The sequence below is a fragment of the Colossoma macropomum genome, unplaced genomic scaffold, assembly GCF_904425465.1.
Source record: "Colossoma macropomum unplaced genomic scaffold, Colossoma_macropomum, whole genome shotgun sequence".
In the NCBI taxonomy this organism is placed as follows: domain Eukaryota; kingdom Metazoa; phylum Chordata; class Actinopteri; order Characiformes; family Serrasalmidae; genus Colossoma; species Colossoma macropomum.
The window spans coordinates 11,134,383-11,241,851 of record NW_023494803.1 but is presented as its reverse complement, the minus strand read 5'-3'; the positions used below and the strand labels follow the sequence as shown (position 1 = coordinate 11,241,851).

The 107,469-nt window shown below is 38.8% G+C and overlaps 3 protein-coding genes across 6 annotated transcripts; all 3 read right to left on the bottom strand.

Moving 5' to 3' along the window:
* Positions 1 to 3,570: 3,570 nt before the first annotated feature.
* On the bottom strand, positions 3,571 to 22,024 carry asmt2 (acetylserotonin O-methyltransferase 2). Of its 3 annotated transcripts, none has more exons than XM_036593732.1 (9): positions 21,819 to 22,024; positions 18,263 to 18,361; positions 16,798 to 16,972; positions 15,796 to 15,925; positions 14,171 to 14,239; positions 9,630 to 9,748; positions 7,308 to 7,445; positions 6,307 to 6,429; positions 3,571 to 4,227 (listed from the first exon to the last, which is right to left on the bottom strand). In XM_036593732.1, exons 2-9 carry the CDS (start codon positions 18,341 to 18,343, stop codon positions 4,016 to 4,018), a joined length of 1,047 nt encoding a protein of 348 aa, XP_036449625.1. In that variant the 5' UTR covers positions 18,344 to 18,361; positions 21,819 to 22,024; the 3' UTR covers positions 3,571 to 4,015. The 3 variants fall into 3 exon arrangements, with proteins under 3 accessions (XP_036449625.1, XP_036449627.1, XP_036449626.1); XM_036593734.1 differs by lacking the exon at positions 3,571 to 4,227 and adding an exon at positions 4,707 to 5,360; XM_036593733.1 differs by lacking the exon at positions 3,571 to 4,227 and adding an exon at positions 5,433 to 5,670.
* Positions 22,025 to 24,129: 2,105 nt separating this feature from the next.
* pgrmc2 (progesterone receptor membrane component 2) lies at positions 24,130 to 41,019 on the bottom strand. Of its 2 annotated transcripts, XR_005008520.1 has the most exons (4): positions 40,647 to 41,019; positions 29,265 to 29,420; positions 27,906 to 28,264; positions 24,130 to 24,963 (listed from the first exon to the last, which is right to left on the bottom strand). XR_005008520.1 is itself a non-coding variant. In XM_036592811.1 (3 exons), the coding sequence occupies exons 1-3, from the start codon at positions 41,002 to 41,004 to the stop codon at positions 28,167 to 28,169; spliced, it is 612 nt and encodes a 203-aa protein (XP_036448704.1). In that variant the 5' UTR covers positions 41,005 to 41,019; the 3' UTR covers positions 24,864 to 28,166. The 2 variants fall into 2 exon arrangements, 1 of the variants encoding a protein (XP_036448704.1); XM_036592811.1 differs by having other exon boundaries at positions 24,864 to 28,264.
* A 1,774-nt stretch (positions 41,020 to 42,793) lies between these two features.
* Positions 42,794 to 104,655, bottom strand: larp1b (La ribonucleoprotein 1B). Its single transcript, XM_036594187.1, is given in 20 exon segments — positions 42,794 to 43,809; positions 45,216 to 45,343; positions 47,627 to 47,736; positions 50,003 to 50,147; positions 50,472 to 50,635; positions 50,960 to 51,066; positions 51,331 to 51,488; positions 53,060 to 53,174; positions 58,957 to 59,319; positions 61,166 to 61,225; positions 62,492 to 62,578; positions 62,580 to 62,773; positions 64,140 to 64,314; positions 64,532 to 64,676; positions 70,529 to 70,691; positions 72,275 to 72,397; positions 74,545 to 74,770; positions 76,912 to 76,971; positions 83,344 to 83,405; positions 104,046 to 104,655. Coding segments are annotated over 20 exon segments (3,357 nt in total). The 5' UTR covers positions 104,326 to 104,655; the 3' UTR covers positions 42,794 to 43,317.
* Positions 104,656 to 107,469: the final 2,814 nt, after the last annotated feature.

Here is a 107,469-nt window from a genome sequence, read left to right as displayed (position 1 = left end):
CAAAATGCAACATGATTGATTCATAATTTCAAAAACTGTTTTATTATAAAGTATTTGTGCTGTGTCAGGAATATCTATCTTTTTTTTTGGGGAGCAAAAAAAAAAAACAGTGGGTGCCTCAAAATTTGCTGTTTTTCTTGCACCACCGTGCACCAAAGTGGCAAACCTCAAACAGATTCAGTAAATAAAAATAACACTGTACATTACTAATTTATTTGTGTCATTTTACTACAAAATTCTCACGCCAAGCTTATATATTTTAACTGGGAGAACAATTACGTAGAAAACCAGTGGATGCGTCAATGTGTTGCGTCGCTACTGTACGCATCATCCTGAGCTGCCACCCGAGGGCGCCAAAGCTTCTAACTAACAGTAACTCTGTAATTAAGAATAGTAGAAAATAAATTTCCTCTGCATCTCCAGCTTTTTTTCCACGGTTTGTGCTGCTGCTTCAGGATCATATATCCTGTTTTATTACATATATAAAAAATTGGGAGGGAAGATGGACAGAAAAACAGAGATTGAATTAAAGTGTGTTGCGTTATTGGTGCTTGTATCAGCCTGCACTGCCACCAGAGGGCGCTAAAGCATCAAACTAACATTAGTTGATTAAGTAAAAATCCACACTCTACACAACTAGCTGTTTTTTTTTCCATTGTGTTGTTTTATTAGAAATTATTTGTGGGACAACGGATACATAAAAAAAAACAGTGTTTACATTAAAATTCAAGTAATTTCCTATGAGGACTGATGATTGCAGGAAAGCTGATATTATGAGGTGTGGTCAGTGCTGGATATTCCCAACATGATAGAAGGAGAAACACTGTTTCAGACTCAGATATTCTGAATTTTAAAAACACACCTTAAGAATACCCCCCACCAAAAAAACTGCAACATACTGTATACTATACAAAATATGGTTCTTAAAGGGTTCTTTAGAAAAAGGGAGCCCTATATAAAACCATTTCATGCTTAAATGGTTCTTTGCATGGTGAAACTGTTCCTCAGAGTTCTATGTAGCACTAAAAAGCGTTCTACTATTGTTTACGATGTCAGACTTGTAAAAATAAAAGAACTCTTTTTGCACACTCCATCAATCTGAAGAAGCATTTCACCACACAAAGAACCATATAAGCATGCAAATGTTTTATATAGAACCCATGGTTCTAAATAGAACCATTCCCTTTACTAAAGAACCCTCAAAGAACCATCTTTTAAAGAATGTAATACTGACACGTAATCACTGCTGTCTACTTCTCAAAGTGCTGCTTAGTCCAAAAGTTTGGACACACCTGACTGTATATTTTTCAGTTTTCACAGACATTGCCATCTAAAGCATTTGTATAAAAGTTTCGGAATTGTTTTTAAGACGAATACATATGTCAAAATGGATGATGATGTATGAATTTATTCACATATTGTTTTCATTTAGGACATCTAGAGTTGGAACTGCAATTATTACATCATCCAAATTATTATGTGTTTCCCCCCTGAATCAGTGGAATGTCTGTCTTCATTAATGCATTTCCTTCAATCAGCTGCGTTGTGATGAGGGAGTCTAAACAGCCCTGGGAGGCAGAGGGCCAGTATTTTTGACTAGAGTCATTCCATATGAACTATTGCATAGTTCCGACGTCCTCATTATTATTATAAAATGCGTTAAATAGTAGGTAGTGGATGTGTCCAAACTTTTGACTGATACTGTATGTGATTCACTAGTGGGAGAGAGTAATAATCATGGTTTCTCAACATGCATGGATTCATCACTCAAACATGTTAAAATGCAAAATATCAAGTATAACAAACACTTGCAGTCAGGATCCGAACACAGCAGGACTGTAAGGTCATCAGAGAACTGAGAGAAACAAGCTTTGATTTGTATGTGAAGTGACGTTTGTGGAAAATCTGCACAGATATGATTGCAGTCACTGCAATAACACTAGTCATTTGTGTTTACCCTAAACTGTTTCATTGTGCGCTTTCTTTAATGAGTTAAAATAGAAACTCCATTAATTTTCCAAATATTCTTCATACTTAAGTGGTTAAGATGTAAACAGAGTCATTCAGAGTGGTTTAGTGTGAAATGCTCTGTTCTAGAGAAACTTACAGAGTCAGAATTGTTCACAGTGGTAAAAGCTCCCTCACAGAAAATTATTACATGAAATGGTTATGAATTCACTGCCTGATACATTGTTTTATGATAGTTTTGAGGAGATTTTGGTCTTCAAATCCAGTTATGTTGGAGGGATACATGCAGGGCATACTGAGGCAAAGTAGTCCCAAAGAAAACTTGTTACAATCCTGTTTCAAAATGGGCATCTATTTTTCAAAAAACAATAACATTTATAAATTTCGACATTTAATATGTTGTCTTTGTACTATTTTCAATTGAAAATCGTGTTTAAATGGTTTGCACATCATTGCATCATCAACATTACACATAAAACTCGTGTAGGTTCACTGGTGGTTTTGGATAGTAAATAAAATGTCTATATTTGTGTTGTAGTCATGGAGACCCCTGGTTCCTACCAGCACCACTGTAAAGACATCTGAACCATTTCACACCAAACCACTCTGAATGACTATGTTTACATCTCAGTTGAATTACATCTAATTTTTCAAAAATTGGTGGAATTCCCCTTTAAGTGAAAAACCAACATTTCAGCTATAACTCATGGACAAAAGTATGTCATATTTTGTCTGCATGATTGTGTCAGAAACCACATAATTAAGTCTTACAGAGTATATGAGGGTTTGGGCATGTAGATAGCATCATGCTAATTTGTGGGGTATAAGCTTCCACTGCTTGTTAGCTACATTAGCCTCGTAGCTCCTGTGCAAAACTAGTCCTATAGGCACACACACAGGTTAGGATGGAAATGTTTTAAGGGAGATGTTTTAAATCCTGGATGGCCAGTGCTCTAACTGACCAAACTCAGAAATTAGCTAATCGGATGAATCCGATGTTTGAGCAGGAAAATCATCAAGGTGACCATAACCTTCAACACCTGGCTCTAATATTTAGATATTAAGATCCAACATCCTGAAGACCTTGATCTGAGCGTGTTTTGTGTGAGCTTGGAAAACACTGAAATGTGCAGTGCTATGGCCCTACAAAGCTGGAGTTACACCCCCGTGCAAATTTGGCACTGCTGACAAGTCCACATGGACTTACTAAACCTTGTAATTAACGGGGAAATCCACCATATTTACTAAATGTCTGCATAATTCAACCATTGGGATGTAAACAGTCATTCAATGTGAAGTGGTTGATTGTAGACACTCAGATGTCTTTTCAGTGGTGGTGATAGGAACTCTGTCACTATGTGTCACTATGACTACAAAAAAAATGTAGACATTTTATTACTATCCAAAATCACAAAAATAGTGATAAATCTGAAATAATCTTTTTTTTGGGGACTATTTTGCCTCACATGTATCCCTCCACCATGAATGGACTTCTCAAAACAGTCCTAAAACAGTGTCTCAGACATCAGGCAGTGTATTCCTAACCATTTCATGTAATAACTTTTTGTGAGGGAGCGTTTAGAGGTGGACGTCTGGTTCCTATCACCACCACTGTGAACAATTCTGACTCTGTAAGTTTCTCTAGGACAGAGCATTTCACACCAAACCACTCTGAATGACTCTGTGTATATCGTAAGTATTTTTTGAAAAAAGTAAGTATATTTTGAAACATCAGTGGAATTTAACACTTTTTAGTGACTCCTAGGTGTATAAAAATGCAGTGTGATCCATTGGTCTGAAGGTGGTCATTGAACTGCACTGATTTTTAAACACTAGAATCCAGTAAATGTGATTATATTATATGTGATGAAGTATGTGCTCCCAAATGCCTTTGTGCTTCATATGTAGTACACTACAGAAGTCACAAAACTCATGGCTTCTTCCTAAATAGTGCACTGGATGTCCAATACTGAGCCGTTTGGGATGCAGCCTTGGTGTATATTGTGTGTGTGTGTGTGTGTGTGTGTGTGTGTGTGTGTGTGTGAGGTCATTTGAGAGCCAGAATGGCGTCGTAGGATTTGCCCGTCCTGCACACCTGCACGTCGGAGAAGCCGGCTGCAGTGAGCATGTGCGTGTACCGCGAAGGGGGGTGCTCCTTCCCCTCCGTCTGAACCAGCATGTTCAGAGAAAAGATCTGAGCCATGGTGGGACCTCTGTGGTTCTCAAACAGCAGAGCCTCCACCAGCAGAACACCTCCACCTACAGAGAGAGAGAGAGAGAGAGAGAGAGAGAGAGAGAGAGAGAGAGAGAGAGAGAGAGAGAGAGAGAGCGCAATGGACAGGGAGTGAGAAAGAGAAAAGGGAATGAGAGTGAGAGAGATACAGAGTCAGCAAGAAAAAGAAAAAAGAAAATAGAGAAAGAAGCAGAAAAAGAGAACAGAGAGAGAGAGAGAGAGTGAGAAACAACAGAGAGAGATGGAGTGAGCAAGACAGAGAGAAAGAAAGAGACAGTGCAATGGAGAGGGAATGAGAAAGAAAAAGGAGTCAGTGAGAAAAAGACAAAGAGCGAGCAAGAAAGAGTAAGAAATAGAGAGAAAAGAGTAATGGAGAAGGAGTGAGAGAGAAAGAGATAAAGAAAAAGTGAGAAAATAAAAAGATAGAAAGAGCAAGCGGAAAAAACAAAGAAAGAAAAAGGACGATAAAAAGAGATAAAAGAGAGCATTGGAGAGGGAGTGAGAAAGAAAAAGGAGTGAGAGTGAGACAAAGGCAGCAAGCAAGAGAGAGTAAAAGAAAAAAAAGAAGAAATAGAGAAAAAGAGAAATAGTGAGAACATGAAAGAGTGAGTGTGACGGAGCTGCCCTCCGCCACAATATATATTTGCAAAGACTTTCTATGTAATATTCAAAGAGTCAGACACATGCTGTTTTTAAATAGCCTTTATTGATTGATAGTGTTTATGCTGGAAAGCTGAGGTTGAATGGTGAATAAGAGCAAACCTGCAGGGGGAAAACAGAGGAAAAAACTTAATGTTGAATATGAACTGTTTTATTTATAAAAATGTTAAGAGTTAATGTTGCTTGCTTTAGCAATATAACTAAACAGTTTAAGCACTGTTATATTTCTGAACACTTGGGGAAGTCAAGAAAGATTTAATTGAGTAACTAAATGAAATAAGAAGGCAAAAGTACTTACCTGTGAATAGATTCCAGAGGAAGGTAGCCATGTTTTCATCCAGGGAGCAAAACAGTAGCCTTTGTCTGGTGAGTTTTTATAGTGAATTTGTAAATATTGAGTTTCATTGATTTTCTTTTCCTTTTTTTTTGCACTGGATAAATAACATTTTTTTTGTTTTCTTCACTGAGATTCAATAAACGCCCACTTTTGCACCCTAACCTGAAACGTACCCACGTGTCAAACAGAGAAAAGAGAGTGATGGAGAGGGGTGAGAGTGAGAGAGAAAGAAAGCAAGAAAAAGATAGAAAGAGCAAGTGTGAAAAAAGAGAAAGATAAAGAGAAATAGAATGAAAAAGACAGACAAAAAAAGATTGATGGAGAAAAAAATAGAAAGAGGACTGTAACTAGGTTCACTGTGCTTCACTGAGTTTATCTGAGCTGAGACACGGAGAGAAAATCTAAAAATGCTTTGACAGCCTGTAACTTTACACAGTAATAGTTCCGGAACAGAACTAAATGGAATCCAATTCTGAAAAAAAAATAAAGACAAAAGTATGAACAAAATTCAGGCTTCAAGATGGTTGATACTACTGTGGTTACTTAACTCAGTGCAGTCTGTGTGCTAAAAGTAAAGAAGCAAACATGTCTTGGCATAAGAAAAAACATAAGAAAGCAGGAACATCACCAGTCGATGTGTTTTATGCGAAGGACAATGTGAAGTGATTTTTTTGTGTGTTCTTTGTTATGTAAAGTGGGATTCTTGGGATTGTGAATGGCACTATATAAATGTAACTTATTATTATCATTATTATTATTATTATTATCATTATGGGTGCTTTGCAATGCGCAATGAGCAAGCACCTTGGATACCATAGCAATCTCCTAGCAACACCCTAGCAACCACATGGGATACTACAGCAACCACCTAGCAACACCTCAATAACCACCTGGAATTCCACAGCTACCATCAGGAACCATAGCAACCATATAAAATACCACAGTAACCGCTTGGCAACAACTTAGCAACCGTTCTCAAAGCACTTAAGCTGTGCAATCACTGCATTTTCTTCAGGAAATGCACTATTCTAGTTGTTGTTGTTATTATTATTATTATTATTATTATTATTATGTGGTGATGGTCACTTGTGTTGGCGTCTGAGCTCACCTGGCTGGCAGGCTGCGTGAATTTTCTTCAGCAGCGTCAGACACTTCTCCTCCTTCCAGTCATGGATGATCCTCGCTAGGACGTACAGATCAGCAGCAGGAAGGTCCTCTTCAAAAAAGTCCCCTTTATACGCACACATACATTAAATCTCTCCATTAAAATGAGTCCAGATCCTCAACACCGTAAATAATAAGTAATGAGGCTGTCCATTAATGACCATGAGAAATTAACTCTGATCATTTACAGTACCAGTCAAATGTTTGGACCTACATGCCTGAATGGATGTTCTTCTGTCTTTTTGTGATCAATATTTCATTAGCATATGAGCATATACAACCTCCTTGTGTCTACACTCACTGTCCATTTTATCAGCTCCACTACCATATAAGAGCACTTATAGTTACAGACTGTGGTCCATCTGTTTCTCTGCATACTTTGTTACCCTGTTCTTCAATGGTCAGGACCCCCACAGGACCCCCCACAGGTACTGTTTGGGTGGTGGATCATTCTCAGCACTGCAGTGACACTGACATGGTGGTGGTGTGTTAGTGTGTGTTGCGCTGGTCTGAGTGGATCAGTCACAGCAGGGCTGCTGGAGTTTGTAAACTCCTCAGTGTCGCTGTTGGACTGAGAACCAAAAACATCCAGCCAACAGCGTCCTGTGGGCAGCGTCCTGTGACCACTGATGAAGGACTAGAGGATGACCAACACAAACTGTGCAGCAGCAGATGAGCTATCGTCCCTGACTTTACATCTACAAGGTGGACCAACAGGAGTGGAAACAGTGATGTGGATGTGTTTTGGTCACTGTATAACTCCATATGTGGTACTGCACAGCTTTGATGTCTTCACTGTTATACTTCACTGTCCAAAATGCTAAAAATAAGCAAAAGTACCCATGAGTAGGTGTGTCCAAACTTTTGACAGGTACTGTAACTCACACAGGAAAAGAAATGGCCACGTCTGTCACTGTATGTGAGTCTGAACAGAACCTCACTGACCTTCATGAAAGTGGATGGTGTCGTCGCCTTGACTGAAGTGTTTCTGGGCTGTTTGGACCACTTTAGGCAGGTCCAGAACCGTAACCGTGGAAGCAGTGTAGGCTTTAGCTAACTCACGAGCCAAAGCTCCAGAACAGCCTAAGGGAAGATTAGATATGAGGACGGGGTTATTAATATCTACAAGCTGAAGGATAACAGGAGACCGATTTCAAGTACATACAGGAGTCTCCAAATAACCAAAGAAGACTCAACTTCATATATAAAATTAAAATGTACAAAAAAATGTAATGCGTCAATCTTGGACAAGATTGGGATAACTCCTGCTGATGGACAGCTTCAACATTATATGCAAGATTATTAAGAGAATTTCCTGTAGACTGGGATTTTTGCCACTGCTGGTCGACCCGTATGAATGTATGTTTCAAAACACCTGCAAATTCAGCTACTTCCTTAATACTATGGTCTTTGGCACACCCACATGCAATCACTCCTTTTTGCCGATCATTAACATCTGCTTTGCGACCCATTTTCCACACATCAAATGAGAGATTCACCGCACTGTACCACTTCTTATCAAACTATGAATTCAGTCACACACCTCGCAGGTATATATAGCCCGATCATCCTCGTGCAGCGGCGTCTGCAGGAGCCTGAAGTTACTACCACCTTAAACATGCAAGGTGACTAATTTGTTGTCCAGGGAGCTTATATACACATTTTGAAGCAACATGCTGCCTTCTGGACACCGTCTTTTTCAGAGACGTACAAGCATATTTTAGATATTTCGACATGAGAAAACCAAGCTATGTTCTGCATGTTACAGTATGGCTGCATAATCAGAGAGTACTGATGCCAGACTGACCTGCCTGCAGCAGAGACCTGTCTCACTTTGTGAAAGCCTGGCATGAGGCAAAAAATAGCTGTGCAGGTGGAGACTTGTTTAACAGAATAATAGTGTATACAGGAGTCACCAAATAACCAAAGAAGACTCAACTTCATATATAATATTAAAATGGGAAAAAAAATGTAATGTGTCAATCTTGGACAAGATTGGGATAACTCCTGCTGATGGACAGCTTCAACATCATATTTAAGATTATTAAGCAGAATTTAATCAGAAATGTTTGATTAGGTTTTTTATACTCCTAAAAGAAGTCACCAGGGACAATGCTGGAGACGGTGCAGTACCCAAATGGCTGATAATTTTCATACTTTCTGGGGCTGTACAATAATTGTCTTTTTGGCAAGAGATTGGAAATGCTATTGGGGACTTATTTGGAATTATGTATGAGTTTTCATGGGTGAATCTTTATTTTGGGAGAGTACTCCAGTTAGTAGTGAAGAATGATAAATGCCTGCTCAAAATATTATTGGTAGCTAATAAAAAGACCATAACAAGAAAGTGGAAGCAGCAGGACCCCCCAGCAAAGAAATGATGACTTGAAATTGTCTATGAAAGTGGAAAGACTTACACTTATGTTATAACTGAAGATGGAATACTTTACAAAATACTGGGGGAAATGGATCTTAAAACCCCATTAGGACAACTAGCACAAACACTTATGAGGATGATATGTATGCATATCTATATTATGCATTACTGTGTAACCCTTGATGTTCATAAAATGGTCCTGTTAGCAGTCGGACACTAGATTATCTCCTAGACAGCCTTTATTCTTTAGTTGTGTTTGTTTATGCTTTTATTAATCTGTCTTTTCTGCTAGAAGTCATCCAATGGTAGTTGTAAAATGAGAAAAATAAAGTTACAAAAAGAAAATATAGAAATTATAGTATATTACTATTTTCTATTGACTAATGTAACCAATATGTATTTTCTGATGCTATACTGAAACAATAGAAGCCAAAATGCCTCCTAGACATCCTTTAGAGTTTCAAAAAACCCCAACTGAGATCACAGACTTATTTACAGCGCCCTCTGGGGGAGAGGACAGGGTATGCTGTAAGCAGGGGGTCAGTGCTTTGCTCAAGGGCACATCAGCAGTGCTCAGTGGTTTAGAAAACACAGTACAAGGTCCATTTCACAGAGACTCACTGGGGATTAAACCCGCAGAGCTACAACCAAACAGCCCCAAGCACTGAGCTATCTGCTACAAGTAATGCTCATGCATTACCAGTCTAGCATTGTGTGAACTGCATGCTAATTGGTGTACAGAAGATCCAAATACTTGTTAGCTATACAGCTTCAGTTTTATTCTGTTGAACCAACTGCGGCTACAAAATAAGGCTAATTACATATCCAACTTTAATTTAGATCAGATTAAAATGGTTTAAGGCATGAACGCTGTTCTAAGGGTGACATACCTCCAATGTCCACTATGGACTTGAAGCAGGTCAGGTCAAAGGCTGTTACTATATCATGGCCATCAATGATCCACGTTGAGTTCATCAAACCCATAAACTTTAGCATCTGTTCCTCCGACCTGAAACACACACACATAGTGCACTGACGAAATCAGTCATACACGCATACTTTTACCATCTGTTAACCAAAGCATTCTTTCTTAACAGATGTACAAGCTCCCTTCAAATTCAGGTCAATGGGCCTCATTCACCAATATCTTTCGAAGTGTTTTCTTAAATGTGTTCCTGGGGTCCTAAGAAAAAGTCTGCGTCAGAATCATGACGTGTTCTTAAACCGCAGAACTTTGTGCTCTTGAGTGTGTATAGATTCTGTTGGTGAATGTCAAGAAACTGCGTAAGTGGGTTTTAAGAAGACTTTTTTTCTTAAGGACAGCTAGTGAATGTGGCCCATTCTCTTTATACAACTGCCTTTGGATATTCATATTTGGCAGATAAATTGTCACACAAACAAACAGTTTAAAACAGAATGCCTGTTTGTACAAACCTCAATTCCAAGGTTTTTACTCCACCTTGGGCTGTATTTAAAACGAAAACAATACAAAGGCAACATATTTAACTTATCAGCTGCACTGTTTTCTGTAAATACATGCTCACTCTGAAACTGATGCCTGCAACACATTTCAAAAGGTGCAAGACTTGTGAAATGTTTCAAAAACATCTTAAGCAGGTGATGCAATCATGGTATTGTTATGAACGGAGCATCCAGGAAAGGCCTAGCACTTTGTAAGCAAGGATGGGTTGAGGCTTCGCAAAAAATTGTGAACAACTCAACAGTTTAATGGGTGATCTGCCATTTTGGCAGGGTTTGTCAGTCTAGGCTGGTTGAGAAGACTTGAAAAACACAAAATATTCTACCTGTTTTCCTTGTTTTTGGCTGATTTGTAGCTTATAGTCTTAGTAAATATGTTAGCATAGATGACTAGCATGTGGATTTACATGACAGATCAGAGCAAAATCAGGGAAAACAGACCAGAAAGGAAGATTTACTCAGATATTCAGACGCAGTTTGAACAGCTAGAACAGTGGGCCTCATTCACCAATATCTTCCTAAGTTCTTTCTTAAATGTGTTCTTGAGAAAGGCCCTAAGAAAAAGTCTACATCAGATTCATGACATGTTCTTAAACTCCAGAGTTGTTTGAGTGTGTGTAGATTCTGTTCTTGCCTAAGAACAAATCCCAAATAAAAAACACTAGTGAATGTCAGAATCTTCATAAAAACTGGGTGGGTTTTAAGAAGAAATTTCTTCTCAAGAACGGTTTGTGAATGAGGCAATTTTTGCCTGGTAACAAAGCGAAATTTATTCACAAGCCATGAAACATGCCGTCAGTGTCGTCTTTCGGCCACAATTCTGACCAGAATTTCCTGTAGACTGGGATTTTTGCCACTGCTGGTCGACCCATATGAATGTATGTTTCAAAACACCTGCAAATTCAGCTACTTCCTTAATACTATGGTCTTTGGCACACCCACATGCAATCACTCCTTTTTGCCGATCATTAACATCTGCTTTGTGACCCATTTTCCACACATCAAATGAGAGATTCACTGCACTGTACGACTTCTTATCAAACTATGAATTCAGTCACACACCTCGCAGGTATATATAGCCCGATCATCCTCATGCAGCGGCGTCTGCAGGAGCCTGAAGTTACTACCACCTTAAACATGCAAGGTGACTAATGTTTTGTCCGGGGAGCTTATATACACATTTTGAAGCAGCATGCTGCCTTCTGGACACCGTCTTTTTCAGGGACGTACAAGCATATTTTAGATATTTCAACATGAGAAAACCAAGCCATGTTCTGCATGTTACAGTATGGCTGCATAATCAGAGAGTACTGATGCCAGACTGACCTGCCTGCAGTAGAGACCTGTCTCACTTTCGTGAAAGCCTGGCATGAGGCAAAAAATAGCTGTGCAGGTGGAGACTTGTTTAACAGAATAATAGTGAAAAAGTTTGCTTTCAAAACTGAATCAACTGATGTCTTCAGTCCCTAGTGCTAAACATGCTGCATGTATATTCATTAAATAAATAGTCTAAATACAGTTGAAGGTAAAACATCAAATATCATGTTTTTTGCATTACTTTCAATATAATACATATCAAACAGAAATTACTATTCATTTCTGTTCTTATTAGCAGTTTACTTCCCCAACTTTTTTGGAATTCAGCTTTGTATCTGCAGCATTTATTCACACACTGAGGGAGTGGAGATGAGTGAGCACCATGACCTCGAAGTTTCTGTCTCACTGCACACATCCACAAGCAAAGGAACACACTCAGCCTCTTAAAATAACACACACATACACACACACAAATGATGGCGGTCTGTCACTGAGACTTAAATCCAAACTCCAAATTTCCTCAGCAGAAACTCTGTGACCCAGAAAGTGTCACCAACCATCACATCACCACAGTTAAAAGAAAAAAACTAAAAAATAACACAGTCCGCCCGATTGATCACTCTACCACTTGCTGGATCAGGGGGCTTTGCAGTGCAAATGAGGAAAAATCCCCTCCAACTGAAACAGTTTCATTAAAACACTGGGCTTTCCCAAACGCGACTGAACACAAAGAACACTGTTTAATGTGACGGCTCAAAAATCAAACTGCACTGTCGCATTAACTAGTGTAGTTGATCAGCCAAGGCATGTCTGGTGTCTGAAGTTTGCTTCTTTAGTTGCAGCACTAGAGCTAAAAGGCTAATGCAGCTAACAAGTAATGGAAGCTTATACTCCTCCAATTAGCACGGAGCAAACTGACTAAATCAGCATGCTGTGTTGATTTGTTATGCACTGTTATTTACACAATACTGTACAAAAGTCAAAAGCCTACATTGATTTATTTAATTTCTACTCAAAAGTCATTAAGTACAAGTTGTTCATTTTCAGGAGATATTTCTTAGGAGATAAGATACAAGAGATAAGTGTTCCAGAACATTCTAGGTGTTCTATAGCTGTGTAATCTAACTAAAAGTATTACTATAGTAATACAGTATCACCAGGGTCATCCCCTGTCTGGTCAAAACATTAAGATAAGACCTCAATTTAACTCCTACACTCATGCAAAATCTCAAAGCTCCGATCAGTGTTTTAGTTATGAAGTTTGTCTCGTCAGGCTCCAAATCACACTCTTAAATATTGAGTTTAACTGCATACAGAATGACTGAACTGAGCTGAAATATTAACTGGGTGCAAATTCATTCACACTAAAAAAAATAACATTTCACTTTAAACCCACTTGTTTCATATTAATAAATTCCTACAACAGTTTATTTTATTGGAGAGTTTGGTTTTTATGTCAGATTATGTCAGATATGTGCAATATTTCAACTTTGAAATGGAATTGTTCTGTCAGATTTCACAACTATTGTCAAAAAAATTGTGTTTTGGTGTAGTATTCCTATATTTCTAACAAATTTATGAATTATTCATTTCTGCATGCAATAAATGAAGCTGCACTATGAGTAAAAAATCTATTTTACAGCCATTTTTGACCTACAGTACTGTATAGAAGTCCCTTGATTTATTTAATTTCCAGTCAGAACAGCCATTCAGTACAAGTTATACACTTTTCAGGAGATTACATTAAATGATCCACGTGAATAAGGAAGGAGAAAGTCAAAGTGAAAAATCAGGAGTTTCCCAGAACTGGAGTTTAAAACTGATAAAAAGCTACAGAGAAAATGAGACTCCCAACAACCACCTGGAAGACCTGGTAGATACCAAAACTGCCCCCCTCAGATAAACAGCACTTAAAGCTTTCATCTTTGAGAGAGAGGAGAAAATCAAGCTGCTTCAGATCTGAAAACATCCACAGCTGATCAATGGACTGACCCCAGAGTCCAGACCTCAACATCACTGAATGTGTTTGATTACTTCAGAAAATGAGCAACCAGCTTCTAAGACTGAACTTTGGAGGTGTGTCTGCAGATTGGCTATGTTGACTTAAATAACTGAAGACTGTTGCACACTATTGTAAACAAGGACAAATGTATGCTGCATAGCTAAAAACAGTAGCAGCAGTCATACTGAAGTCTGAACTACGGAAGCAGAGACTGTAGCTAATGTTGCTATAATAAGAAATGGAAGATTACAGTCAACAGGTTTGCACTGTAGCCCCGTAGCTGCAGGAACAAACTTCAGACACCAAACGTGTCTTGGCTGATCATCTACATTACATGGTGTAAAGGGAGAAAAACTGTGCATTTGATTTTTGTCTGAAGAATTGCTTTAAACACTGTAGCGCTTTTATGAAACTGAATGCTAACTGAGCTTTTAGCACAGCATTTCTTCCTTAAAGCAACCATTATCTATCACGTGTGGTGGGAGTATAACTGTAGAAATGACGTGATCAGCTAAGCAGTGGGTGAAAGTGCAGGAGGGTGGAGATCAAACAGCACGAAAAGCACATTACAAGCAAGCATCCTCACAGCTCAATAAGAACAGGGCATGTCAGGCTGGTGGAGCATACACTCACCTGTATATGGCTGAGAAGATGTCCTCTGATGAGAGACCAAAGGTTTTTTCATTTTGGTTCTTTCCTTCCCTGAAAGTTCAGAATCACAGCCTGGTATTATAACATCTCACACTTAACATAACAAAAGCTCACTCATGACAAAGTCTGCTAAATGATGTATTCAGCTTGTCTGTTCACTTGGACCTTTGACCTCTGCGATGCACGAACTGCTTCGCACTTGACTGCAGGTAATATAGTCATTAACAGTGACTCTATATACATTAAATTTATAAAAGGTAATCAATCAAAGATGAATCTGCAGCGATTAATCTAAATCCTGATCTAACAATACATAAACCACATTTTCCTCCAAAAATAGATGAACTATACTTAACGAGATGTCTAGTAAAACACATTAAAGCTACACTCTCTACGTTTTGGCGAATTGGAGACCTCTCTGGTGGAAATGTGTAACTGCATGCAACGTGTGGAAGAACTTGTAGGCTGTGCTTCAGACCCCTTCCTGAGCAGATGAATCTGATGATTCTGAACAAAAAATCGTACGAATTTGGTCAACGCAAATTAGAAATCACAGCACATTCATCTTCTGTATTGTGATGCATTTCTTAGTGAAACAGAGCCTCAGGGAGAATCTCTGTAAATTGTGAGTCCGATCCCAGTGATGCCGCAGCCATCCGTAAGTCCAAGACAGCATAACTGTCTCTCTCTCCTCTATGTGGACCTCCCTCTACTGGACATGAAACTTGACCATATGCATGGCCGAGGGATGTTCAATATGGCTATATTTATTATAATTTCAACATGATATGCACATGATAGATATGGACAGTCTATGTAGAAGACTGATCAACTATATGAAAAAATGAAACAGATTTAGACCAATTATAAAGAGCTTGTGAACAACAATAACAACCACTGTACAGTAACTGCAGAAACTGCATAGTATTAAGTAGCTAACTGGATACCTGAACCTCAGTATATGTTCAGCCAACTATTTTAATTAAAGTCATGTTTTTTGCGGTTTGTCAGAAATGTCCATTGTGTTAAATGCCCTTTTACACATACACAATGCAAAAAAATTACATCTTGGCAAGTGAAGTTATGTTAAATCTAATTGATATATCTAATATTTCTTATTTTGAGACTGCTGTAAGCTTATTATGAACTTATTTACCTTATTTCTAGATTTTTTTTTACTTGTTTTAAGTGATTCTAGTAAGTCAAATTATCTGATTATATTGGTAGGTGATGTTTGTTTCAGGAACATTTCTTGCAACAGCAAAGCAAAGTTATCTGGCAAAATAGTGAGACAATATGACTGACTAAAATCACTTAAAACACAAAAAATGTCTAGAAATAAGCTAAATAATTCTATAAGAAGCACGCAACAATCTTGAAATGAGAAATATCAGATATATCGATTAGATTTAATATATCATTTGCCAAGATTATATTCTTGCACTCTGCCTTTATTCTAATTCTTAATTAATTTAATTTAGAAATTAAACAATATTTTGTAGGAGATTTAAGACAACTACTATTATTATGGTTGTGCCTTTTTTGTAAACAACACGTAAGTTGAGAAAGTCCAGGCCAAAAAGGCACCGTCAGCCACTATGCCTCACCTGACTGCGTCCACCATGTTGTTCCAGAGAGGGTATATGGTCTGAGACTGGTAGATGATCATGTCATGGAGAGATTTAGGGCTGGACTTGGCCAGATACAGATTAGCAACGTCAGTGCTGCTGTAATAGGCTGGGAGAAAGAGGAGACACAACACAATACTTTACAAACTGTTTTAGGTTTAGTTCAGTCTGAATGCAGTTTTTCAGATTTACCTAAATAAAGTAGTTCTAGAGTTCGCTCGAGAAATGTTTTCCTTTGCATCAATTATTCAGGATTCACTCTTGAATTATTAAAGAAGACTAATAGGGAGAGAAAGAGACTGATCTAAAATTAAACCGTGATCTCATAGAAGCTCCTGATCAGAAACGACTGCCCATGCAGTAATGAAGTAAAGGGGTTTTGTCAGATTTTGGGTAGAGAGAAGTTTAAAACCAATTCTCTAGTCCAGAGCTGGGCCCATTACACGACACTATTTGAGAATAATTTGTATAGAAGCAAAATATCATAAGTTGATTTTTCAGCAATAACATTTCACAGCACAACCCTTTAATATGTTCATCAAGAAGTGTGTTTTTTCATACATCACAGAACAATTTGAGTTGAGTTGCAGGAGATGAAGTGTTCTAGTAGTCTAGTAAGCTCATCTGTCCCAAGTGTTAGCTCCACCTACAGTAGACTCACCTGTCCTGAGTGTTAGCTCCACCTACAATAAACTCACCTGTGCTCTATCTACAGTAAACTCACCTGTGTCTTTCCTAAGCTCCATTCACAATAAACTCACCTGCATCTTGCCTAAGCTCCATCTACAGTAAGCCACCTGTTCTAAGTGTTAGCTCCACCCCCAGTAAACTCACCTGTGTCTTGCCTAAACTCCCCCTGAGTAAACTCGGCTGCATCTTGCGTAAGCTTTACCCACAATAAACTCCTTTGTCCAGAGTGTTAGCTCCACCTATGGTAATCTCACCTGTTCTCTGCATAAGCTCCTCCCACAGTAAACTTACCCGTGCCCTCTGTAAGCTCCACCTCCAAAATCTCAATGCCCACCAGCACATCAAGCAGTCGCTCCATGCCATCCTCGCTGGTGCCAAGCTCCTGTGACACCTCAGCTGCACTGAGGGGCTTCTGGGAGTGAAGGAGCAGGTCGAACACTCCCAGCTCACACGCTGAAAAAATCACCTGAGGAGGAGGAAGAGGAGGAGGAGAAAGGAAGCAGGGACAAAATGAATTATGCTAATTTAAAGCTACAATACAATACATGTCAATGTTATGTAACAGAGTTCAGGTAAAGTGTTATTGAATCTGGCAACAGAGCTTTAGAACAGAGCAGCTTGTGCGCCACCTCACAGCATGCTGTGTGCTGCGCTAGTTCGTGACTGGCACAAACCCAAATGACTCAGGATGGGTGACGAAGCACTGAGACACGGCTAGACGTCACTCCACCAACACACCACCCCACATAAACATACTGACCTCTAACAGCACAGTGAGGAAGGTACTGTGGACACAATAAAAATTTTGACATTCATATATACGAAGAAAAAAAAGACTGCAGAAAACGTCCATTCGAATGTTTAAAGCATCTGCTGCGGCTCCTAGTAAGTTTCAGGCCAAATATTAACTATTTGGCCTGTATAAATATTAAATATTAAATATTAACAATATATTAACAAATCATTATCACAAGCGATGGCTAGCAAATGGAGTGGAGATCATTGCTGATTATAAAACAAACAACACTAAGACTTATTTGAGCTGCAGTTAGAATTGTATGGGTTTTAGGGGTTTTAGGCTGGCTTTACACTGTGAAACTTTCACACAACTTTTTTGGATGAATCTCAGCTGTAACAGCTGCAAGAGTCTCAGATACATGGAACAAGTTTTGTTTTTAAACAGATGTCTGCGCCACCATGTATTCTTCGTTGTTCGCCTGCTGTTCTTGTGATTTACTTTATTTACCAAGATTCATTTTTTCTCCTCTCTTGATGTTCCTCATGTTACACAGAGCTCAGATTCATTTGGGTGAAAATTATAACAGATAAAGACACTGAGATGAGGTCCTGGATGGAAAGTTCATCAGGTACACACTTAAAAAGATGGTTCTTCAAGGGTTCTTTAGTAAAGAAAATATTTCTAAATAGAACCCAGAACACTCCAAGAACCCTATTCATGATTCAAGGGTTCTTTGCATTATGAAAGACTTCTTCAGATTGATGGAGAATGTGTTGTATATGGTTCTATATAGAACCTTTTGGAAAATGGTTCCATACAGGGCTAAAAAGGGTTCGTCTATTGTTACAAGCTTGACATCGTAATAATAACGGAACCCTTTTTGGTGCTATGTAGAACCCTTTTCAAAAGGTCCTACAGAGAACTATCTACAGCAAATTCTCCATCAATCTGAAGAACCAGATTGAAGAACCAGCCCTACAACAGAGCACACAGTGTTCATATGGTGCAGTGTCTGACCTTGGACACTCTGAAGCCGTTAAAGTACTCCAGCAGTTTGAAAGGATAGTCCAGTTCACTCTGAGAGAGATGCTCGGCCATGGCGGGAAATCCGTCCTGCTGAAATACACAAGAAAACAACAACTTATTATTGATTTTGTTCTTAAATATGACTCTTGACTGTAGATTTAACTGTTTACAGTATGACTGAACTGAGCTGAAGTATCAACACTAAGACTATTAGTGTTATGATAAACTCCCACAAAAGATTCCTTTAATGGAGGGTGCACTTTTATGTCAGATTGTGCAATATTTCATCTTTCAAATATAGACTTTCCATCAGTTTCAATTAATTTAAAGTCAGTATTCCTACATATCTGTGAATTACTGATCACTAATTTCTTCATGCAGATTTTGAAGCTACTTTATGAGTTCAACATGGCTGCAAAATCCATTTATAGGCCTTTTTTTGCCTTACGTTTTGTAATCTAAAAGCTATTTTGGAAATCTAGTGATTACTATTACAGTTTTACTATTTTTAATTTTGTGCTCAAAAAATCAGGATAAAATAACGACCATATAAGCATTATATATAAGATATATATCTTTTCAGGAGACTCGCTTTCAGTTTCTCAAAGAAATCTGCAGACACACCTCCAAAGTTCAGTCTTAGAAGTTGGTTGATCATTTTCTGAAGTAATTAAACACATTCAGTGATGTTGAGTTCTGGACTCTTGGGTGGTCAGTCCATTGTTCAGCTTCTTTGTTTGATGTGTCTCCTTTTCTCAGTGAGGTTCTTCTTGACAGCTACACATCCTTTCAGACCCACAGCGCTGAGTCGTCTTCTCACAGTGGCAGGATGGACAGAAACACCTGTGGATGTTTTCAGATCTGGAGCAGCTTGATTTTCTCCTCTCTCTCAGAGATGAAAGCTTCAAGTGCTGTTTATCTGATGGGGTCAGTTTTGGTGTCTACCAGGTCTTCTAGGTGGTTGTTACATTTTCTCTTTAGGTTTTATTCTTTTTTTGAACTAAAGTTTTGGAAACTCCTGTTTTTTATCACTTTGACTTTCTCCTTCTTTGTGCAAGTGGATTTTCTCAAATCTCTTCCCCTTTAGAAACACCTAATGAAATATGAATAACCTCTACTTAATGGCAGTTTTCCCTGGAAATTAAATAAATGAAGGGTCTCTCAGTTTTGTACAGAACTGTAGGCTATAAAATGAACAAAAAAAAATATATATTTTTAGTATTATTTTAGTGTATTTGCACCCAGTTAATATTTCAGCTCAGTTCAGTCATTCTTTATGCAGTTAAACTCAATATTTAAGGATGTGATTTGGAGCCTGACGAGACAAACTTTAAAAATTCATCACTAAAACACTGACTGGAGCTTTTGCATGGATGCAGGAGTTTTGAAGCTTTTTCTTGATATTTTCTCCGGACAGGCCCTGAGTGAGCTGCCATAGGATGACCCTGGTGATACTATATTACTATAATAATACTTTTAGTTAGATTACACAGCTGTAGAGCATCTAGAAAGTTCTGGAACACTGCTTTTACTGCACCAGTGAGAAGTGAGGCCTACATTGTTTTTAGTCTACATCTCCCAGCTTTGCGGCAGCACATAATTTTAAATCATTATCAGATTACCAGTACTGAAAAACTGAAACATCTTTAGTTAAGCAATGTCAAAATGCTAAAATAAGCTTTTTTCATATCAACAAAAATTGTTAGGCACAGCAATTACACAGCACAATATTCATTGAATCAATTACAGAATATTTTTATTAAGCACAGCCACTCTACAGCACTGTGAGCGTAAACAGTTGAGATTCTGACTCCACTGTTTACAAACAACAGAAAAAAACAGAACAAGGCAAACAATACATCTGGTTGTATTGTTTGCCATCTGGTTCTCATATTTATCTATCTATGAATTTATGAATTTGACCATGCAAAATATGGCTTAGAATGTTCAGTGCTCAGTAAAGACAGTGCTTTTTTCTGAGGTCCCTTATTTTAGCTTTAAATTCTCTGCTGTCCAACAGTGAGTTACATAAGGCCATTTGGGAAAGCTGGACATCGGTCTGCACACAGGACAAACCCTGTTGCATAACCAATGAATTATTAATGGAAAAATTGTTATTTTATATAAAAACAACAGTTTTAATAGCATCTAGTAGCATACAGTCAGGTCCATAAGTATTTGGACAGTTTTTCCTCTGTGCACCACAATGGGTTGAGGTCAGGTGACTGACTCGGTCATTTAAGAACATTCCACTTGGGTTCCTTTTGCAGTAAGTTTTGAGTCATTATTATTCTGTACTGTGAAGCACCGTCCAATCAGTTTTGCAGCATTTGACTGAATCTATGCAGAAAGTAGAGCTCTAAACACCAGAATTCATCCTGCTACTTCTATCAGCAGCCACATCATCAATAAACACCAGTGACCCAGTTCCACAGGCAGCCATACCTGCCTATGTCATAAAACTACCTCCACCATGTTTCACAGATGATGTGGTATGGTTCAGATCATGAGCTCTTCCTTTCCTTCTCCACACTCTTCTCTTTCCATCATTCTGGTACAAGTTAATCTTGGTTTTATCTGTCAGAAGAATCTTGTTCCAGAACTGGGCAGGCTTTTTTAGATGTTTTCTAGCAAAGTCTAATCTGGCCTTTCTGTTCTTCAGTGTTACCAGTGGTTTGCATCTTGAGGTAAACTCTCTGTACTTACATTCATGAAGGTGTTTCTTGATTGTAGACTATGACAATGATCAATGACAATACACCAACCTCTTCAGGAATGTCCTTGACTTGAGTAGATGTTGTGAAGGGCTCTTTCTTCACCACAGAATTCTGCCATCATCCACTTCAGCTGTCTTGTGTGATTTTCTGGCCTGCTGAGCTCACTCACCAGTGCTTTCCTTCTGTTTCAGAAGGTACCAAATTGTTGATTTGACGACTCCTGAAGTTTCTGTTGCCTGTCTGATAGGTTTGTTTTGTTGTTTCAAACTAATGATGGCCCCCTTCACTTACATCAACACCCCTTTGGTCCGCATATTGAGAGTTCTCATGAACAGCTACCAAATTCAACACTTGGGATCAACTCCAGAACCTTTGAACCTTTGAATTAAAGCTGAAAGTCTACAATCTTGACTGCTTCATTTCGGGTCAGAGGCAAAATTACACAAATGTGTCTAAATATTTATGGCGCTGACTGTATAAGCTCCCTTATTACCTAGCAGAACGTGCTCCAGGTTGCACTGCCTATCGCTTTTATTACAAGACTGAACAGTTCCTGATGTTATTTTCTGCTAGTATATTAAAGTCATGCAGCTGTTGTGGACTGATGTCATCTGTCATCAGATCAAAACATCACACCCGACACCGTTTCCCCATAAAACTGATCAAACTGAAAGCAACGCTCTCCACACATTACACCTCCATATACCCATAACTTTGTGCATGCGGTCGATTAGGATTTAAGGAAGGACTTAGTGAATAACTCTGGACTCCGAATTCCTATCGAACGCAGAGGAATTCAGTCTGCTGCCATTATTTTCAGCTGCACTTACCGAAACACAAAAGACTGAGCGCTGCTGCTGCTCTCCCGGCTCCTCCACCAAACACTGCGAAGATTAACTCCAAAAAATTACAGTTCTAGACCCATATCAGGCAAATATCTCGGACCAGAGCATTTCTAATACACGAAATGGAGTCAAAGCTCTTCGCAGCTCTGGTCGTGCTCGTCTGCTGCGGTCTGCCAAAGCTCCTCGGTCCAAACTTGAACTTGCAGTTTTGTGAAGTCACCGCCAGATGGCGCTCGAACACAAAGACACTCCCCCCAACTCAGTGACCGTTTGTTTTGGTGTAGGGACAAAAGTTGTGGCTGTTAAAAGTTGCACCCGTAATTCTCGCGAGATCTGGCGTGAAACTGTCAGCGTCAGGAAGTCGATGCTGTGCAAAATCGGTTGCTTTGTTGCTGTGGTTACGAGTTCGACGTTGAATAAAAAATTAAACGCATGTTAATTTGTATCGTTTTAAAACACGTTTTAATATAATTCATAAACAATTTAATAATATAATAAGCACATTTACATGAAATGTTATAAACAGTAAAATTAAAACGTTAAATTGTAAAATGTGAATGTGTTTATTAATTATTGTTTTTAAATACGATTAATATAATTTAAAACATTTACACTTTATTTAATGTAATACGTGATTTTTACTATTTTTTAACATTTTATGTTATCTTACTAGCTTTTAAAACCTGCTTTTAGCTTTTCATTTCAGTCAAAAAAATCTACAAAACATACCAAACTAAACATTTTAATATGCAAACACTTTTAAACTGTTAATCTCCGAGTGTAACTAATTCCATTTTCTCAATCCAATTTTGATAGATTAGTAATTTTCTAAGCATTGTTACTTCTATACATTTTATAGAAATAACGATTCTTAAATGGGATCTCCACAGATTTTTCGAAATTTCTGCATAATTAAGCGGTTAAGATGCAAACAAAGTCGTTCGGAGTGGTTTGGTGTGAACTGCTCTGGTCTAGAGAAACATAACGAGTCAGAATTGTTCACAGTGGTGGTGATAGAAACCAGACGTCCACTTCTAAAAGCTCCCTCACAGAAATTTATCATATGAAATGGTTATGAATTCACTGCTTGATATGTCTAAAACACCGTTTTATGGCAGTTGTGTATCGCTGTTGTCGGAATAAAACCTTGTATCTCGTTTTTTGTCGATTTTCGGTTTTTGACCTAATTTGAAAGTACCTTTGTCCTTTACATCGTGTGTAAATTTCATGATGAATGGACCAAAAGAAACGGCTCAAAATTACTAGGAAAAAATCTGGTTCCATTGACTTACATTAAAAGTAAAGTAGTTCTCCTGTAAAGTCACCATTTTGGAGATACAAGGTTTTGTTTCGACAACAGCGATATATTTAATAATATATTTTAATCATGGAGGAGGGTTACATGTAGGACATTCTAAATAGGCATTTTGATAAAATGTCTGCATAATAATAACTTTTTTCAGATTTTCCACTATTTCCATCTTCAACATTCCATATATAACTCAGAAGACACGTGTCACTGGTGGTTTTGGACAGTAAAAAGGATGGCTATATTTGTGCTGTAGGTATCGGGACCTCTGGTTCCTATCACCACCACTGTAAAGAAAATTTGCAAGTTTTTCTACAAATTAATTATGTCACATCAAATTGCTCTGAATGGCTTTGTTTACATCTCAACCACTGAATAATGGAGAAATTTTGGAAAGTCAGTGGAGTTCCCCTTTAAGTAAGCTACCATGCTTGTGGTACGTTAGATTAATGTACCTGCCTCTGGCTGTTGAAGTATCTGTCACCCTGATAGAAAGTTTCACCAGTTTTTCGACACAAGGCCAACAAGTTCTAACAACACACTGCCTATAAAGCTTTAAAATGATGACTCACGTGTCTGACAGCAGAGTGAACAGCCTCAGGTTTAGACTGAAACTGAGGAACATTCTCACTCTGACCCTATGATTGCAACACATTTCTTCTATAAATATACTGCATAATGGGTGTAAATATACCAAGCATAAGCATTAAGGCCTTTAAGGGAACTGATGAATGGAGAACTTCTATTCATCCCATTTTAAAGCTACTGGCATCCATGCTGTGGGCCTTCATTTGGAAATTTGAGGGGCTGTAGCAATAGATCTACCACCATTACAAGCCTGCAGTTTTTAAATTACATACAATAGGTCTAGTGCATAAATATTAAAGAAACAGTTTAGCAAAAATGTGTGATGTTTGATGCTGGATATTTTGCAATGGTGCTTAAAGGCTAATGTAGCTTAAAAGTAATGGAAACAACTCACTGTACTTTAAAGTCAATCAGAAAACAAAAGGGACTTTATTTGTATCTTGTTGGTTCATATAAATCATTGAATCAATACATCAATAAAAGCATCTATCAAAAGCTAATGACTTTCACCCCACCTCTAAACCCTCTACTGACTTTTGATGAGGTCACCCTGCACAAGCAGGTGGAGCAAAATTAAGCGAACCAATAATATCATGTTTCCTCTCCCCATAGATCCTCGATTTCTCACAAATCTATCACTCTACGGAACAAGAATGCAGTAAGATGTCTGATAAAGCTTTATAAGTGTTGCATTCACAATAAATTTGGAGAAATACACTTAAAAATCGTGCATAACACTTACCCACATAATTATAATCTTTCCAAATTTATAGATAATGAACAGAATTGTTCATTTTGCACCAAAGTTCCAGAAATAAATGGACCATATATTCATTGAATACGACTATTCATAAGAATTTTGGAAAGATTTCGTCTGTAGTTTATCTTTAATATGGACGTCCTTGTTTGTAATATTGCATGTTTATTGATTCACGTTTCCTTTAATGCAAGATGGCACGCAGTTAGCACACCACTAACTGGTGGGGTGTACGCTTTCATTACATGTTCGTTACATTAGCTTTATAGCTCCAGTGCAACATAAGCAACATAGGCACCAAGCATGTCTTGGCTAATCAGCTACATCTGAGGTGAGCTATATATTTGATACATTTCATCTCTTTAAGCCACTGAGATCACAAGACTGACTTTTATTATCCAAATCTGTTTATTTGTTTATGCATCAGCATGTCTCTTCATCCTCCTCCCCACACGCAGGCGCTCACACAGACAGTCCTGACAATTAAATACGTGAAGTGGGAGAAAAAAAAATAAACAGCATTAGCTCATGGTTATGCTGCACATGCTTCAATAAAATGATACACATATTTACAGAATCCACTTTTTTTTGAATTTCTCATTTTTTCTACCCCTCTCTACCCACCTACCCCAAAAAATAGACAAAAACAACAAAAAAGTGTTTGAACCTCCACACCCCCTGCCCTGCCGAAAAAACGCCTTACAATTCGTTTTTGAAAAGTCTTCCACACTTAAAAAGAACTTCAGCAAAGAAAACAAAAGACGAGAGAGAGAGAGAGAGAGAGAGAGAGAGAGAGAGAGAGAGAGAGAGAGAGAGAGAGAGAGAGAGAGAGAGATATGAAATAGACTTATGGCCAATACAACACAGTAGTACATAGAGTCCATTAACTACATAAACATGGCAGTAACACTGAATACTTTGTAAAGTCTATGTACAAGGTTGCACAGAGGTGAGGGGGGGGGGCTCTCAGGTTTGGAGCATGCCTTTTGGTCGTCTGAACGTTTGAGAAGGGAGGGCGTTACGGCGCGTTTTAACACCGACAGCAGAACGAGAGAATGGGACGAGTTTTTTTTTGTTTTTTTATGTTTTACTCCATGCTTGAATATCATTTTAACCCCCTACCCTGACCCTCCCCTCCAGTCTTCTTCCTGTTTCTTCCTTTCTGTCTTCACCGTCCAGGGTTTTTTTTTGTTTCGACACATATAAAAGAACACAAATAAGGCACAATTTCTACTCAGACTGTTTCATGATGGGGTGGATGGGGAAGGGCAGGGAGAGGAATCAAGACAAGTAAAACAGTCGATTGATTTTGTCCAAACAAAAACCGATTTCCCTTTGTGTTCCAAACAGCAATTCTGATTAAGAATATGTGGTTCAAAGCAATAAGAGGCTTTGTTTTGCCCCCAACACCCAATACTGCCCATAAAACCCCTCTCCCACTTAACCAAATGTGTACAATCACACTGTGACAAAACCAAAACCGTGACACTAAAAGTGCACAAAAAGTAACCTACTAATGCTAGTAGTTGGCTAATGCTAAATTACACCCCACCCTCTGGATTGGCCAATGTTACAAACATCTAACCTCAGATTCACTTTTCAGTTGATTTCAAATAAAATGAAACAGAAATAAAATACAGCCCACCAAAAAATGAGCTTGAAACGAATGACTGTGTGTCTGTCTGTGTGTTATTGTAGTACAGAGAACTGTTTAAATTAAAAAAAAACAAAAAACAAACAAACAAAAAAAACTCAAAAAAATTGTACCCAGCTGTGTTTCCTGACCCAGTTTTTTTTTGGACTGAACCGTCTCTCCCTCTCTCTCAATCCCATTAGCATACGGCTTCCCCTCGCTGGGTTTATCAACAGTGACGTCCCCGAGGAAACCAGTGAATAGCAATCTGGTTGTGTGTGAGATTTCAGTGTTTCATTCCATTTTTTTGTAAAAATCTTTTCACATTTTCAGTCCGTCACCCAAACACGCAGATGTGCAGGATTTAAAAGCCCCAGGGTAGCTTCGCTGTACAGGGGGGGTTAAGGGCTTAGGGCATATAGAGCAAGGGCATAGGGCTTAAGGGAAAATGGGGGCGAATCCAGGGAGGAGGGAAAAAGGTAAACTTGTTTTCAGCAGGCAAGTGAGTTTGGGTGGATTGGGACGGAACATAAGCAACGGGCCCATGAAATAAAAAAGCAAAAAGCAAAGCAATGGGGTTCTCAAGCCCAGTCACAGGTGGAGGGGCGTGATATCACAGAGCAGGATTCCTCACTTAGCTGGATCACATTAGTCCAAAGTGAGGACTGTCCAATAAGCACATTTCCTGACCTCTTCCCTCCTGACCGTGGGCCTTTACTCCAGCACCGTTCAAACTGATCTCTTCTTGTGCATCAGAGTCAATTACCATGGACAATTCTGACATGGTTTTTGAACATAAAACCATTCGAAACCATTACAACAATGAAGCAACTGCCTATTACCTTCTATTTTAGCTCAGTTTTGAGCCAAGGTGTTGCCTGTTCTCTTCTAAGGCTGGCTTTACACGGTGAAACTTACATGCAACCAGTCACATCCAACATTTGGTTACTGCACTAGTGAGCCAAATAAAACAGCCTGTATTGTCTGATCTAGTGAATCGTTCTTACGATATGAACTAATCAGAGTCGTGTAATTATCTACACGTCAATATTTAGCAGCATTTTTATCACCTTTGCACAATTCTTCAAGTTGTCACTGTGTAAATACTTGTAAATACAACTGATGAAGAAAAACTAAAAGGGCTAAACTAGTGTGGATGAAAGACTGGCTACTAAAAAGAGAGAAGAAGAGTTTAAATAGCTGTTACCATTAGCTGGCTAGTTAACAGAAATGCAAGCTTTGAGAAACTTTCGTTTGTTTCTTGTCATCCCTCAGTTAACTCCACGTTAGGCTAAGTCAAGTGTCCAAAAGACCGTCTTCTTTCATTTTCCTGTCCACCGAGCCGATGCTGTTTGTAATCAATCCTTTGAAACTCAACTTGTTCCGTGAAGTTGAGATGCTTGAAACAGCTGGGAGTTTCAAATGAGCTACATTATGCAACTCAAGTGTAAACGTAGTTTCATGTAGGTTTCAAGCAACTAAAATTGCATGAAACTTTCACTGTGCAAGTCACAGGGAAAGGTATGGAGATTACTGTCCATGCTAAGTGACTGTATGATGCATGTGCAGTTGAGATCCAGCACAGTTTAAACTGGCTAACTTGCTGCACTGAATGTATTTTGAGCTTTCTGTGCTAAACTCACAAATTATCACAGGTTTGATAAGCAGCACAGGCTCTAGAAGACTGGGGCTGAGAACCACTTGGGTAAATAAAGGAAAGGATTACGGCAGGAGTTTATTAACAAGGCGTAAAGGGATACCTTGAAGCAAGTATAGATTTATTACCCCAATCAGGAAGTGGCAAAACATCACCACTGCCAAGCAGAGCAGGGTAAGTGGTTGGAGCTCTGTAGCTCTGTTGTTGCTGAAAGCTTTCTGCTGTTGCAGTACCAAAACTCCTGCCTGGAGTTTTATTGTTGCCATAGAGAGGGGTAATCTGGGGTAGATGCAGTGGGGTAAAGGTGGTAATTAGGGCTATGAGTGGCAGGTTGGTTGGATGGTAGCGGTCTGAGTCTCAGGCTTTGGTCGCTGTGCGGGTGGAGCACGTCAGTCGTGTTTCAGATGGTCCTTAATGTCCTCCTCGTCCGTGTACTCCGACGGCTCGTCACCTGGCTTCAGCAGACGGCCCACGTAGTCATATTTTTCTGCATGAGAGACAAGAAAATAAAGAGTTAAAAATATGAGTACTACACAATGTTACGTATTATGAACAGGTTCTAAACGAATCCGAATAAGACCAAGCACTCTTTGTTGTGCAGGGTGTGTCATAAGCCTTAAAACACAATTTAGTAATCTTTTTACTTAAACTACTTATCTTTCTCCAAGGACAACAAGTAAGCAATAACAATACTAAGTCTGCGATAACATACTGATAACAGCGGGGCAGGTTTCAAACATTCTGAGCCATAAAAATGCAGAAAAAAGGCAAACACCTGGGGCTTGTTCCTCACTCTTGCTTCTCGGACAGTTTCCCAGCTCTGAAATTCAGCTAACTTCGACTATGAAACTGCTTTTTAACCCCCTCTAAGAACATGTCAGCAGGTCTACAATTTCTCTAGCAGGTCAGTTTCATAGTACTTACAGAATAATTTAAAGTCGCTACTGAAAAATGAGCCTTAAAATGACCAATTTTCTACATTTTTTGTATTTAATATTTTTCCTCGAGGTCCATTAAAGATTTTTGTGTGGTTTTATGTACCAAAAACAGTTGAAATTCATTTTCACATGACCATTTTCCAAATTTCTTTATCCCTTACAATTAAACAGGCTGTTTTTGTTGCTGTGCCTTTGAGTTTGATATATGTAAATGAGCTCTTGTTCTGATTAGATGCCATGAATTGTGCCTCATTGTGTTTTGTTACTTGTAACACTAACATACTACATCAATCTATTTTATTGAAACTAGTGAGGCGATCCAATTTTCCATGATGTGGACCCACAGCTTCAGGGAATAAAATAAATCATGTTACATGAAAGTTGCTTGAGTTCACAAACACAGTGACTTTTCAAATTAATTTTTATATATGAACTGAGAAGTGAACGAAATGTTATGAAACAACATGAACGCAATGTTTACATGATTCTACATCAAACCTATTTTAAAAAAGTGAGGAAAATGCTGTTTTCTGTGATACGAGCACTTACCCATAAACTGCATCTCCCACTCCCTGACGCTCTCCATCTGAACCGCGTTGAGGTCCGATAGGTCATCATACTCGTCCCGCAGAGCGTCCTTCTCCAGACAGAACGTAGCCAAACCACGAGAAGCGTCCCGGCCCGCAAAGATTCCATACGGACCCTCTGCAATAAAATAAAATAAAAAAACAAAAACAAAAAAAAACAGAAGGCATTTACTATGCTGGAAGAGTAACAGTGCTACAATTAAAATACATACTATGAAACCATTAAACTGAAAGTCTGTATGTGTGTTCACACTTACATTCCTCACTCTCATAACCGCAGAACTTACATATCAGTTTCACAGCAGTAACTGAATAATAAGCCTGGAAATTAAGACACGAAAGAGCCTGTTTTTTTCACCTCGTGTCCACTGACAATATTTCTGCTCTATGTACCAAATACAGTCAAGAAACAAATCATTTTCCAACTTCGTTTCATGTCTTGGAATTAAAAAGGCTGCTTCTGAGCCTTTAAGAGTGATATGTAAATAAGTTCTATTCTGACTGAAATATGTAAATGTGTTCACAGAAACAATGACGTTAAATTCATCACAGAAACAATGAATTCAAAACGAGCCATTTTGCAGCTTAGTTCCTGTATATGGCCTGTATGTACTGAGGGGTAAATAAAATGGAAACAAATTCTCCTTATCTCTGAAAAAGTAACTTTACAGAAGATGCAAAAAACTCTTTCGCTGTCAGTTAATGAAGAGTAAACTTATTGTCAGTCATTTTGGACCGTTTCTATTGGTCTGATCGTCATGAAATTTTAGTGCAGTAAACGCCAGCTGCGTTTTCAAACTATATAAAAAATATAAAAAAAAGGAAAATATGGAGGTACAAGGTTTTGTCCCCACAGTGATAACATGCTATGTTTTGAAACATCTTTATATTTACATGCTAGATTAATTTTTTTTTCAAAATAGTGAGGGCTTTTCAAGTAAATTCAAGTACATTTTTATTAATGTGAATTATTAATGCTTCATGCTCTGGGATGGACTGCTGACTTGTCCAGGGGGTTTCCTGCCTTTTATATATATATATATATATATATTCTTTTAAGCTACTGTTACTAAACTCCAGATCCAGCATACATTTTTGCACAGCTGGTGCTGATTCAGTGATTCAGACTGTGTGCTTTCAGTGATGATTGTGCAATTTTGCAAGGCCAGAAGAAAAATATCCGTGCAATCAAGAAAAACTGTTCTAATCCATATCCACATCTCCTTTACACAGTCAGCATTGCTGTACTAACTCACCACAGATGCAACAGATAAACTATAAACAGCTAAGCGGAAGAAAATAATCTTCATGTCAGAGATGCATTGAATTGAAAATGAAGGCACTATCTGTAATTAAGTTTCTCTAAAACAAAAAATACACTTGACATAAAATGGATAAGAACGTCAGCAGACATTCCAGAGGGCCAGTTACCTGGCTCTTATTATAAGAGTTTCTGGCTGGACTGCTTTTTGGGCAGGCAATCAGTCTTAAAGTAGTAAAACAGCACAGATAAAGAAATAAAGAGAAATTTGAAAATGGTCATGTAAAAATGAATAAACGAATGTTTTAGTACATAACCCACACAAAGATTATTTAACAAGTAATAATTATGATAAATCAAAAAAGCCAAACAACAAAACCAGAACTAACTGAACAAATCACGTACACAGCCATACGTAGGTTTGAACACATCCTCTACAGAGAACACACTTAAGTATGACCTTTTTTGCCAATTTTAGTGCTTAATTACTATTTATTTCATAAGATTAACATATTGGAAAACTTAATTTAACGAAGGCGTGTTCATTAAGGGTTTCTTACTGTAAATAAGAACAGTCAGAGAATTGAAATATGCATAATCCGTTTTGTAAATTGCTAACTATAGTTCAATAATTAAGCAGCTTTCATTTTTTTTTATTGAGTAATCAATACAGACCTATTTTTTTTGCTAATAAACAGCTTATAACTTCACTGACATTTCATTTACTGCTTTCAAAAGCCAAGATGCAGAACTTCTGGCAAGTTAAGACTGGCTTGGAGACAGTTCAGACAACGCCACAAGACTAAGGCAGCTAGAAATGTTAGGAACGTAGGTGTACACTGCACACACGCACGCACACGCACGCACGCACGCGCGCACACACACACACACACAGACACACACACACACACACACCCAAAGGCAACGTTAGACAGCCACGCCCTTCCCAGAGCCAAAACACTGCCACAGCCCCCAGAAACCATCCTTTCAATAAACTATGGAATGTGTACAGAGGAAATGAATACAGCACTGTCTTTAGTACAGCATGCAAAATAGCAGCTCTAGAGTGCTTCAGCTACAGTCAGAGATAGAGATCAAGACTGATTTCAAACATACAGAATCAACTGGTCTATCCAAGCTCCGCCCACAAACACAATCAGTCGTAGCAACTGTTGCCAGCTTGGACAACATAAAGCCCTTCAACATAATGAGAACCTGTATCATAATACCTACATTTAGAGCCAGTTATTCATTCAATCTAATGAGAAACTGTAGAACAGACTCAGTTTATATCACTATGCCTACATTTAGAGCCAGTTATTCATCCAACCTAATGAAAAACTGTAGAACAGACTCAGTTCATATCACAATACCTACATTTGAACCGATTTACACCTCTGACAATGATTTGATTACAAATCTTTATAAAAAGAATTTCATCATAATCTGTTTCAATTATTTTGGAACAGATTTAAAAAAAAATAAAAATACAAAGCCAATACATGTGACTAAAACAGCTCTTTGCACAGTAGAATACAGACAACGAAAACAATATAACACACTTTTATTATGCAAAACAACCCAAGAATTGCATTTAGACCAAAAATAGTGCATCATTTATTGTTTATTACTGTATTGCATTATAACATTTCAACACCCATGCAGTCGAATCACTATCTTCACACAGCTGTTACAATAACTAGTCTTTTAAAGTTTGTTTATTACTGTAAAACAGTGGTCACCAACTCTCCTCCTAAAGATCCACTTTCCTGCAGAGTAAAGTTCCAACCTGCATCTAAAAAGCTTCCTCCTCCTTTCCTGGCCCTAAAGCATCCAAACCAGCCAATCAGGGACTTCTGGAGATGTTAATTAGCTGGAGCAGGTGTGGCACATTGTGGCTAGAACTACACTCTGCAGCAAGGCAGATCTCCAGGATCAGGGTTGGTGAGTACAGCTATAAAAGGTTAACACTGCCAACTGTACATAGGAAACTGATTTCAAAAACAGGAATCAATTCTTCCTTTAGTGGTCGATTCCTTGCCCCACAGCCTCAAATGAATCAAGAGTCCATAAAAAGAACTTAACAGCATCTACACACAGACTGCCTGCATTCAGGCTTTCACTTCTCAGAGCCTGATGAGCATTAGAAGTAAAAAGTGCATAACAGATTGAGACCGTCAAATTAATTCTATTATTTTCCACAGCTAACAGAAGAGCCTGTGCACAGAAGCCTGGCAGATGGCTACCGCAGTACAGAGCATCAGGAGGCAAAGGCTGAAGGACTGTTTCTTTACTGGTACTAAAGGGAATACAACAAAACCTGGATGTTTGTGACAAAGAGCAAAAATGCCCCCATATTTAACATTTCTGCTCGTTAAAACAGGAGTACAGTGGCAAAATGCCCCCAAATAGCCTTATATATGTAGCAAACTGTAAAAATACACATTTTCATTTATATTTAATTAAATTTATATTAATGTATTTTATATAGTGGACATCATTTACCGCAATGTATTTTGCTTACATTACAATGTGACTCAATTTATTTATAAATTTCCCTGAATTTCACTGATTTGGGCAAAATTATGATTTTCTATCCTGGCCTACACAATATCGAAAGCAGAAGGCATCAATATGCAAATATACCAATCACTAAATGTTTTGTGTGCTGTGATCTACCTGACCAATCACAGATGTTCTTTGGGTGATTAAATAAAAACAATCTAAAAAAAAAAAAAGGATATAATTGATGAAAATAATGCAAGTCAAACTTCAACCACATGTCATCAGGAGTTCAGCAATATGCTTTACTATATTGCAAAGCATACAGCAATCATAATATGGTGCTTTGTCTATATTATATTGTACAGCCCTAGCCTTCCTATCCTCATTATATATACTTTTATATACACACACAACTTGTCACTAAAAACAGCATTTTGAGCCTTTAACAAATCAGGCCTGACATTAAACAGATCAGTTTCAGACTAGATTACACTGTCAACTGTGGACTGTCCATTGAAATTTTCTTTGGAAAGCATGACAAGGCTTAAAATAACAGCCCTTGGGGCCTGTTCTAAAGTCTTATGACTGAAATGCAGACATACTTTTGCCTGCTCTGTATGAGAAAATTGAACAAAGATTGCACAGAGGCTCTATCGCTGCGATTTACTGATAACTGTGTAAAAAAAAAAAAATACGGGCAAAAAAAGATTTTTTTATGCTCTGCATCATCTGAGTCCCATGTGAAACACTCCCTGTCGTGCACAGTTTTTTTTGCTGGTAAGTGAAAGGGAACATGACCATCTAATCCTCCCACAAGACACCATTAACATCATAAAAGCCTAACAGATTCCATTAATAAATGAAAGCCAAAGGACAGCAGGGTTAAAAGCCAACACGAGTTTCTTGGTCTAAACAGAACAAATGTCAACAGACAGGCTGGAAAACTGGAATGTGTGGCAAAACGAGGGCAGTGGTCAGAGATCGGCCCAATGATGCCACTTACACAGCTCTGGGCTTGCTCACCCATTTACGCCATAAATGGTTCAGAATCAGATAGCATATCACACTCTTAAAGACAGCCAATGGACAGCTAAGGCCTGAATACAGCCACCTGAGAAGAGAGGTGGACAATATGACGATATAGCATTGTTACCATGTTGAGCATGCTGAGCATATCAGATACTGGCGGACCTAAAACACAAAACAACTGCATATGTTTTGTAATGAAGGAAGCATAATTAGTCCTCTTTAACTAGATTTTGTACAGCGCAATGTGTTTTTTCAAAAATGTGATACTACTAGTGCATTGTCTCTACTCCAACTCATCAAGTGTTCAATAATTTATCAATACAGCAGCATGGTAAACAATTCAATACTCTAACTTTCAATACGTTGTTTAAAGGGTCCATATGAAGTAAACAGATTTTCCTTTCTGTTTTGAAATAAGTTAAATGCAGTATGTAAAGACTGTTAATGTCAAAACATATTGTTTATACAACAATGCAATAAGCTGCTTTGAATCCATCATTTTTGTGACGTCACAACCACTTAGCCCTTAGCCCTCCGTTTTGCGCGTTCACGTCTAGGGGTAGGGTGTCCCGATTGTTGTTGAGATAGAAGCGTAGGGTAAAGTGTTAGTGCTACTGGCACTAACTACTGGAGGTTTTTCAGATGCACATTCCGAACTGGGCGTTATGGGAAAAAAAAGAAAAACCGGCAAGATGGCTGCATGAGCGACCAAAGAAACCCACAAATGTGAGAATTTTCTTTGTTAAAAAAGTATTTATTATCTTAGTTTAATTTTTTCTCCATAACAAGCATCAAAAATCACAAGTGCTGATGTCTCGGTAGCTAGCTAGCTAAATTTCCTGTTCCACCTTAAACAGTCCAGCAGTTGTGACGCCTGAGGCGCCAGAATGTAACTGCTGCTCCAATTAAGGTGGAACGGGAAAATTTGAACAAGAAGCTAGCAAATGGCTGACTTAAGCATCATATCACTGAAGAATTAGAGGTGGGTGGTAATAAATAATTTGAAAGCATATGATGCCCTAAATGTAACTAAAGCCCAGCAGTGAGGTTGCTGAACTTTACCCTCCTCTGCTGTCACTGCAGACTGGCAGGGTCACCTACAGAGCACCACTATAAACCTGTTAATGAAGTAATGTTCTGCCTACTAAGCCTACAGAAGTTTAGCCCCGCCCCTTCATGCTGAGGTTAAAAGGGTGTTTCAGACCAAACTGCTTCTTGAATGAGGGCAGCAATTACAGAAATAAGACGTAAAGGCATGGACAGAAAAAAAAACAACCACTTTCAGGGATAAAGAGAGGTTGGAAAATGTTCATGTAGAAAATAATTATGACTGTTTTTGGTTCATAAACCCACACAAATGCCAAAGTAGTGTCAGCCAATTTAAAAGGCTCATGTCTCACATTTTTCTTGCATTTTAGTTTTTTTCACCTAAGGTATACATCGATGGAAAAAAAACTAAAAAACAAGAAAAATGTATGGCATGAGCTCTTTAAATAGGCCAACATCACTTCAACACTGTATTCTGATCTGTTAAGCTGTAACAGTTTAACCCCTTAAATGGTCAGGGCCCACTGGCAGACCCAATGTTTTATTACACACATCTATAACCTGAGAATAGCTCAGCCAGTTTGCACTGAAGGCCCTGTAGTTACTAAATAATAAGCCTGGGATTTTAAAGGGGTTAAATACTTTGTGCTCAATAATCACAACTACTTGGGATAATTATGTAGCCTGATTGTATAATTTAATGAAAATAACTGCAATCACATCATATAGCAACAAGCATAATGTGAGTCAGATGCATTTTCTGTGGGTGGCTTAAGTCAAATACACATATATAAAATAATCCCTTCCTTCTTTTAAATTCAACTATGTGCTCAATGTGTTTACGAGGAATGTTTGTCAATTTGGTAGCTAGTATAGCTAGCACTAATTTTAGTCTTTATGCTTGTAGAATGAGTGATTTTCACTCATTTTCAAGAGAAAAAATGTAAGCTTTGGATGACTTGAGTGTAGACACTTGTTACACACACTATAGTAGCCAACAAGGCAATTGACATGCCCTGATCATGTCAGGCTTAATTGTGTGTGTACTGTGACACTGTACTGTGCATCGTGGAAACGTCAAGTATTCGAGTAGCATATTTTTGCCATATTGCCGGGCACTACTTTTGAATATCAATCACATCTTGGAGCATTAACGCAGCTGTTAGCCTTAACATAGCTTATACATATAAAGCTTCAACTGCACATCTATCGCTGTTACCTTAAAAAAAATAAAAGAACTAATTTAAGCAGAAGTGTAATAGTTTTAAGCATGAATGCATCTTGTGTTTAACAGCTGTGGCATGTAACCAGACGAGCCAAAAACCAGCCTCTTAACTGACTGAAAGAAGGGGGAGGGAAATGCACAACGTGGTAGAAGATACAAGTCACAGCTGCTCGGTCAGCTTCGCAAGAGATGAGCTGTAAAGGCAAATTTTACGCTGTGAATGCAAAGTGTCATAGCCACTTCTGTGAAACAGTCATCCAGCTTGAAACTGTTTACAGCGTGTCACGTTTCCATGATACAACTTTTGTGCTAGGTGCAGTGGTCACGTAAAGAGGGGGTGAGCAGGTCAGTTCATTCTTAAATAGACACGTTCACTCTGCAGGCACGTACACAACATCTGGCACACAGGCACAGCTAGTAAACTTTCATTCAGACATGTACACATAGCTAATAAAAGCAAACTTTGACACCCACACCTACAGTCAGCAACCTCTGTTATACACACAAGTAAGCAGAGCTAGTGTTAGCAAACTCTGACACACACCCACACGTAAACACAGCGAGCTAACCAGACAGGCCAGCGAGCTAACTGGCCTATCTGTGTAATGTCCATGTCAGACATGGCTACACTGGAATAGTTATACCAGCAACTTTAAGTTGCTCTCTGGATTCATCCGGACGCATTTATGAAAAGAAATTCCAAAAAGTTAGGACTGCAAATGCAAAATGCAAATAAAAAAAAGCAGTGATTTATAAATCTGCCTGCATTTGAACAAAAACACTACAAAAACAAGACATTTCATGTTTTACCTTTTCAAATTTTTTGTTTTTTTGTAAATATATATTCATTCTGATATTGATGCCTGCAGCAATTTCCAAAAAAGCTGGGACCGCAGCAATTTAAGACTAGGAATGTTGAGACATTTTCAAAAATCATAAACAAGTGATATAATCAAGATTAGGCTATAAACGGACTATCCAGGAAAGGCCTAGATGTTTATAAGCAAGGGGTCAAGACTCACCACTTTGCCAAAAATGCATCAGCAAAAAAAATCCAAAAGCTTAAAAACAACATTCCTCTGCCAGGGATTGCAATATGCTCTACTGTTCATAATGATTTTTTAAAATATTCAGGGAATCCGCAGAAATCTCTATGCATAAAAGAAAAGGCTGAAAACAAATGAATGCCTGTGACCTTCGACCCCTCAGATGGTACTGCATGGTGCTGTGGTGGATATTACACATGAGCTCAGAAATACTTTGACAATCCTTTGTCAGTAAACACTGTTTGTCGCTGCATCCATAAATACAAGTTAGGACTGTTCTATGCACAGTAGGAGCCAATAGCGTCCAGAAACACCGCTGAGCTCTCAGGGCTCAGCACATCTGAAACGGACTAGTGAACAGTGGAAACGTGTATTGTGGTCTGATGAGTCAAGCTTTTAGACTGTTTATGGAAAATTCTCTGGGCCAAAGCAGAAAAGGACCTGGCAGACTGTTACCAGTGTCAAGTTCGAAATTCACGGTATGGGAGGTTTTAGTGGGTAAACTGCACATCTGTGACAGCAACATTAATGATGAACATACGCTACCTTCATAAGCTACTTTTTACGGGCCATCTTTTTCAAGGACACCCATACTTGTTTCAACATGACAAAACCAAGCCAAATTCTGTACATGTTACAACAGTATGACTCCGCAATTATAGAGTGTGGGTGCTAGACTGGCCCTCCAGAAGGGTCTTGTTTGTAATCCCCATATGATTATTAAGTGTTTTTTTAAAGGAAGAGAGATATAACCCTGTGGTAAACATGCTCCCGTCCTATCTTTTTTGGAACACGTTGCAGGCATTAAAGTTATAAAAAGAGTATATTTACAAAAAACAATGAATTTCATAAGGCAAAACATAAAATATGTTTTTTTTTCAACTGTTTTCAATGTAGTGCAAGTCAGATCAAATTTACTAGTCACTGTTTTCTGTTTTTATTAGGGTTTCACATGCCACTTTTCTGGATTTGATTTTGTATAAAGAAATAAATAATAGTCTGACGCACAGCACTGCACCCGAGTCCTCTTTTCACAGCCAAAATAGCTGTAACTGCTGGTTGGCTAGCTAACCATAGCTGAAAAGCTGCTGTACTAAACCAACCATTTTTCAAAAAGTCTACATAATTAAAGGTTTGAGATGTAAACACAGTCATTCAGAGTGGTTTGGAGTGAAACACTCCATTCTAGAGAAACTTACCGAGTCAGAACTGTTCACAGCGATGGTGATAGGAACCAGACGTCCACATCTAAAAGCTCCCTCGCAGTTATAACATGAAATGATTATGAATACACTGCCTGGTGTCTGAGACATTGTTTTCTGATAGTTTTGTGATAAACTTTGGCTTAAAGAAATCTGAGTCTCTACAATCAACCATTTCACACCAAACCACTCTGAATGACTGTTTACATCTCAATGACTGAATTATTCAGAAATTTAGAAAAAATAGTAGAATTCCCTATTAAGATAATAAACAATAGTAAAACAAAAAAACAAGAGTTTTAAACTAATCTATAAATAAGTCAATATTTACCAGACGGTTTTAAAGTGAAACACATATGGTTGCCGGTTCCTGTAACCACTTTGACGATTCCTAACCTTTTCCCCAAGAAATATTCAGCTAGCATTTGAGCAGTAAGAGATTTGGCCAGCCGTGAAACTAAATGTGAGGTCTCTGCTCAGATGACTATTAACGTCAAGGAATAACAGACCTCCAATTTGTTTTTCCTGTGACATAATAAATCTCCCTTTCTCCCCTCAAATATGGATCCTTATAATGTTAGTGAAGTTCTTGTCTTCACTAACATTATAAGAAAGAGCAAAAAGAGCTGTTTGGGCTCCTTTTACTGGAGTATATGGGTTTGGCAGCAATGGATCACCTCACAATAATAATAGTAATAATAATAATAATAATAATAATAATAACAATAACAATAATAACAATAATTAGAAGAAGCAGAAGAAAAGAAGAAGAAGAAGAAAAAGAAAATAAGGGCTGAATGACTTGGGGAACATATCTAATTGCGATTTCTTAACAATATTGCGACTGTGACTTTCAATTTAATTCTATAAATTAAGATTTAGGCCAAGAAGACCAAAATATCCACTTCTTCTGACTTGAGACTCAACCCTTGAATGCAGTGAGCCAGTCTGCCAGAAAGTTGCGGTTGTGATGTCACAACAGGTTGCCTCTGATTGGTCTAACTCATCTATATGCAGTTTACAAGCTCTGTTTTATTAGAATAAATTTCCCCACTTAAAACTTAAGACAACATTGTTAATGTAACTGTTAGGCTATAATTGTAAAAAAAATGCAGCTGTTGTGATTTGAGAATTGTGCTCCTTTAAATTGATATAAATCGATATAAAAAACATTTATTTTTTGCCCTAAAAAAATATTCAATTCCCCAGAGCAAAACTCTCTGGTGCCAATTTAGAGACATCTCTCCTCTGCACTTTTGGAGTCAAATTCCTGAGTGGCGCTGTTACTAAAAACAGAGAAATATCATATTTTATCCTCACTGGAGCACTTTGGCACTTGGAGATTGCCTTAAAAGCTTTTACCACGCCAGGTCGTGGTAAATTCGTGGTCGATAGTGACCAAAACCTCACAGAAATTGAACTTGGAGAAGCTGCCCGCTCGTTCAGAGGGGCCGTTACGCTACGCTATGCTAAGTTAGCCATTGGCAACTAACGTTAATGCCAACGCAAGCCAATGATTATTCCTTTTACTAATAAAAGCTCTGGTTAAACTGAAACAAAGCAACAGAAACTGTAACTAAGGAAACAATAATACCAAAAAAACACATAACGTGTTTATTAAATCAGCCCATGGCTTTAGTATGGCTAAGGGGGGGGCTAACGTTAGCTAAGCTAAGCTAAAATAAAAACCGCTGCCTGAGCTCTGTTGCCCCGGCAACAGTTTTTCTGGGTTTTAGCGTTAGCCGTTTTATGGATTTTAGCCTGTCAGGAAAAGGTCTAAATTTTCAGCCTTTTCAAGTGAAGTGAAGTTTGTGCTTCACAGCTACACAGTCGAAGAAGTGACGAGGCTGAAGTTGGCTTCCTATTCGAATTTTTCCGTTCCACCTTAAATGGTGCAGCAGTCACATTCTGGCGACTCAGGCTCCAGAATGTACCTGCTGCACTATTTAAGGTGGAACGGGAAAATTCAAACAAGAGGCAGACTACAGCTTCGTGTCAAAATGTTGTTTTGAAACTCTCTCCTTCTTACCGCGTCCGTAAAACTTTCTGCCGCTGGTCACGTCAAACACCTTCATGTTTACGGCGATAAGGATGCGCGGGTTCTGGACCCCGTCGTACTCCCGCAGCTGCTCCAGGGTAAAGTCGCGCCTGCCCATCTTGGGCAGAGGCGAGGCCTCACTGCCCGCGGCCGCGTCCGCGCCCGACCGCCTCAGCCACCGCCGGTACACGCCGTAGCAGACGGCCAACACGAGGATTAAAATGCTGATGTTGAGCAGCATGCCGCCGACACCGGGCCCTGGATCCAGCTCCTCTGTGCTCGTCGCGCCCTGCCCGCCGCTTGTGTCGCCCGCTGCTGCTCCACTCCTGCCGTCCCCATCGTCCGCCATACTGTCTGCACGTTAGCGCCGACCCACAACACACACCCCGCCCACCGCAGGCTGGGAGCGCATATGATTGGGCTTCTGTGGCAATGCCCCGCCCACTTTGGCCCCTGGCGTAGATGTGATTGGTCCTCTGCCATTCGAAGCCGCCTATTTTGAACTGTAGTGGGCGTATTATTGGACCCTTATTGTTCGAACCCGTCTATTTTGGACCCTGGATCGCATATGATTGGTTCCCAGTCGTTCGAACCTGGCTGTTTTGGACTCTAGGTGACATATGATTGGTCCTCCGTCCTTCGACCCGCCTATTTTGGACTCCAAGTCACACATGATTGGTTCTTCGTCGTTGGAACCCGCCTGTTTTGGACTGTTGGGGACATGACGGGGCCATTGTTGTTCCCTCAGTTTTGGACAGTAGATCGTACGTGATTGGTCCTCTGTCGCTCCACTCCCCCTGTTTTGGAATCTATGTCGTGCATGATTGGTCCTCCTTTGTTCGCACCCCCTAATATTTTGGATTCTAGGAGACGTATTATTGGCCCTTTGTTGTTTGGTCCCGCCCATTTCGGTCTGGAGCGAGTACGTGATTGGTCCGCTGTCGTTGGGTCCAGAAAGCACATACTTCCATCTGATTGGTCAGCTATCAGTTGGACTCGCCCACCACGCACCGTAAAGCACATCTGTTGGTGCTCATTGTCTGGGATTTGTAGTTTATTGTTGTTTATTTTTTTTTTGTTTTTGTGTAACTTGCCCAAGTTACATGTAATGCATACACTTTCTCATACATTTCTGGACACAGTTCAATAAGAAAAAAGTTATTATTCATAATTATGCATGTTTTACAGCAATCTATAATAAAGGTAAGACTCCACATGAGTCAGATTTCACTTATGAATGACACAAAACAATGCATAGGATTGGGTTTTTATAAACAGATTTTTAATACATTTTTTTATATATGCATTTTTTTTTGTACATGTTACAATTTATTAAGCAGAAAAAAAAAAAATTAACCTGACATGCATTTAAACACACCAGCGCACGCAAAACAATACTACAATAATACGGATGAATAAAAATTAAATCAACCAAATCAAGAGTAATTTCTCACAATATTTATGTACAGTTTCTATTTGTATTTTATAGCTGCATTATCCAAATAAGCTGTATAAGCAATAAAAAATAGGATTATCATCAATTACATCATTCAAAATAGAAAGGAAAAAAAAAATATCCCATCTCCAATAGAATTTAAAACTTTTTTTCTGGAAATATAGCTCCTTTTTGTTTAAAAAGATAAAAATTCTTAGAAAATAAAACTTCAAGTAGAGAGATATGTTTCTGATTTAAGTCAAAATCAAAAAAAGAATAGGGGTGACCCGCCCACTGCCCAGCCTGGAGCTCTTTTCCACACAACTCTGTGTAACCCCCGAGGGACAGTGGTGTCCTCACCCTCACCGGTCACACTATACGAACAGCAAATCTGTTAAAATAGCAGATTAAAATAAGAGGATTTTAATAGCGGATTAAAATCCCACCTTTTTATTTTTGGCTTTGAGCATTATTCTGAATTATTCTAACACTCGTATCATAAATGCAGGTAAATGCAAGCTACGCGTCAAGAAACTCTGTATAGTGTCACTTTTTTTGTCATGGTTTTCCTTCCACAAGCTTCAAAGAGCAAAATGTAGTTTACTATGTATAGAATTTGAGATTTTGGAGCAAATAATGTTGTATTTTATTACAGGTCAGCTTGCTTCATTTCGTTTCCCACCTGTGACCGCGTTACTTTGTTCAGGCACACAAACAGCAAAAGTTATGACACCTTAGAAACAAAATCAAGTTCGATATATCCTCCTGATACATTTAGGTTATATTGTTGTCATGTTTTTTTTTCCTTTTGAAATGTAAGGCACCCCTAAAGATAAAATAAAACAGAGAGAAATGTACATTCAACACGTGAACACATTGTCCATAAGCTGCATTAGATGCAGTGTTCGTAAACTTCACAGCAGAACGTTTTGACTCCCATTATTCTTTGCAGTCCACTGATTGTGCCTGATTGAAACGGCAAAACAACAATAAACAAAAGAGTCAAAATCTGTCTGCTAGGACAAATAATACAACATTCTGGTTGACACTTAGACGTAGTGAAATCAATGCAGCTGTGATGGTTTAAACACTCAGGCTTCACTTTAACGGTTTGACTGATTCACTCGTAGAACAGATTTACAGTGTAAACCGTAAACCTCAATCAGCCTTGGAAAAAAGGCTAAGATCAGAAGCAGTGGTCACTCGAAGCACCAAACAGTCTGGAACTCATTTCTTTGGCGGATGTGCGTCTTTGGTTTTGCTTGCCGCTGACTCTCCTTTGCGCGTTTCAGACTGTGGAATTTTCTTCACGTTTTCTTTGGGTGGGGCCTTCGTTGTTGTAGCCGGCTCACTGGCTGTGGTGCCCTTGGCGGATGTTGCTGCTGCTTTCTGATTGGCTGAGGGTGCTTTGGCGGGCCCTGCAGCAGCCGGCTGACTGGCTGATGTGGTTTTGCTGTTCGCCACACCTCCTGACTGATGGGCTGAGGCTGCCTTGGCTGGCCCCTGATTGGCCGAAGTGGTTTTAGTGTTTGCTGGAGAAGCTGACCGACTGTTTGAATCCATCTTGGCCGCTGCAGCAGCAGGATGATTGGAGGGCTTGGTGGGCGGGGCCTGTTTTGAGGAGGATGATGAAGAAGAGTTGTGACGTTTGCGTCTGCTCTCGTCGCCTCCGGAGGATGAGTGTCTCCGCCTGCGGCCCCCCTCATCGCCCATGGGTGGCTGGAATTGATAATACTGGAATTATTATCAGTCACTCATTAACAAATCAAACTCAAACTAACAAATATAGCCAAAATAAGAAGCTGCAGTGGTAATTTGGTGAAGTTTTTTCTATTTTCTCCAATTGTAGTCAATCAGCCAAGACGTGTCTGGTGTTTGAAGTTTGCAGTAATCAAAGCTTACACCCCACTAATTAGCATTGTGCTAACTGCAGGCCTAATTGGTTACACATTTGCCTCAATCCGTGTGGAGCTCTCTAACAGACTAGTAGTCTCTAATAGACTTGCTTATATGGTTTCTGACTCTGTACGACACACTGTTATCTACACCGATCAGGCATAACATTATGACCACTTCCTTGTTTCTATGCTCATTGTCCATTTTATCAGCTCCACTTACTATATAGGTGCACTTTATAGTTCTACAATTACATCTGTTTCTCTGCATACTTTGTTAGCCCTGTTTTACCCTGTTCTTTAGTGGTCAGGACCCCCATGGACCCTCACAGAGCAGGTACTATTTGCGTGGCGGATCATTCACAGCACTGCAGTAACACTGACGTGGTGGTGGTGTGATAGTGTGCGTTGCGCTGGTCTGAGTGGATCAGACACAGCAGTGCTGCTGGAGTTTTTAAACACCTCAGTGTCACTGCTGGACTGAGAACAGTCCACCAACCAAAAACATCCAGCCAACTGCGTCCTGTGGGCAGCGTCCTGTGACCACTGAAGAAGGACTAGAGGATGACCAACACAAACTGTGCAGCAGCAGATGAGCTATCGTCTCTGACTCTACATCTACAAGGTGGACTGACAAGGTAGGAATGTCTAATAGAGTGGACAGTGAATGGAAACAGTGTTTAAAACTCGAGCAGCACTGCTGTGTCTGATCCACTCGTACCAGCACAACACACACTAACACACCACCACCACATCAGTGTTACTGCAGTGCTGAGAATGATCCACCATCCAAATAGTACCTGCTCTGTGAGGGTCCATGGGGGTCCTGACCACTGAAGAACAGGGTAAAAGGGGGCTAACAAAGTATCAGAGAAACAGATGGACTACAGTCTGTAATTGTAGAACTACAAAGTGCACCTATATAGTAAGTGGAGCTGATAAAATGGACAATGAGTGTAGAAACAAGGAGGTGGTCATAATGTTATGCCTGATCAGGATATAAACATAGACTAAAGCATTTTTGGGTTTGTCACTTCTTTTGTGATCATCAAAGAATCTTGTTTTGTATTCAAAATGCCTAAATGTAGCAATGAAACATATTTTTGTCAGCAAACATGTCCTGGTTGATTGCCTACATTTGGGAAAACTATCGAAATTGTGTTCTCTGCTGAACTATCGCTTTAAAATGTTTGGTATTTGTGCTGGTTCCTTGGTCTCTCACAGACCCACCTCCACCCTGAAGTCATCTATGCTCTTGAATTTGCTGAGGTGTTCCTGCAGCTTGGGGTCAATGACCTGGCCCTTAACTTTGGAGTACTTCAGAAACGCCCAGAATTTCTCCAGACCGTACAGCTGACCTGGACACAAACAACACACACAGGCAGAGATTAGTTATCTGTTAACACATTTTTCTAGATTGATCTTTCGACCAATTCATACTAGTGCAGGCTGAAGACCAGCTGCAGCGCACCGCATGTTGCTTTGATAGAATCAGTGATTGTAGCCCTTTCATTCAAACACAACCTTTAAAGTGATACCTTCAGCAGACTACACTGAACAGTGCTTGAAGAGACCTATGGATAAATCAACCAGCAGCAAACTAACAAAAGCAGCAGCTTGGTGGAGCTGTAGTTTCCCTGGAGAGCCTCCACTGCAACAAGAATCCATGAGCTGTGTGAATGAGAGTGAGAGGCTACAATCATGAAAGAGCTGAACCACTGACTATATATAACACACACTCACTGAGCACTTTATCTGCTGGAACATGCAGACACTGTTGCTCTCACTGGATGTCAGCGATGAAAACTTAAAACTGTTCACTTAGTGGTTCATTCATTATTTAAAACATTCTGATTAAGCTTATTTTGTCCACTCATATAGCTAAAACAAAACGCATTGTCTCAATAATGGAACAAATCTGTCTTTAGGGTCAAATTTAAGCGACTAGGACAACAAAAAATACAATTAATCATGATAAATTATCTGATTGTTTGACAGCCCTTAAAAAATAAATGGCATATACAAATTCAACTAGTGGAACAATTTATGCAGTAGTAGAATATGAATATTATATTAATTAATAATAACGTTTGGAATTTCATTTTGGCCAAAAACAAGCGCGCACATTAACATTTATTAAATGTTTTTGACTAATTACGATCAATGCAGTCATCTTCAGTTTAATGCATCATGGTGCACCAATGCCTTTCATTAGGCAAGGCAAGTTCATTTATATAGCACCTTTCATACGCTGCTGTCATTCAAAGTGCTTTACAAGTGAGAGCTGTTTAAAAAAGTAAACGCAAATAGAAAAACATAATTAAAAGCAACATTAAAAACCTAATTAAAACATGATCAAAATAATAAATTTAAAAGAGAAAATCATTAAATTAAATAATGAAATTAAAAATTAAAAGTTAGATTAGGATAAATTAGGATAAATTAAAAGTTAAATTAGGATAAATTAGGATAATTCCAAAGTTAAATAAGGATATTACCCTAACAAACACAGAAAGATACTTGCTCGCATGCTCACACAACAGTTCACACACATAGCACAAACATGTCCACGTACATGTTTACAAAGAGCTGCATAATGCGAATCTCAGTCACTCTGTTTGAACAAACACTGCACTTTTTACAGTAACCATTCATTATGTTTATTTAATCATGACAGACAACCTGTGACCCATGTGACAAATGTTTGACCCGTATGACTCACTGAAAACATCAATGACTCTAAACTGATCAAAGCACTGTGGCCTTTGCACGTCTCGTCATTATGTGATGCAGACAAGTACAAGAGTTGACTGAAGACAAGATGTCTGAGCCCAAGCAGATTAATTGATAATTGATAAGACGCTTTCGCAACTTCACAACACATAACTACAGCACTGGAGCGTGACTCTGGCTAGGCTGAGTAAATTTTGGTCCAGCAATTCGATGCCAAAGTTCAACAACACAATAGTGATTCACTGGCAGTTACTGGTGGACTGGCTAGGAAAGCTCCTCAAATGGTGCCTTGCTTAAGTCTTATTCAGGGCTGTTACAGAATAAGGACATTATTGGGTAATCAAAAGGATTTTCAACCAAAAAAAAACAAACCCCCACCCCCCCTTTAAAAATCAGAAACTTTAAATAAACAAGTGCACACATATAAAGCAAGGTTGTTGGTGTTTTGTCACCAATAAATCCATTCAAGCTTAATATCAGCCAATTTTAATAATACAATACAAAACAATACAGTTGTATGCAAAGGTTTGGGCACTCCTGGTCAAATTACATGTTTTGTTTTTCTATGTGAAAATAGGCAAAGAATTCATCTACAGAACACAATTCAAACATAATTTCTATTTATTTGCTGAATTTTACACTAGGGGAAAAAAAAATTATATATACACATTTTAGGTTTTCTTTTTCACCTCAATATGTTAAATTCGGCAAATAAACACTAACTGTGCATGCAAAGAACTGTTTTGGCTTAGAAAATCAACAAACTATGTAATTTGACCAGGGGTGCCCAAACTTTTGCACAGTAATGCATATTGGTCAGACTCAATTCAAAACAGACCCATTGGGTCACTGAAAGAGTATCAACACAACATTTTGAGTTCAGGTCTTTTACCATGTCAGATGTGTACCTTTCTCATAGTCGTTTAAGGTTTCCTCCTGGAACTCCTTGAAGATCTCAGGTCTGAACCTCTTCTCCAAACCGTAACTGTAGAAGCGGAACAGGCATTCCAAGCCATACCTGCAGTGAAACACAGCAACAGGTGAGTGCAGGTGCCTACAAATATACGCCACTGTTACAAAAAAAAGCATGTGTGTCTTGTTACAGATAAGCACAGGTACACAAGGTTACAAGAAAACTAGCCCAAATCACGTCAACTTAGCATGATGCTGTCAGGGAGATTTGCTATTAGCTAGTTAAATAATTTCAGTGTTGCTTGTTAAAGAACAGCACAGGTGTGCATTTTTACAGAAGAGCACAGGTGTGCATATTTACTGAAAAGCACAGGTGTGCATATTTACAGAAGAGCACAGGTGTGCATATTTACAGAAGAGCACAGGTGTGCATATTTACAGAAGAGCACAGGTGTGCATTTTTACAGAAGAGCACAGGTGTGCATATTTACTGAAAAGCACAGGTGTGCATATTTACAGAAGAGCACAGGTGTGCATATTTACAGAAGAGCACAGGTGTATACTGCTACACTATAAAATCCTGAAAACCTGTTTTTCAACAGATTTCATCTTTTTAGGTAAATTTTAGGGCAAGGTTGACCTGGGTGTTCACATCCAGACATGCTTAAGTTGCAAAATGTTTCTTCTAAAACATTTTATTGCATAGGGCATTTATATATAATCAGTAGTAACCGACAACAGCGCTATGACGAACTAGTGCTGTAATTAATTAGATGTGACCGTATATGCATATGCTAAGGTAAGTGCATACAAGTGAAAATAGTGTGCATTCATGCAACACGTTAATGTGAACATATGTTTATGCTTGGGCACATTTAAATACTCAAATAGCATGTTTGTATCAGTATGCATATTTAAGACAAATCTTTACTGCACATAACAGTTCTGTTTCTCTAAAAAAGAAACTTAATACGCAAGTCCTGAGTTCAATATTTGCTGTTCCCACACACACACTTGCACAAACATAACCCGGACAGTGTTCAGAACTGGAACGACCTGTTCACTAGCTCCCTGTGCTATGCCAGCCCATTAATTTATGACCAGCTTCACCAGCTCTCACATTATCAGACCGCACCCAATTACTCCCTAAATGTGTTCAGCATTGTACCTCAAGAGGAATCCTGCAGCAGGCGTGGTGTTTGCTGATGATTTGACTACAGAATTTTTTGTAACAATGCATTGTGTCTGACCTAAAACAATCGTCCCTGTTAGAGTGTACTGTGTAGTTTACACCTGGTTCTTACCTGTAGCTCAGTAACCACACACCTAGCTTTGATCTGTAACTTAGCAACCAAGCACCTGTTGCTGACCTGTAACATATTAACCAAGCACATGGTTCTCATCTGCAGCCAAGTCACCAAGCAACTGGGTTTTACCTGTAGCTTAGTAACCAAGCACCTGGTTCTTGTCTGTAGCTTAGTAACCAAGCACCTGGTTCTCGTCTGTTGCTTAGTAACCAAACACTTGGTTCTCACCTGCAGCTTAGCAACCACACACCTGGCTCTCACCTGTAGCTTAGTTATCAAGCACCTAGCTCTCATCTGTAGTATAGTAACCAAATACCTGGCTCTCATCTGTAGTATAGTAACCAAATACCTGGTTCTCACCTGTAGCTTAGTAACCAAAAACCTGGTTCTCACCTGTAGCTTAGTAACCAAAAACCTGGTTCTCATCTTAGTAACCAACACATGCTACTGACCTGTCACTTATTAACTTAGTTAGCTTAGTAACCAAGTACCTAGCTCTCATCTGTAGCTGAGTAACCAAGCACCTGGTTCTCACCTGTAGCTTAGTAACCACACACCTGACTCTCTCCTGTAGCTTAGTTACCAAGCACCTGGCTCTCATCAGTAGTTTAGTAACCAAGCACCTGGTTCTTGTCTGTATCTTAGTAACCAAGCACCTGGTTCTCATCAGTAGTTTAATAACCAATCACCTGGTTCTCTTCTGTAGCTTAGTAACCAAGCACCTGGTTCTCGTCTGTAGCTTAGTAACCAAGTACCTGGTTCTCATCTGTAGCTTAGTAACCAAGCACCTGGTTCTTATCTGTAGCTTAGTAACAAAACACCTGGTTTTTATCTGTAGCTTAGTAACCAAGCACCTGGTTCTCGACTGTAGCTTAGTAACCAAACACCTGGTTCTTGTCTGCAGCTTAGTAACCAAGCACCTGCTTCTCACATGTAGCCTAATAACCACACACCTGGGTTCTCACGAGTAGCTTAATAACCACATACCTGGGTTTTCACCTGTAGTTTAGAAACCAAGCATCTTGATCTCACCAGAAGCTTAGTAACCAAGCACCTGATTCTCACCTGTAGTTCTCTTTGGCATCCTCCAAGGCGCACTGCTTAAACTCCTCGTACATTTTCCTGTTGAAGTTGTCCCTGAGGAAGAAGGACCAGAACCTGAAGAGCGTATTCATCTCCTGAGACTGACCCACTCCCAACCGTTTCCTCTCTACAAACAAAAACAGCAAACCATCACAAACCAACCTGATACACCAGGTAAAGAAAGACAGAGTCCATGCTACTGCATTTTATTGAGGTGTTCTGGTTGTGTATGGTTGTTGAGTGTTCTCTTCGTGTATGAGGAAAGTGAGCGTTCTGGTTGTTTAAGATGAAACTGAGCGTTCTGGCTGTGTGTGAGAAAAGTGAGTGTGTTGGATGTGTAAGAGTAAAGTGAGCGTTCTGGTTGTTTAAGAGGAAATTGAGTGCTCTGGCTGTGTGTGATGATCACTGTGTGACCGTATGTGTGAATCCTGCTGTGTATCTGTGTGTGTACCGTTGAGGCAGCGTCGGCGGTACTTGTGGTAAACCTGCTGGGTGAAGCCGTTCTCTTGGAGCAGCTCGTGGGACGGGTGCCAGAATTTGGGCAGAGACTGGGGGGTGCAGCCATAACTGCCTGACTGCAAGGGGGCGCCCTCTGACGGAGATGCGTTAGAACTACTGCTTAGAGAGAAAGAGAGAGACAATGGCAGAAGTTCATAACACAGAACTGATGGTAACATCTGATTTTGTCTGTATTCACTAACTGTAAACACACTAGCTGAAATGATGCCAATGTTCTCATTAATGCAATGTTTTTAACAAATATTTCGTTTTCAAAGCAGTACCTGATTGACTTTTGGTACTGACGAATGCTTGTTAAATGAAAACACAGTGTTTTTACGATAAACATGCTGAATGATGAATTTGCTCGGTGGTCTGAGTGACCAGTACCAGCATGTTTCTGCTGTGGACTCATTCATGCAGCTGTGATGTGACTCTAACCTGATGGAGTTGGTGCGTGGTCTGTGTTCTCTGGAATCCATCACCCAGCCCACATGACTTTCCAGCGGCGGATTAGAGCTGTGCCGAGTTTTCCTCTTCCGGGGGGTCTGAGAGGGAAATGGTGTTCAGTAATCTTTAATAGACTTATTATGTGGTTTCTGACACTGTATGAAACACTTATCCGTATACACTATGCTGTATATTAAAAACAACAGAAGAACCCTTCCTAAAACTTTTGTCTATAATTTATTCCATGTTTATAGATAACAGCATGTCAGAGTAACCTCAGTATCACTTTAAATGTATTGCTCATGTATTGAAAAGTCAAGCTTTCACCCAACAGCAGGTAATGCACACATTCATGTATGTACCTTTCCATCAATGTTGCCGCTGTCCTTGATAACAGGGTAGAAGCGGGGCGTTTTTGTGGGGTCCTGACGGCCGGGTGTGCGCGGGGTCCGGGGGGTCCGGGGAGCACTGGAGGGTTCTGGGACATCAGCGGGGACAGAGTGGGCCATGCTGGACTCATCTAGAATAAAAAACAAACATAAGCCCGAAGAGCAGTTGTGTATATATACACATATATTTATATGTGTATACATGTACATATATATATATGTATATTTACATACACACACACAAACACACACACACAAACACCCACACCCACACACACACAGACATGTATATCCACATTTTTTTTTTAAAAAAGATGGATCTTCAAGGGTTCTTTAGTAAAGGGAATGTGTAAATGCACACAAGTGTTTGTGTATGTGTATGTTTTATATAGAACCATTTCATGGTTAAATGTTTCTTCAGAACGATGGACAATGTGTTGTATATGGTTCTATGCAGCACCTTTTTGAAAACTGTTCTATATAGCACCAAAAAGCTGTCAAGCTTGTAAAATTATAGTCACTGTCCAAAGAAAAACATGTTTTTATTTTTTATTTTTCTACATCATTTGAACACGGCAGCTGCCCTATACATTACGTAAATATTATCATAATTAGACTAATAAAAATGCTCCAAAATCATTTTGAAATAAAATACCTTTTCACATTAAAAAATAAAGTTAGGGCTCCTGAGCGGCGCAACCATCTAAGCGTTGCCCCTATCATCAGGAGATCGTGAGTTCGATCCCTGGTGACGCTACAGCCATCTGTGGCCGGGAGTCCTAGAGAGCACAATTGCTCTCTCTGGTTGGGTAGGATGGGCCCCCCTTTTCCCCCTATCACTCAACGCGATGCTAGTCAGCGCAGGCATCTGTTAGCTGACGTAACAGAACTGGCGGTTGGCGCTTTCCTCTGAGCGTTCAGCTGTCCAGTGATGTTACATTAGCGACAGTCTGAGAAGATGCGGTAGCGCTTCACAGGTCTCAGAGGAAGCCTGTGTTAGCCTTCACCCTCCTAGCGTTGATAGTATCGTGTGACTGGGGGAGCCCTAACTAGCGGGTGGAATTGGAGACGACTAAAGTGGGGAGATAATTGGGTAAAAATTCACCAAAAAAAAAAACAAAAACAAAAAAAAAGATAAAGTTAGGCAGGTTTTTCCTTTTGTCTTTAGAGATAGAGATACTTGTTTTTCTTTGGACAGTGATGGCATTTATATGTGTTCTCACACACACACACACACACACACCACACACACACACACACACACACACACACATTTATAAAAAACAACAACGTTCAGAAGTTTAGAATCAGAAGTCAAAAGTTTAGAATCACTGTTTCTGATAAAAAATTTATAGATTCTATAATGACAGAGAAGCACAGACAGTACTAATAAAATCAACATCCTGAGTGCTTTGTATTTAAAATGTCAAAGCTCAGGTAGAAAACCTATATATCTTAATAATTACAGTATATTAATATTAACCCCCACTGAAATATACTGAATATAATATCTTAAAATACCTTCTTGTGTCGAGCTTACATCATTTTATTCTACACTGTGTAAGTTACTATTGAATAAAATAACAGCAATTATTAATAATAATTAATATAATATACAGTGATTCCAACCTTTTGAACACCAGTGTATCTACGTATTACGCTAACAGTACACAGGACGATATTATACAATAAAAAAAAATACCTTGGCAAGGGGGAGGTGGGGGCACTTCCTGTTTGGGATCGATGGGTACTTTAGGTGTCAACGTGTCAAACTCGTCCTGGCTGATCATGCTGATTTTTTTGAAGTTCTCCACTTCCTGCTGATGGAGAGACACATTTATTTTATGTTCATATTTATTCCTTTAAGATACTAACACATCATAAAGAGCAGGTTTTGCCTAAATAATGATTTAACAATTTTCTTTTCCAAACTATTGTCAAAAGCACATATTGAAACTCTTTTGGTTCAAACACCTGAAAGGTTTGAGTGATGACATCACAAGAGGAAAAAGTTGGCGTGGCCTTTTGCTTTATTCCTAAGGAAGCACGGTCACTAATATTGGCACCAACACTGTTTTTCTGATAAGTGATATTGTTTTTCTGGTAAGTTACTGGAAATAGACAGGAAGTCTGATCATTTGTAATAAGCTAGTTGTTGCTAAATGTGTAACAGGCAGTAAAAGTTTCATTGTTGAATTATCCCTTTAAATAACACACGCAGCTTACTGCACAGATTACACGCTCTAACGCCACGTCATCAGTGAGCAGTGAAGCTAGAACGTCACCACGCTAAGCAGGATTAGATTCTACGATAGGGCATTTGAGGTGAAGGGTCTTACTCAAGGCCCTTCTAGTCACACTGTGTCCCGAATGACCGTAATACAGCTTAAACCACCAGCTTTACAGCCGACAGTAGGGCTGTTAAAATGCATCAGGAAAAGGTGACTCAACTGCACCCATACTGGAATGTTAGAACCGATTAGAACTGATTTTAATAATATTCAATGAACTATGCACATACTTCTGCACATTTAAATGTACACTGTTTAATTGCTGAAAACAAAATTGGCCTGTGCAAAAGCGTGCCACAATTTCTATTATATGTTTATATATAAATATTATACTTAAATATGTTCCCTTTAAACGATGTGTTAACTTGCTTTCACATAGAAAATCAACATCGTCATTTGACTGGGGCTGTTCACACGGGTGTATTTAGTGTATTTTTATGATAATTTGGAATTCTAACGGTCAGATATTCACCTCCAAGCTTTCAGCTCTGTGGATGGACCCACATCTGGCTGTGAAAGTTATTCCAATCTGCATGATTCTTTGTTAGTGTAGATTGAAACCTACTACCATCTTCACTCTGCATTCTAATTAAATTGGTTTGCAGTAATTATAGCTTTTAGTAATGCGATCTAACAGACAGTTTAGAGATCTGAATGCAAGCTTTACACTTGTCCACTGCCATTTTCAGAGTTGTTTCTCCATGGTTGACCTATTTCACATAAACTGTACAAATACTTTATAGGTCAGTTTAGCACTAACAGCAGTCTGATTGAGGGTTTTATAGGAGGTTAAACAAAGCATGCATCTGTTAAAGCACCAAATGAAGCTTTGCAGGAAAAGCATTAAGATGGTGGCAGTGAGCTATGAGGACCATTCTGTTCATATTCAACCAAGCTGCATATGGGAAGGACTGACCTGAGCATGTGACTGACCCCAAAGCAAGCATACAGAAATGGGACAAGTTCTTGGTAGAGTATACAAACACACAATAAACAAAGAGAGAACTTTCAAAGAACATTTTTCATATTTATTTAAAATTACAGCTAACGCAATATCAGAACTCCCTCAATTCTGTGCTCTCTCTCTCCCTCTTTCTCTCTGTAACAGAGAGGGATTAAGTCTAATCCTGGACTACATTTTGCTTTCAATGAAGAATCTCCATTTAGAATGCTGTGTAGCCCAGGACTAGGCTTAAGGGAAATTCCACTGATTTTTCAAAATGTCTACAAAACTAAAAACGGTTAAGATGCAAACGAGTCATTCAGAGCGGTTTGGTGTGAAATGCTCTGTTCTATAGAACTTACAGAGTCAGAATTGTTCACAGTGAGGGTGATAAGAACGAGACATCCACCTCTAAAAGCTCCCTCACAGAAAGATGTTACATGAAATGAATGTTAGAAATATGCTGCCTGACATCTGAGACAGTGTATGATAGTTCTGCTATAACATTTCGGCCCGAAACAAAACTTTTCAATCCATTTATGGTGGACGGATACATCCAGGGGCAGAAATAATAATAATAAAAAAAAACAGCGAAACTGTCCAGAAACACTGACCCCTAAGCCCACAGCGTACTTCAAAGCAAACTGAAACAAGTGGAGAAATTGTGTTCACAGTACAGAACCTACTTTTTAATCCACACCACATCTGTGTTTGTAAGTAGAACTATCCTATGCATTGAATGCAAATAAAATGAATCATATAACTATGCCATTTATTATGTAAGTATATTTATAGAAGTATACATTTACTGTATAGAAGTGATAACTCAACTTCTAAGGGTTAAATAACTCAGGCGTACTTTCACCTTCAGTCACCATGATAAGCAGTAGGGCCTTAGTGTTGTGAGCACAGGTGGCAAAACTCACACAAATGCGAAACTGCAACGGCTTGAAATGATGGCGTCCAAAAGCCCATGTTTAGAGATTTACTGCTCTCTTGATTCCTTTTCATATGACACATCACTAACAGTAACACTATTTCAATGCATTTAAGACTACATGGGCACAGCTTTTCAAAACGTAAATGTGATAAAGTCAAACCTACATAAAAATGCAATGATCAGTTCAGTTCAGGTTTATTTTATTTCTAATATACTTTCTGTTTTAAAATCTGAATGATATCCGTTTTCTATTCCGGTGTCTGTCCTGGATTTACAGGTGAGGATCCTTTCCATTCATTCTTTTTGTGTCTTTCATTGATCTCATTTCTCCATCACTACTCTCGTCCACTCTCTCACCCTCTCTCCATGTCCACTACTCCTGTTTTTCCAAAGTCAAATACACAGACGTGATAAAAACTACAGAAAGGAAAAGTAAACTAAGATAAAGAGTAGATGACCCTGGTAAAGCGAAAAATGAAACCGGCACATGTGGTGTAGTATCAGATTTCTGTTCAGAACAAAAATGGATTTCTTTTGTAGTTCTAAATACGAATCTCATGCACTACGTTATGGTGCAATCAATAAGTTTCCAGTGTCTAGAATGACTCAAAGAAGGCTGCTTTAATATTAATATATATTCAGTGACTTACTGACTTTTTGTGTATACATCCACACAGACCTCATAGGATCTGTGTAAAAATGTATGATGTATGATATGGACCCTTTCGCACATCTGTATGTTGAGAAGTAAAAGGGAACACTTCTAATTGTATCTGAGTGGCCAGAGACTTCCTAAAGTCCACTGTACTCCAAGACTCTTTAGTTGCATATTAAAAAACAATACACACAATTAAAATATATTAATAATAATCATTAAATAATCATTATTGCTATTATTATAGGGTGTACTAATGTTCGAAATTGCAGTAATTATACAACCACCCTTGACAACTCACTGGCCTTTAGGGTCATTAGCATTGATGTTCCTGTGAGGCTACTCATGGAGCAGCGGTGAGAAATAAGGGTTTATTTTAGGAACAGATGCATTCTGGGATCTCTGTGCATTTGGTTCTCATGTAAAGGATACGTGCTGGGTGATATCTGAGAGAACTGAGGCCTGACACTCTAAGCAGTAACTCAAAATCAGCGGAGTGGAGAGCATGACCCAGTATGAATTTAACACTTAGACCAGTGCAGTGTGGGTCACACTCCAGAGCAGATTTAAAGGGGAATTCCACCAATTTTTTAAAATTTCTCCATAATTAAATGGTTAAGATGTAAAGTTATTCAGAAATGCTCCGTTCTAGAAAAAACTTTTTTTCAGACTTATCACTACCTTAGCATCATCAGCAGTTCATATAAAACTCAGAAGACTCGTGTTGGTTCACTGGTGGTTTTGGATAGTAAATAAAATGGCTATATTTGTGTTGTAGTCATGGCGACCCCTGGTTCCTATCACCACCACTGTCAAGAAATCCGAACCATTTCACACCAAAGCACTCTGAATCACTCTGTTTACATATCAGTGACTGAATTATGCAGAAACTTTGAAAGATTTGTGGATCTCCCCTTTAACACTTAAGAAGACTGCAGTGTAGATACGAGACTCACATCAGTTCAGTATGAATGTGTGCCCTTGAGTATTTTTGGCCTATTTAATACTGACATCAGAGGAGTGTGGGTAATGCCCTAGTGCATATTTACCACTGACATCAGTGCTGTACAAATACAGCACTGAGATCGATATCAGTGCAGTATGGATGTCGTCTCTTGAGTATTTAACTCTTACATGAGTGGACTGTGGGATGAGAAACTATGAGTATATAACCACAAGCACAGCACCACTGTAAACATCCATTTCTATTCATACAATAGCTAAATAACATTATCTCCGTACAGAAGGCAGTGTATAAACATGACATTAAAGGTGTTCTGTGTCCAAGGCTGAGATACTTGACCTTTGGTTTAATGATCCACTTAACTGGGTTTTTAACCTGCTGTGTTTTAGGGGATTTGCCCATGCCAGACCTGGCCTGGTTATTCAAGGTGAAAATAATTTGTATGGCATCAGCACTGGGGCTGGGTCCTGAAAGTTCAGTACTCTTGTGGTATTGACCAAATGTCATCAACCCTACAGAGCATCAAAAAAACAGGTCATTCAATAACAACATTTTAAAATCTAAGTACCTGCGTTGCGCTCTTTTTGAACTGGGAAGTCGGAATTTCCGAGATCCACTTAAACAGATCCGCTTCCAGCAAGTCATTTCTGGTTTAAGCTACACCCACTTCCAGTTTATAGTCTCAAAGAAGGCACCGAAAAAGGATTGTTCAAGAATCGTCATTCAAATCTTTCTCAGTAACAACACCCAGCCCTACAATTTTGCTAAAATATTTACATAATAAAGCGACAGTTCAGAGAAGTAATGGACAAAAATACTCCACTGCATGCCTAAAACATCTCACTGGCTTTAAACCATGTGGTGTTAGTAAAGGGAAATTCCACTGTTTTTTCAAAATCTCTGTATAATTCAAAGGTTACGATGTAAACAGAGTCATTCAGAGTGGTTTGGTGTGAAATGCTCTGTGCTCACAGTGGTGGTGATAGGAACCAGACGTCCACCTCTAAAAGCTCCCTCACAGAAAGTTATTACATTAAATGGTTATGAATTCACTGCCTGATGTATGAGAGATTGTTCTACCATAGTTTTGAGAGGCTTTTGGCCTAAAACACTATTTTTACCTGTATGCACTGTGGAGGGATACATGCAATGCAATGCAACCCAAAATAGTCCCCAAAGAAATCTTATCATTTCAGATTTTCCACTATTTTACCATCATCAACATTCCATATAGAAACTCATATGTAGATTCACTGGTGGCTTTGGATAATAATAAATAAAATGGCTATATTTGTGTTGTAGTCATGGCGAGTCCTGGTTCCTATCACAACCACTGTAAATAAATCTGAACCATTTCACACCAAACCACTCTGAATCACTCTGTTTACGTCTCAAACACTGAGTTATGCAGAAATTTGGAAAACTCTGTGTAATTCCCCTGTAAGTACTCTCACTTACAATAATAGACTTACATGGATTCAAAAACTGTATGACATACAGTTATCTATAAACATGGACACAATTATGCTGCATAACTAATAAGCGGCACCCCAAAGCCTGAAAATCATCCGTTTTTTTGCCTTTTTTTTTTTTATAGATAACAGTGTCAGACACCACATGCAGTTTGAACAATGTTAATTGTTGGGGTATTAATATTTGTTACATTAGCCTTATAGCTTAAGTGCAAAATTAAGGAAGCAAACTCAAACGTCTGCTCCTTTAATTTCCTTTAACACCAGTTTATAGCAATTAGCCATTTTTACAATATAACTCCATATCCTTTTATGTGAGAGTGATTTGCATTACCTTAATGTTGGTGCTGTCCAGCAGTTTGTCCTCCTCTGTCCACAGGTCCTGTTCGTAGTAGTAGAGTCCGTCGTTGATGGCCTTGGCGAGGTCGGCGGTGATTTTGGCGCGGGAGACGTGGTTCCCCGTCCGGTCGCCACCCGGGTGTTTCCGCAGGTATGGGGGCGTCTGAGTCACGATCAAGATTTTGTTCACGTCTCTGTCATCCAGTTCTCCGTCCGAGTCGTCATCTGACCAATCAGTGAAAGTGTTTTTGCGAGGCGCGGCCAATCTTTCCATCTCTTCATCAAAAAGGAAGTCCAGCTCCTCCTGGTCGGCCTCGGGCTGCAGGTCCGGACCGGACTGAACCGGTTCTGAGCGCACCTGCAAAGCAGATCATATAAACAATAATGTGAGCATAAAATCAGTTATTCAAGCTGAATTATGCAATGAACATTTATATATTATAAAGGTGTTTTATTCAATATTATATTATTTCAAAACTTAAATGAGCAATTAAAATGAAGAAACAATAAGAGCAAAAGAAAGAGCACAAAAAGTATAAAAAAAAACAAAAACAAATACAAGTAAATAAAATTCCAGCTACAACCAACTAAAATATGCAATGCAACTATTAGGGGTGGGAATCTCTAGGCACCTCACGATTCGATTGCGATTACGATTCAGAGGGCTGCGATGCGATTGTAAAACGATTATCGATGCATCTTGATGCATCTTTTTTTGCTATACAGGATTTCTATTTTCCTACTGTCTGAGGACTTGGTAGTTTTAAAGCAAAGTATTTGTAATGATCCATAATGCATTTACTTCCAATATCTTTTATTAATAAATCAAAAAATGGAAGTGATGCGGCAAATGAACTTGAAGGCTCTCATTCACTGCTGTTTGGAGCACATGAGACGCAGCTGCCACTCATCTGCGATAAAATGCGCTGTAAGGGTGACACAAGATCCAGTGGTAATAGATGTCCATGCAGCACATTACAGCTATTCTACTCGTTTTCTTTAGTGATTTTATAACTTCGGTTTTGGTCTCGTTGTAGAGAGTGGTGGGATCTCTGTGTAAATAAAATATTTTTGAGACGGGGCGTGTGCAACATAGCGCGAAAGCCCCGGTTCTCAACGGCTGAGAACTGGCCTGCAGACAGCAACGATGTCTCTCCTGGGTAGTAGTGAACGAAAAGGCACAATTTAAGATGAACATTTGGAGATGAATGGACTTATTTGCAATTTTAAGCAGCGCAGTTGATTTCCTGGTACGTTAAATCTGCAACGAGAGACTGTCAAACACTAAAAGTCGCAAAGATGAAGTTGCTTCTCTTTCGAATTGTCCCGGTCCACCTTAAACGGTGCCGCATTTACATTCGGCGCCTCAGGCAGAATTTAAGGTGGAACGGGAAAATTCAAACAAGAAGCTGGAGAATGAGAAGCAACTTCAGCCTCATAAAACAGTCGAACGATGAGAGACATTTTACAAGAAACTGGTCTACTTTTAAGACTACTTTTAAAATTAAATATTTAGAAAATCGATTTTTGACATTTGTGAATCGATTCAGAATCGTTCACGTCCGCATCGCGATGCATCTAAGAATCGATTTTTTCCCACATCCCTAGCAACTATATTATTAATAAATTGAGATTTTTACCTCTGTTAGAACTTTATTCTACATAATTTTTATTATATCTTCATTCTTGATATTAAATTTATTAGAACTTTATTGTGGATATTAATTTTAATAGAACTTTATTCTGAATATTAATTTTACTAGAACTTTATTCTGAATATTAATTTTATTAGAACTTCATTCTGGATATTAATTTTATTAGAACTTTATTCTGGATATAAACTTTATTAGAAGTTGTGATGTTCTACAGTTTTCTCATTATTTTATAATCTACTACAGCTCTGTTCATCATTCTGGACTCATTCAACACTTCTTTTTTAAATTATTTTATTTGATATAATATTTGTTTGCTTAATTTCTTTTTCTTCCAACTAAATCCATCTTTAAGATTTAGTCTTGGATACTTGTTTACAATGAAAATGTACACAGCTGCAGTTTTGAGCTTTATAAATCACTGAAATGCATTAAGATGAATGGACACATCTGGTTCCTATTTTTTTTTTCTAAAAACACAATCATAAAGCATCCAATGAACGAAGGAATAAAAAAGGAAAAAGCAGAAACACATGAGGGAGGATACTCAACTGTTACAGGGGAAGGCTCAAGCTGAGGAACAGGAGAAAGATGATGAAGAATGACAGGTGGCTTAGGAAGCACAGGAGAGAACAGAATGAAAAGAGAAGAAGGGAAATGAGAAATGAAGAGAACAGATTAATTATAAGCAGAGACATGAGGACAGACACAGAACAGTGAGTTATGATTGAGGTTAAGATGATGAAAATGTGTGATAGGAAAATATCTGCAGAGCAAGAGCAACACCATTTCATACCAATTTCATTTTAAAGTAGTATGTCCTTACGCAGAATAGTTAATAGTGACCTTATAAAACCTGACATGGTATGTCAACCTCCCAAAAAAGCCACAGAGGCACAGTTTTATTGTGCAAAACCTAGTTACCATTTCAATATTTGCTTTTTTAAATACATTTTTTGTTCACACCGCACGTAACAGTGACCCAAATCCAATTTTTTCTTCAAACGTGAACAGCAAAAACACACTGAATCTAACATTTTCAAGTCTGATTTGAGACACTTTCATATGTGGTACTGAAATCTGATACGTATTCAATATGCGGCAATGCAAATGGAAATTATGCAACTTTTATGTCAATCCAGCTCCACATTCTTCATAATTTTGCGCAGCTGAGATCTCAAACATTTAGGCTGATGTTTCAGCACCAAAAAATTAGAAGGCGTTTATCCAAACCGCTCTGTGTTTGAAGAGATTTTGAAAGAAATGTCCAAACGCGGCTGGAGGAGAACGAGGCTGCAGCGTCAAAGAACAGTTAAAAAGTCTGAAAGCAAAGTTTAAAGAATCCGAGGACATTTTACAAAACACATCCTGGGTGATGAGCCCAGCTGTGGGTCAGTGAAGCTTCATGATTGCTCCTGTGACGCCAGTGAAGATGAAACTAAACCCTCCGGGAGCGACTGGCGCTCGTTGGAAGTCATGATTGTTTACCTCTGAATGAGCCGCGTGAAGCAAAGTGAAGCATTGTTCTTTTGCACATGTGGGTCAGTTTAGGAGCTGGTCTGTTCAGACTAATGTCGCATACAGGACACATTTAAAAGATATTGTGAACAGCCAAACAAAATAATCAGATTTGGAGAGGAAATTTGGGCTACTTTTACCTGCTGTGTGAACAAGGCCTAACGTATTTCCGTACAGTTTTCTGCCATTATGAGTGAGGAATTGAGGTCTAGACTCACATACAGACCCTTAGAGTTTAAGGGGTTAATTTAATTCTCTTGCCAAATAACTTCAATCTCTTAAACTGAGCTGAAACAAAAGCTAAACTAAAAACACATGGAGAACAGTTCAGTGCCTCTATACTTGCGTGTGTGTCTCTACCTTGTTCTTCCCGGAGGTGTTCCTGTGCCGTTTCTCCACCTGGATCCACTGGCTCTCGCGGTCAGGCAGACTGCTGGACAGGCCCCGAAAGAGTTTCTGCATCAGGCACGCTGTTGGACAGCCCAGCAGGGGTCCTCTCTTCCGCCTTGGACACACTTTTGGACTCCGCTTCGGACGACTCGCTGGAGTTGGGTTTGGCCTCGGTATCGGAGCTGCCGTTTAATTGGCCGTTTGTGGCAGGGGTGGGCTCGACTGTGATCTGATTGGTTGGGGAGGTTGAGCCTGAAAAGGCAGACGAACTAGGTGAATGTGGTGGCTTTTTCTGTATGTGTGCTCATCATTTCTTTCTTTTGTCTGTGGTTTTTGAGACTCTAGCTCTAAGAAATGTGGACGGGACGAATGACTGGTTTTATGGTCAATGTCTGGTGACAAAAAGCAGCATAAAAACTAGGACTGTCAAAGTCTAAACATTGATGAAATGCATTTCCCTGGTCTGACCATTCAAACCAGTCACAGTAGTGCAGGCTGAAGCCCAGCTGCAGTGCGCTGTATGCTGCTCTGACAGAATCCTTGTTTGTAGCCCTCTTGTTAGCGTACAGCTTTTAAATGGCTTTCAGCACCTTCTGTAGGCTGCGTACACCAGCACTGCAGTTATAATATAGTTATTATAGCTGTACTACAGTAAAAACACATGCTATAACTTTTGCACCAGCCACATTTTATGTTTTTTTTTATTTTTCCCAATATGTCTTTTTTTGTTTCTTTTATTTTTACTGGAATATTACTATTACTTTTATTTTCTTGTTAGTTGCATTTTTTGTATTTTTTCTTTTTTTATTTATACTTTTATCCTGTGCTTTTCGATTGTAATTATTAATACATCTCCTTTTCTACTACTTATTACTTGTTTATTTTATTTTTGATTATCTTTTTTCTCCCACTGTTTTTGCTTTGTATTGTGAAGCACTTTGAGCTGCATTTTAATGTATGAAAGGTGCTATACAAGTAAACATTAATTATTATTATTATTATCATTATTATGTTCAACAGTAATTGTACATTAAAATGTTCTTGTTGCAGATGATGTGTTAACTGTTTTTCACCCAGCAAAATGTCAACAAAAAACAAATCAACAAAAACATTAATTGACAAGGAGCAGCCAAATTTTGGAATTGCCTATTCAAGTAACTATATGCAGCATGTGTAATATGTTTTTTCTCTCCACAATAGGTGTGGGTGGTATGAGGAGAAAGTGAAATGTATTGTTGGATAATATTATTTTGCCCCACCCTCTGGTGCACGGTGATGTACTTATGAAAAAAAAAATCAGAAAAGGTTTTAGAGGTGGAGCAAAACTCAACATTTTCATGGAAGATTACAGGAAAACAAGAATTTACTAAATGATGAATCATGCTCAATATGACCAGAGACACAAAGTAACAGGGTCAAAAGAGATCAGAGTATCACGTTTATATGTTAATTATATACTAATACACTAATATTAAGAGTGTCACATTGATATACTAATATACTAATACTAGTTTTATCCTGTTTATACTGAGTATATCTGTATATAGTGGACTGTACTTGCACTCAGTCCTGCTTCCTGCACTGAGACTAAACCAAATGAAACAGCTCAAAGCAGTACCTGCATTGAGGCAGGTGAAGGTTTGTCCTGGGACGAACTCAGGGCAGTGGATGAGCTGGGTGAAGTCTGTGCGAGGGGAGTCCACAGGGGGTCCGGGGATGGGCCAGTGCTCTGGATCCTCCTTTCTTCTGATCTTCTCATCCACCAGCTCCACCACATCACTGTTTTTAACCGCCTGGAGATCAACACACAAACGTATTATGTCTCATACACATATCTATTCTTAATCTATCATTAATAGGTTACTCAATACTTACTTATTTAAAAGCTATTATTGATCCTGGGATACTATGTACTTAAAAATAAATTCAAAAATAAATTAAAGGAAGTTTTTTTGGGACAACTGAAACATGCAACAGCTGTCAGTATTAGAGGTCAGGGCAAAAGGTCACCTCCATGATGAGGTTGATGTCAGTGGTCAGGGCCTGGACACGGCGGAAGCCAGCGATCAGAGAGATGGGCAGAAAACCTTTGGTGTCCATCTTTCTCCGCAGGAAAAAGTCCCGCTCCAGGTTGTGCAAGCTAAAGTAGTACTCACTGGAAAAAAAAAAAACAAGCAAACAATTTATACATTTAAAAATTCCACACATTTTCCAACGAAAAAATACATCTACCAAAAGGTCTGTTACAATCATAAAACTATATATCAATACATATTGGCTTATAAATAATTGCAATGAACAATGTGTCTTTTTTTTGGAAACTATATTAAAGTTCAAGCCTAAAATGGCCAATCTAGCTGATTAGCTACGTATCAAACACACAAACCTTCCTTTAAACCACCATCTAAACATGTTACAGCATCAACTTAGAAGTTTTTGTTGTTTTTGTATGACCCATGATTTTTCTCAATAAATGCATTTCTGCATTTTTACTTCCATTAACCCCTCAATAAATCAATTCTGATTGCCGTGATATAAACGTATGTTTGTGAAATGTAACAGCTATAGAAAACAACTGCGATTAGCTCCAATAACTGTAAGAATGTAACTGTGACAGGCCTATCTGTCAAAATGAACCTTATTTGAACAGAGACACAAAAAAAAAAATCACCCTTCTGGTACCTCCATTCCGGTCATTAACCTTTCGCCCACACGTCCATCCAAGACAGCTTTTATTTTTCTCTCTTTTTGACTGACCCATTCATCCATATCTATACCACCATACCACCACTTTCTCTTTCTCCCCTCCTCCTTTACTATCTCTCTTTGCTCCAGGCCGTATGTTGCGGTTAAGCAAAAAGAATGTCACATAAATCACACAGAGGAAGACATGCTGGGCCAGAGTGTCTCAAATTGAGCTGGATAAAAGATGTGGAGAAGTTACAGAGAGATTCGTATAGAGATATCCCATAATAGTAGCAACTACACCCACACAGCTGAAATCAGGTAGACAGTTTTAAAGTTCAGAGAAAAAAAAGTGTAATTTGCACCAGGAGTGGACAATATGATGAAACAACAGCAGCATAGCAACAGCAACGTCAGCACTTTCTATTCCCTTCACAAGAACCGAACCGTCAGCAGGCTGATGTTCATCTTTAAATGATGCTAAAGCTGGTTTTTCTACTCGCCAGCTTCTTAATCGAATGTTCTTTTCCACCTTAAATGCTACAGCTTGTACAGACACCAGAAAGTAACTGCGGCACCATTTAAGGTGGAAAGGAACTCACAAAACAAGATGGCGAATAGGAAGCCAACTTCAGCTCCCACATCTTTAACAGTATCTCAGACAGCTTTAATTCAAAGTTGTTAGTTTACTCTGCACACTTCACTCCGGACAGTTTCTCAAAGCTTGGACGATATCGAGCAGCGTCGCTCAGCGTTTGACCCTGAAGAGACGGAGATGCAGTTCCACTTTTATTAGCATCACAACTCCAACATCAGCCTGTAAGCAGCCGTTCTGTGAAATTTTATTACTTTTAACAGTTTAAGCAGATCATCTTAAACCGAGAGTTTCATAGTGAGACTTTAATTTACTTTGTGTTGTTGTCGAGATCGAAAGCGAGTAGCTAGTATAGCTAGTGTTAGACACTAGCAAGCTCACAGCAACCAGCATAGCTAACTAAACAATATCAGGACCAGCTTATTTATACAGAAGTTCATTTTATTTTCCTGTCTGTATCTATTTCGTCATGTTGCTTCTGTGTAAGCCAGCATATCAGCCAATCAGAGCAGAGCTCATCAGAATATTTATTAGCCCCCCAAAAAAGGGAAAACAGCTCTTTTAGTTCTAGGGCAGGGTTAAGAACCCAAATGTTAAGAAGAGTCATTTTTTCCTATCTAACCACCTTGGGAGCCACAAGGGAAAATTCAAAGCTGGAAAATGAGAAACTGACTTTAGCCTCGTGACCTTTTAGCGTTTGACGGTTTCTCGATGCAGATTAAACGTATTAGGAAACCAGCTGGAGTGATTATAAATGCAAATAAGTCCATCCATCTCCAAATTATTGATGTTCGTCTTAAATCTTTCTCTTTGTCTTTTCATTGGCTACTAGCTAGGCGAGATTGTTGTCTGTGTTGCTACAGTGACCAACAGTCTGCGTGACAACCTTCAGCGATAAAGGGTGAAATAGCAGTTCTACATTAACTCCAGTGTTTAAGACCATTTACTGTTAAAACAGTGTTGAACGCTCAGCAGAGCTTAATTTTACTGCAAAGGAGGATTATTTTATTTCTACCTAAAAATCTAATTCTGAGGTGGAGCCGCAACAGGGCAGTAAAAGAGCCGAATGTTGCCGACCCCTGTTCTAGGGCCAAATCATAGGGCTGTAGATGAGCATATGAAACTAAATCCGGTCATTTTTCACCCCGATCAAAGTCACATACCTTCTGTGTAGACCTCAGAGAACAATTATACAACTATAACAACTATAGCACCTTTAAGAGCCAGTCCCAGAGGCAGCTGGATTACTGAGTTCAGTTTTTAGTTTTTCCTGCTTCAACGTGCCTGATTTAATCTGTGAAGAGCTTGGTAATGAGCTAGTGAGCTACAATGAAAGATACAGTTTGGTGAAAACACTAAACAGCATGTGCAGTGCTTTGGAACTGGAAGTGAAAAGCATACATTCATGTCCTCTGTGAGACTGCCTGCTCTGACTAACAAATCTGCGGTGAGAAAGAGACCATATTACAAATAAATAAATATTAAATGAACAACGGCTGCATTATGCAATCAAAGTTCACATTTGGTCTGTTACTCATTTATTTGGCATGTTACCCATTCAAACAATCTAGACAATCCAAAACATTGATCAGTTCCTGAGAGGCATGACACGCATCTTTGATTTAGACTTTGAAGGTTCTACTAAGAACAGTTATTCTTCATCTTGAGAACATTTTGTGGTCAAGCTGTGTGGTTTACACTTCTCTCTTTCTCACAGTCCTCCTCCCTGCAAGTCATGCGGAAGTCTTGACCATTTGTAAATTAGTCTGTTAGAGATTACTGAACACCTTCACATCGTTTGCAGCAAGTGCAAGATGATTTATACATGCAGTGTACATGATGCTAACTGATGGGGTATAAGCTTTCAGTACTTGTTAGCAACATTAGCCTTGTAGCTCCACTGCTAAAAATACAGAAGCAAACTTCAGACACCAAAAATGTCTTGGCTGACTGACTAAATTTGGTGTAATATCTATAACACTCCCACCACTTTCTCTTACTCCTCCTCATTCACCTTCTCTCTTTCCTCCAGGCTATATATTGTAGTTAAGCAATAGAAACATCACACGAATCACACAGAGGAAGACCTGCTAAACCAGAATGCCTGAAAAAGAGCTGGATAAGACACGTAGAACAGTTATAGAAAGAGATTTGTATACAGATATCCCATAATCACAGCAACTAAAGTCCCCACCCAAAGAGGTGAAATCATGTAGACAGTGTTAAAGCAACAGTTCAGAGAAAAATCTAATTTAATTGAAAGTATTTATTGTTATTGTGATAAATTACCTCACAATACACTTTTGTGAATAAATAACTGGCTCTAAATGTAGGTATAATGATATAAACTGAGTCTGTTCTACAGTTTCACATTAGGCTGAATGAATAACTGACTCTAAATGTAGGTATTGTGATATAAACTGAGTCTGTTCTACAGTTTCTCATTAGGTCGAATGAATAACTGACTCTAAATGTAGGTATTGTGATATAAACTGAGTCTGTTCTACAGTTTCTCATTAGGCTGAACAAATAACTGACTAAATGCAGTTTTGCTTTTAAAGGTTTCAAACGTGAAACCATGCTAAACTATGATAATCTGAATTTTCAATAACTAAATTACACTTTAACCGTTTACATAATCTGCATATACAGTCGGATGGTCACTCCATCTGACATTTTTAGACTATATCATGCATAAATGCATGAAAAAAATAAATTTTATTTTAATGGACTGTAAAGGAGGTATTCTAGAATAATGTGATGGATGTAAAGTATTCTTAGCTTTGTTAGCCTAGTAGCTCTAGTGCTAAAACTAGACGCAAATTCCAGACACCAAACATGGCTTGATCAACTACATTTAAGGTGAGAGGTGGGAAATACGATAAAACTGACTTTTTGCCAAACTATGACTGTCTCAGCAGGAATGAGATGGGACTGGCGTCTTTTTGGGTGGAGCTATAGGATCCACACTCAGCATTGCAAAACCTTTTGTCTCTTAAATCATGTATCCAGGATACGTGTGTACTCTGGATTACGCTAAGGGTGGTGTGCTGATGGGTGTGAGTTTAAGAATAAATCAAATTAAGTAAAGAGAGACTCTACGTGTTTGTTTCTGAACCAGTTCGCTTTATAGAACGCATGGAAAGATGACATAATGAGAAACTGTAGAACACGACTCAGTTCATACCACCTAACACTTATATCGCAATTCTAAAACTCAGAGTAGGATATAAGTTTCTCACTAGGTTGAATGAATAACTGGCTCTAAATGTAAAACCTTTCTGTTGTCCTACTTTTCAACATGTTTTGCTTTTAAAGGTTTTAAACATAAAACCATGCTAAACTATCATAATTTGAATTTTGTATTAAGAAAATTACACTTTTTAACAGTTCACATTATCTGCATATACGGTTGAATAGCCACACCATCTGATATTTTTAGACTATATTATGCCTAAATGAATTTTATTTTGATGCACTGCACATTTACATAAAGGAGGTATTATGAGGTAATGTGACAGATGTGATGTATTTAGTTTTATATTACTTGAAATGCACATCATGTCACTGACCCATATAGACAAATATGCACGCACAAATGTATAGACACACCACTGACCCATCACTTCCCACCTCAGATCATTTACAGTCCCCCTCCTTAGGCAGAAATGCTAAGTTTAGCGTGTGCGCCCACACACGCAAACACACACACATATGATTCCATGCTCTCCTGCTGATGTAATAGCAGCTCCACCTTCTGGTGGCAATTTGTATTACATAGCTTTATCTCAAATCTCAAAAGGTGATATCAAACCATTCAATTTTCAAAACACTACAATGTATTTGTTCAAACCAGCCGTTCTGCTTGGTAGCATCTACAGCAGGGGTGCCTAAACTTTTTGTCTCGGGGGGCCGAAGTGCAATTTTTGTTATGGGCCTAGGGCCACCAAACAGTATGCAAACAAACAAGGTAGGAATGCCTAAAATCATTCTTTTTTTAAATGTACTTTATAACATTGCAATATATCTCAAAAACACTGTTTTAATTGAAAATAAGAAATTAATAATTTACATATAGTATAACATATAATTATTCTGGGTTAGCGTAACTTTCTGGTGGGCCAAATTAAACATTCTCAGGGGCCTACTGCCACACTTTGAGCAGCCCTATAACATAAGCAGATTATGTGCTGTGTGAAAGCAAGCTCTGGGTTTTATCGCATTATACATTACAAGCAGCTTTGAAGTAGCATAGATTTGAAATGAAGTGCGCAATGTGTTAAATTAGTACAAATTAGCAGGGTTGTCTGTAATTCGTTACTCTTTCTGAAACACTTAACAGTAGCCTTGCACTTTTTCCCTACATAACTACTATAATTCTTAAGATGCAACATTTTAAATTAAGGCATTAACAATCTCAAAGATATTTAGTCGAAAGCAAGTCTGAATTTTATCCATACGTCTGTTTATAGATAACAGTCTCTCACGCAGTGTCAGAAACCACCAGGCGAGTGATGATAAGGCTTGCAGTTAGCACTGTGCTAATTGGTTTACATAGGTTACTACTGCTTGTTAGCTACTTTAGCCCTGCAGAGGCAAATGTCAGACATCAAACGTGTCTTGGTTGAGCTTGATTTGGGGTAGGTGGGTAAACAAAGTGAGTTCAGTGAAAAGAAAAAAAGAAAACAGGAAAAACAAAAGTACAGACTAGCTGGAGGTTTACTCACATCTGGCGCTTGATGTACTCTTTAAGCAGACTCTCCTCTATGGTGTACATCTGTATCCGGTTACCGTCGTCATAGAAATACATCATATTAGTGCCAAACTCCTGGGGCACAGAGGACCCATCCAGGTAGGAATCCCTGTAACTATGGGAGTAGTCATAGCGACCTGGAGGACGGAGAGGAAGAGAAAGAGAGAGAGGTGCATACGGTCCTGTGAATCATTAGCAAACAATTAATTAGAAAACGCTTCATTAGCAAACAATGTGCTGGAAAACAATTCTTAAACAAACAATTCATTAGCAAACAATTCATTGGCAAACAATTCATTGGCAAACAATACTAAACATACACTGAGCTCCCACTAAAAACACACAATATAATATAAATCACAGAATATAACAAACATATTTAACACTAGGTTGCACTCATTCTAACATCACATATCACATTTCTTGCTGTTTATTCATAATTCACACTATTTTTTATTAGTGGCTTTATTCTGCGATGCCTGCTGCCTGCCTTACTAAAGCATCCTGGTTACACTTTCAGAGGTTCAGTGTTTTCTGTTACCTGCATCTCTATCTCATGTCTGATAAGTCTGCTGTTGTGAGTAGACAAGCAGAGAAATGTGTTCCTTTAAAGATGTCCCATCTTAGGACATATTATGGTCCAACATTTTTTCTAAATGTTGTAGTTTAGCAACAAGAAATCTACAGCTATTAGTGTTGTTTTGCTATACTGTTTAAAGTTTTAGCAATAAAACAAATGTACACAATATTTACAATTTTCAAATTACCCCAGATGTAGCTGACATGTTTGGTATCCAAACTCTGCTTCTTTAGTTTTGCACCGGCTAACATTGCTAACAAACACTATAAGTCAATAGTCACCCAAATCGTTTCTGTAAATGTATCCTCAAAACTTTTCTCAGCCTGCCCAAACTGCAACCAGGTCTTCATTAAGGTGGCACAGACATGTAGATTAGCACACAGTATGACTTACGCTGAGCTGTAAACATGAACAAAACTTTTCCGTGTAGCTGAATGCAGCAGGCAGCCACTTAGACAACTGTGTTATATGTACACAACACATTTGCGTTTTCTTTTTGTTTTGGAAATAACTGTTGATGTTCAAAGTGAAGATATACGCTTATGAAAGAAACAGAAATCCAGAGTCCATACTAAGTGAAGGGGAAGCACAATCCGGCACAACACATTTGGCTGCCCACAGCTCTGAGCTACACAGTAAGGTTTTGGTTCAGTTTAAAGCTCACAGTGAGTAATTTTGTGTGCTGAACTACATCAACAATTAATGAAGAGCTGGATGAGGTTTGAGCAGGCTGAGATAAGTTTTGTGGATGTTTTTACAGAAAAGATTTGGGTGACTACTGACTTCTATTGTTAGCAATGTTAGCTTTATAGCACCAGGGCTAAACTAAAGAATCTAAATTTGGATCGAACACATCCAGCTGATTGACTAAATCTGACATAAATGGAAAACTGTGTAAATTAAGATTTTCCACTGAACCACTCCTTCAAAAACAATGAATTACCCAGTTGTGTAATGATCATGTTTACATTTATGCACAGCAACTTTTTATCTATTTCTAATAATAACGCATCTTCTGCTTACAAATGCAGGTTTTCTCAACATCCACACACAGCTCCCTGCATGCTCCCATTATCAATAACGAACAGAAAATTAGAACAGCGACAAATTAAGCAGTCGCCACAGTGACGGCGTGCCTACCTCGGCCGCGACCTCTGCCCCTGCCGCGACCTTTGCCACGCCCCCTGAGGCTGCCACGGACACTGCTGCCCTCACTGCGGATACTGGACGCATCGTCGAAGAAGTCCCGCTCCCTCCTCCAGCCTGAAATAATCAAACAAAGAAACTAAATGATGGACTGACCACCCCAGAGTCCAGACTTGAACATCACTGAAGGTGTTCGATTACTTCAGAAAATGATCAACTTCTAAGACTGAACTTTAGAGGTGTGTCTGCAGATGTGTCTGAAAGCGAGTCTCCTAAAAAGAATGGAAGCTGGAATAAATTTAAATGACTTGTTTATTTAATAAATATAATAACCTGTGCTTAATGACTGTTTTGATTGGAAATTAAATTAATGAAGGGTGGACGCTGCCTATTGGACAGTATTATATATTATCATTAATGACATTAATGCTATTAAAAATTATTAAGTAAGACCATTTGAAACTTAAAACCTGTTCCATGACTTGATCAACTTACATTAGTTGATATCAGTTAATCAGAATTTTTAGCTCAAAATTAAGGTAGAGTTAGTAATAAAATTAAAAAGTAATTATAATCAATATTTAATTATTCTGTAATAAAAAAACACTTTGAATGCAGTCAGCAGTTCTCTCTGGCAGTCAGAGCTGGACAGTCGGACAGCAGCGCTGTGGACGGCCCTGTTGCTCGGAGACATGAACTAACTCCACAACTCAGCTCCAGCTCTGCTGCAACATGACACCCATCACACCACATCCCCCACCAGCATGGCCTTTAAACTAGAGACAGTAGCTCTGCACGGCTTAACCCTCAATGAATGAATGAATTCAGTTCAGTACGCTTTACTGGCATGAGCATAACCAGCTACAGTATATATATATTATTTTCAATTAAAAAATTCAACAAAACATATAACTTGGCTGGGTGTGTTCAAACTTACTACTCTACTACAAACTTACTACATACTACTTTAACGTAGTAATTATTAACTGAACTTGGATTCATTTGTTTAATTCCATTTATTTCTATAGTCATTGGGAGAGTGTGTAACAATCCTATCCCCGGCTCTGCACGTTTTAGCATGGCTAATCAATTAGCTAATGAGTTGAGTCAGGCGTGTTGGAGCAGGAAAAGCATTAAAATGTGCAGAGTGGGGGACCAGGCTGGGAAACACTGCCCCGGGGAACATCATTAAACACCACTGTCAGAACAAAACCTTGCGTATCCATTTCTGTCTGTTTTTCATTTCTTCACATAATTTAAAAATGCAAGCTGCTCTTTACATTTTGAGTAAATTTCATAATCAAACGTTCTAAAATTGCTTGACAAAAAGTCTAGTTACATTAACTTACATTAGAGCTGGGGAGGTTTTTTTCCTTCTCCTTTACTTAGCATTTTGGAGACATGAGGATTTGCTCTCTAAAGACATTAAAGTGCCAAGCTAGAAGTTTCTTCTTGTTTTGTAAGACATGTGATGTGTCAATAAATGTTTTCTACTTTCTTTTGTTTATTTGCTTTTGCCTCAACCCAATGGATGAAAGCATCCGTTTGTTGAAAAGTAAATATGTGACTCTGGAAGAGGTTATGATAAGCTGAAATGACTGAGAGCATCTAAAATAAATGCAGTTATGCGATTAGTTAGTAACTGTAACAAGCCTAATTGTGAAAGTGACCAAGTGGCAAAAATGATTTTGTAATGTTATAAGTACTTATGTTTCTAATTAGGGCTGGGTATGCTTTAAAATACTAACACAGATGTACTGACTTAAACAATACTTTTACATACCTTCTTTAAAACTGCAGACGGAAAGTGGGAATGGCTTAAACCAGAAATGAATGTGAGGTGCTGGAAATGGGTGTTTTTTCTGCTTGTGGAATATAATGCGACTGCTCAGGTGTTTCATAATGGAAACACATGGAATTTGTGATATTGATGTAATTTGGTGGGTACCATAAAAGTGTGGTATTTCAATACCCAACCCCAATTATAATTGATTATAATAACATTACATGAAATAAGCAGTCATTTTTTTCCATATAAATTAATGATAAAAGCCTGGTGTATTGTTTATTAATACCTGTATTGCTCTACTGTACAAACAGTACCTTATGTATTAAGTATATTACAAAAAACACAGAATCTCTGCAAAATAATTATAATCAAACTGAACTCTAACATGAAATATTTGGCATCAGATATGCAGCCAGACTGTGGAAATCACTGATTGTTGTCATGTTTGTTATGCATATGCATGCATATATCTGACCTCCCCTCCTGCGGGAGGCGCTGTTCTGCGTCTCTTTGCCCGTTTCCTTCCCCTCCTCGGTGGGGAGGTGTGTCAGCGGCTCCTGCTGCGCCTCCCTGTTCTCTTTACTGTCACTTCCATCACTGCCGCTCTCCTTCTCCCTCTTCTCTCCTCCACGATCCCTCCTTCTCTCCCTCCGTCCCACCGTCGGCTTCCGGCCCTGCGCGTTGATCACGTTCTGCTGCTGCTGGGGGGTTTCAACAACCAATCACTAATCAGTACCTCTCAGGTCAGGAGCCGCATAATATAATCATTTGTTAATCGGCCTTCACGATACTGACGTCGCATTCGTTCATTGAATATTTAAATATGTAAATAAGCCCAGATGTACTTTCAAATGACCATGTCCACCCTTAGCGTCACAGAATATTTTAAAACACGTCAAAACCAGCCAGATTCCACAGTAAAACTGTGTTCTATCCAGACATCACTACAAAAATCTCAAAAGTCTGGAACTGCGCTCTAAGTGACACTCACTCCACCTTGCTTGAGGCTACAGGTAAGAGGCCCCGCATCATCACCTGAGCAAGTAAAACCAGGTGGGCAGCAGTTTTAAAGCAGTCTTACAGTAAGAGCTGCATTTCTCTGCAGAGTAACAAGCAGAGTGGCCTTGAGAGTTAAATGCAGCTGACTCCATTCAGAGGAATGTAGGAATCTTTTTTTTTTTAAAGGCTAGAAAACTGAATATGTTCTTATATGAGATGTTTAAATGTTCTCATAGCACTAATCTACACTCAGTTTAGACCTTGGAATTCCAGTTTTATGACAGCAGGCATACCATTGCTGCCCAAAAATAAATAAATTGTTATTTTTATGCATCATTTGAGCACATCAGCTCTCCTTTACAACATGTCAAAATTTCATGATGAATAGACCAAAAGAATTGGCTGGAACTGACTTTGGGGGAAGCAAAAAATCTCATTACATAGGCGTAGATGAAAAGCAAAGAAAGCTTTTGCTTTCTCCTGTAAGCACCACTTTCGAGATTTGGACAACAATGATACAAAACCGGTGCTTAATGAGCGGTACACCTAATTACACCACAATAAAAATATATTAATGGAACAGTTTGCCAAAATTAAAACTCATTTTGAGTCCAAAGTTAGCTTCAAAACTAATGTAGCTAACAACTACATTCTTAAAAAAGATTGTTCTTCAAGGGTTCCATGAACACTCAAAGAACGCTTGGCATGATTAAAGGGTTCTTTGCATCATGAAAGACTGGAGAAGAATGTCTTGTGTACAGTTCTACATAAAACCTTCTTGATAAGGGTTCTATATAGCACCAAAAGGGTTCTTCTATTGTTACAATGTCAAGCTTGTAACAATAGAAGAAAAAAAAAGGTTCTATATAGACCCATCTACAACACATTCTCCATCAATCTGAAGAGCCATTTCATGATACAAAGAACCCTTTTATCAAGCAAAGGGTTCTTTGAGTGTCCATGGTTCTATATAGAACCATTTTCTTTACTAAACAGCCCTTGAAGAATCATCTTTTTAAGTGTGTAGAAGCTTACACCTCACCAATTAGCACAATGTTAACTGCATGCCTAAATCATCACTTGCCTCAAACAGTGTGGAGCTGTTCAGTGAACTCTAGTAGACAGAATGACGTACTGCTCTCTATAAATGGACAAAAGCACTAAAGAAGCAAACTTTGGACACTGAATATCTGGAGTAAGGGGGAAATCGGGGAAATCTGACATTTTGCCAAACTACTCCTTTAAGCCATTCATGAGTTGAATGAGGTCATTCTGAGCAGAAAGACACTAAAATGTGCTCCAGCTCTTCAGGGCTTGAGTTAAAAACCTGTTTTTAGTTTTCATACAGGTTGGATTCACATATTAAAATTGTCAGAATTGTTCACAGTGGTGGTGATAGGAACCAGACGTCCACCTCTGAAAGCTCCCTCCCAGAAAGTTATTACATGAAATGGTTATGAATTCACTGTGCTGTTTTACCACAATTAACATACATGTAAAAACTCAGAAGACACGTGTAGGTTCACTGGTGGTTTTGGATAGTAAATAAAATGTTTATATTTGTGCTGTAGTCATGGCAACCCCTGGTTCCTATCACCACCACTGTAAAGACCTCTGAACCATTTCATACCAAACCACTCTAAATGACTGTTTACATCTCACAGACTGAATTATGGTGCAATTTTGGGAAATTGATGGAATTCCCCTTTAAGATGATTTAAAATGTCAAAAGTGATAATATAAAGAGTCTCAAGTAAAAAGGGAAAAAAACAGAGAAAGAAATACGGGACCAAAACTCAAAGATATTGCATCCAATCAGCATGCACAAATCTGTTCTTCTCACCTCTTTGTTGGCTATTTCTCCAGGAGTAGGCCAGTTTGTGATGTCACTGAAGTCACTTGACTGGACAAGGAAGAAGAGGGAAAAACATGAGAAGAAAAAAAAAGAATCACTGTTGTGAACAAGCCTACTCTCCTCCCACAATGACCCCGCAGCATCTCTAAAATGAGATTTTCTGGTTTGAATGGTAGGAAAAACCCTTCTAATGAGGCATATCGAAGGTGGGTGGAACTTTTGAAAAACTACAAGTACTATGTCTGGATTTTTGGCTGTCATTTGAATTTCTGCTAGCTGGATAAAACAGAAGGAAGCTAGATGACTAACATTACTACCAGGAAGCTGAAGAGGTCTGTATATATTAGCATGTAGTTCAGAGGCTCTCCTAGCATTCTGTATTTCTTTATCGTCTGCGGGGATTGCCAGTGGTTGTAGGATATCTGTGTAATGCATGATGGATAGTGTAGTAAGTGAACACAGATGGATTAAAATACAAACAGAATACAAAACTGTGAATTCTGTCTGAAAGATAAAGACATGGAAAACAATGCTAGACAACAGACTATTACATAAAACAACAGTTCATGTATTAAATGCTAGTTTTAGAGCAGAAAGCGTCTTTAATGAGCCACAAAAGTCCTATAACCAGAACAAACTGGGCCAAGACTTCAGCCTAATTAGAGCTGTCATGATTATAAAATTTTAGCAGACAATTTTATTGCCACATAAATAACTGCAATTAATAATTTAATGGTGTTTTTTGCTTCACTGTATGCAACTATTAAAACACACACTTAAAGAGGCCAAATTAGCCAATTAGCCATCTATCCATTTACTCAAATGTCTACAGTTGCACAGAATCTTATGTTGTGTCAATCAAAGCTATCAATGAACATATGAACAAAACAAAACACTCATTTTTGCAAGCACAAATGCTAAAAATATGCACGCATTTAGTTTGTTGCAGCAAAATATGATTGTGAAATCTTAAGCCTGTGGAAAATGACTGCAGTCAGCTTAATTGCGATCATCAAAAATAGTTGAGATTATGGGTTATATTGTCATATTGCCCAGCCATATTGTTATTGTAATAAATTTCACAATAAACTACCATATGCTTTTCTGAACATATTGTGTATATCATCAGTACTTGTAGACACTGACCAGCTGCATGTTTCATTATAAAGAGAGCAAAATCAGACCAGTTTAACTGGATTTAGTGCCAAATATTGAATAAAAATCAGTTTTTGCTAGTAGGTTCTTTGACTCTGTTCCAACTGATCAGATGTCTGAAAAAAATAAACATTGTAACATATAGTGCACCACAAAAATTTCCTGAAGTATCGCAATATTAGATTTTTGCCATATCGCCCACCTCCGAATGGGATCACCTCAAATAATTAGCCTAAGCCTAATACAGGACAAGAAGGACAGTAAACTGATCAGTCAGAGTCAGTAAGCATTTGTAAAAGATTTTCAAAGAAATAAATCTGATTTACACAATCCCCCCTTAGTAGTTCAGCCAGTGTTTGAAGTTTCTGAAGTTTGCTTCTTTAGTTTCAGCACTGGAGCTATGAGGCTAATGTAGCTAACCAGTAATAGAAGCTAACAGCCATCTGTTAGCATCATGTTAACTGTATGCCTACATGCTTCAAACTGTGTGGATTAATTCAGTAATCTTTAATGACTTGATTATGAGGCTCCTGACACTGTAAAACTCACTGTTATCGTTAAATATGGACTAAATTATGGACACAACTCAGGCCTCCGGTTTGCTGCTGCTACTATCTTAGCTAAGCTAGTTAGCAAGCTTTCAGCTTGTTAGCTACATTAGCCTCCTAGCTCCAGCGCAGAACTAAAGAAACAAACTTCAGACACCAAACATGTCTCTGCTGATCGACTACATCTGGTTTAAAGGGGAACATTCTAGACATTTGAATTTTTGCCAAACAATTTCTTTCAAAAAGAGAGGACCTTTGGTGGTCTTCGACTACTGGACAGTGAGAGAACCTCGTGCAGTGAGACTGAGAGACTCATGACGGTGATAAATTTCTCTCTGTGCTCTGAAAAATGAGCCCGCTGGGCTCCCGTTACAGCGACTCCAGCAGAGGAATGCTTGAGGACACTTATAGAATCGCCAGCTTGGTTGATTTACAGGATCCGCTGGTAGGCAGAAGTGGGATAGGCCATGTCACTCTATGGGTCACTATGGAGACCACTCAGCCCCGCCCCATTCACAAGTAACAGTATAGTTTTTTTAGCTTGTCAGGTAGCAGAAATGCTGCTCTTTCCACGAAAACTGCCATGCAAAGCAGATTCCCAGAATCCTGAGCAGCGTATTGAGATTGAGAAGGTTATATTGAGAAGGTTAGAAACTTATTTCAGCTGTTTCTAGCACTGTAGGTAACTATGTGCACGGTTATGAGGTGTCAGATCTCCAGTTAAGGAACACAACCACCAGACCTTCACCCAGCAGAGGAGTAAGGGGTGCGTGTACGTGTAGGAGAGATCATTCAGTTCATTCTGTTCCTATACGCTGCAGGAGGAATCCACTCCAGAGCAGAACTGGGTCACATGTATTGGATTACAGGATGGCGTCATTTATAGGGGTGTAAAAATGCATCAGGATTTCTGAATGCAATTAAATTAACATTCAGAATAAAATTACAGTAGAATTAACAGCTAGAAAGAGGTTCATAAAATTTAATAGAGCTGTGTGCAAAACTTCCACCAGTCAAATTACATCTTAACACATCCTCCACAGAGAAACCCACTTAATTATGGCATCTGAGCTTATTCTGTGCACAATTTCTATTTATATGCTAAGTTCAACATCTTGGGGGAAAAAAAATATATAAAATGTGCTGTAACTTTTTCACATATGATTTTTTTGGCTAATATGCTAAATTCAGTAAATAAATAGTAATTGTGTACTGACATTCACAAAAGTGTGTTCTCTGTATGTGGAGATTGTGTAATTTATATACACTTAGAAAATCAACAACAACATGGAATTTGACCAGAGTGCCTAAACCTTTGCCTACAACCATATATTTAGTGTATATAAATTGTATATTGTATTTGTATATTGTACTGTATTTATACCTTGATTACTAAGCACACAGGCTATTTTTAAAAATAATATCAAAATAAATCTCTGACACAATCATCACTTAAGAACTGTAATCAAATTAAATTATTATTTCAAGAAGTCAAATATTCATGGATTCAGAGCACCTACTCACTCTGACATTTACCCTCAAAATTTTCATTAAGTTTGAGAAAAAAAACTTCAGACTTAACTCTTTTCAAAATTCAAATATTTGCACGTTTTCATTCCCAGTCATTTTCCCTAACATCTCAGGGCTAACAGTTAAACTCTGATGTTGACAGTTCTCTCCAAGAAAACACCCACACAGAAGACAGTGGACCCAAACAGACCCAAACACACAGTGAACTGGCCTCTGATTGGCCAGTGCTGACTTCTGCCCAGATAAATGCTGGTGAAGACCCTCCACCCCCCAAAACACAGGGCAACAAACCGTGACTAACCACATATGTGCACCACAGCATACAACAACAACAACAACAACAACACTACAACTAAAAATGATTCAATATTTTAACTAAAAAAACAAACAAAAAAAAACACGTTAACACGTAATACCAGCATCTACCTCAAGTTACACTTGAGTATGTCAATATTCACTATAAGGCATTTTGTAAACTTTTTTTTGTTACATTGTACAGTTTTTCATACTAAACGCTACCATTCAGAATCAATACTTTTAATGCTATTAAATGTTAATGCTATTTCCAGTTTGTTCACAAATAAACGTATAAATTATACAAGAATGCTTGAAACCATGCAAATTATTAATAGGAAGCTGTTTATGAATAACAAAAAAATGAAGAATTGTTTAATGTCCAGAACAATTAACAGAGCTGTGGATGATTCAAAAATGATTGAGAAAGCCGCAGAACATCAAGAATGAAGTTCTAATAAAATTAATATCCAGAATAAAGTTCTAATGAAATTAATATCGAGAATAAAGTTCTAATGAAATTAATATCGAGAATAAAGTTCTAATTAAAAACTGAAATCCAAAATGAAGTTCTAATAACATTAATATCTGGAATAAAGTCCTAATAAAATGAAAATCTGGAATAAAATACCAATAAAAATTAATATCCAAAATAAAGTTCTAATGAAATTAATATCCAGAATGAAGTTCTAATAAAAATTAAAATCCAAAATGAAGTTCTCATAACATTAATATCCAAAATAAAAGTTCTAATAAAATTAATATCCATAATTAAGTTCTAATAAAATTAACATCCAGAATAAAAATATAATAAAATTATAAATCCAGAATCAAACAATTAACATCCAGAATAAAGTTACTGTAAATTAATATTTGGAATAAAATTATAATACAACTATAAGATAGAAAGAATTTCTAAATAATGGTAATATCCAGGAGATCAAACCAGGCAGGTAACTTGATCAAAATGAATTCTTTCCAGTGTATTATTTAATAACTTATTGTTCTTCTACAAATACTTGAAAAATAAAAACCTTTGATACGTTGTGAGTTTAGTTTAATATCTAATTCTACAGTGTAGATTTTATAGCTAACTAACTAACTAATTAACCAATTAACTAACTAAATAAATAAATATATTCTATATGAAACCAAAACTTGTGAATATGACAAGTAGTTGTAACTTCTGAATGGTATTTTACATTTGTGACTTGTACAGTTATATCATTGCAACTCTTGCAATTTCTTTTTGGATTAATGGAGTTTCTTTCCATCCATCTTTCTAGTATAAGAGTTAAAAAATAATGTGATTAACACTTGGTTAACACTCTATTTGGTCTCCACTGAATGTTTCGTCAAACATTCGGCTATTTTCGGATGACAGCGCTGTTCGAAAACCCAGCTGCCTTGGACTCTGCAATTAATGCGTAAGCAAGTTTCAAATAGCAATAGGTCACTTTCTTCGAGCAGACCCGGTCACTGCAGAGGCACAACTGAGAGAGGATTACCGACATGAGTCACGGCTTCTACCTCACACACACACACACACACACACACACACACACACAGCACAGTCAAACTGTAACCAGAGAAGATTACCGACGAGCATTAGAACCATTAGCGCTATTCATATCCACGTTATTAAATTAACAGCATTCACATAACACAGTAAGATCACACTTTAAGCTTTAACAATTGTTTATAGCATGCAGCCAGCATGAGAAGAGGTCTGTATCCAGTTGGGTTGATATAGTGATTAATTTTTTTATTTTATATAAATAAATTTGGATAAAGTATTCATTCTTTATGTTGGTAAACATTCATTGCACAAACTGTAGCCTAAAATAAATTTGATCACTATTCAGACAAAATAGTTATTATTTATAACTGGAAAGTGCTAAAAATACATTAATTACACATGGTTTAGTCAAATCCATCAAATTAGCACCAGGCATCCACGTCGCCTCACCTCAAAGCGCAACAAACTGCATGGCTTTCAACTCGGCCACAGCGTTAGTACAGTGCAGGAGCTGCTCTGAAACTACCACACCAACAACAGATGGATGACTAAAAATGCTTCACATACTGTAGATTTTAAGGTGATTTTGATAGCAAGTATTTGAGTACTTTATCAGAAGTATCAGCAAGTATTCAAAGCCTGTAATATGCTGCTGGGGCCATTGATAATTTCAAGTGATTTAAAGCACTACTGATAACTCTGACAACTTTACACCAGGGCTGAAAGATTATTTTGTTTTAGACCGGAATCACAGTTTGAAAGAGTGTAATTTTCAAATCGCAAAAGCTGAACTTTATATTATATCTTACAACATTCATAATTGTCATAAATTTAAAGTAGGTAAATTAATGACAACAAAGAGCTCCGGAACTGGCAGTCTAGCACACTACACTCCAGATTTCAGGCCTAAACCTCCTCAAAATGTATGTGCTAATCTTCCTCACAACAAAAAAAAGCCTGGAGCTTCATTTAAAGAAAATAATCACATTTACATCACAATTGCAATATTGGTCCTAGTAACTTTTACAGTTTTTATTTTTTGTATTTAATAAGCGGCAGCTGTCTTTTACATTTCACGATGAATGGACCAATAGAAGTGGTCCAAAATTACTTGGAATAAAATCTTGTTATGTTAATGTACATTCAAGGTAAGAACGTTTCCTCCTATAAGCTACCATTTCTGAGATTTCATTTCAGGTTTTGTTACAACAGCGACGATACATTTGAATAACCACGCCCACCTCAGTACAGACATCCCTGCAGAACTGCTCACAGCTCAAATCAGAGCTATGTTTCTTTCCCATGTTCAGCTCCTCCTGAGCTCCTTAATGGTACTGTGTGTGTTTTGTGTTTTGCAGAGAAGGCCTTACTCACCTTACTGGACTTCCTGGATCTGGGCTTACTGGCGCGCACCACTTTGGCAGGGTTCTGAGAGTCTGCGGAGAAAAAGCAAACAGAGGAGAACGTGACCATGTTTGCTTTTGAAAAAGACACGGGGCAGAGAGAGAGAGAGAGAGAGAGAGAGAGAGAGAGAGAGAGAGAGAGATGAACAGAGAGAGAGATGAACAGAGAGAGAGATAAACAGAGAGAGACGAACAGAGAGAGAGACGAACAGAGAGAGAGAGAGATGAACAGAGAGAGATAGATGAACAGAGAGAGAGAGAGAGAGAGACACATGACACATGGTACACTATACAAAAAAACAAGCAGATCAGATTTCAGAACAATGTAGTTCTGGGAAAAATAATCTATTGGAGGAGATAAAAGAGGCCAAAAAGAACAAGAAACAAAATCAGGTGCTACTTTGGGGGGGAAATGAACTGGTTGAAGTGCTGGTCACTTTGTTTATGCTTGCATGAAAATGCTCATGAAAAAAATTAGTATTTATGCTGTCTTATGCGAAGGTTTGAGTGCTCCTGTAAAGCATGCCACCACTGGACTCTGGTGCAGTGGAAACGCATTCTGTGGAGCGACTAATCTTGCTTCTCTGGGAGTCTGATAGACGAGTCTGGGTTTGGCGAATGCCAGGAGAACGTTACCTGCCTGACTGAATTTTGCCAACTGTAAAGTTTGGTAGAGGAGGGATAATGCTATGGGGTTGTTTTCAGGGGTTGGCCTGGACCCCTTAGTTCCAGTGAAGGGAAATCTTAATGCTTCAGCAGACCAAGACATTTTGGATGATTCTTTCCTTCCAACTTCCAAAAGTGTGGGGAAGAACCTTTTCTGTTCCAGCATGACTGAGCCCCAATACACAAAGCACAGCCCATAAAGGCATGGCTGGGTGAGCTTGGTGTGTATAGTGTATATATTACATCACCACTTGGGTCATATTATCATAAGAACAAAGAGGAACATAATTTGTACTCTTACATATATTCTCTCACATATTTTCTGTGTCACCACAACATGTTGGTAGGGCTATAAAATCCACTGTTTGTAGAGCTTCAGTGGATATCTGATAACATTCAATAAATTCAAAGCTTAAAATAATGTAAATAAATACTGAAAACAGCAACGTTATTGATGTTTGGTAGTGCCAGCAATGACAGCGATTTCTAAGGGCAGAAATAAACTTCATGCAAGCACACAAACGCAGGTGCTGTGAGCTACGCAGCCATGTTTTAGTGCACTGTTGCGTTCTAAAATCTGTCACGACAATTCATACCAATGCAAGTGCAAGCTGCTTTCTGAGCGTTACAGCAAGGGGCACTATAGTGTCAGTCAAGCCTGGCCAAACTCCACTGTCCACGTTAACTGTTATAATGACAGCAGATTACGTCTGTCTCGAGTATTGAGTGTTTTAACCACCGTAACATCAGAACACACTGTAAGTTTATACAGCAGGACTGTGCGTTTGCAGTGCGCTGTCACTTGCATTCACATACTTGAGTTGAGTATGTCTCTGAGCTTAGGATTAAAGCTGAGATGATCAGCATGTCTGTTTATCTTAAAGACTCCAGAGTGACTGCTGTCTCTGTAAATTTCAAGCCACCTGTCATGGATCTGTGCTCTTAGTTTAAACTAAGCAGTAATATGATGCTGAGAGTCTGAGTGTTTTTATTTCTTAGACACTGGGTGACAATGTCTTACAACTTGAAAATCAAATTTGACTGAAAAGCCCATCATTGACATTTAATGAATCAGGGCCTTGTCATGGCCTTGTCATGGCCTAACAAACCTAAGTGATTATGGTCAAAATGCAGTCCTTAATTGTGCTACATCAGTGACTCACCAGTGCAATTTTAATATGTTAGAAAGTATCACAAATATCGCAATCACAACATGTAGATACATAATAAAAACATGGTATTTTGCCTGTAATGTAAAGCTCTGCATTACAATCTAATCCTGCATCAGCACACTGATGCTGTGTGTAAGCATGAAGCTCTGGAAGTTAGGTCATTCAGAAAGCCCACTAAAGCTTCTACAGTTTTCTCAGATTTCTCATGCTCTTCACAGGTGCAAACTCATTAAACAGAATTATTACTATGAGTCTAGGATCACATATGAAGGCTCAGATACTTTGTGAAACAGACCCACCAGCACTGCACAAGAAATCTTTAACTGGTTTAAAACCACAGTGAACGGAGAGGTTCCATCCTCCAACAGCAGCTGGTCTTTATTTACTGATTACTGTCAAAGTCTATAATAAATATATTTTCATGGTGTGCTATTTGAGTATTGCAATACAACACACTTTCAACATACATACATATAATTTCTAATCTTTTTGGGTTTATGAACCAGAAACATTCATAATTCTTTTTTACAAGATCATTTTCCCACCTAGACAGATTGATGGATAGATAAACAGACAGACAGTCAGACAGACAGAACTCTAGTGATCCTGAAGTGAAATTATAGTGCTACAGTAGCAAGACATAAAAATAGATATAAATTAGGCAGAAATAAAAAGAATTGACATAAATTTGAGTCAACTATGAGAGAATCTTTCCATTTTTGACATAATTTTAAAATGCCTGTTGCTCTTTACATTGTGTGCAAATTTCATGATGAATGGACCAGAAGAAACAGGCCAAAGTACTTGTAAAAAAAAGTCTGGCTCCACTGACTTACATCAAAAGTAAAGTATGTTTTTTCCTTTCTCCTGTAAAGTTACCACTTTGGAGCTACGGGGTTTTGTTCTGACAGCAGTGATATCTTTTAGCATATTTACATAAGCATATAAGACAGACTGTTGTATTTCATGAGAGCAGGTATTGCACTAAATAGTATGAGTTTAAAACAAAGTGTAACAGTATAAACATAACTAGGAGTAGCAGCAGTATTTACAGTCTAAAGAGCGCATCCCTTTATCTCTTTATCCCTTAGATTGTTACTGTGCCTTTACAACATACATGCAAAAGATCACTGTTCTGATTGGCTCAGGTTGGATATTGTACCTCATTCAAAAAAGTCCAAGCTTATACTTATAACTTCAGCGTGAACAGGCGGAGCTAAGCTGCTGTAGGCTGAATAGGCAGATATATGTAAATGTGTGACACAGATTGGGGTCACATATTTAAACAATGTTTACATACAAGTCTTACTTATGAAAGTGTGAAATTCAGTTTTCCACAATTTTGGCCCTTAAAAATTGTAATCAAATTACTCTTTGATTACTAATGAATACTGAAATACTGAAAACGACAACATGACTTACTACTCTGCAACCATGTCTAGAATTGAGCAGAGCAGGAATATGGGAGGCAGACGACTCTGGGATGAATGAAGGAGGTTTTTTTGCCTAAATATACAGCAGTGGAAACCACAAGGCCACGTCTTCAAAAGCTTTCCGCCCCCTCCCTGCAGCGCGCTGACACTGAACCCTGCTTATTTCTACACAAACGTCATTATCAGCACGCGTCTGCTGGCAGATAAAAACTGCAGCGTGTGCCCATGCTCCAGCACCTGTAACGCAAGGTCAACCCCCCACGCCGGTCAATCATTAACCCCGGCCAACACGTTGCAGCACACTGGGCTTTTTTTTTATGATGTTGAGTGCACAGAACATGGACCAAACAGAGCCATCCTGGCTATTCATACAATGAAAGGGGGCCCCAAAGGTATTTGCAGTGTTGTTCAGACACTTAACAAAAGCTTTAGGCCAAGCCCTGCCAATCCTGCCCCTCGTTACTGTACTCGCTGAGACTGATGAGAATTAACCAGCTGTAATGTTTAACCCTTACAAGTCTAGAGTCATTACTGCTACATTGTTGAAATGAACAGTGCTGTGGAAACGTTGAGACCCCCCTTTCATTTATTTACTAGTCAAAACAGCCATTAAGTACAAGGCAAGGCCAAAAACATAAATTAACAGACAATTACACAGAAGCCTCAACAATTAAATATAATATCAAATATAATATCAAATACTAAAACTGGAGCTCAGAGAAAATGAGCCTCCTAACAACCACCTGGAAGACCAGGTAGACACCAAAACTGACCCCATCAGATAAACAGCACTTAAAGCTTTCATCTTTGAGAGAAAGGAGAAAATCAAGCTGCTTCAGATCTGAAATCATCCACAGGTGTTTCTGTCCATCCTTCCACTGTGAGAAGACAACTCAGCGCTATGGGTCTGAAAGGATGTGTAGCTGTCAAGAAGAACCTCACTGAGAAAAGGAGACCGACACATCAAACAAAGAAGCTGAACAATGGACTGACCACCCCAGAGTCCAGACCTCAACATCACTGAATGTGTTTGCATAGTGAAGAACGTCTAAGACTGGGTTTTTCAATAAAACACTGAAACTGGACCTCTGAGATGTGGAGATTTGCACTTTGGAGGCACCAGAGGGCAGAACGTACATCGTCAAAGCAATGAAAGACTCTTCAAGCCATGTCCACAACCATGAGTCTAGCTTAGCAAGTTTACTTAATGTACAACAACATCTGGAGCTGGCATTTTTTAACTGACAGCATCACGATCGCTGATCAATACATCATGCAGTACCTTTTGAAAAAGCATTTGACTGGGAAGAAATTCATTCTACAGCAAGATAATAACCCCAAGCACACTGCTGAGAAGAGCAAGACATACTTCTCAATCAAGGAAGCTGCCAGTGTTCTCACAAAAATGGACGGATCACCCCAGAGTCCAGACCTCAGTATCACTGAATGTATCTGGATTACTTCAGAAAATGATCAACCAACTTCTAAGACTGAACTTGAAAAAACTGAAAGTGAGTCTCCTGAAAAGAATGGAAGCAGCAATAAAGGTAAAGAGTGACACACTCAGATAAAGAGTGGAAAATCAAAAAGATCCGGTCAGACAGCAGTCACCCAGCACACAGCCTGTTCACCATCCTGCCATCAGGCAGGAGATTTCGCAGCATACAGGCTAGAACAACCCGGTTAATGAACAGTTTCTACCCACAGGCTGTCAGGCTTCTGAACAAGCTGTGAAGCTGTGGGGCCTTCCTCTCCTACCATTTCACTCAGTCACTTTGTCAGCATTATTGTTAAATCATATCTGTGCTATGGACAATAATACTTCAACACTAAGTCACTTTAATATATTTTATTTTGTTTTTCTTGTATTTTTATTTTTACTTATTTACTTCTTACTTATGCATTTCTATGCATAAATGTCCTGACATGTTGTGCAAATGACAAATAAACCTGAAACCTGAGTGACTCACCAAGCAGGGGGTCTTATTTATCCTGACAACCTGACCAAAAGCCAGCCTTGTCCAGTAGGAAAAGAGCCAAGAGACATTTTTACTGGACAATCCTCGTTTTCATGTGAAGGCCCGTTCCAAGCAGAGGAGAAAGATAATCGCCTGTTTTTCCACCCTCAATCTCCATTTCTTGAAATATTGCCTTATTTTCTTAAATTTTTGATTTAGTATCTAACAGTAATAACTTATTTTAACCCAAAATTTGAAGAAGACAGTATTTCAGCATGATCTCAACAATTTAAACAATTAGAGTAAATAAAAGGGTGGTCCCTGACTTTTGCACAGTAGGTAATTACATAATTACACAGTTAATTACCTAGTTAAATATGCAGTAATTACACATACATTTGATTCATTTTCTATATCAATGGCAAAAATGTAAACAATGACAAAACAAGACTTCAATAACTTCTCATTCAATCTAAATCATTATAAAATTTCACCTCTTCTTCTTACAAACACTTTCTGCACTTTCCAGAGAATTTCTGTAACGTTTCTGCTATTGCCGGTGATAACAGGGTTAAAGCAATGCAGTGTCACTGCAAACACTGCTAATCTAAAAGGAATGCAAAGGGATTTCAACATTGCAGCCTCGTGTACGTCTCTCCGCTAACAAGGCCCGACAGCTCTGCTGGCTTTCAGAGAGACGGATGTGCTTCTTTCTATTGTTTCAACAGCGGGCGCTTGCAGCTTAGCAGAAAACAGAGACTGAAATGCTCTCTGTGGTTTGGAAGAGGCAGCAACACCAGGCAACACTACCCATTAAGCAATCTTGGCCTTGAAATGAATCTCTAAAGCTGTGTGAGGCTTTGAAACACTTGTGGTTCCCCCTGAGGGGAGACTCGCACACAGACAGGAGTACAGAGGATCCGCCAAGAGCCGGCAGACTGAACAGGCACAGAGAAGGACGCCCATCCCAGGGAGTGTCAAGGGGCCATTATCACTGCAGCGAGGATGGTGCGTATGATAAGGCGCTGGGCGCTAGCTAACACTGTGGGGTGTGACCGAGCTTCTCTACGCAAAACCCCGCTGATACTGGACCTGCTGGCATCTGTCCGTGACTACACGCTGCCAAGGGAAGGACAACTACACCCAAATGTAGCACAAGTATCGTCTCAAACGACACAGCCAAAATGAAAAGAACACAGCAGGGGAGCATTTCACCAAGCAGGGGGTCTTATTTCTCCTGATAACCGGACCAAAAGCCAACCTTGTCCAATAGGAAAATAGCCAAGAGACATTTCTACTGGACAGTCCTCTTTTTTATGTGGAGGCCCGTTCCAGCCGGAGAAGGAAAAAAATTGCCTGTTTTTTCACCCTCGTTCTCCATTTCTCAAAATATTACCTTTTTTTCATTTTTGATTTCATATCTCACAGTAATGACTTATTGATTTCATCTCACAGTAATAATCCCTTTCTTGAAATTTAACCCAGAATTTAAAGAAGATAAGCCATTATTTCAGCATAACCTCAACAAAGTATGTCATTATTTTGAGATAATAAATCAAACTTTAAACACTAAGGAAAAATGAAAAAAAATAAATACAATAAATAAATTGCATTTTTTTCCTCCTATAGCCTGCAGGAATGGGCTTATATACTTTTTACCTCAGTTATTTAGCTGAACTGAGAAATCCTGCTTTGTTAAACAACCCCCCAGTGTAGGGGTGGGTGATACAGCAAAAATATCATATCACGATACCTGAAGACATTTTCACAACACGTGATATTTTCTTCCTTAACTTGGAACAAATACACCAAAAACAAGTGCCATGTTAAAAACTATTAAAAGCCAATTAGTTTTTAGCACAGTCATTAATGTCTATATCAGAAGTTTTAATTTTTCTTTTGGTCCATATGTTGTGCATGCCTGAGCACAAATCTGCAAACATTTTTCAACGATAGCTAAAAAGATGTTTTTTATTTCATATATGCAATCTCTTTTACTCAGATGAGAGTACAAATTTTTGTAAATGAACATAACATCAAAATTTGAGTGTGAATAAAACAATATCATCAAAAACATTTAAACTGGAACTGTTTGATGTTCATCCACAGTATAACTATACAAACTTTCACCACTTTAAATCAGGGGTTGTAACCCAAATGTTAGGAAGAGCCATTTTGTCCTTTCAACAAAAAATCAAACCACCTTGGGAGCCACAACATTTTATGTCCATTTTACTATCTGTGCTGTAAATGTGTCTCAGTATGTGGTAATGTTCTAGTATGGGCTAAAAAATACATATAAACAAAAATGCAGACTTACTTTGCTCTGCTTTAAGCTTTAGCTCAGCTGTAGCCGCTTTTCTCACATCTCCAGCAGGAAACTTTTCCCCTAAAGTGAAATAATATCTTGTAAAATTTCTCGACGTTCGATCATTTATGAAGCTGAAATCAGCTTCTTATTCGCCAGCTTCTTGTTCTAATTTTTCCATTCCACCTTAAATGATGCCTGAGGCGCCAGAATGTTACTGCTGCACCAGTTAAGGTGGAATGGGAATATTCGCACAAGAAGCTGGCGAATGAGAAGTTGACTTCGGCTTCACTACTTTTTATTGTTTGACAGTTTCTCACAGCAGATTAACCGTATCAGGAAACCAGCTGGAGTGATTATAAACACAAATAAGTCCATGCGTCTCCAAATGATCAATGTACATCTTAAATCTTTCTCTTTGCCTTTCGTTAGCTGCTAGCTAGGCGAGATTGTTGTCTGGGTTGTTGTAACCAGCAGTCTGCATGCTGATCTTCAGGGTTAAAGGGTGAATTAGCAGATATAGGCTACATTAACGACAGGGTTTAAGAATATTTATTGTTAAAACTGTGTTAGAACGATCAGCAGAGCTTTATTTTACTGCAAAGGAGGATTATTTTATTCCTACCTACAAATCTAATTCTGCTGTGGAGCCGCAACAGGGCAGGTAAAGAGCCGCATGCAGCTCCGGAGCCGCGTGTTGCAGACGTCTGCTTTGGCCCAATCAAGGCATTTTTAATTATCAAACTATATTTACTTGCTGGATGCATGGACCTGCATTACTGGGATTCAAACCAGTAATGGTTATTGGGATGCAACCAAACACCCACATACAACCACAATGAATCAGCAATCTGACACCCTAGCCAGAAAAAAGGCAGAAAAACAGGATATTCTGGTCTTTTTGGCCGATACAGAAAATAATCACCATTTAAAATTCACAGTCGTTATATTGGTCAGAAGAATCGCAATTGGAAATCATTCAGCCCTGACAAAAGAGAAGCTATACCACATGAGCTTTTTCTAACTCTCATTGTTATGAAACATACATGGTTCAGTGTTCTAGAAGTCCTGGCTGTGCTCACGACAAGCTCAGAAAAGTTTACCATGGTGTAATTTATCATAACTCATCATATCACCCTTAACTACAACAGAGTTCATTAAATCTTACACTTGAATGGAAGTGTGCTGGTACTGTCCCAGCGAAGGCTCTCTAACCAACTCACCACACAAACTTACACAAGTAGTTTCCACACACGCTCAACACAAACTTTAGGCTCATGATCTGAGAGAAGCCAGACAGCTGGAACAACAAACTCATTGCGAAGTATACGCTATTCATCAGTATAGCTACCCCACAGCGCTGCACATGCTTAAACACTGTGATTACGAGTCACTCATGAACACAATGTTTCCTTTATCATTACAGACCACCAGCTGGGGGACAAGCTGGCCCACTCATTTCACACCCAAATGCAGTTCATGCTTATAGGAGAAACAGTACTCCAGGTAAACTGCAGTGTTTCAGTGATTTGGGGGTAAAAAAATATCAAATCACCAGGAAGACTCAACAGGCCTGCATCACAGTGCTTTCATTTATTTTCATTCATGCTTTAGACAACTTTGTTTTAATTTACTCTTCTCTATAATAATAATACTAATAATAATAATTATTATTATTAGTCTTAGCAAGTACTACTCAACTGGAATTTTGGAATATAACTAATATTACCAAAATATGAAGAAAAAACACAATAAATTAATGCAAGATTCAGTAATAAAACAACATGCGGACTATAATTTAATTATAAAGGGCAATAGGGTAACATCACAAAATATGATAATTTGACTACCCTGGGGAAATCCACCCCTGTGAAGGAGGACGAATAAGATTTTCATCACAAAAACAAACACATTTACATACATCCACCTGTTCAGCCTACAGCAGTTTAGCTCCACACACTCAGGCTAAAGTTATAAGGAGTGCTAACACACAATACAGGCAGCCAATCACAACAGAGCTCACTTGCACTGCAGCCTTAAAGGCACAAAAAATTGGTCATGTAAAAATGAATGATGACTACTGTGGTACATAATCACACAAATATTATAAATGGATGTAAGATATGAGCCATTTAAGGATCTCAATACAAAAAAAAATCCACATTTGACAAGGTTTGACTTCTCGATTTACTTAATAACAGTCATAGGTCAGATCATGACTCTGCGGTACGCAGCCTGCGTTTGGGTGTTAATGTGTAAATTCCTTTGATCCGTGTGCGTTTTCCACTTTGCTGAAGCCACTGGCGCCTTTTCAGTGTGTCCGAGGGGATTTCCAAGCCTTTCGACATTGAGAGGCCCGATAGTCACCTTGCAGCTGATAGTCCACTCGTATAAACACGCAGGGCACACAGCATCTCTCCGTGAGCCAGGTTTACTCAAGCAATCCACACATGCAGGTGTTATCAGGTGTGAAGTGTTCCACGTGATGCATCAGTGCTACCTCTGTGGGAACCTCCTCCACTGCGCACTTACAGTTCTCCCTGCTCTAAAACACCTGAGTCAGCTCATGACTGTTTTCCAAACTCTCTTAATCCCAAGGGTATTTTCGTTACTGCGCCTTTGAGACTGAAATGCAGTCACATGCAAATGTTTGAACTACCCTGGTCACATTACACACTGGGCTGACTTTCTATGAATTTCCTTAGAAAATCAATAACACATGGAATGTGACCAGGGGTGCCCAAATTTTTGCATACAAGTGTATATATGTAAATGAGCTCTGTTCTGACTGGCTGCCCTGTACAACATTTCACTCAAGCATCAGATATCAGCTTTAGTTGTATATAATTTTCTGTTAAATATGTTTTCTGATAAATAATAAATAGATTAATAACAGATAAATAAACAAATAACTTGTACTTAAAGGCCGTTTTTGACTAGAAATTAAATAAATGAATGGTGGTCTGACTTTTTACAGTACTGTACAGTCAGCGTCACGTAAAAGCTTTGAATTCCATTAAATTCTCCCAGACAGACTATTCAATATGCATTATTTATTATAATGCCTCAGGCGCACGGTGCAGGTTTGCATGCTTTAAAACTCAAACCACTATCAAAGAGCCTGAAGCGTTATAAAGAGAATAAAAGACGCTCTGAGTTTCCTCGCAGCTGCAGCATCATGCTGACGTGTGAGTAAGTGCTTCCTTCAGCCGTTGCTGGTTGCCCTGACTTGCTGAGGTCACGCTGACCACTTCTCGGCCGTTCAAGCTTCATGGGAATCGGCACGGATTCACTGAAAAAAATTACCGAGAAAGGCGTCTTTTGCGTAGGAGTCCGCATTATACAATCATACGCTTTAAATCTGCCTCTGGCACAGAGCGGTCAGGGTCAGCGCAAAAAAAGTGCCAGTCAATTTGACGACCACTGTATTACATCACACGCTACAAAGTAGACTGCCGTTTTTGGCTGAAGGAGCAAAGCACCCAAGAATCATAATAATTAGGTAACACATGCAAGTTCTTGGCTGAAAACCATAACTGTAAACACACTGACAAACATTTGTGGCCTTTTTTGTACCATTATATTAATAATATTAACTTATTTAGTATTAATAAAGTGTATTGAAAAATGACAAAACTACATTTTTTGTACACCTATTGTATCATTTAAACACCCATGCTTTTAACAGATGATCAGTCCAGTTACCATTTTTTTTACTACAAGTTAACCCATCTACGCCCAAAGACTTTAAAATGTACAATAAGGAAACTAGCCACAGATTTTTTTTCTGTTTGACAAAAATAGTTCAAATTTGTAGCCACTTTGTAGTGCTACCCATCCATCCATTTGAAAATTTTAAAAACCCTTATATTTAATGTCCAATATTATTCAAACACAGAAAGTTTAAAAACAAGAAAAAACCCAAACATTGATTCAGATAATAAAGCCTCTCTTAAATATACCTTCTATTCAGAAGTCACCCATATATTATTATCATTTGCATTGTTGTGAATCAGGTGGTACCACTTTTTATTCCAGCTCCTTGTCGTTATCATATAAGAGCCATTTTCTTACTGTATTTTTTTAGTCTTTGTTCCAATACAGTTAAATTTTGCCCATTTTCATAAAAAAAAACATTCTGCTCATCAGAATTTGAAGAAAAAGTGATAAAACGAAGGGTAAAAAAGTCCAAAAAGCAGGATTTCAGGGAATCTCTCAGATGCTCTAATACAGAGGGGCTTCTCATTGAAATGTACTGGATTCTTCTAGACAGCACACACACTGTGTGTGTGTTGTGTGTGTGTGTGAGGTGGTAATTAAAATGTTGATGGTGATTTGTTTAGATGTGGAAATGTAAAGTGTTTGTAAAATGTCTTTTTGACTTTGTTGTAGGCCTATTTTTTTTTTTTAATAGAACTAATAATTTTGTAGGCAAAATGTTCATTATTTGTACTCATTTTTGGCCGTTTTCCGTGACTGGAATTCCACTGCATTCCTAACAACGATAACGTGATTTGTTATTCACTACAGCATAAAGTATGGAAAGCAACAGTGCTTTTACAGCTGAGTTACCAAAAGGTGTTTATTGTTATGCGCACTATGTAAGATTTTATTGAAAGAACTATGATTATTGAGTTAGTAGAATAAAAACAGGCTATAATATGGTGGGTGTGCACTGTTGCGAGTCACCCTGTAAAGCCTGAAATAATCATTTAAATGTCAGAGGTGTCGGGTCGGGCGTTTTTTACACCACATTGTACGTCTTTACGTATAAATGTCACACACACAGACTCAAAAAGAAGGTCTGGCTTGATGTTTAGGCCTCAAACGATCTCAAAATCAACATTATACTGATGAAGATGTGATGACAATAGTAGATCATTAACTCACATCCTCAAAAGACGCGTCCTTCACCAAGTTTAGACTGAGTAGGGGTTGCGTGCAGTAAGTTGCGTGCAGTTATACCTTTCCACCAGAGAGGTCTCCAAATCCACAAAACTTACATAGTGCAGCTTTAACAAGCTCCTCACGGTCTGGGTGAGGTTAGTACAGTACAGGGCTGTGAACTGTCAGAGACTACGTATCATAATGAGGTGCTGGTCAGGGCAGTGGTCAGTATTTGGGCACATGTGTGCATGAAGGGTCTGTGGCTGTAACAACAAAGTGTTCACCTGTCACAGATCACATACAGCACATTTACAGCATTTGTTTAGCTTTTAACAGCATTACAATGCAAAGCAGTACCACAAACATGTAACCAAAAACTCATTATAATCGTGAACTAAAGCACACCTGTGAAGTGAAACTAACTGCAGCATCATACAGGCCAACAGCAGACGATTAACTAATGAATGAACTTCACTCTGAGCTCTGTTTCTTCTGCACCTGCAGATGGAACTGGAGTCTCCAACGCAGGCTTTTATACAAATAATAAAAAATAAAGAGCTAAATTCCAACTATTAGAGCATCGCGGCCATCGCTGTATCGACACGAGTACCATCACAAGCTCATCCACAGTATAATGCTGTGTCTATATTTTAATAAAGACATAGTAGAGTAAGCCAAACACAAAAATGTGGGGAGCATGAGGTCACCAGGACTGAGACCGGAAACCAGTGCTCTGCTGAATGGGAAAAACCTTTTTCACTCTCATTGTTGATAAACTGTGCCCAACAATGAGCAGCTTTTAAATCTCCCAGCACTCCTAATGCCACACCTGACTGAGCTGGCGAACCTTCAAGAGCTCCTGAATGAAGGAACCACAGGCTCAACTCATTATCAATTAACCGCACACACTATTTCTGCACACGTTTACACTGAACTCATTAACACTCATTTACTGCATACACTATTACTGCACTCACTTAGTCCGAAGTCATTAACACTCACTGCACACATTTAGACTGAAGTCATTAACACCTACTGCACACAGTATTACCGCACACACTGAAACTAAACTTACTACCCTGACTTACTACACTACACACACTATTACTGCACGTTTAGACTAATGTCATTATTACTTACTGCACACACTATTACTGCACACGTTTAGACACAGTACACACTACTACTGCAGACACTGTACACACTATTACTGCACATTTAGACTAATGTCATTATTACTTACTGCACACACTATTACTGCACACGTTTAGACACTGTACACACTATCACTGCAGACACTGTACACACTATTACTGCACACATTATTACTACACATTTAGACATTACATGCCCTACCACTGCACACATTATTACTGCAAACATTTAGACACTGTACACACTATCACTGCACGTTTAGACACTTCACACACTATTACTGCACATGTTTAGACACTGCACGCACTATCACTGCAGACACCGTACACACTACTACTGCACACACTATTACTACACACACTTAGACATTAAATGTCCTATTACTGCACACATTATTACTGCAAACATTTAGAGACTGTACACACTATCACTGCACGTTTAGACACTTCACACACTATTACTGCATGTTTAGACACTACACATCATTACTGCACATGTTAGGCACCGTACACACTATTACTGCACACCTTTAGACACTGTACACACCATTACTGCACACCTTTAGACACTGTACACACCATTACTGCACACATTTAAACACTATACACACCATTACTGCACACCTTTAGACACTGTACACACCATTACTGCACACCTTTAGACACTGTACACACCATTACTGCACACACTATTACTGCACACCTTTAAATACTGTACACACTATTACTGCACACATTTAAATACTGTACACACTATTACTGCACACCTTTAAACACTTAAACTCATTACAACTCACTTACAGGACACAGTATTACTGCACATTAGGAACAAACCTGTTATGACTCATACGCCTGATAAATGTATTACTCTCAAAAAAACATTTTCATGTTGATGTTTACAAACATATTGTTTGTTTATATCTTATTAAAGGGGAAACACCCTTTTTTCAAAATTCCTGCATAACTGAGTGGTTGAGATGTAGTCTGAGTGATTCAGAGTGGTTTGGTGTGAAATGGTTCAGATTTCTTTACAGTGGTGGTGATAGGAACCAGGGGACACCATGTCTACAACACAAATATAGACATTTTGTCTATCCCCAAAATGTCTGAGACAGTGTCTCAGACATCAGGCAGTGAATTCATAACCATTTCATGTAATAACTTTCTGTGAAGGAGCTTTTAGAGGTGAATGTCTGGTTCCTATCACCACCACTGTGAACACTTCTGACTGTAGGTTTCTCTAGAACAGAGCATTTCACACCAAACCACTCTGAAAGACTTAGTTCTCATCTTAACCACTTAATTATGTAGACGTCTTGAGGAATTGGTGGAATTCTCCTTTAAGCGTACAGTTCATTTGACTGAAGCTTGGTGTCATACCAGTTATTAACTATCACTTCACTGATTGTGCACTCTGATATTTGTGAGGCTCCAAACTGCCCCACTAAGGAAAATAGGGCAGAGGTGCAGCCATTTCAGATTTAGCTCCGGCCTCATGCTGCACTCGCGCCGGACACTTGAACCGGAGGGGTCTAATCACAGCCACGTCTCTGAGAAACGCCACCAGCAACAGCTTGACTATCTGAAGGGATCGAATCCACTGAACCAATTTAGGAATCAATTATCTTCAATTATAAAACTATCCACTAAAATAAAATTCCCATGTTCTAATGTAAAAAAGGTGGTTCTTCAGGAGTTCTGCAGTAAAAGCAATATTCATACAACACGTGACAAAGCGTTCTTTGAGCACGGGAAAAACACATTTGAAAAGAAATCTGTAAGTGCAAAGAATATTTGGAAGGCATTTTGAAGCCTTTACATTATAAAAAGGTGCCTTTCTCATTTAAGTGTTCTTTTGAGAATCTTTAGATTTAGTTTAGGAACTTCCTAGAACCTTTTTAGGAAAGGTTCTAGAACCTTCTTAGAACCTTTAAATCTTAACTTTAAAAAGGTTCTTCAGACTCACACTTCTCATTTACTAAAATGGTTCTCTAAGGAATTATGCAGTGAAAGGTTCTTTAGGGAACCCAAAAAATTCTTTGGCAAGTTAAAGAACTTTTGAAAATGGGTCATATGGCACCAAAAAGGATTCTGCTATTGTTACAAGTCATAGAACCTTATTTGGTACTACACAGAACCTTTCTGTATAAATAGTCTCTCCAGCCACATTTAGGCAGCGTATTCTTTAAAATGGGGCTGAACGATTTTTAAATGCAATTTTTTTCAATAAACTGAGCTTGAGGATTTTTTCCCCCTCATGAATACCAGCACCTTCATTTTTTGGGCTTGAATGCTGGGCATAGTGTGTCACACTGCCAGTTCATAAGCTCTGTTATTAAGTTATTTACTTACAACTTCAGCTATTGTTAAATCATGTAGGATATGCAGCTGTTGTGATTTGAAAATCGCTCTCTATCAAATTGCGATTTCAATACAAAAATGATTATTATTTCAGCCCTACTTTAAAATAAAATTGAGCCAAAAAGGATCGAATAACCTGTGATTTCATTACACATTTTTCCTAAAAATGTGTAATCCAATCGAATACTAGCATTGCATCACCATGAAAAGGAAAGCCATTCAGGACAAGAAAACAAACAAGCTCACACAAATGACCAAAACTAAAATGGAAAAAGAAACAGGAGACCGCTCACAACACACTGTATAAAATGAAAAAACAGCAAAAGCGGCATTGCATCTCTGGCACGAATGGAGGAGTGCAGTGGAAATGCAGTCCTTATCTGAGAGTTAAGTCAACATCAGGGCTGCAAAATGGTTTCACTGCCAAGAAACCAAGACAAGTTTGCTTCTTTAGTTTTGCACTGAAGCTACGAGGCCAATGTAGCTAACAAGTAATGAAAGCTGACACACTAGCAAATAGCACTGTGCTAACTGCACGTCTACATCATTTCACACTTTCCACACGGGTAGAATTCCCCTGACTTTTCAAAATTCTCTGTATGATTAAATGATCATTTAGAGCCAGAATTGTTCACAGTGGTGGTGATAGGAACCAGACATCCATCCCTAAAAGCTCCCTCACAGAAAGTTATTACATGAAATAGTTATGAATTCACTGCCTGAGGAGACATTGATTTACGATTGTTTTGAGATTAAAATGTATTTTTTAAACACATTCAAGGTGGACGGATACATGTGAGCCAAAATAGTCCCCAAAGAAAACCTAATATTTCAGATTTTCCACTATTTTTCCATCCTCAACATTCCACATAAAACTCAGAAGACATGTGTATGTTCACTGGTGGTTTTGGATAGTAAATAAAATGGCTATAATTGTGTATAGTTGTGTGTAGTCATGGCGACCCCTGGTTCCTATCACCACCACTGTAAAGATGTAAAAATTACTTTATTTTTCAGTGATTGAATTATGCTGATATTTTGGAAAAACAGTGGAATTTCCCTTTAAGGAAGCTCTAATAGGTTTGACTAACATGAAATAAAGTACCTCAGAGCCTAAATTTTGACTGTACTTTTGTCCATTACAGGTACACCAGCCTCACAGCCCTCAGCAAAAGTTTGCTTTATTCGTTTTTACAGTTTCCCGCCTGACCATCAAATTTGATTTTTCACTGAACTGTCACTTTAATGATGCCTTTAGGAAAGTGGAGCCGGATATCATCAAATTAAACTTATACACAACATCCTGCTCTTAGCTCAGTGGATCCTCCACTAATCATGAGTCTTTCACTCTAGCGGAGGAGCGACGGATGTGCATTTACTCTGAATGAAAGTTTACCTCCCTCTAAAGGCTCATACACCTGCACAGATGTTATTCAGGATACGACACGAAGGTCTGCACGGGCCTGATTATTAATACCCGTACCCGCCCGATTCAACCACTAATCATGTCCGCAAAATCTAGTGTGATACCCGCCCACTCCCGCCCGTGAAACCTAGCATCATTTTTGCCCACACCCACCCGCTCCAAACACACGCCATGCCCAGCCGCAGCCGCCTACTTTGGGCTAGGCATGTGGTCCTCATCAACTCCCGCCTGCGTTTGCTGTAATGTCAGTGCAAACCTTGTGACGTGGTGGAGCCTCCAGACCCATTGCAGCGCCGCACACCCAGCAGCACAAATAAACGCTTCAGTGTTGCAAAACAAAAGTAAATACTTCATGTATTTTAATAATTATTGTGCTGTATTCTGTTCCGTAATAATGCTCTCATTTTGTCTTGGGTTATAAATCCAACGCACCCTTTTCCCCCCTCCCTAAAAGCCAAAACTCACTCATTTATTTTGGTCTAATTTACTTGTTTATATGTTTAGTAGCTCTCAGTAGGCTGTAGAAGTGCATTACAACATAGCTGATCTTATTTATTGTTATTTTATTTATTCTTTAACTGTTATTTTTATACTATTTAGCATATACACATATATAAATATACACTATGTAGCACCCAAAAGGGTTCTTCTGTTGTGAATATGTCAAGCTTGTAACAACGGAAGAACACTTTTGGTTCTACTAGGCTAAAAGTCTGTGATGTTTCCAAAGCCAATAAGTAATCATGTTTAAAATTTGTGATTTCAATAATAATCCATAATCGAGCAGCCCTAGGATACAGAGGCACCTCAGTTCATGTGACAGGCCTGCGAGCCTTCATTCAACAACATCTGTTACAACCAAACTACTCTGTTTAATCACAACACCATCAATCGTCACCAAACCACATAATCAAGTCTAGAGATTAGAGATTACTAGACTCCACACGGATTGAGGTAAATGTGTGATGATTTAGGCCTGCAGTTAGCACCATGCTAATTATTGGGGTATAAGCTTCCATTACATGTTAGCTACATTAGCCTCATAGCTCCAGTGCTAAAACTAAAAGATGCAAACTTAAGATATCAAACATGTATAAGATGAATGACTACATTTGGAGTAATGGGGGAAACTGTTCAGTTGAATCATCACTTCATGTGCTACATTTTTCTTTTTTTGTGTTTTATTCATTTTTACCCCTGATGTCCACTTATAACACATATGTACGTTTATCAAAAACAGTCATAATTGATTTTTTCATTAGTATCTGCTACCTTATTTTTATTCTTTACAATATAACATACTGGTTTTGTTGTAGTGCTTTTAAAAGTGGAATTCCACCCATTTTTCAAACTTTCTGCACAATTCAATCATTGAAAAGTGAACGGTTTCATTCAGAGTGGTTTGGTGTGAAATGGTTCAGATGTCTTTACAGTGGTGGTGATAAGAACCAGGGGTCACCATTACTACAACACAAATACAGCAATTTATTTACTATCAGAAACCACCAGTGAACATACATGTGTCTTCTGAGTTTTATATTGAATGTTGATGATGGTAAAATAATGGAAAATCTGAAATAAGTATTATTTTGCAACACTATGCATTGACCTCTCCACCATGAAGACCAAAACTATCGTAAAACAGTGTCTCAGACGTCAGGCAGTGTATTCCTAACCATTTCACACAATAACTCTCTGTGAGGGAGCTTTTACAGGTGGACATCTGGTTCCTATCACCACCAAAGTGAACAATTCTGACTAGGTTTCTCTAGAATGGAGCATTTCACACCAAACCACTCTGAATGACTCCAATTTAATTATACCGAGATATGTAAGTGGGCTCTGTTCTGATTGGCTGCCCTGTACCGCTCCTCATTCAAAAAGCAGCCGAGCTAAAACATTCCTTATACCCTCAGGGTGAAAGGGCAGGGCTTAACTACAGGCGGTAAGTAAACGTCGTGCTTTTTGTGACATCACAAAAACAATTAATTCAAAACAGGGCTTCGGAGCGTATGGACTAGTGAGTAAGTGGCACACTTGGAGACTTTAACCACATTTACATAATACACCAAACTCTTATTTTTAAAGGAAAGCGGGGAAAATAGGATCTGGCATTTTATGGGCCCTTCAATGAGCAGCAGTAAGGTGATCGCACTGTGTAAGGCCTTTGGCTGTGCTGCTCTGTGCGCCCCTGTGCACCGCCGGTGGTGGCTGGAGTTGCAGCTGTCAGCAACTCCACGTGTTCTCCGCCTGCAATCTGATCAGACAGGCTTGGGAGGGAGGCTGTGTTTGATGGGTGGGGGGGAGGGGAGCCTCGCGTTCTGGCTTCATCAGCAAGTCTGTCCTGATAGATCCAAACGATCAGGCCCATGTCAATAGATATTAAAGCTTGTTTATTTCCCATGGCAGGAGTTTGCCATGGTGTTCGAATTAAAGGGCCTTATTTGGTCACCTCAGGTCAAACGGGGTCCACTCCACAGTCTTCCCGTCCATAATAACATGTTTAACATGACGATGGTGAGGGTTTGCTTGTTGTGGGCAAACAGTAGGATTATCTAGAAGATCTAGAAAGAGACTGCGTAGAGAGCCAATGACCTGAGGAAGGCTACGAGGGGGTATTTGTGACACTGGACTTATTTACAGCCTGGCAGGCAGGACCATATGTCTGACAGCCACAAACTTGGAGCTGAGGTTGCAGAAAGAGCTTTAAATGACAAGGTGCAAGGAAAAAAATTAGGTGAAAATGCTACAGCAGTAGGTGCTTGGACCCCTAAAATGTATAATATCTGGCTAACAAACTCAAAAGATGAGCTGATCGAGAGTCCAGATGTAACATAATATAATATAAACCACACTATACTGTCACTCATGTCTCCTTTTCTGGACATATATGAATAAACAGCATATTTGTAAACAGTTACAAGACACAGTAGCACTCCAAACACTTATTTAACACACCAGCATAATAACTAAATCTCATAAACATTAATTTAATTTGTTTTTCTGTGTCACTTTTTTGCTTGCTTATCTAAACTTTAGCTTCTTATTCGAATTTTCCGTTCCACCTTAAACAGTGCAGCAGTTGCATTGTGGCGCCTCAGGCGTCAGAATGTAACTGCTGCACCATTTAAGGTGGAACGGGAAAATTCGAACAACAAGCTGGCGAATAGGAAGCCAACTCGTAGAAAAACACCCACAAACAAGCTCACGAGGCCAATAAACTACTTTTGGCTGACCCAAAGGTGGACTTTAAGTGTTATTAGCTGGAAAAATGAAGTTTAACGGGTGAACTTAAAGGCAGTATGTACCAGTCTGAGTGCTGGGAGGACATGTGCTGCTGCTCTTCCTCGTCCACGGGTTCACTTTGGGCGGCGGAGCCTCCAGCACTTTCGCCTTGCCGTTCTCTCCTTCCTTCGTGTCCTTGCTCGTCGTGCTCGGCTCGTTTTCTTTCTCCGCCGTGTTGTTTTGTTCTTCTCCGCCGACTTTGGCAGGTTTCTCTTGCGGGAGCTCGACTTTGGCTCCGGGGTCGTCTTTACTGTTGTCTCTGTTTTGGTCGCCGTCCCTCACGGCCGAGTCGACGGTGGACATAGCTAGTGGCTGCTGGTGGTGGGACTCGAAAAAGCACACAAACAGGCAGACAGTGCTTTAGGAGAACAACAACAGAGCCAAAAGGTCCCTAGAAAAACTGACAGCAGCTCCTGAAACCTGAAACAAGCTCCGGAGTTGCCTCAGAACTTTGTGTTTAAATTTTGGACAAGTATTTTTTTTTATCTTCGAAATGTTTTCGCTCCGGTGCAAGCCATCTGCGGTGAAGAAAAAAGCACGAAAATTAAAAAGAAATAATAAAAATACTAATAAAGCGACGCCGCGTTTCTTATCGACTTTGACGTTTCGGCTGATCCGCAGTTCACCTAAAAGGGAAACACTACGAATAGCAGCCACGAGTCGTTGAGCCGCGGTGACGGACTCTTCACCGCCCCCCGGTGGACAGACGGCGGTAATGCAGGGCGCGGAGCAGCGCGCTCTCTGCCGCCGCACTGTGGCTGAAACGAGGTACTGCAGAATGTTTGCTGTAAAATCTGACACGTGGCCCTCACTGTCCGAAAACAAGTCGGTCACTGTGGGTCAGTCTCAATCCGGCAGCTCTTGAGCCCTACGTAGTGAGCTAAATGAGGAGTCATACGTTTTACATAGTTTCCCAGTTCACCCTAGGGGCAATGGAGTAATAACTACACTAAATATTTGTTTATAAAAGTGGTGTTTGACATGTTGACGTTTCCATCTCCAGTTCTATGTATGTGTAGCTTTGTGTACACCTAAAGAAGGTGGTTCTTCAAGGGTTCTTGGGTTCTATTTCATTTGCATGCTAAATGGTTCTTTGCATGGTGAGAGGGTGTTGTATAATGTATGTGTGTGTTTATATATATAAATACATATATATATATATATATATATATATATATATATATATATAAAATTTATATATATATATATATATATATATATATATATATATATATATATATATTTGATCTTATTGATGTTGCAGGATCTTCCTTCCTTCATTTTATAATTAAAAATATATACTATTCTAGTCTAGTTGTTTTTATTCTGTTTGTTATAGAGCATCTGAATTACATCTGTAATTAAATAACAGAGCCTATTTATAGGACAGCCAGAGTGAATTTATATCCAATACTGTCCTCCTGTGGCACACATTTGTAATTACAACAAGCTCAATGCATAATATGGACTGAAGTATTGAGATACCTACACATTACACCCACAATAGCTTTCATGGCATCCCATTCTACATTCATAGGCATTAATATGGAGCTGGTCCCCCTTTGCAGCTATAACAGCTTCCACTCTTCTGGGAAGCTTTCTACAAGTTTTTGGAGAGTGTCTGTGGGAATCTTTGCCCATTCATCCAGAAGAGCATTTGTGAGGTCAGACACTGATGTTGGACGAGAGAGTCTGGCTCGCAGTCTCCGTTCTAGTTCATCCCAAAGGTGTTTGATGGGGTTGAGGTCAGGGCTCTGTGAGGGCCAGTCAAGTTCTTCCACACCAAACTCACCCAGCCATGCCTTTATGGTCTTTGCTTTCTGCACTTGGGCTCAAACTGGCTTAGCTCACTTGAACTAAGGATTCTAGGCCAACCCCTGAAAAATGACCCCATATCATTATCCCTCCTCCACCGAACTTTACAGTTGGCACAATGCAGTCAGGCAGGTAACGTTCTCCTGGCATTTGACAAACCTAGACTCGTCTACCAGATTGCCAGATAAAGAAGCGTGATTCATCACTCCACAGAATATGTTTCCACTGCTCCAGTGGCGGCATTCTTTACACTGCTCCATCTGACGTTTGGCATTGCGCTTGGTGATGTAAGGCTTGCATGCAGCTGCTCAGCCATGGAAACTCATACCATGAAGCTCCACAGTTTTTGTGCTGATGTTGATGCCAGAGGAGGTTTGAACTCTGCAGTTATTGATCAGCAGAGCGCTGGTGACTTTTATACACTATGCGCCTCAACACTCAGCGACCCGCTCTGTAACTTAATATGGTCTCTCACTTCCTGGCTGAGTTGCTGTGGTTCTTAAACACTTCCTCTTTTCAATAATACCACTCACAGTTGATCGTGGAATATCTAGGAGGGAAGAAATTTTGTGAACTGACTTGTTGCAGCAGTGGCATCCTAGTTCAGTACCACGCTCGATTTCAGTGAGCTCTTTAGAACGAGCCATTCTTTCACAAATGTGTGTAAAGGCAGACTGCATGGCTAGGTGCTTGATTTTATACATCTGCGACAATGAGATGGAATAGAACACCTGAATTCAATGATCAAGAGGTGTGTACCAATACTTTTGTCCATGTAGTGTATATATTATGTATATATTAAATTTTTTACAATATTTTTTGGATGGATTTTCACTAAATGAAATTTTAGTAATAAAATCTACATATAAAAATACACAAATATATAATACATTGAATTCAGGTGTTATATTCCGTCTCATTTTATACATCACAGATGTATAAAATCAAGCACCTAGCCATGCAGTCTGCATTTACACACATTTGTGAAAGAATGGCTCGTTCTAAAGAGCTCACAGAATTCGAGTGTGGTACTGAACTAGGATGCCACCGCTGCAACAAGTCAGTTCACATATTGAGTTCTTGGTTGCACATTTATTCATTGAAATAATGACGTTCAAAATTATACACACACTATTAATACATGCATAATTTGCAATATTTACCAAACATGTTTATATTTCCTAACTATATACATACAATTATAGTTGTTCATTCACAGCAACTCATTTACTGACTACTCTGTCATTCATAGCTGTATTGCTTGTATTGATAAGCACTGGTAACCTGTATTTTAGCCCAGCACTAATAATGAATGAAACCTAATGATTGTTTTCTTTGCTCTGCTGTTAAAGTCAGTGATAAGGCATGTTCTAAGTGTGATAAACTCAGTGGAACCAAAGTACAGGCCTAGCACAGCGACAGGCACTGTGCTTCAACACTGTTTTTAGCTTGCTCTCGCTAACTTCCCCTCACGACTCTGAAGTAAACACAAAAATACATCCAGCTGAGGTGGTGTTGAAGAAGTGATCATATCAGTGAGATGGTGGCGATTTCAATGAATGATTCAACAGCTTAACATAGTTTATTTCACACCTCCACTGCTTAGCTAAACGGCTAGCCTCAGTGAGCTAG

Excerpts from the sequence above, each read along its gene's own strand:
- asmt2 (XM_036593732.1), bottom strand. The coding sequence starts at position 18,343 with ATGGCCGAGCATCTCTCTCAGAGTGAACTGGACTATCCTTTCAAACTG. Across the intron at positions 16,973-18,262 it reads ACGGCTTCAGAGTGTCCAAG|GTGATTTTTTCAGCGTGTGA; the intron begins GTCAGACACTGC and ends CCTCCTCCTCAG. Across the intron at positions 6,430-7,307 it reads CACCATCCACTTTCATGAAG|GGGACTTTTTTGAAGAGGAC; the intron begins GTCAGTGAGGTT and ends GTGCGTATAAAG.
- pgrmc2 (XM_036592811.1), bottom strand. The coding sequence starts at position 41,004 with ATGGCGGACGATGGGGACGGCAGGAGTGGAGCAGCAGCGGGCGACACA. Across the intron at positions 29,421-40,646 it reads CAGAAAGTTTTACGGACGCG|AGGGTCCGTATGGAATCTTT; the intron begins GTAAGAAGGAGA and ends ATTTTATTGCAG. Across the intron at positions 28,265-29,264 it reads GTGGGAGATGCAGTTTATGG|AAAAATATGACTACGTGGGC; the intron begins GTAAGTGCTCGT and ends TCTCTCATGCAG.